At 39.8% G+C, this 142,290-nt stretch overlaps 5 protein-coding genes and 1 long non-coding RNA gene across 8 annotated transcripts; 2 read left to right on the top strand and 4 right to left on the bottom strand.

Moving 5' to 3' along the window:
- Positions 1-1,741: 1,741 nt before the first annotated feature.
- slc2a8 (solute carrier family 2 member 8) lies at positions 1,742-16,381 on the bottom strand. Its single transcript, XM_044333387.1, has 10 exons — positions 15,943-16,381; positions 14,352-14,514; positions 12,051-12,257; positions 10,931-11,030; positions 8,660-8,871; positions 8,192-8,341; positions 7,316-7,424; positions 7,030-7,206; positions 6,065-6,210; positions 1,742-4,454 (listed from the first exon to the last, which is right to left on the bottom strand). The coding sequence occupies exons 1-10, from the start codon at positions 16,035-16,037 to the stop codon at positions 4,308-4,310; spliced, it is 1,506 nt and encodes a 501-aa protein (XP_044189322.1). The 5' UTR covers positions 16,038-16,381; the 3' UTR covers positions 1,742-4,307.
- A 459-nt stretch (positions 16,382-16,840) lies between these two features.
- LOC122968251 (tetratricopeptide repeat protein 16) lies at positions 16,841-25,516 on the top strand. Of its 3 annotated transcripts, none has more exons than XM_044333328.1 (13): positions 16,841-16,973; positions 18,168-18,346; positions 18,620-18,710; positions 18,836-18,973; positions 19,379-19,479; positions 19,705-19,834; positions 20,544-20,758; positions 21,170-21,459; positions 22,418-22,562; positions 22,724-22,889; positions 23,700-23,839; positions 24,052-24,196; positions 24,675-25,516. In XM_044333328.1, exons 1-13 carry the CDS (start codon positions 16,941-16,943, stop codon positions 24,843-24,845), a joined length of 1,944 nt encoding a protein of 647 aa, XP_044189263.1. In that variant the 5' UTR covers positions 16,841-16,940; the 3' UTR covers positions 24,846-25,516. The 3 variants fall into 3 exon arrangements, with proteins under 3 accessions (XP_044189263.1, XP_044189255.1, XP_044189246.1); XM_044333320.1 differs by having other exon boundaries at positions 18,165-18,346; XM_044333311.1 differs by having other exon boundaries at positions 18,159-18,346.
- A 1,637-nt stretch (positions 25,517-27,153) lies between these two features.
- On the bottom strand, positions 27,154-33,916 carry mymk (myomaker, myoblast fusion factor). Its single transcript, XM_044333461.1, has 6 exons — positions 32,824-33,916; positions 31,852-31,966; positions 30,340-30,488; positions 29,798-29,914; positions 29,424-29,564; positions 27,154-28,760 (listed from the first exon to the last, which is right to left on the bottom strand). The coding sequence occupies exons 1-6, from the start codon at positions 32,956-32,958 to the stop codon at positions 28,557-28,559; spliced, it is 861 nt and encodes a 286-aa protein (XP_044189396.1). The 5' UTR covers positions 32,959-33,916; the 3' UTR covers positions 27,154-28,556.
- A 15,709-nt stretch (positions 33,917-49,625) lies between these two features.
- On the top strand, positions 49,626-96,877 carry adamtsl2 (ADAMTS-like 2). Its single transcript, XM_044333109.1, has 19 exons — positions 49,626-50,044; positions 65,860-65,965; positions 70,915-71,057; positions 71,321-71,396; positions 71,716-71,818; positions 72,587-72,732; positions 74,130-74,253; positions 74,427-74,507; positions 74,665-74,840; positions 78,843-79,146; positions 82,583-82,937; positions 86,414-86,517; positions 86,639-86,765; positions 87,175-87,388; positions 88,363-88,518; positions 89,560-89,730; positions 91,056-91,232; positions 92,332-92,476; positions 94,349-96,877. Exons 2-19 carry the CDS (start codon positions 65,861-65,863, stop codon positions 94,474-94,476), a joined length of 2,835 nt encoding a protein of 944 aa, XP_044189044.1. The 5' UTR covers positions 49,626-50,044; position 65,860; the 3' UTR covers positions 94,477-96,877.
- LOC122968133 lies at positions 94,954-111,773 on the bottom strand. Its single transcript, XR_006398759.1, has 3 exons — positions 111,762-111,773; positions 103,904-103,910; positions 94,954-95,022 (listed from the first exon to the last, which is right to left on the bottom strand). It is a non-coding gene; the product is annotated as an uncharacterized LOC122968133 (long non-coding RNA).
- LOC122968127 (protein FAM163B) lies at positions 103,579-115,319 on the bottom strand. Its single transcript, XM_044333122.1, has 3 exons — positions 114,340-115,319; positions 106,451-106,566; positions 103,579-104,974 (listed from the first exon to the last, which is right to left on the bottom strand). The coding sequence occupies exons 2-3, from the start codon at positions 106,541-106,543 to the stop codon at positions 104,531-104,533; spliced, it is 537 nt and encodes a 178-aa protein (XP_044189057.1). The 5' UTR covers positions 106,544-106,566; positions 114,340-115,319; the 3' UTR covers positions 103,579-104,530.
- Between the last annotated feature and the right edge of the window lie 26,971 nt (positions 115,320-142,290).

Below are 142,290 nucleotides of genomic sequence, written 5' to 3'. Positions count from 1 at the left end.
ATGTAAATGATGTGCAATAACTTTATTATGGATTAAGAATTTATTTACAGATGCAGATTTCCGACTCTGACCCCTTATTTATTTATTCCTTATTTCTATTGCTTTTTGTTATATTACAATAAGTCGTAACAGTTCAGTCTAGGATTTGTACAGTTTGCATGTTTTTGCCAACTTGTTATTGTAATGGCCAGATTGTATTAATAAAATAAAGATGTAAACAAAAACAAAAAAAACCTGTGAAGATAAACAAATGCTAGGTTTTTTAAAAATCTGGAACAATGGATGTATTTTGTATATAAATAAATCATTTTTCCCCAGTGGTTTAGTGATAATATTTTATTGTTAAGACAGTTATTCAACTGACATGATCAACTCTATAATTATGTTGAATTTATTAACCTAAATACCATATCTCTGTAGGACTGAAACAGACCACATAAATAAACTCACTCTGGTGTAGTACATCAAATGGTCCCAATAAATACAATACAAACACATTTAACAGGTGTACTTCACTTTCTGCTGTTATAAATCATGTCAAACATGATATGAAAGTATTTCTCTAGTTGCACTAAAAGGCTATTAAAGCTGTCAGAACTTTTTTGTTTATGCTTGATTATTCTGTGATGATTGATTTATTTAATTACCATTTTGTAATTAATTTACATATACACATATGCCATGTTACTGGATGTGCAAAGGTCACTTTTGTGTTTAAACTGAGTAACATTAGGCTCTTCTGTAATATGCAGGAACACAACATTTACAGCAAGATCCTCTGTAAGCATCAGAGTATAATAATTCAAATTTGATTATATTGATATATATTGATTACTTTTGAAGACTTTACAGTAGGATATATAGATAAAAGCATTTTGAAAACACATCTTGAAACTGGGTTGAAAAGAATAACTTACATTTAAAAAATAAATAAGTTAAATTAAATTTAAAATGAAAACATAAATGACTAATATCATAAACATAATGTCGAGTTAATTATTCAAACACAATAAAACAATAATGTTTCCTGCCAGTAGCTTACAAACCTCATTAACAGACAGTAATCTTGCATCTTGTTTTTCTGTCAGGACTCAGCTGTGATACAAGTTTGCATGAATTTGTGAAGCTTTCTGTGTCCAGACTTTATTTAGTTAGTATGAATAAAATAAAGTATTTCTTTTTTTATCTGCAACAAGATGTGTCTGAAACACTTTTCCTTCACAGACAATCATTTTTTAACAGGTTAGAGCTAAATATTGTCTTTCAAATTGTGACATTTTTCTAAGAACATGTATTTTAGATAAATATATCACCCCATAAAAATATTTAGTATTTGTTTTATGCTCCCTGAGTGTTAATTTAATGATTTTATTTGAATGTTTTACACTTTTGACAACTGCAGGTTGTACTTTTGAACATATTTTGAATACATAATAAAACAACCTTAAACCAAAACTTAAACCAGGTGGATAAGTACAATTCCTAAAAAAATTAATAAAAGTAAGCAAATAATAACAATGAAGCCCGTCTGCAGGCTGTAATTTGAAGTAAACGTAGGAAAAAAACGTCACCTTGGTGCAATAAATTCTACGTGGACATCGGAGCCCTGCAGTGTGCGAAGCTGTTTTACTGATTTTTTTTACATTTGCTCACTTTCAGCCCAGCACCTTCCCTCCTCAGTTTGGATGTGCGTGTAAACTCCTATTGAAGTAATAATAAAGCTGAAGATCACAAAACAACATGTTCAAAACCACGCAGTGATTTTATTCACAGAGATAGTTCATGTTTAGGAACACAAGTGGAAGTTCATGACAAAGAAACTGGCGAGGAGTTTCATTCGATCCTGTTCAGACTTATTGTGCATTTACAGAGTGAATTTGAAAATTATATATATATATATATATTACAAACATCCAGAAAAAGGGTTTGAGGATGATTTATCTCATTCATAGCTTAACTGAACTCGTAGCAAACAAACAACAAAAACAGGAAGACGAGTGAATACATTAAAAAAAACAGGAAAAAGGAGGTGGATGAGATGTTTTCATCAGACAAGTAACTTCTTTTTAAGTATGAACTATGGATGTCATTATTATCTCGAGCGTCCAATTCAGATGATGTTTAAAACATTTAATTTACAAGAATATCCCAGGAGGAAATTATTATATTACAAAATACATAACAAAAACACACCATATTCTTTTTTGATTCTGTTGATGGATGTAACAAAAAGATGATGTAAACTATGCAGAGTTACATTAACAGTCATTACAGTCAGTGTAAACAGTCGTGATGCATTCACTGTCCAACACAGCGGTATGTTTACTGTACGTTTCTGCAAAACTCCTTTGAGATGCACTTTGTTTTCAGTTTAAGGAGTAAAGACACAGACATTATTCTTACCCAGTAAAAGGAAGAAAATAATTCTGATGCATTTGGCACCGTATAAATCACAAATATAGTTTCTGAGGACTCCCTGCACTTGTCTACATGTTGCTTTAGCACCATGCAAGCTTTTTTCAAATGGGACTTCACATTGATAGAAGTGTAGACAATATTTCTTTTTTTTTTTCGACCAAATATATTCTCAGTGTTAAAAAAAAACAAAGATCTCTTTAGGACATTTAATTAAGCGACTGAGCTAACTCAGTGAGGTGATGATTAAGACAGAAGCTGTTGTTTTTGGTGACGGCGGAGAAGCAGATTATACTGCAGCAGTGGTTTGAGAAAAATTTTAACATCTTACAGTGAAACCGCATCTCCATTGGAATCTATTATAACTGGCATTAATTTAAACTTATCACAATGATATTAAGAACTTTTCAAAAGTTTTGGTACACAAAAGGAGAGATTTTAGAGTACACATTTAACATCCATTTCACTCTTCATCATTTCATTCTTAATAGTAAGAAACACAGACCCCAAAGTATAAAGATCCCAGCGTTAGATATAACCTTCACTATGCACCTGAACTCCAGTATAACAGCTTTCTGTAAAATTTTAGTGCATATATTAAAACGGGAAAACTGTCAAACTGCCCAACACCTGAGGAAACCTTATAACGAAGAACATCAGAGCTGATCTGAACATTTAGACGTCACATTCAAGTGTTTGTGACACTGAACCTGCTCACCAGGAGTCATGATCTGCATCAAAAACACTTCTCTGATGTCTCAATGGCAGTACAGAAGGTTATTTTGTTGCTGTTTTTTCTCAGCACTACAAATAATTTAAAGGATATGACCTGTTGAAAACTGTATATAATTACCTGACTAATCAAATTATTGGACATTGAAGGGTTTAGTTCATAATTCCTACAGAAACAGATGATGTACACTCAGATGCCAGTTATGGAGGACAAAATATTACAAACAAAAAAAAACAGTACCACAAACTACAGTGAAATGACTATAAAGTTGAATCAACACTCTGAAACAGTTTCAACAGAAACTGAACATTATTGGATTTATTGCAGAAAATGTTAGTGTAAGTTTAGCTGAGTGGATTTAATAAACTGGCAACTGAGTGAACAGGTTTGATCATCCTTTATAAACTAATTGAACTCATTATTTTGCATTCTAAAGATATTTTTTTGTACATTTGGTTTTGCATAGAACTTAATTAATTCTTCTCTTGGACTTGATTTTATCTTGACCTCCTTTAGGTCTGGCCTTTAATTTGATTGGACTCAACTGACATCTTGGCTACAGACAATGAAACAGTAACATTTAGAGTGTAGAGATTCAGTCTGAGCCTTGGAAACACAAATCTGTGATGAAACAAGTTAGACGGAGCATAACATGCTTTTTTGTGACTTTCTGTCATTTATATACTGTTAAAATCTTAGATGTTAAATATAGTCAAAGTTCCAAATTTGACTATTTTACGTTACCTGTTTGCTCCATTTTGAAAAAGTGAGTTTATTACTAGAAGGCTTTAGCTGACAGGGGCAGTGAAGAAGAAACACTCTCGTCATTCAAAACATCAGGTTTCCACTGAGCGCTTCAGTAAAACTCATCAGTAGCTAACAGTGACGCTGTACTGAGCAGCTGGCAGGAAGTGAAACTGTCTTTATACAGTTCACAACTCTACCTGACCTGTCGACTAACCCCCATGTTTCAGGGATAAAAATAAATCAGAAGAAAGTGTTTCGATCAGCTTCACAGGCTTAACAAAGATTTTAAAAAAATGCCCACACAGTGTCCCGAGGACCAGTCAGTTCAACTATCTGAGGTTTGAATTAATACGATTTTCAGTTTTTGATGTGAGTGATTTTTTTTTTTTTGGCAAGGTGGGTCGGGGGAGCTTTATGGACCTGATGTCCCTCTGAATATGGCTTCGATCTGCTCGAGTGTCTTGCCCTTGGTTTCTGGGATTAAGGCGATGGTGAAGATGACGTTGAGGGTGCACATGGAGGCGAACAGCCAGAAGGTTCCAGCGCTGGTTAGAAGAATCTGGAAGAGATCAGAGTCATTATAGACGGAGACGCTTCGGTCAAGGAAAGGAAACCGAGAGGAGGGTTCATATTCTCACAATAGATAATGTAGCTGCAAGTTCCACTTCTCTAATATAGATGTTAAGCATGTTCAACGTGTTCTGTTTGTGGTTTTAAGGAACCCTTATGTGTGATTGCAGGCGGCTCTTTTGCTTTGAAAATACAAAGCAAGAAAGGTTTTCTTCTCTTTGCCAGAGTCCAACAAACTTCTTTTTTGCTCTGCCTCAATCTAATTGCTTTGTGTTTTTCCCCCCATATTTAACTTTATTCAAAAATGCTTTCATGAAATGTCGTGCTGGCTGGTGTATTTGTTGTCATTTCATGTCTTATTGTCTTCTGATTGGTTGGTTTGTAGCTGTGGGTCATAGCAGCAGTAACATTGTGAGAATTTAGTGCCAAATTCCTGACACTGTCAGAGAATATGGGAAAAAAAAACACGAGACCAACGGAAGAGGAAAAATAAAAAGGGGACAAGGAGAAACAAAAACATGTTGGCATTAAGAGTTGTCAGGTAAACAAAATGGAAAACTGAGTTAGTGATAGGAAAAACTAAGATATGTGCGTTCATACTGTATGTCTGTGATAAAGTAGCTACTGTTTAATCCACCAGGGAGTGTTGCTCCCTTGAATATACATCAACAAAATATTTAAATGGCTCTAAAAATACAATAACGCACAAAGGCAACAAGACTGTACATAAAACTGGAAGACAGAGCAAGCCATGCAAAGAACTACAGACAATTATGAATAATGAATGAAGTGCCATTTTATTCTTGGGCTGAAACTACATTTTTTAAAAATAATTATTAAATAATTTGTTGATTATGTTTTCATTTAATTGATTAATTGTTTATAAAATGTCTGAAAAAACTTTAAAAAAAAAAAAAAATTTCTGAAATTTCCCAAAGTGACTTCAAATTCTTCAGATTGCTTATTTTGTCTGACCGATCCCAAATATATTCAGTTAATAATGATATAAAACAGAGAAAAGTAACAAATCCCCACATTAGAAAAACAGGAACCAGAGAATGTTTGGCATTTTTCTTGATAAATGACTTCATTGTCATTGTTTCAGCTCTAGTTTCAGTTAAAGTGGTGGAGTAGAGCTTCTGACTGAATGAACAATAACAGATCCAAAAATAATCCCACATAAACATCCAAATATATGGAAAGCCAGTGAGGACGTGTGTGTGTAATGTTTCTCGTGTTTCCTTTTCTCATAATCACATTCAAGCTCTTGACATTAGAAGCTGCTGTACGTTATTCTGTGAAGATGAAATATTGCTGTCATGATTGCAAGAAAACAGACTTTACATTGAGCTGATGAAACAAGTTAGTCCGTGATCATGAGGAAGTGGTTTTAACAGGATGTTATTGTGAATTCACTGAGTTAATTAATGCTGAGGAAGTGAAATTATAAGGGAAACAGTTTCGGAATATCAAGAAAACCTGAATTTATATAGAGATCACACAACCACCTTTCCATAATCAATAAAAATAGAAAAAAGCAAAGAAGATAAGAAAATTTTCAGCAAAGCCCTTGAAAACGGTGTCCTGTTAAGTACTCACCATCATATCCTGGAAGGTTTTGGTGACTATGAACGCCATGCTCCAGTTGGTGAGCACACAGACAGCGCTGGCAAACCCTCTCACTTTGAGTGGGAAAATCTCCGACATGATCAGCCACGGGATTGGACCCCAACCCAGAGCGAAACCTGAACACAGAAACAAAGTTTAATGAAGCAGCTTCTGTGGAGGAGACTGTCATGATGTACTGTTTCAGGAACAGCTGAATTTACACCCATTTAATCCTGACAATCATCATCACCAGTATGGTTGCTTAATTTGGGCCTTATGCAGGATTAGACGCTTTGCAGATGAAACCTGAATGTATCTTCATGAATTTAAGAAGCATTATCTAACATTATCCAGACAAGATCTGTTGATGACTGAAGCAAATTTTATATACAATGTATATTGTAGAGGTAAGTATTGATGTACAGATGGGATTTGTTGAATGTTTATGGAAAAGACTTTTGGAACGACAGGAGAGGAGGAAGACTGTGAGGGGTTCACCTGGGTCTGCAGCAAAAAGCTAGACGACCAATAAATCAAGCTTTACACAAAAGCAACTCGGGGGGGGGGGTGACAAAAAGACTTGTATCACATTAACTTGATGTCTAGTATAGTGCAACTACGAAAGCAATTTAATACCTGTTTTAGGATCATACTGGTCAACATATTAAAGTATGATCAAAAACCAATTGGAAATATGTATTACTTGATAATGATGTCACAGTCATACTTAATAAATTGACTTTTTGGAACATCTACTCAGTGTGCAGCCATTCTTTGTCTTGAGATTGCTTTTGTCTTATTTTCCTAAAGACACAAAATTATTTCACAGTGTCTTTGGAATCTTGATTCAACACCCTCATTCTTTCTGAGCATTCGAATATAAATGTTTGATGTTACTGATAAGTCAACAATAACATCCTTGACTGGATTAAGAGTTATGTGACCCAGGAGCTCACCTGTGATGAAGATGGCCATGCTGGCCAGGGCCAGCCAGGCCAGGTCAGCGTGGGGCTCTCCACCCACCTGGCTCTGGACGTCCAGCACCAGGTCGCTCGTCAAGGTGGTGCTAGGAACTTTGGATATCAGGTAGAAGTAAACCCCGAACGCTGTGGTGCTGATCGCCATGGCAACACCTTGATGATGAGTGAGAAATCAAACAAAATCTGTCAGGACATTGCAATCCTGCTTAAAGAGAGATGTAAAAATCATAAAAGATACAATACATTCGAATACTCTTGATACCTGACATGATGAGAAGAAGTTTTCTTCCGGCCTTGTCCATGATCAGCGCTGCCACTCCTGTGAAGACCACCTGAATCAGACCCACAATCACTGAGGCCAGGTCACTGTCCTGAAAGACAACAATTAAACATTCGTTTATTCTTTCAGATACAACTGTTTCTGAATCCTTCTTATAATAAGCTAACAGTTATTTGTTCAGTGTGGGTTTCCTAGTTTTGGCTACTATATGGCCAAAAGTACATGAGCACCATTTCAGACCAAACATTTCAGCCATATCTGCAACATGTCATTTCATTAATCTGCTGCTATAACAGCCTCCATTCTTCTGGTTTCAGGATTTCCACCACATGTTGGAACCTGGTTGCAGAGATTTGTTCCCATTCAACCACAAGACCATCAGTAAGGTCCACCACTAATGTTGGGTGATAGGACGTCACTCCAGATCACCGCAAAAGTGTTGGATGGGGTTGAGGTCAGGGCTCTGTGCAGGTCAGTCAAGTTCTTCCACACCAAACTGGGAAAATCATTTCTTTATGGATTGTTATGTTGAAACAGGAGAGGAACAAACACAAACTGTTGACCAAAAGTTGGAAGAACACTATTGCCCAAAATATTAATGTATGCTGCAGCATTAAGATTTCTCTTCATCTGAAGTCCAAACCAGGAAAAGTACACAAATGTATATAGAAGGGGGTGTCCATTGTAGTATATCGCCGGCCTAACACCCAGTAGAAACAGGTATCTATGGAAACACTGACAATACAAGTCTATGTAGTGGGCATGTGCCAAAATTAACATTTTTGTAATTAAACTGAGCATTTAGTTGAGTTTGCCTTGATCTCCCTCTAAACAAATACATGTTTAAAGCCACCTCACCTTGAAATGTGCCTGTTCAAATATGTTTTCAGCGTAGAACATGATGGCATTGATCCCAGTCAGCTGCTGAAAGATCATCAGCATGATGCCGATCACCAGAGGCTTGTAGACACCAGGGTCCTTCAGGTCGGACATCTGGAAACTAGACCCCTGAGAGGAAACAGGAAGATAACGGTCATCGGCTGAAAATGTTCTCATTGACAAAACTCTCAGTAGATAGATACGATCAGCAGACTGCGACTTCATTGTCTGGAGCTGCAGACTTGACCTTCTGACCCAAACAGTCTCTGTGTTTTCTTCAATGTTTCCAGTAGTGATTGCATTACCACAGAGGAGGAAGGAGCTGTTGTAGTAGCGTTGTAGCTCCTGGTTTTAAACAGCGTCTACTGTGGTGACTTCATGAACCATACTGTTATATGTAGACGCCGTCCAACGCTCTCTCTTTAAACCAGCTGACCGCCAACTCACCTGCTCGTCACAGGCGTCCTCAATGCGGGCACACTCCCATTCGACGGGGGCGTCCGGTCCTCGCAGGAAGCGCAGCGCCTCCTCGGCTTCCCGCCTCTTGCCCTGGGACAGCAGGAACCTGGGCGTCTCCGGCATGAAGCACATACACACCATCAGCAGCGTCGGTGGGATGGAGCTGCAGATCGCCAGCCAGCGCCAGTCCAGGTATAGACCTGCAGGAGCGGGCGAAGGATTGGGATTGACTATGGATCAGTCTCAGTCTGTCCATCACTCACTCGACACCAGGAAACAATTCATAGACTACTGACAAAAACTAAGATAAGAGATCATATTACCGTCCTCTTAATGTCTCTACATTCGTTACCAGTTTATTACAGAATCAATTTTAAGATTCTAATCATGACTTTTAAAGCACTTCATGGCTCCAGACTGTATTTCTGAATTATTCGCCTCTTATCAAGCTGAACGTAGTCTGAGTGTCGTCCAGGTTTAAGACTTTGACGGAGCTTTTGCTGTGAGGGCATCTCAACTCTGGAGCAACCTGCCTGATGAACTCAAGTTTGCAAATTCAGTGTTTTCTTTTAAATCGTTTCTGAAACACATTCATTTCAAAAGGCTTCTTAATAAGCTCTTTTATATATTTTATTTAAAATTTGTTTTTATTACTATTATTTTACTTCTGAAAATATATTTTACATCATTCCCTCAATTTTAGAAAATTTGTCTGCATGTCTTTTTTTCATTTTGTAATCTCTGGGTTTTGATACGTGTTATATAAATAAACTTTATTAGTATTATATTATTATTATTTCTGATGCCACTGACTGATGTTTATTGATGTTTGTGATGTCACTGCTCCATTCTGACACTTTCTAAATAACACTGACCTTCTGCATTTAATTTATATTTATGTAAATTTGCAAAGTTCCAACGGTTTCAACAGTATTTCCTGTTTTTGTTTTGCAACCACCTAACGGCACAATGGTGACGTTGTCTTCATTTATCTCTCATGTTCCACCCACCTTCCTACATACTGTGGTTAGCTAACAAAATGTTTTTTTTCTGTTCCTCTTCACTTTTAATTTCATTTTCTCTGATTGCACTTAACAACTGTCACATCGTGTGTTACGTTCTTGACCTTTTGTTATACAACCTATTTTCATTGTCGCCATAATACCAAGAGAAAGACTGTAAAGATCATACTTTTATAGATTTATAACAAGATGGTTGTACAACAGTTGCATCACATTTGGTTTTTCATAACACTAATTTAATAACACACAGTTATCTCCTGTGTTGCTTCTATTTTCTGATTTTACTACTTTAAAACACGGAATAACTGATGAACTAGAAAAACCACAGTCTAACTAAGATGCAAAATTTACTGAACAACAAAATTATTTTGTTCTATGAATCAGGAATCAGACTGAGGGGATGCTGAGGGGTCCTGAACCCCCTTTAAGGGACCTCCTGATTGAAAGATGAGTCCTATTCTGGATTAAACTTGACTTTGTCCTTTTGTCCCACTTCTTAAAACTCCAAGATCTGAGGTTTTCCCAGAAGTGTTCCAAACATGCCGAGTGACTTTACACTCGCGACTGTCTTCATCTGCTGCGTCTAAAAACACATTTCTCTGCTGAACCGATTGTTACGCTTTATTTTCTACACTATTAACCTTTCAGCCGAACAGCAATTGGTTTGTGATGCAGCTGAATGAATCCCGCTCCGGACACCAGAGGACCTTAAAGAAACTCGAGACATCCCACCACACGTGACACAGCAGATTCTTCTATTGGGTAAACGTGAATGGTATGCAGCTAACGAGATTAGCAGCAAGCAGCTAGGTTCAATAGGGCTGCTGTCGAAGTGGCCGCGGAGGAATGTGATCGTATCTGAGGATGATCACATCACATGACAGCCAGGTTTTGGTCATCTCTTCTACACAACCTTTGATCTAGAGCTTTAAAGCAGTGTAACATCCTCAGAATAATCGATTGACGTCGTCACTGGGTGTTGGATAGCGAGTGACGAAGGAATCAATACAGATGATGACAAGAAACAATTAAGATATCACACATTTGATAGATAAGACAGGCAGATTTGTGGGTTTCAATAGTAAGTTGTATGTTTCATCATGGAAAAACTCTCTCAATGATTTACAGCTTGTAAACTGCTGTGGCAGAATAACCTCACATGACATCAATGTGAAGTTTATTAAGTTCCTTCACATGCTGAGAAAAAAAGAAGTTTAAGGCCGCAGCACGTACGTACCTGCGAGATATACTCCCATGATGCCGAGCACCACCATGAGCTGCACGCAGGAGCCTAACGTCCCTCGAACACGTTCATGACACATCTCAGAGATATACAGCTGATCCAAGAGAGAAAAACAGGTCAAGTTAGGGAAGGATTTATTGTTATTATTATTTTTTTGGGGCATTTTGATAGTGACAGTAGAGAGATGACAGGAAACAAGGAGAAAGAGAGAAAGAGATGGGGGGATGACGTGCAACTTGCGTCAAACCATTTAATTTCAGGCATTTTAACAGACTTGAGAACAAACAATGATTTACTGCTTTGCTCAAAGACGCTTAAACAAGTTCTGAAAAGTCCAGGCGACTAAACAGATGATTGACAGAAAAACCAATAGTTTTGATAACGATAATAATATAATTGTGGGGATATTAGAAATAGAGATGATAATACTACAATAAGACATTTATCAAGAAAAAGTGCCACATTCTCAAATGTGAGGATTTGATACCCATCACCCCTTTAATGGGTTTTATTGGACTGTTAGTCAGACAAAACAAGTAAATGAACACCTTGGACTTTGCTGCCATTCGATAGATTAATTATTAATAAGAAAAATAATAGAGAAATGAACAGATAATGAAAAGAATCATTAGTTGCAGCTTAATTTCAAGTACCTGACAGTCTGTTAAACTGCTAAACTCTACTCACAACTACATTACAATGACTCCAACAGTAGAAGAAGTTTAACTGAGCAGCAGTCCAACATTTTGGGAAAGACGTTTGTAGATCATTAAACCTCAGCGTAAGAACATTAACTTTATTTCTCTGAGTTGCATAAAGAGATCAGCTGAGGACATCATCAGTCTGCAGACTTAAGCATATTCCAGTATTACTGTGAAAATACCACAAACAAATATGCAGGTGAAGAAATCTGACCTCAATGGAGGTTTAAGAATAATAAAATTCCTGCCTTTAACTGATTACTCATCTGTGTTTTAATATGCATATAATTGTAGCGAGGCTGGCGGCCACAGGGCGGGACGTTACAGCAACAACAAGAGGACAAGAGGAAGAACAGCCAGAACATGTCAGTGTCATGGCGGAGGAGATGAGACAAACAACAGGTGCTTCTTACCGGGACGACCAGCGAGGTGACTCCGCTGGCGACGCCGGTGAGCACCCTGCCGAGGTGAAGCATCCAAACGTTCTGTGCCGCGATGATGATGGTGAAACCGAAGACAAACGGCAGCGAACAGAACATCAGACTGAGCTTCCTGCCGATTTTCTCCACCATCCAGCCGCCCAGCAGGCCGCCCGCCGCCGCTCCCAACGTCACGATGGACTGAAGACACAGACGACACAAAGCTTAATGTTGACAGAATACTTTCTATGATTTAATCAACATTTTCCTCCAGCATACTGTATGTAGAGGTAAATGTCTAAATTCTCTGGTTCCAGCTTTAGTCCTCTGTGACAGTATCTTTGGTTTGTGGACTGTTGGTAGGTTTCATCTTGGACTTTGGGAAAATGGTGATAAACATTTTTCCCAAATTTTCACAAATTCACGTTTACATACACATAGAATTTATGATTATACACATTAAATCACTAAAAAGGATCAGGAAGATATAATAATGATCATGTAAAAGTATGTTTGCTGATCTCACAAAATCTCATTTAAAAAAAAATATTTTGCTAAAAGACAATAAATACAAGAATATAACAAAATAGTAAAACATCATGTAGACGTTTGTATTTCTATTTCATATTACTGTTACTGTAAAGTTCTTACTGTGAATATGAGACATACTGACACAGTGAACTCTGTAAACAGACTGTTTGTATGATGTCATTCAGTTTTGATAAATACTTCAGTTGGCTGTAGAGGAAAATCTGAATTTACTGCTGTATATGAGTCTTAATAAGGAATAAAATACAGAAACATAATTTCATTGTCTTCTGTCTTATTGGCAAAATCCCTTTGACTTATGACTTGTCCAAACTTTAGCAAATTTCCTTTTGCTGGCAGTGATGCACTTGTTCATTCATTTATTTGACTTTTGAAACAAGAGTTGCTGGTTTTCTCTTTGTGTATTAAATATCTTTGGACTGTCGGTTGGACAAAACAAGACATCTAATGACATCAGCAAGGACGCTAGGAAAATGTGATGGGCGTTTTTCACTATTTTCTCACATTTTATAGACGTTTTATTTGATCAATTAAAGGAGAAAATAGTCTTAATAATGAAAATAATTGCTAGCTGCAGCCATAATAAATAGATGTCATGATTGCATGTAAAATTAAAGTCTATAATGGAAGATATGCCTGAGTTGATATTGTGGTTTAATGGTGCAAATTCCCAAACAAATTCCACACAACTGATTGACAATGAACCTGGGGCCCCTGGGGCCCCTGGGGGTCTGTGGGGTCAGAGGGCAGTTGCCTACTTTGCCTGGTTGGTAATGCTTCCTTGCCATAATCAGATGGATTTTCATGTCGTTTATTAACTTTGTTCTGTCCAATTCTTCTTTACTTATTAAAAATGCAGCTTCGCTCTAGATGTAAATAACCTCTGTAATTCTTCCATATTTAGCTTCACACATAATTAAGCAAGATTTAATTTCAACTACATTTTTGATTTTGCATTTGACTTTGATTAGTGTGAGAGCTCTTTTCTGTGTTTCTTTTATACTATAAATAGGTTTTTCAACTCAAATGAATCAGTCAGACGTGTTTGGACGACATGTGATACATAAAACTGCTGAGAAAGTTAAAAAAAATGGCTTTGAAGCATGTGATATTAAAGAAGCGTTCACAATTTTACAAGTGTGTCTTAAAACAACAGTCAGGAGCCCAAATGAACATTAAACATGTTTTTCTTGCTGTAATCATTCCTCCTGTTCATACTGACCATTAGAAGATCCCTTCATAATGACCTTACAATGGAAGTGATGGGGGACAAAATCCACAGTCCTCCTTCTGTGCAAAAATGTATTTAAAAGTTTATCTGAAGCTAATATGAAGCTTCAGATAAACAAAAGCGTCCAAATAAGTCAAATCAAGTAGATATCTTTCAACGTTACAGTCTTTTTAGTGTCAAAATCCCTCTTTTTGTTACTATACTTCCACCTGCAGCTCAACAGGGAAACACAAAGAGGGAATTTGATGCTAAAAAGACTGTAAATGTGTCAGATATCCACTTGATATGACTAACTCAGACTGCTGAAGACTCATATAAGCTTCACATCAACTTTTAAATGACTGTGTGGACACACTGTGGATTTTGGCCTCCATCACTTTCATTGAAAGCACATTTGAAGGATCTTTTAATATCCAGTATGAACAGGAGGAATGATTACAGCGAGGACTGCTGTTAAGACACACTTGAAAACCTGTGAACCTGTCCTTTAAATCATTATGGCTTTTCCATCATACCCCAAACCAGGAGGCCTGGACATCGTCCAGCCGCAGCCGAGGGTCTGAGATCTGGGTGAGGTCAGGGATGGCAGGAGAGCTGTAGCCCAAAACAAACCCGAAGCTCATGGGGCCCAGGACGGACGCAAATGTTGCAAGGTACAACTTCCTGTTCTTCACTTTGCTGTGGACATAAAGAGGAACAGAGCAGAAGGTAGACAGTAAAGGTTAAAGGTTACAGTGTCACACACGATCAAAGGTCAGTTCAGCTGCTTGTGTAGGTATGTTTCCACAATAAAGTGCTTCAGATAAAGAGCAGAATTCTGCAGATTGATTTATAATCCATTCATGTTTCACATTGCATGATAAAATCACTGTTAAAAAATGTCTTGTTTCACTGCAATCACACAGTGAAGTATGATTTTATCACAGTAACATTGATTTTAGCACAGTAATGTTACATTTAATAAACATTTTAAACACTAAGGACGATTTATTTTTATGGTTTATGGTTTATGAGGTTAACTTGGGTGACTTTTCCTACTGCTCCAAGTGGGGCAGTGGCAATAATACTACATGACCTTAATGAGTTGGTTACATATTCAATATTATTGGATCATATGATGATGATATGATCTCACCATGTTATCATTCTACACATTGCTGTTGCCCTCCAAGCAAACTGTAACTCAAAACTAACAAAATGAGTTATTAAAGTTTATTGTTTTACACATATGAAGAGTTTAGCTTCATATAATGTACAACAGTTCATCACTTTGAATAACAATTTGATCATTTAATATCTGACTTTGCATACATTTTAAATATATTGACATCAAAAACAATCATTTTTAATTCTTTTTTTATATTGTGATAATGATTTTAACCATATTGCCTGGTCCTGGGTCCTGACTTGAAACTGCTTGAGTTGTGTAATCCTGCAAGTTTGCATTACTTTTTCTCAAAGACATTATTTCCTTGTTACAATTAACAGTACCTGTACCTACAGTACAGTTTGCTTTCTTGGTCTGTTATGTTTACACATGTATTGCATGTTTGTTCATCCTGGATGACGGATCCCTCCTCTGTTGTTCCTCCTGAGGTTTCTTCCATTTTTCACTGTTACAGGTTTTATTAGGGAGTTTTTTCTTATCCGCATGGAGGGTCTAAGGATAGAAGATGTTGTATTGCTGAACAGATTACAAAGCCCCCTAATGCAAATTTGTGATATTGGGCTATACAAATAAAAATGTACTTGAATGACTTGACCTGACAATAAGTGAAGATTGACTGCATTACCTCATGATGATAACAACATAAACTCTATGTAAACTTGAGGTTCAGTGTGAATAACACAACTTAAGCCACCTTCGAGTGTCTGCTAATTGATTTTCATATGGCACAGGAGTGAATGGAAATGAATGAACCCCTCAATAGTAGAAAAGTGCATTCAGACGTCTAAAACACAGCAGCACTGTTTGCAGGATGGTTATATATATGCAAAGTATACATGATAAGTAATGAATGGGCGGAAACATGCAAAACCAGTGGAATATGGTCCTTTATCAGTTGATTTTTGTGTCGATCATGCAGTGAACTGTGTGTTATTCACCTCAGATAAGCCTCATGCTCAGACATGAGTCCAGTCGGATCCTCATCACCTCCCTCCGCATCCAGGAGCCTTCTCCTCTCGTTCTGGATGTCCATACTGATCCTGATGTTTGCCCTCTCTTGTTGTTCTCCTTTTACATGGATCACAAGTCAGTCCACACCAAAACAACTCCTGAAGAAAACCAACAGCGGCTGCAGTACAAACAGGACACCGTGCAGCCACACGGGGACGGGATCAGAGAAAATGAACTAAACGGAATCACAGGGAGCCGAGAAGTAAACATCAGACATTTCAGCTGAGAGTATCTGACCAGCTAATAATCGCCTGTCAGCGATGATTCTTGCTTCCTCCACCAGTGCTAACTTGCTTTGTCAACGTTTCAGTCAGCTGATCATGTGCACGCCTGTTATCCCGGATATGGTTTCCGTTTTCAAAATACAAGTATTCACGTAGCGAGCTAGTTAAGCGCTTGTTATTTTAATCGTTTAACTACATATAGAGGAAATACACATGTGCGCTTTTATCACTATCAAACTGAAACACAGACTTTTTGGCATTCACCGTTTCCATTGAGAATTAACGTAGCTAAAGCCACTTCCATTAGCAAAGCTGTTAGCTAGATTATTAGCCATGGCTGTGAAGACAGAAGCACAGACGTGATGTTTTTAACATCTGTTTAAAGTTAACATCTTAGCTACAACACTATCAGCGCTACTGAAACCGGAATATTACGCGGTTTAACGCTGTATAGACGACAGTTAAACCGCGGCGGAAGTGACAGGAGATGAACTCTCACTCACTGTCGAGACTGTGTTTAGAAAATAAAAGCCTCTTCCTCCAGCCGCTTGGCTTGTTGGAGGTTGGTTTCCATGGTAACATCTATAGTTAGCCATTGGTTTCCATGGTGACATCCACAGTTAACGTTTACCTGCTAAGTGAAACAAAGAGAGGAACTAACTAAACTTCAGTGAGATAATTCATGTCAGCTATTTGATACAATGGACACTTCTGAGAAGAGAAATGAACAAACGGTAATCTCTAATATTTCGTTGAGAAGCAGTAACGTTTGGTAAAAAGTTACTAACGTTAAGTTACTAACGGTTACTGACTGGCGGTTAGCTCAGTTAACTAACACTAACAAGGTTACCATTGTATGGTTCAACTTGAAATGAGTTCACTGTTCACCTGTTAATTTGAAGCTAACTAGCAAGCTGTTTTTTAGTAGCTATATTAACACATCCCAAAAGTTATTAAAGTAAAGTTTGAACATTTCCTTTTAAAACATTTAGCTAGTTAGCTAAATGTGGCTAATATAACACAACCACTAAAAGAAGTTACAAAAATTACAGTGACGCAGCATTAAAGGACAGCTTTACAATTTTTCAAGTCTGTCTTAAATCAACAGTCAGGAGCCCAAATGAACATTGACAAATGTTTTTCTTGCTGTAATCATTCCTCCTGTTCATACTGACCATTAGAAGATCCCTTCATAATGCACTTACAATGGAAGTGATGGGGGACAGAAACAGTCCTCCTTCTGTGCAAAAATGTATTTAAAAATTTATCTGAAGCTAATATGAAGCTTCAGCGTCCAAATGAGTCAAATCAAGTAGATATCTTTCAACAGTCTTTTTAGTGCCAAAGTCCCTCTTTTTGTTACTATACTTCCACCGCAGCAGTCAGTTGTCTTTGGATTACATGGAAGGCACTTCAAATTGAATGTATTATTATTATTATTATTATTATTCAACATAAAAGCAGTTATCAAACTGTAACTGATGCTGAAAATTGCCCACAAACAAAACTGGATATCAAAATCAACAATATTTTCACATAACTACCCTCATACCTAATTAACTAAATAACAAACTAACTAAAACAGTGATCTGGTGTTGAGAAAATATATATTTACAATCTTCTTTTTAGAATTTGCAGTGGAGGGTAAACCCGCCTTAACGTTGTTCATCTGGTTGTATAAGTAGTGCTGCTAACCCACCTTTCTAAACTGATACACTGTAATTATTAATCAGATTCATCAGTTCATAGTAAGTAGTGCTTAATATAGTCTACATAAGATTGTGTTTTTTATTTTTCAAGAAAAATATATCCATTCAATCAACAAATTTTGAACTTGAAGCTCATTTGTTGTGTTTTCATTCCCTAGAAAAGCGGAAATGTGTTGGAATTTAATAATAAACCTTTGTCATTTGAATGTGTCCCAGCAGGTAGAAGAGCAGAGTTTATTTCCCACTGCTGTGTCAGAAGAGGAGCTGGATGAAGCCCGGAGGAAAAACACCCTCAAGCAGCTTTTTGGCTCCAGTAAAATCTTTCTGGCAGGAGAGAAACACCCTCAAAGAGCAGACCTGCAGGGGAGCCTCATCATACAGAACAAGGCTGCACAGCAGTGAGATTCATGAACACAAATTAAAGAAAAAAATATTTTCAAAAGTGAATGAAAGGGTTCTACTTTAGCCTTGCTTACAGTTACAGTATGTATGAAATGATAGTGTTTTATTTTGATGCTCAGGTACGTTCTCTGTAAGAGAAGCAACACTGGCCAAAGATCATATCTGTGTTACAAATATTTGAAGGCTACATATGAGGGACATGTGATGAAAATATGTGCAAAGTTGGAGCAGGTTATCCAGTATGCAGCTTATGATGTTTTTCTTTGCAGTTACACTGAGGGAAAAGAAGCAATGGGAAAGTCCCAGTATGAGAAGGCTGTGATCTGCTTCTCCAAAGCCATCGCACTGCAGCCAGAACAGGTGGACAAACAAGTTTTTTCTGTTAAAGAGGTCTATGTTTCTAAATTACCTGTAGTAATAATACTGTGTGTTTTCTACCTGCTGGTCTATCTCAGTGTGCTAACCTGTGCTGTTGTGTGTTTTAGACTCAGCTGTATGTGAACCAGGGGGAGGCGTACCTGCAGCTGTGTGACTTCCAGTCAGCAGCAGCCTGTTATAAACAGGCCTGGCTTCTGGAGCCTGAAGCCTTCAGTACCCGCTTGGCCTTTATCTACTACCTCCATGTAAGAGTCTCCTCTCCACACTCCTCTGTTCTGGCTGCTGCACTTTATTGTTACTGTTACATGTACACTGTAGTGTTGTGTGATTTAGAGTAAAAGCACAACAGTAGGAGAAGAATGAAACTTGACAAAATGATTCTGTGATACTTAAAAACAATAGATATGAGGAGAATTTGGTAGTTTTTGGGTTAAAAGTTTGAACCTGGTACTGACAATTTGTGCAAGAACAAGTACCTGTAATTTATTGGCTGTTTGGTTTATGTATGCAGTCATATATATTGTTTACTCAGGAATTCAGGCTTATTCTGCTGTCTGACTGATTATAAGGTACCCTTGATAAATGTTTCAGCCATAAGACAAATCATAAAATAATCTAATGACAATCTTTCTCCTTCCTTCTGTCCTCAGGGTCAGTGTTTGTTTGATGGAGGCTCTTTCTTGGAGGCTCTGGAGGCCTTCAGCAAAGCTGCTGAGGTGAAGCCTGGCTGCAGGGCCTACGAGTATAGAAGGTCAGGACCCTCCGTTACTGAGATCTGAATGAAAGCTGAGAGTGTGTGATCAGGTTTACTAAGATTGTCTCATAAAAAATGTAAAAACCTTGCTCTTTACAGTCTGTATAGTAATGCATGTTATAGATAAATTAATCCTATTATAGCAGCTTGAGGTTCCCTGTCTAGTTTGATTTCTAACTCACACACATTATTCATTCATGTTTTTTGTACTTTTTGTCCCAGTCTGGCCTGTCTGTCAGCAGCAGGTCAGTACAGTGACTGTCTGAAGCTGGTGAACAACTGGATGTTTGTAGACGGTCCCACGTCTGACCTTTACGTCCTCAGAGCCCGACTGCACAGACGTCTCAACCAGGTCACAACTGCAGGAAGCTTCAAATACCTAGAAACCAGCAGCATATACACTTTATTGTAAAGAAAGCTGCTGCTGTAAAGAATCAGGTAGTAAAATAGAAAAGTAAAATGACCTTAAATCTGTACGTCAACAGCACTGCAGCGCTGAAATAACAAAATGTTTTTAGTTTCTCCTTTTTGACAAAGTAAAGTTCAGATAAAGAGACTTTTCTATCACCTTAAACTTGAACACATTGACATAATCTTCATGGTTGAAGCAAAAATGGAACAACCTTATAAAAACATTTCAAATGTGAATAAATGGAAGAAAAATACGATAACAAGAGTTTCCAGAGAAGTTAGAACAATGATGACAAACATCTTGAAATATAAGCTTACTGACATCAGTTTATCTAACCCTCCTGTTGTCGTCGGGTCAATTCTGACCCGGGAGGATAACAGGTGTCATTATGTGCTGTCATCAAAAAAACTGAAATGGTTTTAAAACAGCATCTTGACTAAGAAATTATGAATTATTTTAAATATAGTTGAGATCAGAGGAAAATATGTTGAAGGATTATGTCAGACAAGTTTAGTCAGGATACTGTTTTGAGTATTTAGACACAGTAAATGAGTTGGTCAAACTGTATACAGTTACATAGACATGTATGTACTGCAGCTACTCTAAACACACAATCAAATAACCATCAGTGATCGTCTCTCCCATCCAGGCGTCACGATGTTACCAAGATGTGAAGTCGGCTCTGGCGTTGAACCCGACGTGTCTGGAGGCCGGAGCGCTGCTGCTGCAGCTGCAGGAGACCAGCGAATGGGCCAGACAGAAGGCCGTGGACAGATCTCTGAGCGGCCAGCTGCCTGACGCCCTCTGTATGATCAACATCGCTCTGGCCAACAGCCCGCAGGACGGACGCCTCTACCTGTTCAGGTGGACGACATGAAACACTCAAACAATCGTTTTCTCATTGTTGATGAACCAATTAGTTACTTCTTCAATCAATCAGTTTATCATCTAGTATAAAAACTGTGAAAAAGGTGACAAGGGTCAGTTACAAGTTACTAGAGTTCAAAGTGATGTTTCTAATTAGCTTGTTTAGTCTGAAGCCTTTGACAGTAAAATACTGTAAATGTTGGTATATTTAATAACTGACAAGATGTAAACAGTTTAAACTTAGAATTAGATTTAAAATGATTTTTTCCATCTATTGGCTAATTGTTTTATCAACTCCTCATTTCTACAGTAATTCAGTTGAATCTATTTCAGTTTAATCTTCATTTCAATTAAATCCTGTTGATATAAATTCAGTTTAGTTTAGTTTAATTCAATTCTCTCCATCAGAGGGATTCTGTACCGGCGTCTGAAAGACTTCACAGCAGCCATCGAGGATCTGGTCCAGGCTGTCGAGCTAGACGAGGAGGTTGGTGAGGAGTCCAGAGGTCAGATGGAGGCCACGGATGAGGAGGAGTGCGGCTCCGTGCAGAAGGAGGCGCAGTTTCAGCTGGTTCTCACCTACAATGATTTTGCTGTTCAGTGCTTCAGCAGGGGCCTCTACGCTGAGGCGGTGCTGCTACTCAACAAAGGCATTCAGGAGGAGAAGAGCCAGGCGGGCCTGTACCTGAACCGAGGAGGTGAGGCCGTACACGTGTGTGTGATGGGGGAGAAAACACAAGTTGTCCTTTTAAATCTGCAAGCTGAAAAGAAAGAACATCTAGTGAGACGTTTGTGAAGTTTAACTTGTTGTTGGCGTGTAGTGAAAATGACATGAACCTACAAAGTAAGATGAACATATTAAGTGAAACTGAAAAGGTGCAACTTGACAAACCTGATTTTCAGCAGTAGAGTTTGGAGAGTGTCTCCAACAATCTATGCACAGTTTTTACTGTTTCACCACAACTTACATATAGATACAATAAACTGATATTAACTAAAAAGGGTTTTAAGTTACTGAATATACTCTCAGAAGTGTTGATTATATTATACAGAAGCAATTCAAAGTGCTTTACAGAGTGATGAAACAGTAAAAATTTGGTTAGGACATAGATACAGACAGACATCATACACACACACAAACAAACACGTAAACAATTAGTCGATTTATCAATCAAGTCAAAAATAAACAACAATTTTGCTAATTGATTCTTATTTATTGGTTCCACCTGGATCTGCTGCTTTTCTCTCACTGATTTAGTTGGAAATTGAATATTTTTGGGTTTTGGACTTTTTTTTGCTATTTTCTAACTTTTCGACCAAACAATGAATTGACAAACTAATTGACAGGAATGGAAATTAAAATAGAAGTTTAATTAAAATCACAACTGGGGCCTATTTCACCAAAATTGCAACATGCACGCCGTGACTTGCAACATGAGATCATTTCTTCTGTTGTTAATTTTGACCCATGAGTGAGTGATAGGACTGTAGGACTTGCAAATGTATCTGTATAATCTGCATGGAAGCAGCGCCTGCAGATCTCTGTCATGAAACAGACCCCTGATCTATGAAATGAAGTGACTAAATGAACTAAATGAACTAAAATTGTGTGTGTGTGTGTGTGTGTGTGTGTGTGTGTGTGTGTGTGTGTGTCAGACTGTTTCTTTATGCAGGGGGAGTGGTGTTACGCTCTGGCTGACTACCGGCAGGCAGAGGAGATGATGAGACCTGACGACCCGGCTGTCAGACTCCGCCTCGCCGTCCTCTACAACACGCTGGGCTCCCTCTGCTTCCAGGAGGGGTCAGACACACACAAACACATTAACATGCATAGAAACACACAGGTGATATGCTAACATCCTCATAAACACGTCAATAAACAAGAGAAAGCAAGAGAGTAAAGTCATCTTGATTAGATAATGATGGTGTTGTTGATGTGAGTATGTTTGTGTACATCTGTAGGTGTTTCCAGGAGGCAGCTGACAGGTTTTCTCTGGCCATCCAGTACAACCCAACAGTAGGTCACTACTATGAGAGCAGAGCCAAGGCTTTCCGAAAGCTCCTGAACCTGGAGGGAGCCAGATCGGACTTCATCCGCACGCTGATCCTGGATCCCACCAACAAGGAGGTCAGAACTTCATCTCACCCTCTGGATCCTCAGACGTCACACAGCAACAGAAGACTTCCTCTGAATGCACTTAAACACAACGTGTCTCATTGTCATCTCAAACTTTTACATCATTATTATTATATTATCTTTTGTTGTCTGTCAATAGAACTTTCATTTGTAAATGTGTCACCATCTACTGAATTTTTCTTTGATCTTTTCATTCAGTGAGAGGAACATACTTTAGGTTACATCCACACTAATATGTTTTCATTTTTAAACACATAACTTTTGCTACATTTACACCCAGCATCCACACTACTGCTGTGTTTTCAAACCCCTAAAACAGAGACTTATGAAAAGCTGTTGACTCCGTTTTATTTTGAAACCCCGGGGGGTTGCATTTTATTCTGGACGGGCAATGACACAACAGACCCGCTTCTACGAGGGTGCAAAAGCATGCATTGCACCCTCAGTTGAAATTTGGGATAATAAACACCTTCAGATGCTGCAGGGATTTAATGACCTGAAGGTGAGGCTTTTCACACAGTATAAAGCAGCTCTGGGCAACAGATACTGTAAGAATCACCCACATTCATTACATGCGCGCCCAGTGTACGTGAACGGTCCTGTGATATGTATAGTTTTAAATTGAAAACGTGTTAGTGTGGACGTGGCCTTTTTTCCATATTATATTGAGTCCTTCAGTAATACAACACATCGATATTGAGATACTGCTGTGACAATAACAACAATATTACTGAATAAATAATTTTTTGCTTCATATAGTGGGTACATGTAAGTTTCTTTATGTAAATCTTGTGTGTTTAGCTGCCTCCTATGCTGATGAGCCTGTTCCCCGGACGCAGCATGTCAGATGTTCTGTCCAGTCGAACAGGACAAGCAGTCAGAGCCCAGCTGACGGACACCATCCAGGCCTGCAGCTCCTCGCCAGATCAGCAAAGCGACACGTACCCGCTTCACGCTGACTGTAGAACAGCTGACAGAACATCAGCAGCAGAAAACAGAAGCACATTAATGATTCTGTGTTAATGAATGAATAGAATGAATGTTTTTATGGACTGAAATGACACTCAGCTCACTGTTAATCTGTCAAAATACAACTGTTCCTTTTTTGCCAAATTAAGATGTGTGTGTCTTGTGTGCTATGACGTGTTCACAGACTGAGTGAGAAGCTCCAAATGATGACTCTGACCAGTGACAACACAGCGAGCCAATCAGAAGACTCATCTGAAGCAGGGAAGGAGTTGAAGTTGAATGTAAATCAACAGGAGCTGCAGATGATGATGATGAAGAGCACTCTGCAGGTACTAAAGGGAAGATGATAGCTGATCAGTAGAAGAGCCATAATTATAGATATAGTTCCTCATTAAATTCAGATTTGAACAAAACTCTACTAGTAAAAATAGTAAAAAAGTCAAATAAAATATCATATAATAATAATAAAAATCCATGTAAACCCACACAAAGCCATGCAGGAATAATACCTTGATTTTTATTAAATGATTAATAAAATAATAAAAGTCCTCCATGAAGGAGCCACTTACAAATGTTTCAGAACCCTTTTCAAGCATTTTACTTTAAATTAAGTAGATTCAGATTAGATCTACAGGACATGTCCAAATAAACTTTTAATGTTTGTAGGGAAGCTTAAAAAAATCTGTGAGTTGTGATGTGCAACATTGGCTCATTTCCTTTCTTGATTGATGTAGTTCATGTCGTTTTTTGAAACATTTATCGGTGTTATCGTGCTGAACTCCAGCTGTTCCTCTCTGTCGACTGCAGCAGACCAATGAAGCGGTTCAATCGCTTCTCCATCAGCATCCAGCTCTGCACCACACCGGCCCACCGCCTCCATCCACACAGAAGAACCACACCAAACCACCTGTAGACATGAGAGGAAGTCATTCTGCAACAAGAGATTTGGGATGTTTGGAGTCCACATCTAAGAAATGATGGTGGAATTACTCACTGTGCTTTTTGCTTGCATTTTTTACTTTAATTTCTCCTTGACTCAGACTTTAAAATAATCAAAGTAGACAGTTAGTGTTTATAGCCGACTACCGTTTGTAGTTAATGACTTAAAATACACAAAACCACCATTCTGCTCCTTCAACCTGAACTTATGATTTGAAGATAGAACAGTAGAGAGAAATCATTCAGCACAAGAAAAAACACAACAAGACAGAACAGCAGTGACAGTAATGACAGCACAACAGTGTGGTATGATCCTTTAATCAGGATGTTATTATGTAGTCCGATAGGTGGCAGCAGAGGCTCAAATTTAGCTCGATGACATTACTCTTGAGTCCTCAACTACTGTGCAACTAAATGTTTGGGTTCTGGCTCTGCAACAGCTCTTCCTCTACATTGTCCAGGTGATCTAATTTATCTGATTTGCTTAATTGAGAATAATTCTGTGACACCTCAAACATGAATGAGTGAGTTTTTTAAAACCACTGATTCAAATGTTTCTTTGGTCAAACTGTGTGTTGAACTGTGGATCTTTTTTTTATGTTTTTCTCCATGTCTTTATGTCACTTTATGTCATTTTTCAAGTAGTTATATAGTATGTAAATGTTCATAAACATTAATAATATTAAATTAAATTCCCATCCATCCCTGAAGCAGACCTGCGTTCAGTTTGGGTCAGGAGGAGGGTTGTGATGCACATCAATCCTGTCAGATTCACAGCAAACCGAAGTTGCGTCACTCCGTCGTTTTGAAAGGGGGATTACTTTCTCTGACAATTTATTATAAAACCCAAGACGGCATTTTTATTTAACGTTGAAGTGCAGCAGATGGTCTTAATTACTGTAAATTATGTAGCAATAAACAGCACAAGAGTTGTCTTAACTTAACAAGCTCAAGCCGTCACACTGTCTGAAGATCTGAAACAGCTCTGACGAGGATGTATGGTGTGTTGTTCGATCATGTCTAAAGGCAAAAATATTTATACTTGTTTTTCCAAATGGTGATGCTGAAAGTCTGTCTAGCTGAGACATGATGCACAGTCTCTCTGCAAAGGCCTTCATGATGTTACACTCACAATTACACGTGAAAAGTGACAGAAGTAGTGTGGAAAGAGAAAAAGAGCTTAAGAGAGAAGTGGTTATTGTTGGAAAAATGATATTAATTTAAGCTCCATTTATTAGCTTTTTTAAAAATAACATTATTATACCTTAATCATTTCTTTCCAGTGAGCTCAAACTAATGCTGGCAGTCTTGTTGTTCAGCAGAAGTAGTGAATCTGATTGAGTGTTGTAGTGTAACACTGGTAATCGGTGTCAGCAGAGTGAAGACGTGTTGTGGCTGCAGCTCTGCGGTGTTTCCTAGGAGGCAGCTGACCTCGCAGCATTAACAACAGCTGTGGCAACAGCTGACACACAGAGAAAGGACCTGTGGCACACTGGCTGCTGTCTCACAATATAAAGTACCCACACCACATAGCTAAAAGCACAAACATACCAAACATACCAGACTCTGTCGCAGTTACTTTCACGCGGTGCACTTTTTTGTGCTTAATTGACACTAATGAAAATTGATCCAGCAAACATTCTCTTCAGCGTCTCCGCTGCATGTGGAATATTAGAGAAAGTGCTCTTTTCACTGGTGAAGAAGTCATATTTTTTTATTTCTCCAGATGTATTTCTTTATTATATTTCGATACCCACTGAAATTCCACGCCGCCGAGGAATGTGGGCGCAGACGACCACGCTCATACTTGTGTCAATCAACAATTATTGTGTTGACGCTGTCGATGTCTGCTGAGCAGCGCGGCGGCCCAACACAACTTGTGGTGGACAGGCCTTCAGACGGTGTGTGTGTGTGTGTTTCTGTTCATGTGAGGACAAGCTGTCATTCAAAGGTCCGATCAATCTCGACAATTCTTCAAAATGAGGTTTTTTTTTTCTGGTTATCATTTTTTCTAACAGCTCATCTAAAATTAGGGCCAAGATTAGGATTAGATTAGTGTTAATTGAAGTGTTCTGGTTAAAATCAGGGATTATAGACAGTGGAAAGTCTAAGGTAATACAGTCCTGCATGTGTGTGGGCTGTAGCCCCTCAGCAGAGTGGTGCGGGATAGACAGTGGTCGTAAAGGAGCTGAAAAGTGTTTCACACTTGTGCAATAAAAGGCTCGAGTTACCGTCCTGTCAGGGCCGGGAGGCGCAGCCAGCCGGGAGGTGCCGGTGGCCCAGCCAGCCAGGTTTCTGAGCCCAGACAAAAACACCTTTCTCTGGGCACAGGAGCTGGTGGCTTGGCCCCGGCTCAAAACATTCCCTGGTGGAGGTGGAGGTTCATTCACGTTCTGGCCGGAGACTGTTTTGTCTAAGATACGCAGAACACGTTTGTAGTCTTTGGGTAGTGTTCGTGGGCAGGTGACGTGCATGGACGCATGTTCTCCTGAAGTGAAAGTGAAACGAGATATGTGGGTTTGGAATTGGATTAGTCTTGCTAGACTGAAGTGGGCCTTGAAGTTTGTGCCAGTCAGGGTTTTTGTCAATGGCCGGCTTCTGTAAAATCCATATCACTTCATTATGATAATGGCTGGGACGCTTGAGGCTGTAAAAATTCCATCCAGTCCCTGAAGACCAGTTAAAAACAGGTATTCAACATTTCATTTTATTTAGAAAATATTACAAAATTATAAAAAAAATCAAACACACAGTTATATACTGTATACAGAATATACAATCTTCCATACTGTAATAAATAGCAATATACTCATAAAAGTTTTCACCAGAAACATTACACTGTCTGAACAATGCACATTGGGGACAGAAATCATATCCAAAGCTGCTCGGTCAGTAAAGTAAAGTTAACAGACAGAAGAGTCCACCTGCTGATCCAGAAACACATCAAGATGCTTCAGGCGGGTTACAGCCCGACGTCTGGGCCGCTGCTATCCCTCGCTCCATCGTCTGATGCTCCACATGACACATTTGGCACCTCGAGGACGTATAAAAACGGTAAAATGTGCTTTACAGTCTTGTAATTTTCATAGCCGAGTTCGACCGCGTGTTTCCCTTCCCTGCGAGAGACGGGAAAGAGAAAGAGGAGGGAGAACGGACAGACAGAGGCGAGCAGACGAAGGGAGTCCCCTGAGGAACATTTCTAAAGACAATTTATATATTTTGGAGAGATAAACCATCTGCCTGTTTGTTCTTCTCATAAATTTTCCAGTCAGTTTTACTGGCTTGTCTCAGCCACCGTCTCCCTGTTCGTGCTGTGTGTGTTCTTCGTAGCATGCTGCCTGTCCTCAGATTTGGACAAGTGCTTCAGACAGCTGTGTTCTTATCGGGTCTTCGAGGGCACCAGAGTCCCGAGTCACCTTTTGTCCTTGCCTCTAAATTTTTATAACCATGACAGGACGATACTGTTTCTTTACCTGTTGGCTACAGTGGCTGGTGGATTCCAAAAGTCGCTGTTGACCTTAAATATTCTACCAGCCAAAAATGAGTTTTGGAGTAGAAAGGATGTCCACATGATGGTTGGTTTCCTGCTGAAGTAAATTAACTTACCAGCCACGTACAAGTTTATCAGCATTTAGCTGACAGTTATTTGGTTATCTTCCCATTTCCCGCTCATAACCCACCACTCGCTATGCCTGTTCTTCAGGATGAAGTCCGACGACATTAGACAGATTGTCAGTTGTGTTTTTGGGGTCACTTCCAACCGTTCATCTCTTTAAGCTTGCTGATGCTGGTCCCTTTGATAGGTGTGGAGGGTGGGGTGGTGTTGTAGAGAGGGAGGGTGGGGGTGCTGCAGTCTGGCGTCCATGACTTCTTGATGGGGACTGTCCACACGGTGCGGGACGACTTCTTCTTAGGTTTGTCTGTCTTCTCTTTAGAAGTACCAGGGGACATAGTCTGGTGAGGGGATACATGGGAAATGTGATTAGGACAACGTGAAGGATATTTGAACTTGCCTGACAGTGAGCTGTGTTGGTTTTAGAGCTGCAACTATTAGTAGATTGACAGAGAATTAATCAGCAGCTACTTTGATAGTTGATTGTTTTTTTTAAGCAAAAATTCTTCAGTTGCAGCTTCTCCAAAGTGAAGTTCTGTTTTTTTTTTCTCTTTGTAAACTGAATATCTTTGGGTTTTGGACTGTTAGACAAATTAACTACTAGTTGAACTACTTTCTACCAAAGAAATACTCCCAATAATAACTTGGCACATCATCAAAATTGTCTATAGGTAGTATAAATGAATGGCTGGACGTGGCTACCTGAATACATTTTCAACATATTATGAAGACCAACATCCATGAATTAAATACATTTACAGTGCAGGCATTTACTCTCTGTTGTATTGACACATGTTGAGGTGTCTTTGAAGACACTGAACCCCAAAATTGCTCCTCAAGTGTGTCCAAGTGAAATGAGGGTAAACTAAATCGTTTTGGACAAATGAATGAATGTACTTTCAACAGGTGATGAGTTAAATAACCCTGCCCCTCACATACGGTATGACCTGTTTAGCTGCCACTTCTGTTTTTGTTTCCTTTTAGATTAAATGAAAGTAACATACACAGCAGCAGAGGGTGAAGCAGCTTAGTTTGGCGGCGTTTTGTCCCGTCCCTGCATAGCGATTCTTCTTGGGCAGCAGCAGGACGAAGGACACAGCCAGAGACAGATGGTAGAAGCTGTGGACGTAGGCGTAGTCCCACTCCTGCAGTGACGAGAATACAGAAAGCGGTGCGTCGAATTGTTAAAAGCACATCGATATTAAACAAAAAATAAAGTCACACATCAGCAACTTCAGACAAATAGAAAAAGCACGTTTAATAATCCTCGTGAGGAATATAGAAATTATTATCCATTGAAATAATGGCAAAACTGGCTGCCAAGCAATGACCTGAGCATTTTGTAATGTTTATAAGAGCTGATCGTGATGACAGTCACCTCAAAGTAGAAACGCAGCATCAGAGCAAGAGCGCCGAAGCAGCAGCCTGGGCCGACCTGCTGCGTATATACAGTCTTCTCCGGATACACCGCCTTCAACTGCCTCATCTTCTGCAGCTGAAACACCATGAAACAATGAGAGAGTGAGTCATGTATTCATGGGGCAAAAGGAAGAAAAAAGAAAGAGAAGGGAAGAGGAGAGGAGAAGAAGAAACATAAAGAGAAGAAAGGAGAATAAGGAAAGTGGGAGAGGAGAAAGACAAATGTTAAGAAAGAGAAGAGAACACAGTGAAAGTTGGGAAAAATAAGGATGTGAAGATGACGGACAGGTAGAAGAAAGTGCAAGAGAGTAAACAAGAGGAGTAAAAGTTGTTGAAAGTGGAGATCACAAAGGTGGAAAAGATTGTATAAGAAAACTATGAAAGAGAGGAACTCAATAAATAGAATATACATTTTTCTACTTGACTCAACATATACCCTAGCCATAGACAATAAGCTGTTATTACTACTTTGGCTGCAATTCTAAGGCAGCATTCACTCACCCATTTGATCATGATGATGAAGACAGCTGATCCGATTGGTCCAGAGTAGATCCCGTAGCCCCAGCGATCCTGGTAGATCCTCACAGCGATGGTTAACACTCCAAACATGGTTATACTGGCGCGCTGTGGTTCATCAAAGTCGCCCAGAGCTGGAAGAGAGAGACACAGACTGTATGTGAGACAGGGGTTCCAAAAGTGTTTCTGCTAGATTTTTAAAAAGAAACTCAAGACTGCAAACTCTTCAAATCAGAATTGTTATTCCTATATATTCTCTCCTCAGACTAATGTTCAAAATTAATAAATAATATAATCCTAATTTGGCTGGAGGCTCCCTGAAGAACCTTAAGGAACCCTGGAAGTCCCATGAAGTAAGTATGAGAAGCACTGATGTCATACTGTATGTAGTAGTCATCCTTATGGCTCAGTTGAGTAAGGAGTCAAATTTATCTCATTTTTTTCTATTTCTCTTCATTGTCAACTTTCCAGTAAACTAGAGATGTTCAAACTGTAAAATAAGGGGTTTCAATGAGCACTATCTGGTAGTCCAACCATTGGTCCCAAATGGTCCAAAAGAGTCATCAAATGTCACCAAAGCCTTTTCTTAGTTTGCATTATCAGTCACCTCCATGAAGCTCCATTTTTGTAATATCTAACAGTCAAAGCATGAATGCAGAACAAAAATAGGAACAAGGAAGTGTAAAATCAATCAATCAATCAATCAGAAGCCCCAACATTCAGTGCAAGAACAATACACTTTGTCCAACAGGTGGTTTGTGTGTTGTCGATTTTAAAAATCATTTCAATCTGTAAAAATCTTCTCTTTTCTTGCTTGTTGAGGTTAAATTTGGAACATTTTAAAAGCTTATTTGAGCTTAGATTTGATATTTAACCATCTATTTGTTTTCATAAACACACCCTCCACTAAAGATGATGGTCCAATCTACGCTGTCAGCTGTTGTAGCTGTTGCTTCAAAATAAAACCCTCTGCAACATGTGATTTAAATCCCTTGCTGCAGAACCTCAGGGGCCCAGATGAGAGAGGACTGTGTGTGTGTGTGTGTGTGTGTGTGTGTGTGTGTGTGTGTGTGTGTGAGATCATATGTGAGGATAAGAGCGAGCATTTCTGACCACATGTGAGCAGAACACAACATATGTTATCAACAACTGCTCTGCTGTGTTGCCCGCAGAGCAGATCAGTTTTAATAGAACGCCTATGTGAAAGCCTCATGGGAATTGTTGTTGTTCAATGCTAACAAGATAATCACTATGTTGTTGTTAAAATGTTGTTCATATTAGATTTGTTTATTAGTCTTTTATCTTTAGAAAGATCAATTAAAGAAATTATTTGCCAGTGGAAGATCTGGTAGAGTCTTGCACAAGGTCAAGACGACTGATTATGGACACGGAGCCATCAAGCCTTTGATTTACAGACGAACCTCACAATCACTGCTTTCACCAAAACACTTGCTGTTATTATATGTAGAGTGTGGCAGATTGTATCCCAGGACTTACCGATAAGAGTGACCCACATGGAGAGGGCAGTTCCATAAACACTGAAATACTCCAGAATGTCGTATCTCATGAAACACAGGATGGAAAAGACTGGTCCATCGCATGCATGATACATCTACAAAAAGACACAGAGTCACGTCAAACAGACAGTCACAGCATCCAGGAAGACCACAGGTTCCAAAGTATTTTCACCTGATTGTATTGAAGTACTAAAGTTACTAAAGTTTGTTACTAAATTCAAGATCTTTACATACAGAACACGTCAGTTTTATCAGCATAGTAAGTCTTTGGAATATCAGGTCAGTTTATCATTAAAATAAATATATATACCCCATCTAACTTGTGAATTGTGTATGGCTTCCATAGCCAGTTCTATCCAGTTCCAAGTTTGTAAAATGCCTGGATTTGTTAAGCAGACCCTTTATTTCCTCTCTGTTTTTTATCTGCAAAGAGCTATACATAAATCACACAGGTAGTCAGAGAGATAGCAAATGAGTAATCTGGAAAACTTTGAGGTTTTGGTCCTTGAATGCCAATCTTTGAGTTTTTGCTTTTGGATATCAAACAATTTATGAGCCCAGTTATTAAAGTGTTGAAAGCCATACCTAAAACCTATTAAATAAGGGATCCAGTTGGATTAGGAATTGATGGTAGATTCAGATTTGGTCAAATTCTAGCGAACCCAACACAACATACTTGCTTTACAACTTTCTTGACACTAATATTCATCACATGCTGCTAAGTTTAAAAAGAAAACCTGAAAACAAAGCACTTTAGATTAACAGATCATATAAAATCTCCCAAAACGGTAACAGAAATATTTCTGCTGTCAACTAACCAATCAACACAACCACGTGTAACACATTTCACTAGTGGATGTTTCAGTCTGTCTCATGAATACAGAACCAGACAGTAAAATTCTTTACAGTAGCTATAAGCATTAGTGCAGTGTTGTGTGTGTGTGACTCTCACCGCAGTGAAGAACATGGTGAAGAAGTAGACCATGGACTCCATGTGGAAGCCCCTCTTGGCAGCCACACTGGCTGCAGGCAGGAACACCAGGCTGCTGACTGTAGGCAGCAGCATCTTGGCAATAAATGCACCCATGATGGATGGACAGCAAATCAAACACTTAGAAACCGAGACTTGTAGATGAAGATATCCTGTGGGCTTCAGAAGTTCCTCAGTCTTTGTCTGCTGCAATGATCTAATCAATGGTTGAAGATCCACATATGCTGTGTACACACATTCAGCTCAAACCAAAGTGTTAACTAAATTAAAAATGAGTTATCTGCTCAGATAAGGAGATGTCTTCAGGTCCCTTAGTCCTTGATATGTGTGACTAGTGAGTCTTGTAGTGGGTGGATGAGGTAGAGAACTCATGTACACACTCCCACGCAGCATAAACACACACCCAGCTGTCCAGTTTGGCCCTTTAAAGTTTAAACGTCCCCCAGGCTGGCAGGTCCACACAGGCCTGTATGTGCAGTGTCATCGATGGGCAGCTGTCTGCATACCAGTGCAACATGGGAGGGGTGTGGGGCAGGGCAAGGGCTAGGCAGGCCATGACTATGAAGCATGGATTGAACATATCTGCTAAATTATTTCGAGGGATTGTTTTGTGGCAATAAACAGGGAGTTCAAAGACTGTGACTTTGTGGATCGACACTTTCGGCTAGTAAAAAGCAGAGTTCAAGCTCATGTTGCTCTGTTGGCAAACATCTGTCCCAAAGTTTTCTTGAGACCAACTAGACCAACTGCTTCTCATACCACAACACCAAAATATGCTGCTTGCCAGTCAGTGCCGTCCAAGTTGACCTATAAGGCCGTTCCAAGACCAACATGTCTGTGGTTAAGGTTTGGTTAGCTATTTTTAATGCTTATTTTTAAGAAGCATTTTATGGGTTTTTATTGGATTGTGACAGTTGAGAGATGACAGGAAACAAAGGGAGAGAGACACAGGAAATGACATGCAGTGGACATTGTGATTATGTAGCATGCATCTCAACCATACATAAAGATGGACGTAGCGAGGTTTGGCGTCATCCATTGATTTACATTGGAGCCGGTTTGAAGCCCAGAGTTGCAGCTTTTCTGTTTGGATCCAGGACCTTCCAAATAAGGAGTGTGAGTTGTTGCCTTTCACACCCTGGAAACACGCCCCGCTACCTTGGAAACACTGAGCGGTACACACCAGGGCTAATGTTAGCTACTTTAGCTAAATCGTGCTAACAGGGCAGATATTGTTATTAAGTAACAAACTTCAGTCAGATGGCAGACATCAAAGCTACTACAAGTCTTCAAATCTTATTAACAGAGCAATAATTTCCAAAATGACCAACAGCACACTTATTAGAGGGCCTGGATTTAGAGATTGAGACCATAATGACTCAATATAAAAAATGATTGACTTAGTATTTCTAGAGAGAAGTTGAGGGTTTTTGAGTGCCATCGGTGGCACATTAAAGTATTTCCACATTGGCTTCAGCCTCAGATCGTGGTAGTTGCTGCTTGTTCTTAACCAGTAGGCTACCAGGGTGAGTCAAATTTGGTTAAGTTTAGTTTAGTGTATATTTAGGCTAAACCTACTTGGATGAAGTTGACTTTTGGTTGGACACAAGACACCAAATGTCAACGTTGCAGTCTTTATATGCCCAACGGTCCTTTATGTAGCATGACACAAAGTATTGCTGTAGAGGTTCAGACACCAAAGACTGTGGTCTGTTTCATCTTAGACCATTAATTAATGTTGCCTTTTTTCAACCATGATTACAATCTTTATTAACCTTAATCTACATGATACTATACAGAAGCTGCTGTGACATATTGTAGGAACTGTTCATTTAAATCATTGAGAATAAACATTCAAAAACATCATCATTGATTTTAGTGAATCGTCCAATATTAATGTTCTGTTTTTTGGGTTTGTGGATTGCTGCTTCCATCTCCGAGGATGCTGCAGTTGACCTCATCGGTGAGGTCTCTAGTCAGGTTTATACACTGACTATTCCAAATGGCAACAAGATGTAAAGTTTTAATTTCATTCTCCAGAAAAGCTATGAGGTGACTGTCAGTAAACTGCCACAGACCTGGCCAGACTGTGATGCTTTATATCAAATGGACGAGAAAGGGAAAAAATGTACAGTTGGTGAGTCCAGCTTTCTCCAGACGGTGTGTTTGCTCACCGCTGTTTGGAGACCGTTTGTAGTTTTTATTTGTCACTTCCTGTGGGGAGTAGATTTTATGGCAGGCTCTTCTCTGTGGCTGCTCTTCTTGTGATTTCAGACGAGGGTATTTCTTCATTTCTTCAGATATTGCATCTGTATCAGTTGGCACTCCTGTATCATCCAGTCTAACAAATACAACCATATGCTGCTCAATTAGGTTAAAACAAACACTAAGGATTTTTTGCAAATTATAATTTAACCAAGACGCTCCAAGTTAACAGATGGAATCTTGTAGAAGACATTAAAACAGCTGTCATGGGTTTCTGTTTGTTGTGGCTGTGTGACGTGGCGCAGAGCCCACCCTGTTGAGTTAAAGACATTCACCAAGCACTGGGTAGGGTGGTAAATACTTTTGGTGTGGAAAAACGCCCCTTTCTGCAGCTCTGGCTGTGAAAGAGCAGTAACAACATACCGGAGAAATATTGTTTTTCTGGATATTTCAGTTCCAGTATCTCATAATGAATCGGAAAACAAAATTAAGTTCAGTTTGTCCTCATTCACAGCTGACTGTGCTTTCCTGGCATTTGATCTTATTGGGTATTGGCCTAATTAAGGACATTCCCATTCATTCATAGTATCATAAATGTAATTCTGGCTCCAAGTACTGTGTCAGTCAAACATCTTGGCACTCACATTGGCAATATACTCAAAAGGGACATTAACACGAGGCACATCACCAAAAAAGCCAAGCAAAGATTCTTTTTTTCTTTCCTATACTAGCTCAAGAAATTTAGAGTTAGAATTGAAAGTATTCTCACATCATCCAGAACTGTCTAGTACAATAGCTCAGATAGCCAGAGAATAATATGACTCTACCAAAAAAATGAAACGTAAAAAGGTTGAGGAAAATTCTCCGAGCATCACTTCTTCCAGGAGAGACTTTTTTAATGTCATTCTTCAATGGTGTAAGCTGCATTTATTCTGTTCACCTCAGTGGTGTTGCAACTGAGGCGTCTCAAAACCTGGACAAATAAAACTCAAACTGTATTTATGGCTTGATAATAGAGGTCTTGATGACCCCAAAAGTTTCTGAGCTGTGAAGAGCTGAAGATCCGAAACAGACCCTTGGAAAACGTATCTGAGCCTGACATGCATGATTTCATTTTCAGTAAAAACATCTAAGAACCCCTTCAACAACGAAACAATGAACAGTCAGACATGGTGCGGATAGCAACTCGGGAGTATGATGATCCACCAATTAACAAACATCTGCTCTGGAAAACAGCAACAATACATACATTTCATTTTTGCTGCACTTAACAGTTCAAACTGTGCCTCAAAAAAGATGTTTTTCTCATGATGGTGATGCTGCACCAAGAGATCAAAGCTGATAGAAAGCCTGTTCTGTTGGGTATTACACATATTGACACACAGACCTGAGACCAGTTGCAGATCTGATTGGACTGGATATAATTTGGATCCATGTCTCCCATAAAGATCTCTTCTATACACCAACAGTAAGTATGTTTTTGTATATTTTGGGAGATCCAGCCCTGTAAATCTTAACTGAGTTAGAGCAGTATGTGAGTTGATGCCATATAAGGCTAATTTCTGCTTGTCTCCTCTTAGTGAAGCCATATTTGACTCTACACTGCACTGCTGTTCCCAGAGAGGCTTTCTGTATGGATTGGTCCCATGTTGGTAGTGAGGCAGGCAGCAGTTGCCCGCCCCTCAGCTGTTACACCTGCTCTTGCGCTTGAGGCAGCAACACAAAGGGTGCAGTAATGTTGAAGGATTTTTACCCCACGCCTCAGATTCTCGAAGTGTTTCAGAAACCCGAGCTGAAGCTGGAAAAAAAAAAAAAAAGAGGACCGGATGGTTGTGGAAACGCTGCTGTGGCCTAACCACGCCCTCTGCCGGGAACTTTCTCTGCAAATGTAACCCTCCTGTTGCGTTCCCAACGTGCCTTTGTGTTCCCAAATGATTCCCAGTCTGATGTAACTGTTATATAACATAATTTGATGTATTGCACCATCTCACACAAAAGCAGGTCAATGGGCTTTACATAAAAACAAAATAAAACAGTAACAAGTGTGCTCATGAACAAAAACATACATTTACATACAGTATACACACATACAAACATACATACTGTACTGTATAAAGAAACATAAGTATAATAACAAGTATAAAACCAAATATCTTACTGTGTCTCATTTAGGACAAAAATTGCAGCCAAAATAGGACAACAAGCCACAATATCTGCAACTCTGCTGAGGGACAGATGATCAGCCCTAACAGAAAAGAAAAGGCTTCTAAATCCATGTTTGAAAGGTGTCACTTAGCCAAAACTGTGAAAATTCAGACCTTCTTTAAACTATTCTAAGTACTGTATACTGACCAGTGAATCATATATCATGATGATCTGTTGTATCTGATGTTAATGTGTAAGAAGAATTTAAAATAAGTGGCTCTATCTGCAATGGTGTCCCTGTTTTTTCGCTGCAGTATCCAGCAGAGAGGAATGCGCATGTGTCCAACACACCTGTGGGTGAAAAGTACTTTGCTACGGTGAGGTAAACTGATGCAGAAGAGACATTCTTCATTACTACCACTGTCATTGGACTGAAATGAGTCAGCTGACCTTAAACGACCCCGCCCCAAGACATTCTTCACCCTTTAAGACCCGGTGGTCAGAAGGTCAAAAGGTCCAGGTCTGGATGTACTTGGGAATGTCAGTATGGTGCCATGTGAAAGTGGGAGAAAGCTGGTTGTCAGAAGAGAATTTTCCTTTTGAACTTTTACAATTTGGAACAGTTTTTTAAGGCAATGAGCCAGTTTAGATTAAAATAAAGAGAGCAGGCAGAGAAATATAAACTGTACCACAACATTTAGTGCTGTAAAATCTTAGATAAAAGAGAACTTTTCATCAGGTTTTAATGGTTTTCAAAGCAAAATCATAGAATAATGTTAACCCAGTGACAGTTTCTTGATGCTGGTGAAATTATTTGAATATAAATCTTGAAAGAAATTGTCTGATGGAAAACAAAATTCTAAATTGACACGTGTCAAACGATGCTTCAAACCAAAGAAGTCACATGGTACGAGACAGGAAATATATCTAACAGTACAAAAGAGTTCCTACTGACGACCATCCTGACATCAGTAGTCATCTGGGTAAAAGACTGAACCAGCAGCATCTTAGTCAGTCAGGATCATTGAGGCAACATGGATATTTTAATATAAAAAAAGCGTGTCTGGTGCAGCTTTTACATTCACTTCTGGACTAAATGTCTTCTGGATTTTTGACGCAGTGAAATGTGAGGACCCTCAGTTCCTCTTGTCCAGGAGAGTTTGTGGCCCGTGGTGACTTTCACCTCAGGACCCCTCAGTCTAAACACGGCGGGTTAGTGTGGGAATGTAGAGCAGACTTCCTGGACGCATCTGAAAAAACACCGGGCTTCCTTTTGATTCAGTAATAAATAGCCGTGACCTCTGACCCCGGGCCTTCTTTCACAAATAATTGGAGGGCAGAGCTTATGTTTCAGCCAGCCAGTCACTCAGGACAAATGGGAGCTAGTAGAGTTCTTCACCTCAGTACTGGTGTTATTCTACTTTGTGTACAAATGGTCACCGTGACCGTAATATTTTCATTGTTGCTTTTAGTTCATCAGATATTTGATTCTTTGTCATTCTTTGTTTTGATTTAAATTCCACTAAAAAACCCCTGTTTGCCCTTTTAATTATATAAAACAGCTTAATAAGCAGGAAATTATATTTTTCCTACAGTTTCCCTTCCCATTCTTCTTTTTCATCAAACTTTAATTAAGAGCTCAGCCTCGTTTTTCTCTGGATGCCGTCTTTTGGAGGACAGTCGGTTTCTTTCTCTCAGACCAAAAAACATTTGCATATGAGTCAGATAATGTTTAAAATATAGTTTTCTTCCACCATTCAAAAAATGACAGCTGCACTATCTTACAAAATGATTCACAGCACAAAATTAAGCCAAATCATGACACTTTGTATTAGATAGAGGGCCATTTAAGGTGTCATATGACAAAGTTATTGCACTTTCACTGACAGCTAAACTCCAGCTAATGAGTTTTTCCTAGAGGGTATAAACACTGTAGTATGTTGGAAGAGAACTTGATCTACTACCTTTGGATTTTTTGTCAGCGCAGGGCAAAGTAAAACTAACAAAAGTTTAAAGAGGAGAAAAATGTAATCAATTATTTTATGCTAAACTGTGTGAGATCATGTTTCACAGTGGCAGTAGTGGTGATTGCAACATTTTGATCACATCCAGAAATGATTAAATCTGGACACAGTACAGAGAATCCGCCACTGTAAACTGAGCAAATGAGGAGCTTCCCCCCGTTGGTTTTACCTGGAAAATTTTTCTGAGCTCCGCAGGAACTGATGCGTTTCATCTTTTCATCAGCCAGAGTGTACAGTGACTGTGGTTTTTAGTACACAATGTCAACTCAGTGCTGACACTATTATATATATATATATATATATATATATAAAGCACCAAAGCAGTGATCAGTTATTATGATAAACATCACCAAACTGAAGAAGAACACAAGATCTCTCTGCAGATTATCATAACTTCTATAGATCGTTCCAATAGTTAAATGATGCTTTTAATAAAAAAAATTGAAATATGGATGTTTTTCTGTTTTGTTTTCTTTGGTAAGTGGTGCAAGAGTGTTGATGCACTTGACGCACATGCCAGATGTCATACAGACAGAAGCAGTATGTTCACATACATTTAACCAGGTTACAGTCAGCTTTCTCCAGTATGCTGATTTCCTAAATGTCATGAAAATGAGAAATCCAGTTTCTAGTCGGGGGAGGGGAATCAGTGAAACTTGATTTCACCAGCTAGATTTCTCCTGGAGAACGTCGATTTCTTGCCCATGTATACATGTAACCAGGTGTGACAGACTCTCCCTGCAGGAGGCTGGTGGGTCGAGTCGGGTCATCAGGGAGATTCAGCTCAGCTGGACTGACGAGCTTCTATATAAGCTGGTGGCAGTCAGTCACTCGCCCTCTCTCCTCTGGCTTCCGCCATGTTTGGTTTTGGCTGTGTTTAGTTTCATTTATCTCTTAGTTATGTACAATACATCTATTTTTTGTCTGGCCTTGATCTGGGTTGTCACACAGGTTTCTAATCAGCATTTTACAAGCCCATGTGTGTATAACAAAGACTTTCAGACAGCAGAGCAGCAGGATGAAAGGAGACATAATTAACATGTGATGTGTTCTCACACTTAAGATAATTCCATCAAAAGTTGAATCACAACTAAAAGTAGCCTCAAGAGGTTCTTCTCTGTCTGCCCGTCCTTTCACTGCACTGTCAGTGCGCACACACACACAAAAAAGAAAAACAAAATAAAAATCAGTAAGTAAATCAGTCAGAGATACCTCTGAAATAAGATCAGGCGAGGAGACAAATCTGATTATTGACTTGCCTGCTGCATTTATACATGGATTTACAGTAAGTTACTAAAGTGCATGCAAACGTGTTCTCCGATTACCTGCGTAACCTGATTTCTCTGAGTAACCTGGTTTCTTGAGTGCATGTAGCAAATGCGATAAAATTGCTGCTTTTCACACTGAGAAAAATAGGACAACACGGTGCATCCTAACCAGCTGGTGTCAGAGAGCCACCAGTGTGTGTGTTCACGCAGGAAATAATAAGTGCAGATGTCATTCATCACTAGTGTTTGTTGCCTTTTTTTTTTAGAGAGAAACAGACAGAAAACTCTATTATATATAAATATCTATATTTCTGGAAGTCTTTTCAGGAAGAAGGGTGTTTTGTTTCACACATTCCGAGGTGAAGCCAGAACGGGCAACTTTTTTTCTTTTCTTTTCTCTTTTTTTTTCTCTATTTGCAGTTGTGTTTATAACTTTTTAATTGCCCTTTCGTGCGCCAACCCTAATGACTCCAGACTTTGTTTGGCATCTTGCAAATGGGCGCACACACACAAACACAAACACACCCATGGGAGTGTTGTAAGCCCTTGTGCAACACATTTTCTTGTACTTTTTTTTTTTTTTTTGGTTTGTTGGAGGGTTGGGGGCTTTTATTGGTGATGGGCGGAGCTTATTCTTCTGGGTCTGACAGCCACCCAGAATTTTGTGTATCAGCTTATAAATCTGGCGACGGAGCAAAGCGGCAGCTAATGTAGCCAGCAGACACACTGGCAGCAGAGAGGGATAGAAAGGGTGCAAGAGGTTGAGAGGTACAGAGAGAGGAGGGAGAGAGAGGTAAGAAAGAAAGAGGCAGATCAGGGGGAAGTAAGAGGAATACATGAAGTGATGGAGCGTGAGACAAAGAGGAAGAGAGAAGTAGAGGGACATGGACATGAAACTGGGAGAAAAAGAACATCAGGACAATGGTTCTCAAACTTTTTCACATCAAGAACAGAAATTAGACCACGGAACCCCATCTGATAAGATTTTTGCTTTAAGATGTTTTATTACAGAAAGTGTATGAAACCCATGACCAAAATAGTCATACATTCTGTCATTGTGTTTCTCATGGATGGAATTACAGTGAAAATGAATTATTAGGGGAAAACTTTTTTTGTCACAAACTTAATGGACCCATCCATCCACGTTGACCTCCTCTACAAGAGGTTTTGTGGCTCTGTAACATCGTCAGGCTACCATCACCTTTGTTTTGTTTGTCATTTTAGGCATTTAAACTATTGACCATTGCTGTCACTGTTCTTGTGATGAACAGTGTCATTGCAGAAGACATGCACTCATTTTACGTAATGCAAAAGACAGCATTTGATCATGAGTTCAGTATGATCATTGACATGCTGAGTTGTCTTATCTAACAGTTTGTTTGGCTGTGCTGTAAACATATATAACAGTTGCTCTTCTACTGTAGTATTTCTGACAGAGTAGCAGCTAAAAGCCATAGTCTGTATATATAGATGGACGTAACCAGGTGTGACGTCATTAAACTGTTACGGGATAAAAGCCAATAAGTACTCTATCAAACTACCTGTTCAACAAGCATAAACATGTAGAAAAGCGATATTTACGACTGCTTTGTCCCATCCACTACCGGTATGTTTTACATAACCACAGTGTGCTGGTTAAGCTAATAACATGAAAGCTGTCTGTATGTAGTCCAGCTGTTTATCTGAGTTTAAGTGTTTATCTGCCTTAAAGTCTGGCAAATTCTTGTAAACTTAGCCGCTGGCTGAGACAAAGCAGCCCGTCCTCTCTACCAGAGGTACCTGAATCACATCAGCTGCAGAGGGAGGAGGACAGAGAGCTGCTGTGCACAAGTGGTGGAAGATGAGTTCAAATTGTATGTCGCGTGGATTGTGTTTCATAGATGATCTGGCAACTTGAGTAACATCAGACAAACATACAAAACTTATGGATCCGTGTGTATGACGATTATTCATAATGAAGGCTGAGGACCATGCAAATTACAGGAGTTTCCTGGGAAAAACAACAAAACGGTAGCACAGCGAGAGAGGGTGTGAAAATACAGGTGAAACCCAAGAAAAACGGGAGTGTTGGCAGGTCTGATATTTCTAGTGAGAAGTTGAGGCTTTTTGAAAAGGAGTCAGTTGGAGCATCTAGCAGCCATTGTTGGCGCTATGGATGTGCAGAGAGCCCAGTATTTCTGTTTGTATCTGTATTTGTTGAGGCAGCAAAATTATTTGTATTTGTATTCGAATAAAAGTGGAAAGAGGCTTAAAAATCCTGTTTTTGTTTTTATTATGCTTTTAATTTTAGAAAATTAAAGTGTTACAATAAGTGTTCATGAATAAACTACCTTATGAAGGAGGTCCCCACACCAGGTCTCGAACTGAAATCTCCCAGATCATAGATGACTGCACTGACTACTGAGCTAAAACTTTACTCATCACCTCATTGCAGACAGACCTCTACCTATTTATACACCCATAACACAGAGACACAGCGTGTAATGTGTAGAGAAGAACTTCAAAGGTGATTCTTGCTTTGCACATTTATTGCCTATTTTTTACAACCTAACTTTGTGGAAAGGAGAAAGGGAACAACAGGTTATGGAGAGTCTCTTGGGAGCACTTCGCTTGTGTCAGTAGCTCAGCTTTATCTCTGGGGAACACCCCCAACTCTGGGACTGATGTCCAAATTAGGAAATGTGCGTCATGTAGCAGGTGGATGTGACTCCCCTCGTTGAGACCTGCTGATAGACGTCACAGCGGAGCAGAGGAGAGACACTGAGATAGTGATGTAACGACCTGTGTGCTGGTATTTGACTTTTTTTTTCTCCCCAAAAACAAATAATTTTAAAAATATTTGTATAAAACAAATATTTGTAAAAAAAAACAACAACAAAAAAACCCCACTATTTGTGCTTTGCCGAATAATGTATTTGTATTTGGGCACAACGCTATTCTGCATTGACTTTAGAGGCAAGTGGTAGTTGCTGCTTCCTCAGAATGTGCTTGCTGCCCCCAGTGGACGCTGCATGAACCCACAAGCTGTTACCACCAGTAACCACAAATATCCCGACTTAAGTGATAAGGCTGGTGATACTTTTCTTTTTCTTACTTGATCTACTAACAAGTATTGTGTGTTTATCCATCTTATTCCTCTGTGTTGTAGACCTCTGTTGTTGTCCACAAACTGTTAAAATCACGTCAATGAGCCACACCGCTGCACTAGGTGACATGTTCCTTCATCACCATGAACACACACACACACACTAATTTATTTCGACTCAATTCACACACACCAGCCTGCTGCCAGAAATACTCATGAGAGCACCAAATGTAGATTCATCCACCGCTGAAAACAGTCCTCAGCAAACGCAATATTTATTCCGATTCAAGTAATATTTGCTGAAAAACTACAATGACCAGCTGTTTTTGGAGAATTACTCAGCCATTTTTAATAGTGAAACTACATATTTGTGAGACAGTTCAGCAGAAACCAGCGGGCTTGGGGCCCCAGACACAGACAGGGTAGGGAGGTCAGAAAGTATTAAGAGACGGACAAACACATTGTTGGTTTTCATTTTCTTATGGGATCTGATGACAATAAAAAACATATAATAATGTCAGTTTTATCCTTTAAGAATTATAACTTAAACATCATACATTTAAAGTTGTGTGAACAATTCATTCAAGCTGCTGAATCCCTGTGACGTGAACAGAATTAAACGATCAAGATCAAGACAGAGGAGAGAGACAGACATGAAGGAGTAACGGAGAGAACAAGTGCAAAGATTGAGGGGATTAGAGAAAGAAAGGAAGAGCTGAGGCAATGGAGAGAAAAGGAGACAGCTGTAGAAACAGAGAAGCGAAGAAAAGAGCGTGAGCGAAAGAAGAGAGAAAGAAACATACAGAGAGCAAGAGAGGGAGGGGTGAGAAATAACAGCAGAAGAAGATAGGGAAAAACATGAGAGAGAGAGAAGAGGAGAAATAGTAATAAAGCAGGAGGGAATGAGACAGACAGATGAGGAAAAAGAGGGGAAGACGACATGGTGGGCAGACATGGTGGTCCTCAGACGTCTGCTCGTCCTCCTCTCATCATTCACTCTTCTCTCCTTGTCTCTCATTCCTCCGTCTGAATTGCCGTCCTCCCATCTGTTTTTGGCTTTCTCTTGGTTTCTCAGTGTGTTTCGGAAAAGGAGGAATCTCGGTTCACCATCACTTAAAGGAATAGTTTGCATGAAAAGGAAAAGTAGAAGCTGATTGATAAGATTATCTGCTGCAACTCATATTGGTCATAAAACTGCTGGAGTTTTTAGAGAAATTTGTTCTTCACAGTCCGTTGTGACAGATTGAGTTGAAACATTTGTATTTATCTGTTGTTTCATCATGATTATAGTTATATTGAAGTTCATTTTTATTTAATTATAGACAATTTAATTTCACTTGACTTCATCTACATTTTAGCTGCCTCAAATTTCTGCTTTGCCATTAGTCTGAATGGACCCTAAATCTATTCATCACTATTTTTTAAATTAACAATGAATCAAATGTTCTTTGAGTATGTTGGAGTCAGTTGTAGTGTTGAACCCAGAGAAAGTGACGTTTTCTGTTAAGAAACTCTCACACACTACCTACTCAGCACCAAATAGCAGACAAAGTTAGACACTAGCTGGTGAAGAAAGTTGAACTTCTAGCAGCTAAAGAACCAGATATTTTTCTCAGGAGTTAGTGGAGACTAAACCAGAGCTAAAAGGAAAGTGAATATTGGACTAACTAATAACACATTAGCCATAACAACTTTATTAGGGGATTATATTTCAGAGGTATGTGTCTTTCAGCATGTTATGGAGTTTATTATTTTTCTTTCAAAAAAAGTAAATGATGCTCTACACAGAATGGTGCAATGCAGAATGGGAAAATCGGCAATATGTTGTTTGTTCAATGCAGCTCAGCTGTGATGAACATTGAAGCCTCTAGGTGCCACTAATGCAGCTTTAGACTTTAAATGGGATATAGTTATAAAAGATGTAAACAATAAACTTGCTCTAAGCAGTCAAAATAATTGATAATTTAAGTGTTGGAGAAAGTACATTTACCATGTTCTATTCGGTCAAAAGTTACATATTTTGTGTTGAGTTATATCATTTTCCAAATGACTACCACTCCTACTCCTACTTTTTCTTGTGATTCCATTTGCCACCTGTTGCCATCATCTGTTGAAGGCAAAAAACACAATTATCCAACTCAAAATTCCTCCAGTATCCGTTCAGTTTCACAACTTGATGATAAACTGGGTAAAATACAGGGTAGCACCAGTTTACAGCTGATTAGGGCTGCAACTAAACAATTATTGTTATTATCAATTAATCTGTTGGTTATTTTCTCAAATAATCGTGTTGTCTATAAAATGTCAGAAAATAAAGATAGCTGCTTGAGCTGGTCTTTGAAGTGCTTTCTGGGGGCTCCTTGCACTTTCCTTCACGGAGTTCGCCAAAGAAGACGGCCTTTGGCAGTCACAAGCTCTCCGTCCTAGTGACATGCCCCGTCCATCACAGCTGGTGTTTCAGTACCATGGCTGCGATGCTCAGTAGATGTGCCTTCTCCAGCACTTCCTCAATGGAGATGTACTCCTGCCATTTGTGTTGAGGATGGTTTAAAGGTTTCGTTGGTGAAAGTGCTCTAGCAGATGCACCTGTTTCCTGTACACGACTCATGTTTCTGCTCAATATAGGAGAGTGGGGACTACAACCGCTCTGTATACCTTTTGCTTCATGGAGGGGCACAGATAGTGGTCTTTTGGTAGTTGTCTAGGTCTTTGCTGGTTGTGGCATCGTTGGACATGATACTGCCCAGGTATGTGAAGTGCTCCAGTGTGTTGAACTTGGTGCCGTCAATGGGGATGTGTAGTGGACTATAGGGTTCACCAGGTGGAGGTTGGTACATCACTTCTGTCTTCTTCGGGCTGATTGTGAGGCCAAAGGCCTTTGCCGCCTTTGCAAAGCCGTGGACTATGCTTTGTAATGCTTCCTTTGTATGAACGATCAAGGCACAGTCATCCATGAACAGGAGCACCAGGACCAGTTGCTCCAGGGTCTTCGTCTTGACAAACAGATGCTGTAGGTTGAAGATGCTGCTGTCGGTTCGGAAGTGGCTGTAGGTGCCATCTGCTGTGTTGTCCTTGGCTATGTTTTCCTTGGCTTCGTGGAGCATCATACTGAAGAAGATGGAGAACAGTGTTGGGGCAAGTACACATCTCTGCTTGACGCCATTGGAGATGGGAAAGCTGTCTGACAGGGAGCCGGCTAGCTTGACCTGCTCTAACTGATCCTCATGGAGCTAGCGGAGGATGGTGAGGCTGAGATTTGCTAGAATTTTCCACAGACCCTCACGGCTCACTGTTTTGACTTTGACTTTGGTCAGGTCTATGAGGGCGGTGTAGAGACCCATGTTTTGCTCTTTGCACCTCTCCTGTAACTGCCTCAGCACAAAGATCATATCTGTGGTGCCCCTTTTTACACGGCAGCTGCACTGATTTTCTGGTGTGTTCTATGCAAGCGTAGCGTGAGCCTGTTCAGGAGGACTCGGGCTAGGATCTTGCCAGCGATGGAGAGTAGTGTGATGTAGAGGACTGCATTGGGAATGGGACACTGTGGGTCCGGCAAGAATGGAAATCTCACAGGAGCAGGCAGTTTTAACTTTGCTGTGGGTGGGAATCAGCGGTCAAAAAATAAACTGCCAGTCCTGGGATTCAGCTTGCGCTGCAAGCCGACTCTCACAGAGCCAGGCAGAGTAATTATGCACTAGTACATAATATTGCTACGTTATTACCGACAGATATGCATCTCTTTATTAATACTATATAGAAAAATAACATGTTTTCCCTGCGGGACGGGAGAAGACACAAAATCAATGAACGCTATTAAGTGGGTGTGAATGGTGTTTGTGGGTGCAGGCGGGAGTGGACACACACATTGCGGGACTGGGCAGTAATGGTCAGAAATCCAGCAGGAATGGGTGGGAGTGGGATTAAGAAAACAGTCCGGTGCAGGGCTCTGGTGTGATGCCCCTGTAATTGGAACAGTCTGATTTCCCGCTCTTGTTCTTGTACAGGGGGCTGACGTTTGCATCTCTGAGGTCTTGCGGGATGATCCGACACTCCCAGCAAGAAGTGAACAGGCTCTCTAGTCTGTCTCCCACTGGGTCGCCACCTTGCTGGACGACTTCTGCTGGGATTCCACCACTGCCAGGTGACTTCCCGGGTCTCAGCTGGGTAATAGCCTTCTCAATCTCAAGGAAGTCTGGTGGGTGGTCAAGGTTCAGCTTTACTTCCACCTAGGGGATCAGGTCCAGCGAGGACTCTTGCATGGAATGCTTGTTGCCGAAGAGGCTCTCAAAGTGCTCCGACCAGCACTGCATGATTGCATCCTTGTCCATCAGAAGGGTTGACCCATCAACAGAGTGTAGTGGAGCTTGGGTTTGGTCCTGAGTGCCTCATAGAGGGAGCCGATGTCCCCTGCATCAGTAAGACGTTGAATATGTTCTGTGAGGGCAATCCAACAATCATTCTTAAGGGTGCGCAGTTTGGATTGGAAGGTACTGCAGGCTTCTTGATAGATGTTTCAGTTTACTAGTTTTTTTTGTCATACTGTACTCTATACTGTACTTCTCAGGAAGTTTGGCATTTTTCCGTGATCACTTAAAGAGGACAGATTATGCACATTTACAGGTTTATATTCTGAATCTGGGGCTCTGCATGACTTCAAAAAGCTCCTTATTCAACTCACATTGACCCATTATGCAGCTCCTCAGTTCAGCCTCTCTATGAAACAGGCTGTTATAGCTCCTGGCTCTTTAATGCCTTTATTCCACCAGGCATGGTTGTGTCCTGTTGCTCCGTCCTCTGCATGGCGTCATACCCCACCAGGAGCATTTCAGAAGCGGAGCGTTTTACTGTGGCAGCGCCAGAGAGAAGAGAGCCACCCCTTTACCTGAAGAGGAAACCGGGGACCGGGGCAGTCATGGCAGCAGTGATGTCATATAAAATCTTGTGATTTTCCACTTCCAAGATGAACCTCTTGTCGTCCATGGTGACAAATATCCTCTGACTGGTTGACTTCTGGCCTGGTGTCACCGGTTATAACGTAATGTTGATGTAGTGATATAATATACGATCGGGAGTCTGCAAAGGGTGTTCTATTTTGAAAATTGATTGGATGCTCTTTGCCGTTCCTGTGTCTGACTTCCTGTCCGGCTAATCTGCTCAGTGCAGCTCACTCGATGGGGTAAAGCCATAAGGCCTCCTCCTGATGAGCCCACTCTGTTCTGATTGGTTAGTTTCCGGAAGCTGTGTCTTGCCAGACTTTTAGCGGCAGGGAAGCTACGTAAACAGACAACAGTAGCAGGATTTCACTACTTTTTCTCGATCTTTACTTGAAACGTCAGCTTCTCAAATACATTCGTATATGTTGGAGCCGAAATCCGATGTGAAATATGAGAGTTGAGAGACAACGTGAACAACACAAGGAACAACCTTAGCAACCAAGGCTACAGAATGGACACCCGTTTATGGGCATGCACGAAGAGCCGATGTCAGCTCATCGGCATCGGCAAAGTGTAATATGTCCCCTTTAATCATTTAAATTTCTATCAATCGACTAATAGATGAACCGACTAAAGCTCTACAACAGTTATTGAACTGGTTATCGGACTTCAACTGTTTTTTCAAGGGATGTGTCACAGCTGTCATATTAGCAGTGTTATATTTTTTGCATCTACCACTGTCTTACTGGAAGACATATTGTTTTTATTGAGTTTGGAGTTTTCAGATGTTGGTATTGGCTTTCAAAACAACCCTATCAGTGCAACCCTAGAGAAATGAATGAGAACGTTTCTTCCGGAAACTGATGTTTCAGCTCCGTCTGGAGGACCCGAGGGAGGAGAGCACTGTGGGAAATAGTGAGTTCTCCTCTGTCTCCTGTCTGTCTGTCTCTCAGAGTGATAATCTTTACCCAAAAGAACAGATTAAAGAGGAAAGATGAGGGCAAACAGTGTGAAGGTGTAAAGTTTGTGAATTGTTTGTGTTGATTTTTAATATCCACAAGTGCTTTGGTAGACTTGAGATGTTAATAAACTCAGTCTGACTTAGAGAAAAAAAAAACAAAAAAAAAACAACAGACATTCAGAGAGCAGCCAGCCAGGATTGCTCCTGTTTTTTTCTCCTAACTCCTCTGATCCTCCCACCTTCTCCCTGCGCTGCCACTCTGCTTCTCCTGCTGACTAAGGAGGAGGAGGAGGGAGGAGGAAGAGGGATGCAGGGAGAGCACACCTTACCTCCCTCCCTTCCTCTCTTTCTTCCTCCCTCTCTCTGTCTCTCCCTCTTCACTCCACAGCGACAGCCGCACTCACCAACACACCACAACACACCACCGCTGTCGCTGGCACGCTAACACACACACACACACATTCACACACACACACACATACACACAAAAACACACACATACACACACTGAGCGGCATCCTCAACACAGACCGAGACGCCCTTGGACTGCTGCAGGCGAGGTGAGTGGGTAAATATTTGAAACCTCCTCTGTGTGTGTGTGTATGTGCATGTTTGTGCATGTGATTGTGACTATTGGAGTTTGTGTAAGTTGTGTTAAGTGTGTTTGGTGTGTGCTTCTTTGTGTGTTTTGTGATTCAGTGTGTGTGTGCACATGCCCTCTTGTGTGTTTGTGTGTGTGTGTGTGTATGGCTGTTTGTATGTCTGCATGTGCTGGTGTGGTTTCTCTTGCATCAACTCTGCCTATGTGTGTTTGTGTGTGTTTGTGTCTGTGTGTGTCTGTGTGTGTGTGTGTGTGTGTGTGAGTGTGTGTGTGTGTGTGTTAGCGTGTGTGTTTTACGAGGCACACCAGAGCCAATGAGACTTGTGTTTTGCACCAGACCAAAACAAATCCACAAAATAATGCTGACTCTCTTTCAGACGTGTGTGCGTGTGTGTTTGTGCATGCACGCATGTGTTTGTGAGTGTGTGTACCCAGAGAGGCCAGAGTCTGTCTGGAAACTTGTCAGCTGATGGGAGATGTGTGTGTGAGTTTGTGTGTGTGTGAGTTTGTGTGTGTGTGCATGTGTGTGTGTGTGTGTGTGTAAACTAGTGAGTTAGAGGCTAATATTCATGCCAATGCTACTTGTCAAACTGTGGATTCTGGTTTTTGTGGCTGTAAACTGTTGCAGAGAATTACAGGATAAAACCTCCCCACGTCCTGCCTGTCGAGTTTCACTCTCAAAACTTGCTAAACTTTCTCTTGATAGTGTAAATATGTGCACAGAGTGACTCTTGGTGCAAACATCAAGGTTTTTTTTTTAAATCCATATTAAATTTAAATGCATTTAAATACTGTTAAAACAGTCATCTGAAACCTACTTGTCTAAAAACATTCACTTTTCAATCCAGTCAGTTTCATGTGAGGACAACTTATAAGTATCTAGTTACCACATTTAAAACTATTTCAAACCTTATAATCATTAGTTAAAGTCTTTTGACTTATGAGTTGAGGGGCGTCCATGGATCATGGACCTCAATGTTGCTGGTTCGAGTCCGGCCTTTGTTGCATCTCTCGCCAACTCATCTCTCTGCTGGTGCTATCTAATAAAGGCTTAAAATGCCCCAATAAATTTTGAGTTGAAATATAGTTAAATAATGGAACAGTTAACTCATCAGTTAAGAGTTAAAGTTAGTGTACTTGCCAGAGTTGTTTTAGGGCTAAAAATGAGGAGATGCTCTAGTTTTTTGGATAAAAATTAAAACTTAATGTTATTTACGATAAAGATTAGTATCCTCCGATGTCTAATAGTGGTCTTCGAGTGGCATTACAGCAACGGTATTAATGTATCTTGTCCTATTTATCTAACTTATCCAGTTAACTTATGCATGAACTTGTTCTAAATCGACACAAGTCTCCAGTAAATGATGCCTCAAAAACACATCTCTCAACTTTTACAACTTAAAGGGATATTCCATCCAAAATGTTTTTTGTTTTTTTTTGACTCTCTGTAGACTTGAAAGGTGACCGTAAAGTTTCGTCGTGCAAAAAGTGGATTTCAATCATGACAAATTTTATGCAAGAAAAGTTGTTTTTCATAAAGTTTCATAAAGAGAACTAAAATATCTGTAGAAACTTCTCAAATCACTCCTACAGCATGATCCATTTCTCCGCTGTCCATTTTTATGCTCAGAATGTTCCGAACAGTTTTTGTTTTTCCCAAATATGACTAAATACATCGACTTCTCCTTCACTTCGGAGCATCGAGAAAGGCGGTTTTGCGATACAGAAGCTGTGGCTGTTGGTATCGCCATGTTGCTTATCAACTGCTTGAAACAACTGCCAGAATCTCCATTTATTTTTCTGAACGAAACCTTTTTCATACTGAATACACATGAAGACAACATCACTGTGCAGCTTGTTAATAGGTAAAAGTCTTTTTGTGGAGCGGCAGCATTGTGTGTTTTACCAGTGTGCTATTAAACTGCACAGACTTTCTCCAAGAAGTCTGGTGGTCAAAAAACCACTAATGGCCTCACTTGCCTTTGCAAAAACCTGCCTGAGAGTAATTTCATTTTTGTTTCATTGCGAGTAAATGTAATACAGATGAACTGGCTGGTTGTGTTCCTGGGAAAGCCGGCCCCAAAGAGCTAGTCAATAAATAGGTCAGAGTTCAAGTGTGAGCAATCCACTCCGGCCTCTGTTTGCCCTGGGGGCAACTAAACTCTGCTGACCTCCCCTCAACTTCTCAGACTGCCCCGCTTACTCATCCTCTGACTCTCTCTCTCTCCCTCTTTCTCTCGCTCACTTTGTCTCTTATCCATCATCTTATCCATCTGTCTGTCGGCCCTCTTTTGTTTTGTTTTTTTTGCGTATACATGAGGCTGAGGAGAGCCCAGATCCATTTTCCACTTTGCATGTGTACTTGAGAAGGGACTGCCGCTGAGAAAAAAGAAGAAAGTCTGGCTCGTGGAGCAGAAGGCAGAAAGGATGAGTCTGCCCGCTGACAAGCAGACACCCCCCCCCCCACTCCCCCCAACCCCACCTCTCACACACACACTCCTCCTTGAGTTGGACCGATACTGGCTTAGGAGGGCAGACAGCAATACACTGGGATGTGTCTAATTGTCCGTACCTTGTATCGCTTTTAATCATTTTTGACTGTTTTCATGTAGTTTTCTCATAAATCCATCAAACCCTTTACTAAAACGTTGCATCTTACTATCGCTGGTACTATCTAGACGACTTCTGTTACCACCATGAAACAACAATGTCCTCGGTTTAAATCTGACCTGCTACATTTCCCTTCATCCTGTCTGTTCTCAGCTGTCTAAACCTTTATTAGGACTTGAACTTGTAACTAGAAAATACTTGACCTTGGGATCAGAAAGCTCTTTGTGACAAAACTCCATTTGCTGATGAAGACAGTTAGATGTGGTTGAAAACTGTCAGTGGACCTTGGTTTGCAATGTATTTGTCACATACACCAAGGGTTACTACATGCTTTTTATCCTCAGTGTGTCTTACCGTAAGGCCCTTACAGCATATGACTCCTTGTTCACTTCTAACACTCCGGATTATCTCTTGGTCTCACAGACTGATGTTCTTTTGCCCAACTTGCATTGAACACAGTTCTGATATGTCTTCCCAAACGTGCTGATGCATCCTGGGTAAACTGTAGTGCTTCCCCCTAACTGGGAATCCATATCAAAAGCGAGACGTAAGCACAGCATAAGTACAACTGTAACGCTTTAATAAACGTGCCAGAGGGGAAAAAAAAGACTTGGAACGTAAAGTTCGTAACGTGGAGTTAGTGTGGATTGATACGTTTGATGACGCGTGACTGACGGACGTCTTTACACCTTCTGTGTGGATTAGCTGTAAGCATCCATGACTTGAATCATCAGTCGACAAGCCCGAGTCGATTGTACATGATTGTACACAGAGTAACGAAAGATAACAGCATGACAGGCTGTAAACACACAGAGTTTTGTATTGAAATTAACTAACTACACAACTGTGATGGGAACACAGAGCAGTGCGCGACTTGTTTCTGCTTGCTGCTTGTCGACTCAGGTGTTGAATGTTAACTACTTATGAATCAGATGCTGGTACATCCTCCTCTACTGTCGTCCAGTGAGATCGACTCTTCAGCTGTCGGCAGCCACACAGGAAAGACAAACAGTTACTAAACTACTGTATGACCAGGTCGCACACTTTTGATTTCCTTGATTTCCCCCGAGTCAATGCATCAGCCTGGAGTAAACTGTGGTAATAGTGGATTAACTTTAAAAATACAGACAAACTCATATTTACTTCAGCGCCAGATGATGTTGTAGAAAGGAATCTTCAGTAAACCTTTCTGGTTTGCTTGCTGTAGATGTTTGCACAAGATGACCTACACTATCAGAGTGCAGTGGCAAATCATGCAAGGACAAGAGGTGAGCAGCACAAACGTTTACGTCAACGGTTACGGAGTCTGCAGAGGAGATGATACTAATAGTCTTGCTAAGATCTTATTGGTGTGTTCAGACAGAACATGAAGCAAACTTTCACTGCTTTCACCACAAAGTTTTACTGACTGTACAGACAATAGCTCCTACAAGGAAATCCAGCTCTTTCAGTTATTTTTCCTCCAGTCTCTTTCTATTTTTCCTATCATCTGTCATTCATAAAACCTCAGAATAAGCACAAATCTTTCATTCATGTTAAAACATTTTCAACTCTGTCCAACACCTCGTCTTTGGCCTGACTTCAAGGTCCATTGTCTTCGTCTGTCTTGAAACAGCTGCACCAACGTCGCCCCTCGCTTTCTGTTGCCATTAAGATTCAATAATACATTATTGTAGGGCTGCAACTCATGATTATTTTCAGTATCACTGAATCTATTGAGTATTTTTCCAATTCATTGTTTCATCTAAAAATATCAAAATAGTGGAAAAAGCCCATCACAAGTTTCCAGAGCCCACGTCTTCAAATTGCTGGTTTTCTAAGATCAAACTTAAAGATATTCACATGCACTTATGCTGGATAAATGAGTTATAAATAAATCAGTTGTGAATAAATTCTCAGTCGACTAATCAGTTAATCAACTCATCATTTCAGCACTATATATATATATATATATATATAGTTTTTTAAACATAAAACAAAATAAAGTTTTAAATAAAGTTTTAAACAATAAAGCAAACTAGTAAAATATTGATCAGTTCTGAACTAAATAATATCATTCATATCACAGGTGACCAACAGTGACTGGCTGATGTTCAGTGTTAGATAATAAACGTCCAGTATCGGCCTGATATATCGGTCTGACCGCTCTTCTCCAGCCTCCCATGGGACAGACTACCGCTGTCCTGTCTGTCTGCTGAGGCTGCCAGCGCTACAAAAACAGGACGGCGAGGGGCCCCAGGGGGCCGTCAGGGTGGGGAAGGCACAGAGGTGAGGGAGGGGGGGGAGACAGCGAGGATAAGGGGACTGTGTTTACTTTTGTTCTCTGTGCCTGCCCTGCCCGGCTGGCTGGGAAACGACAGCGGAGGGGAGGAGGAAGGAGGAAGACCCTGTCTGGGCGAGCGAGAGGCAACAGGCCAATTCTGATTCTGTGTGTGTGTTTGTGTTTGTGAGCCAGGGAGACCCATGAGAGCATGCGATGGAAAGATGCAGAGGTTCTGGGTGTTTCTCTATGTGTGCATGGGCTTGGGTATGTGTGTGCTCTTGCACTTCTATTGCTGTAAGGACCAAATTGTGTTTTATGAGGACATTTTAGCAAAGTTAGGACATTACAAATATTAAGGACACTTTGACAAATTGAAAACATTCTGGAAAAGTGAGGACATGTTGGTATAGTGAGGACATTCTGGCAAATTGAGGACCTGTTGGTATAGTGAGGACATTCTGGCAGAGTGAGCACATGTTGGTATAGTGAGGACATTCTGGAAAAGTGAGGACATGTTGGTATAGTGAGGACAATTTGGCAAAGTGAGGACATGTTGGCATAGTGAGGATATTTTGGCAAAGTGAGGACATGTTGGTATAATGAGGACATGTTGGTATAATGAGGACATTCTGCCAAAGTGAGGACATGTTGGTATAGTGAGGACAATTTGGCAAAGTGAGTGACATGTTGGTATAGTGAGGACAATTTGGCAAAGTGAGGACATGTTGGCATAGTGAGGATATTTTGGCAAAGTGAGGACATGTTGGTATAATGAGGACATGTTGGTATAATGAGGACATTCTGGCAAAGTGAGCACATGTTGGTATAGTGAGGACAATTTGGCAAAGTGAGTGACATGTTGGTATAGTGAGGATATTTTGGCAAAGTGAGGACATGTTGGCATAGTGAGGATATTTTGGCAAAGTGAGGATATGTTGGTATAGTGAGGACATGTTAGTATAGTGAGGACATTCTGGCAAAGTGAGGACATGTTGGTATAGTGAGGACATTTTGGCAAAGTGAGTGACATGTTGGTATAGTGAGGACATTTTGGCAAAGTGAGGACATGTTGGTATAGTGAGGACATTTTGGCAAAGTGAGCGACATGTTGGTATAGTGAGGACATGTTGGCAAAGTGAGTGACATGTTGGTATAATGAGGATATTTTGGTATAGTGAGGACATTTTGGCAAAGTGAGGACATTTTGGCAAAGTGAGGACATGTTTATATAGTGAGGACAATTTGGCATAGTGAGTGACATGTTGGTATAGTGAGGACATTTTGGCAAAGTGAGGACATGTTGGTATAGTGAGGACATTTTGGTATAGTGAGGACATTTTGGCAAAGTGAGGACATGTTGGTATAGTGAGGACATTTTGGCAAAGTGCGGACATGTTGGTACAGTGAGGACATTCTGGTATAGTGAGGACATTTTGGCAAAGTGAGGACATGTTGGTATAGTGAGGACATGTTGGCAAAGTGATGCTATCATGACAGATGATGATGATTTTGTTGCTTGGAGTGATGCGGCCTTTTTACAGCGTAATGCAACCATGTTGGTATAGTGAGGATATTTTGGCAAAGTGAGGACATGTTGGTATAGTGAGGACATTTTGGTATAGTGAGGACATTTTGGCAAAGTGAGGACATGTTGGTATAGTGAGGACATTTTGGCAAAGTGAGGACATGTTGGTACAGTGAGGACATTCTGGCAAAGTGAGCAACATGTTGGTATAGTGAGGACATTTTGGCAAAGTGCGGACATGTTGGTACAGTGAGGACATTCTGGCAAAGTGAGGACATGTTGGCAAATTGAGCGACATGTTTATATAGTGAGGACATGTTGGTATAATGAGGACATGTTGGCAAAGTGAGCAACATATTGGTATAGTGAGGACATGTTGGCAAAGTGAGCGACATGTTGGTATAGTGAGGACATTTTGGCAAAGTGCGGACATGTTGGCAAAGTGAGCGACATGTTGGTATAGTGAGGACATTTTGGCAAAGTGCGGACATGTTGGTATAGTGAGGACATTTTGGTATAGTGAGGACATTTTGGCAAAGTGAGGACATGTTTATATTGTGAGGACCTGTTGGTATAATGAGGACCTGTTGGTATAGTGAAGACATTTTGGCAAAGTGAGTGACATGTTGGTATAGTGAGGATATTTTGGCAAAGTGAGGACATGTTGGTATAATGAGGACATTTTGGGAAAGTGAGGACATGTTGGTATAGTGAGGACATGTTGGTATAGTGAGGACCTGTTGGTATAGTGAAGACATTTTGGCAAAGTGAGTGACATGTTGGTATAGTGAGGATATTTTGGCAAAGTGAGGACATGTTGGTATAATGAGGACATGTTGGTATAGTGAGGACATGTTGGCAAAGTGAGTGACATATTGGTATAGTGAGGACATTTTGGCAAAGTGAGCGACATGTTGGTATAGTGAGGACATTTTGGCAAAGTGCGGACAATTTGGTATAGTGAGGACATTTTGGCAAAGTGAGGACATGTTTATATAGTGAGGACATGTTGGTATAATGAGGACATGTTGGTATAGTGAGGACATTTTGGCAAAGTGAGGACATGTTTATATTGTGAGGACCTGTTGGTATAATGAGGACCTGTTGGTATAGTGAAGACATTTTGGCAAAGTGAGTGACATGTTGGTATAGTGAGGACATTTTGGCAAAGTGAGGACATGTTGGTATAATGAGGACATTTTGGGAAAGTGAGGACCTGTTGGTATAGTGAGGACATGTTGGTATAGTGAGGACATTTTGGCAAAGTGAGGACATGTTTATATTGTGAGGACATGTTGGTATAATGAGGACCTGTTGGTATAGTGAAGACGTTTTGGCAAAATGAGGACATGTTGGTATAATGAGGACATTTTGGGAAAGTGAGGACCTGTTGGTATAGTGAGGACATGTTGGTATAGTGAGGACATTTTGGCAAAGTGAGGACATGTTTATATTGTGAGGACATGTTGGTATAATGAGGACCTGTTGGTATAGTGAAGACATTTTGGCAAAGTGAGTGACATGTTGGTATAGTGAGGATATTTTGGCAAAGTGATGACATGTTGGTATAATGAGGACATTTTGGGAAAGTGAGGACATGTTGGTATAGTGAGGACATTTTGGGAAAGTGAGGACATGTTGGTATAGTGAGGACAATTTGGCAAAGTGAGGACATGTTTATATTGTGAGGACATGTTGGTATAATGAGGACCTGTTGGTATAGTGAAGACATTTTGGCAAAGTGAGGACATGTTTATATTGTGAGGACATGTTGGTATAATGAGGACCTGTTGGTATAGTGAAGACATTTTGGCAAAGTGAGGACATGTTGGTATAGTGAGGACATTGTAGCATTTCAGTATGTGCGTGCGCTTGCACTTCTGTCTCTGTAAGGACTAAACTGTGTTTTATGAGGACATTTCTTAAAGTTAGGAGATTGCACATATTAAGGAGTTCAAATTTAACTTTATTATTATTATCCCAGAGGGCGACCGTCTCACAGGCCAAGAGTAACACTACAATAGACAGCACAAAGAACAATACAAAAGTTAAAAAAGACATAATCAAACACACATTGCTGTGGGATTCTTAGGGTAGTCAAGGGTAAAATAAAGTGCATTATAGCAAAACATTACTAAAACAAGGTGCGAGTGCATGTCTGTTTAACAGGTTAATAGCTGTTGGAAGAAATGAGTGCTTGTGTCTGTTTGTTTTAATCCTTGAAATGGGTACCTGAAGGGAGTGTGCAGAAATCTGAGTGTAATGGGTGGTCAATATCAAGATTGGATGGCATGGGCTTCCTGCAGGGCTTGTCTCTTGAATAATTTGGGCAGTCCAGCCTGTCCAACTCCTATAACCTTTCTACAGTGCTGCATGATCCTGCCAAGATCGTTTACTTTTTCACACTTAGATTTCCAGACCAACAAACCATAGAAAAACACAATACTGACTAATGATATTATTTGAAAAAAATTGTCATTAGTGTCTTGTCAACATTGAAAGACCTCAGTTTCCTCAAGCAAAACAAGTGTTGTTGACCCCTCCTACATAAGACATCAGTATTTGCGTCAAAGCATAGTTTGCTGTCAATGACAATTCCCAGATGCTTATATGTCTCGACACTCTTCTCCATCTAGCCCTTGATGGTGGTATGTATAGCAGCCAGGGGTTTTTGTCTAAAATCAATGGACATCTCCTTGGTTTTGTTTGCATTACGCTGTAAAAAGGCCACATCACTCCAAGCAACAAAATCATCAACAACTGGACTATAGCCTGTCTCTTCCACCTCCAGTAAGCTGACAATAACAGAATCATCAGCAAACTTCACAATGTGTCTGTTTTTGTACTGGCTACAGCAGTCATTTGTGTACAGGATATACAACAGAGGTGACAGGACACACCCCTGTGGAGATCCGGTTGAAGACACCAGCGGTTCAGAGAGGCAGCCATTGACTTTGACCCTCTGGGTTCTCTGGATTAAAAAGTCTAAAATCCATCCCACCACATTCATATCTAGATTTGCAATGAGTTTATTAGCTAAAATATTGGGCACTATCATATTAAAAGCAGATGAAAAATCAATAAAAAGCAGTTGCAGTGTGTGTCGTGTCTTCCACCCTTTGATTGACCCTGTAAGCAAACTGCAAAATCATAAAGGACTTTGGGGTGTTTGACTTTTGCTATGGGAACAACTGTGGCCTGCTTCCATAGTTCAGGCATTGTCTGTTGTTTAAGTGATATGTTACAGAAGACAGAAGACAGCTGCTTAGCACGACTTGAGCAGACGACCACCTATCGTATCTGTCCCTGGACCCTTCCTGACTGATCATACTTTGTTCATCCAAAAAAAGGGGGGAGGGTGGAAGGGGGGTAGTTTCTAACCTCAGAGCTCGAATTTCATTTGCAAAATCTAGAACATCAAACCTGAGATAGAATTCATTCAGCTCCTCTGCCAGCTGCTTATCAGATTTGGACCCATCAATATCAAACCTCCTATTGCTTTTTGCTTTAGCTCCAGTGATTGTGTGCATTCCATCCCAGCAGACCCCAAAGTATTTGTACTCAAGTCTCTCTCTAGCTTTTTCTTATAGTCTTGTTTTGCCCTCCTTATTTCACATTTGATTTCACGCTGCAGTCTGTGCTTCTCAACTAAATTCTCCCTCGTGAAATGTCTTGTTTCTCTCATTTATGAGGGCCTTTATTGGCTTTGTAACCCAGGGCTTATTATTTGGACACACTTCAACAGATTTCATTGGAATTACCATGTCTTCACAAAAGGTGACATAGCTTCTGATAACATCGGTGAGCTCATCTATATCAGAACAAGAGACAGTAAATACCTTCCAATCTATGCAGTCATAGCACCCAGCAGACGTTGGATGGAATCATCAGTCCAAGCTTTCACCTTCTTAGTCTGTGTTTTCTCCCATCTCAGAACGGTTTCGTAGACTGGGACAAGGAGCACCCAGTTGTGATCAGCTGACCCAATAGGTGACTTGACTATGGACACTTGGACAAAGTGAAGACATTTTGGCAAATCAAGGAGATTTTGTCAAATGAGGGCATTGCTATAAGGTGAGGACCCTGAACCAAAGTGATGAAATTTGAACAGATGAAGACATCCTGGCAAAATGAGAATGTTGGTGGTTGAGAGAGGACGTTTTGGCAAAAAGAGGCCATTGTGGCAAAACAAGGATGGTTGACCAAAGTGAGGACTTTGCGGTGAAGTGGGTAAATTGTGGCAAAGTGCAGACATTTTAGCAATGTAAGAGGATTGTGGCATAGTCAGGACACTGCTGCAAACTGAGGTAACGTGAGGACATTGTGTCAAAATGAGGAGGATTGACCAAAACAGACATTCTGGCCCAGTCCGCACTTCTCAAGGGGCCATTTTAGGGCAATAACTTTTAGATTTAAGTTTAGACTCAGGTTTAGGTCTATGTTAATGTTAAGGTAGCTGTGCTGATTAAGATTAGGGCCATGAGTAAAGCCATATAAATGTATATATGTGCGTAAGCAGCACACAGCAAGAGCAAGTTTGAGTGTGTACGTTCATACTAGATCGTTTGCATACCTGTAAGTGCACATGGCTCACGCTTCAGCATAAGTGTGCACGGCTGACTGTGTGTGTATGAGTGTGTGCACTCACTTACGCCACTGGCTGAGTGCATACGCATGTGTAGCTGTGTCTGACTCAGTGTTCGTCTGTGTGTGTGTGTGTGTGTGTGTGTTTGGCAGCTGGCCGGGCTCCAGCTGTGTCTGGTTGGATAATGAAGTCCAGGTGCTGCTGCGCCTGCTTTAAGACACCTGTCACCAATATTTAGTGCCAGAGAAAGCCAGACTGCAAACAGGGCGAGACGAGCTGTTTGCTTATTTTAACAAGGCTGCCTAACTGGACCTGAGGACACGGGATGTACTATAAGCCCTTTCCTAGAAGCTCAGTGTGTGTGTGTGTGTGTGTATATAGATGTATATGTGTGCATGTGTGCAGCACAGCCTCCAGAAATCATTCAGCTCTCCAACTTTTGCTGATTCAGAAGCTGCAACCAAAAGTGATTCCTAGGAGTTTTGGCTCAGAAAGTGAAATATTTTCATAGGTTTCAATTTTCAATAAATTTGTAACACATACTAATTAACACATTCGCCAATTTTCATTTTTGAGGAATAATCCTAATTTGATTCTAAGTTTAGGCAAAAACAACTCAAGACACTCAACACAGTCAAGTCGAGCGGGTTAAATATTTTCTGCAAGCACAGTGTGTGTTTGTCAGTACGTTAGAATGCATTTATATATGTATGATTAAACCAGTGTGAGCCTTTGTGTATACATACATGCATTTGCATTCCAGGCTCCTCACAAGGAGAGGGACTGAGATTAACCAAAACAACAACAGGTTTGACTGCTTACTTCTTATTACATCATCTTGTTGCTCCAGATATTCATAGTAGTTATTCATTCATAATAGTAGTGGATGGAAATGCACATTCATTTGCATTTTCTTCTGTCGATTTTCTTCGTTAAATTTGGATGAAGACCCAGTTAGTGTGTTAGTCCACTCAAGACTTCCCTACCCTGTCTGTGGCACTCTTTTTTCAGTCTTTAAAAACAACTTACAAATATATAGTTTCATTTTTAAAGAAGTGTCTAATTTCCTAAAACAGCAGGACGCTGTAGTTTTTAGAAAATAATACTCAAACAGGAGGAAGTAGTGCATTTGTTGGGGCCTATTTTCACCCACAGATATGATGTGCTAGTGAGTAGTTCTGGCAGCAGGACGGTGTGTGTGGGATTGAGTCAAAATAAACTACATTGTGTGTGTTCATGGTGTGGTAATGAAGGAGCATGTCACCCAACGCAGCGGTGAGGCTCGTTAACAACGTGTTTTTAATAGTTTTTGGACAATAACAGAGTTTTATGGCACAGAGGGATAATATATTAGGCTTTGGATACAAAAATGCTTGTTAGTAGATCAATACATTGTTGGTTTTATTCTTTTTGTGGATTTTGTTGGCAATGAGAAAAATATAGAATATCAACGGACTTTGCCTTTAAAGCCAAATGTTTGATTATCTAAACATTTTTGTCTGCACCCAAAGAACTCTTCAGATAATCTTCTTTTCTTGTGTGTCCCTGCCTGTTCGTGTCAGCCTTTACATACAGACATCTACAGTACATTTCCCTATAGCCTGAGGCAGTCTGCTGCCTTCCTACAGCGGAGCCAAACAAAGGCTTACTGTACCTGTGTTAAGGTCTAGGAAACTTACCTTCGTCCTTCCAGCACACTGGGTCTTGTTTAACTTTTACACGGGCCCCTCCGCCGTCCAACTCCCGTCTCCAACACCTGTGGCCTCTCAACAGTCTGTCTGTGTCACCCTCCACCCGCCAGCGCCAGCACACCGCGGACTGCCAACACATTCAAATACCTGCAGCCGGCACGCTGGTTTTGGCGTGAGTGTTCGTTGTCTGAGAAAATGCCCCTCACTTGCCATGCTGTTGTTACACTGGCGTTTCTCTGACGTGCTTGGAAACCTGACAGCGCATACTGGGTTACATTCGAAGCAGATTTACCTGATGCTGTAATCCAGAATATCTTTCAACTATCAGCCTTACATGCACTCATAAGATACAAGTCTAATGCAATCATGAAAATAATGAAAGTCAGGCAGGAGTTTTATAAACACTTTACTCTGTTTATGTGAGAGCTTTTATGAAACCTTTAGACAGAAGAAGAGTCCCTTCAGGGAGACACAGAATGGAGAGTTTGATGCAACAGCTAGAGGCATTAGAAACAATCTGACAAAAAATTAGAATTACTAAAACTAGTATTGGTGGCAAGAACTACCATCCTACTATATTTACCTTTTCCAAAACCAGTAATCATAAAAGTTATTTTCTTGTATGGTGTAACATGTTTCCATATTTTCATTAAAACTGGTCAGTTGGGCCTTTTTTTTATTGTTAATCTTTGAAATGTGAATTAGAATTATAGTTGCATTAATAGATTTTAATTGCATTAATCATTTAAAGGAATAGTTAATACACATTAGATCAGAGGACCACTTTCATGTCTGTGGATTAAGAACAGAGCTGGAGTCAGGAGGCGATTAGCTTAGCTTAGCATAAAGACTGGAAGCAGTAAAAACAAACAAACAAACAAACACCTCTAAAGGTGTATTCAGACAGAACGTGAAGCAAATTTTCACCTTGCATCATTCACGCATATTTGACCGCTGGACCATTTGTGTTTATTCACCCCAAACAACCAAAATACATCACTACGTTAGCTGTATGCTAGCTAGCGACAGACGCACTGACCGTGTCTGTGTCAGCCTCTGACTGAACTCAGAACTCACCAAACACTCTGGTTCTTTCTGTTATTCCCCCTATTTCTCTCTCTTTATCCCCTCTCTTCTCTGAATGTTACTAAAGTACATAAACCACTGTGATACATGAGAATTTCTGTCAAGTTGAAACATTTTAAATTTCGTATTCATGTCAATTCGTATCGTCCGGAGCAAATTTGCGTTTACTCACATCTTTGCATTGACTTTGTACAGAATTGCAACACATTTAAAATTCACTTTGTGTTCTATCTGAACACACAGTAAAGAAAATGGACACATATCAAACTTACTTGGGGGGGGGGGGGGGGGGGGGGGGGGGTAATGACTGAAATGTCTTCTAACAGCTGGGCTCAGTGACAACCCTAACCCTTTCCACGTTTTACCTGTACAGAGACCAAAAGTAAAAACCTAAGCTCACTGACTGAATTTGACAACCCACTAAAGTATAATTGGCTTCAGCCCGGTACTTTGTCAAAACTAAGAAATAGTTCCAGCACATAACTGCCCTTAAAACCCCAAATTGTCCTTTTTTATATTTCAGTTTTTGTACATATTAAATGTACAAGGTACAACAAATTAGTTTGTGTTAGAGGTTAGTCTGTGGTTTTTTTTCAACTTTGGACAGAGCCAGGCTAGCCGCTTACAGTAATGATGCTAAGCTAGGTTAGCAACCCCAGCTTTATTCTCTTTGTACACATGATCTTCTCATCTAAGTCTCGGAAATAAAGCGAGTAAGAATATGTCCCAAAACATATAACTCTTGTGGCATGAAGTCCTCACGTTGTTGATGATGAAGCTCAGTTTTTAATTTCTTTTTGAATTGTCAAAAACAAATAATTGAATCATCTAAACTCTTTATCTATTATTAACCTTTTTGATTAGGATAAATTAAAGTTATCGGGGTCCTAAAATGTAAATTTGTCTTAATTTAAATCACAGCAATAAGTTAAAGCAGCTTAGTTGTGCATTGACTTTCTGCTGTTTCAAATTGTCTATTTTATTACCGCTCTGTGCTCTTGAATCTTGGATCAACACTGATGTGGTTTACTGTCAGGCACCCGGCCTCCTCTCTCTGCAAAGGTAAAAAGCAGCAGCAGCACTTCAGGTATCCCCCCCTAAACAACCACAGATGTTCTTGGAGGCGAGGGATTTCACTGGAGAGTCAGAAAGGAAATATTACGACCACAATGTGTTCTCGCGGCGTAAAAAAAAAAAAAAAAAAAACCCAACTTCAGGCCCTTCTGCGGGTTTGGAAGTTGAGAAGCCTCAATTTGGAGAGGGAAAAAAAACATGAAAAAACACCCACACATCTCAGCAATATGCTTTCATCCACAATTCACATAAGTGCCTGGACCTGGGTTTTTAATGCCACGAGAACTCATTAGTGGTCATGATATTTCCCTTCATACCCCTAAGCCATTGTTAAAGACTCAGCACTGGGTGCTTCCATCTAGAAACACAGACAGGTTTCTGGCTCTGACCGCCTCCATTAATCATAATGTTGGCTGCTCTGTGTTTAGTGAAAACTGTCACGTGTATGATGTCAGTCTGAGTGTTGAGCGCTTGAAAGGTTGCTGATTTCTGGCAGTTGACTGTCTTTCATCACAAACAGGACACAAGGCAGATTTAGGCAGAATTATTGCAGCGTAGCTTCACATTTTCCCAACATTACTAACAGCAAGGGTTTTCCTTTCTCTTTGTTGACGTCAGTCTGTTGATTTTCAACTGTTTAATAGCGCCAAGTGCCAATGTGCAAGTGCATGTTGCATGTCAGAAATTATATTTGACTATAACCTTTACATTATATGTTTTATCCTATTGTTATGTGATGTTATTTAGCGCATTTAACATAATCAATTAATCTGCTATTTATTCATTTCTTATTCACTGATTAATGGTTTAGTCTATGAAATAAAGGAAATTTCTTCAATGTTTCAGGACACTTAAGGCTGCCGTAGCGAAGACATGAAATCCTCCAAATTTGTCTCCATATTAATGTTCTTTCTGTCTTTCTGTCTCTCTGATTGGCCAGGATGAGGGTGTGGTCATTGGAACAGTGTGGGGAGACAGGCGTGGTCCTCCTGGGCTTCCTTACACTGGCGGTGTCTGTGGGGAACCTGTCCACCAGGGGCCTGCAGGTAAACAACACATGCAACAAAACACTGATGACTAACTGTTTTTGTCTTCCACAGTGTTTTTCGGGGAGGGGGATAAAATCCAGTGACACGTTTGACTGGATTGTGCTGATTTATTTAAAAAGTACTGTTCTTATATTTTGGGACAACTGTTAATTTGCTGTCTTTTCAGCCCAGTAAGCATTGTCTTAGTGATCTGCAGTTTAAGTTAAACTTAATACTGAAAGGACAGGTTCACAAGTTTCCCAATCTGTCTTAAACCAGCAGTCAGGTGTCCATATGAACAGTGAAAGAGGTTTTCCTCGCTGTAATCATTCCTCCTGTTCATACTGGTTGTTAAAAGATCCTTCAAATGTGCTTTCAATGTAAGTGATGGAGGCCAAAATCCACAGTGTTTCCCTGTTGAGCTGCAGGTGGAAGTATAGTAACAAAAAGAGGGACTTTGACACTAAAAAGACTGTAACGTTGAAAGATATCTACTTGATTTGACTCATTTGGATGCTGAAGCTTCATATTAGCTTCAGATAAACTTTTAAATACATTTTTGCACAGAAGGAGGACTGTGGATTTTGTCTCCCATCACTTCCATTGTAAGTGCATTATTAAGGGATCTTCTAATGGTCAGTAGCAAGAAAAACACGTTTTTATGTTCATTTGGGCTCCTGACTGTTGTTTTAAGACACACTTGTAAAATTGTGAACCCGTCTTTTAAATTTATAACTTTATAACTTATATAAATTTGTCTAAATATTGAATCAAATTGTAATTACACCTTAGAATATATGCACTGAAATGGTCAAACAATGGTCATATATAGCCGAGACATCCAAGAATCTTTCAACCAAATTTATCCCAGTTTTACCTGAATGTCTAAACCTGTTGATCAAAGTCTCTCTCTGGACCAGTTTGTGCTCTACTATCGTTTGACTATCAGTATTTAGTATTTTCACTTGGGATGTTTTGTTCATCGCTCTTTCTGAAAAGCTGAAATATGAAACTGGGATTTTGTTCTAAGGTAAATGGGCAGCAACCTTCTGACTATTGTCCACTGACCACTTTTTCTGTGTCCTGTGTGTGCTACGAATAATCATATAACATGACATTATGACATCTGGCTGGTTTGTTTCACCATTTAGTAGGGATGTACTTGAAAACAAATACGTTATTCGGCAAAGCACAAATAGTGTTTGTTTGTTGTTGTTTTGTTTTTTTTACGAATATTTGTTTCATACAAATATTTTAAAAATTATTTGTTTTTGGGAAGAAAAAAAAAACATGTCAAATACCAGCACACAGGTCAGTTATAGTCGCTATGTCAGTGTCTCTCCTCTGCTCCGCTGTTATGTCTATCAGCAGGTCTCAACGAGGGGAGTCACATCCACCTGCTACATGACGCACATTTCCTTATTTGGACATCACTTTAATTTTCATCTTTAATTTTCTAAAATTAACAGCGTAATAAAAACAAAAACAGGATTTTTAAGCCTCTTTCCACTTGTATTCGAATACAAATACAAATACTTTTGCTGCCTCAACAAATACAGACACAAATACAAATACTGAGCCCTCTGCACATACCTACCATTTAGCCATAGACACATTATCATAACCTTATGTGGTTCTTAAATGTCAATATAATACTTTTTGTTTTACTTTTACTGTATAGTATATGCACATTTATCTATTTTTATCTATATCTATATTTATTTTATGAAAAGCCAATGAGAGAAACCTTCTATGAGATTGAGTAGTAGATAAAAGCATTGTCTGGATAGTACTAGTGGAACAAAGGCTACTGTAGCTCATAAGTGCGTCAGGACTGCAGCTCTCTGTAAACTTCTGCAGATCAAATCAGTCGCAGCATCCGCACCTGTTGACATTTTCCCTCAACGATGACATGACATGACAAATTAGGAAGAAAAAGTTCCCTCGCAAAACAACACCCACTTCCTCAGCAGTGACATTAAAGTCTTCCAGACTGTTTAGATCAGAGTCACAGCGTCTGGTCATCACCAGTAAGGCTGGAATCACTTTTTCTATTGTCAATCCCTGCTGATGATGATGTTGTCTGACATTTTAACTCTCAGCTGGATCTTTGACTTCACTGCAGTTAATCTTTTCTTTCACTGATTATTAGCATGCCAGTAAAATGAGCAGAAATCTGGCCGGATACTGTGTCTTGATCAGTCAGCCAGTAGGTAACTACATGTAAGTGGATGCAGCTTGTCAAAAAAGGACACCAAATTCATTGATTTTTGAGTCGGGATACAGTAGACTGGGATTTAACCAATACCATGTTGTCTGCATGATGTCCTGCAGGATTTCCACTCTTACCAGTAAACACACAGATGCTTCAGTATTAATAATCTAATGATGTCATATATAATAACATATGAGTCAGAGGGACCAAACCACTACTTTTACTTTAATACTTCAACTACATTTTGCTGCTTTACTTAAGTAGGATTTTTCATGCAGAACTTTTACTTGTAATGGAGTATTTTGACATTGCTGCATTGGTACTTTTACTTAAGTAAAGGATCTCAGCACTTCTTTCACTACTGGTTTTAATGCTTAGATGTACTTTCAGTTGGAAATGTTGCGTTTTAATGTGTTTTAATGCCTTTTATACTTGTTGTTTGGTCCTTTTTTAGGTTTTCCTCCTGTCCTTACTCTTCTTTCTTCAGTGAAAGTTGACTCTGCGTTGGTTTGTCTGCCTTGTTGTTGCCTTTTTGTTCTCTTAAACATGGTATTAACATCTTAAAGAGATCATACTGCTAAAAAAAATGGCTAAAAAGGTCAATTAAAAAATTAAAAGTGTAACTAAACTAAAACATAGTAAAGTAAACACTAACTCGACTAATTGGAGCGCTGTGATTGGCTGCTGTCAGTCCACCCGTCATTCCCTCTCTTCACTCTCATGGTCTCTCTGTACCCATCTCTCCTTGCATCTCTCTCACTTACGCTCTCCGTCTGGTATTTCCAGTGTCTCTCGCCCTCTCTCACAGCTGCTCTGTCTCACACCTTTACAAGGAGCTCAGTGCACACATTCCAGCGGTCGCTCTGAAGGATCTGTCTGAATGAAGGGACGCAGCCATCGGTCTGAAATAATGCTGCTCCTGCACATCAGGAATGTGTGAAACCTTGACCATCTTCACACTGTGGAGTCTCAGTAGAAAAACACTCCTGACGCTCATCTACTGTGGTTCTATTTGGCTCTGATGGACTCCTTACAGGCTGTGTTTTACACAGTGGAGTCAGAATACAACAAAAACTATTACAACCACTGCTACTGGTGTTTCTGTCGCTAACACTATCACAAGTACCACTGCAACGGCTTGTACTAATTCTATTCTGCTTCTACTCCAACTATTATCTCTACTACTAATAACAATATTAATAATAAAAACAATAATTATAATCATTTTTTCATTCAAAATGTGTCTTAAGGATTTTAACCCTCCTGTTGTCCTCGGGTCAAATTTGACCCGTTTTCAAATGTTTTTATATCAGAAATATGGATTTCTTTCATCTAATTGCCTGAAAATCGCATGGATGGTAAGTCACTAATGATCACTACTTTCATTGAATTTTGGGTGTTTTATTAAAATTTATAGCATCTGTGGACTTTTGTCCTCCTGAGTCAAAATTGACCCAGGAGGACAAAAGTTGCACGGTCGACTGGAAGACAACAGGAGGGTTAAAGCTGAGGCAGCATCAGCAGACCGAATACTAACTGGAAGACTATTCAAAAGCTGAAGATCCAGTACAGAAAACGCTTAATCACCCTTTGAACTTAACCTGGAACAGCTAACAGGTCTAACCCAGCAGATCTTTTTCGGACAGTAAGGAGTTAAAAGTTCACTGATGTACTCGGGCGCCATGTAAAGCCCATGAGTAGGATTTTAAAATGGAAAGAAACTGGTAACCAGTGCAAAGGGGCTAAAACTGTGGTGATGTGAGAAGAACGTTTGTTCTGCTCAGTCTGAAGCTCCACCAGCAGCAGCAACAGCAGCATTAAAGCAGGTAAACAAAGAGTTATAATAGTTCAGGCATGAAGATATTAAGCATGAAAATTGTTTTGGTATTTGCTAGAAGACAACATGGTTCAGATCTTGGAAAGATTCCTGAGTTGATAAAAAACATGATTGGAATAATTTTTTGGTGTGTTGTTTAAAGTTTAGCTTGCTGTCAAAGATAACACCACCAGTGAACCCACTGCCCTTTAAAGGACCAAGCAGCGGCTGGACTGGTTTATGGAGGTGCTCAGGACTGATGATAAGGACAAAAACATTTGTGACATTCAATCTCTCACACCAGCTAAACAGCCCTGTTTACTTTTTTTTTTTTGTACCGCTCCCATTAATGCTATGACAACCACTTCTACTGCTACTTTTGCTGGTGTTACTCAGCAACTACAACATGGCCAAAACATGGTTGAATTTAGGCTGTTATGGCAACAGCAGCAGTACTGTGGCCCGTTTGAAAAAGAGAGCATTGCTTTCACTAAAGTTTCCCTTGGATGAATAAAAGTTAAAAAAGTAACCAACCACATGAAAGATGTATTATTTGGAGTGAGGCAGAATTGGGATTCTGGCCCAAATGCAACAAATCAGATGTAATCTGCTTGTAGGGATACAGACAGGCGTGGTTGTTGGCTCGCTTGGAGGATGTAAAACCTGAACTCAGTGATTAAGCTCGAGTCTACCACATGGTTACTGTCTCGCTGCATTCTGATGGATTCATCGCTCAGTCCCAGTGCTGTATCATATCATAAATCAAACAAAATCACATGTTATTTGATTAAACTCTTCACGCAAAACTGCTAGGAGTGCACAGCTGTAGAAAAAGATGAATGAAATAGCGAAAGTCTTCTGATTTGATCGACTACAACTGTAGTCGCTGTTTGTGTGTGTGTGTGTGTGTGTGTGTGTGTGTGTGTGTGTGTGCAGGAGGAGGGCGTGGCCTCCAACAGTCTGGAGGAGGAGCTGGAGGTGACCACATACTGGTGGGGGGAGTGGGCCAAGTGGACGGCCTGCACCCGCACCTGTGGAGGAGGAGTGATGGCACAGGAGAGACACTGCCTCAAACAGAGGTCAGTCAGCCTACACACACACACACACACACACACACACACATTAATGCATGTGTTGTACATGCACCTTCTACTTCAGCAGGGGAAACAGTCAACTCCTCCTTTTTGCAAGCAAACTAGAATAAATCAAATTTAATAGATTTAAGCTGAACTGGAGATGACAGATCTCAACCTGATATAATACCTAATATTGTTTCATTATAGCCAATCTTTTGTTTTAAAATATGCTGTTATTTCTCCAAATGTTTGTTTTCTGTCCAAAGAAAGAAAGTTGCTGCTGGGAAGGACAACATGACTTGTACAGGAACCGCTAAGAAATATCACCTCTGCAACACTAAAGTGAGTCACACACTCTTCCAGCTAATTTCTCATCTCTTTGTTTCACGTCTTCATTAAAAAACAAACACAGTCCTTCTGACTGGCTGACAGTGGGAGGACTGTGGTTGTACCGGGCAGCTCTCAGGCCCGACTGTATGTAGCTGTTTGAAAGAGAAGCCGGGCGGGGGCTCGAAAAATGATCGTGCGTGGTCAGAAAAACCGTCCCTGCTCAAATAAACGCTTCAAAAGAATATATTTGTATAACATACTGTCAAACCGAGTCTTAACAAGTGTGAAACAGACCTGTTTTAATGATCTGTGTTGTCTCTCTGTTCTGCAGGAATGCCCTGCCACTGGGAGGAGCTTCAGAGAGGAGCAGTGCTGGTCCTTCAACTCCCAGCTTTACAATGGGAGGAACTATCAGTGGAAACCTCTGTATCCTGGTATAATAACACCCACAAAACGCCATGACAGCCTTTTTTTTTTACCCCAGTAAACGAACCAGAGGTGACTGAGGTCTTTGCTGCTCAACATGCATCGCCTCCAAATCAGTAGCATACATTTATATCGGCTATAATCGAATCGATTTTTATAATAACACAGCTGTCAGTGTGTAATATGTTAGTCGTGGCTCGTAGTGGTGAACCTAAAGAGAATTATCAACGACTCTGCAGCTCCTCTCGGCTTCACGGAGCTTTATAGCGAGTTTCATCTCATTGTTTATCTGTCCGGCAGCAACTTTAACTGCTCAACGCTTTCATAGCTGCGCTGTTTTCAGAAGAAAAGCTCTAAAAAGTCACTACCTGCTCAGCACCAAACAGCAAACAGACACAATCAGCTGTAGACTAGCTGGTGAACATAGTGGAGCATTTAGCAGCTAAAGAGCCAGATATATTTATATTCACCAGGTGGACAGAAACACGTTTGCAAACATATTAGCCGTAATAATTCATAAGGCCATAATAAGGCTGTGGGTTTACTGCAATTTTAAGCTACAACGACGTCCTTAATAATAGCAGAAGTAGCAGAAACAGAAATAGAAATAACAGTAGAAGTAATGCAGGAGTAATAACGTCAGTTGTAGTAAAAGAAATCGTCGTGTTAACTGAAGTGATCAGAAACGTACAATTAAAAGTAGTAATTGTCTCATTTTGAGCGTCGGCGGTAAGAAGACAGTGACCTCTGACCTGTACTGTGCCGTCCATCTCCAGACGACTACGTTCACATCTCCAGTAACCCCTGCGACCTCCACTGCACCACAACCGACGGCCAGAGGCAGCTGATGGTGACGGCGCGAGACGGCACTTCCTGCAAGTACAGCAGCTACCGCGGCGTCTGTGTGGACGGTAAGTGTGAGGTGAGTCCAGCTTCTTATTTACTTTGTACCTGTTTTTACTTCCTCTTAACACATGTACGTGATTTTACTAAACCACAGAATGAAAATGCCGTCGTTATCAACTCCAGTTTCTGTTTTTTAGCGTTGCTGAAGTTTGTGTGACAAACAGACGTGCAGCTGCAGACAAACAAACAAACAAGTATTTAAGTTAGAGGTAACTTTTGCAGTAAAATGGTGATGTGTTTGAACAAACCTTTACTACTAATAAAGGTTTGTTGAGAGCGTTTAAAGGGTATTGAGACATTGGTGTTGGTGTCTTATTTCCAACAAGACTCAAAATAAAACTATTTATTCATTTCTTGCACTACAATGTAATGTGCTGTCATTTTTATTCTCCTGTTTTATTCTTTTTTTAGTTTAATATGTTTTATTTTACTGTTCCTATGTAAATGTTTTAAATGTCTTTTTATTTTGTCTTTTTTTTTGTTTATCTTAATGTTAATGTCTATTATGTCTCATGTAAACTACTTCAGATTTCCTCGTTGTTGAAAGCTTCTATAAAAATAAACTGCATGACTTTTCATAAACATTCTACTGTTAAATGTTTTGAGTGTTTAAAAAATGAAAAATAAAATCAGATTTGGTTATTTGTTTTCTCCCTTGGCATCGCAACAGTTTCTCCTGTCCTCTTTAGATACAATAACTGTCAGTCAAACGCAATATTTAATAAGAAACAGCCGCGTCAAGCTCTATGAAAATTATTTTTTACACAAAAGATTACTCATATGCTTTAAAAACAACACATTTGTTTGTGACCAGTGTTTATTTCCATTTGATAACATGTGTTCATAATTTGAACTTTCTAAAGGCTGAAAGAAAACGCAGAAACATCTGATGTGACGGCATGAAATAAAGATGACAACACACACACACAAAAAAAAAAACCTTTATATAAAAAACTGAACACAGTATGTTGACAGTAAACATGAAGAGTTGAAGTGTCAGTAACACAGATCAGTGATTTCTTTTAAGTCTCTTCTTAAAACATACTTTTATCAGAGAGCCTTTTGAACTGTCTTTTAGTTTTGTTTTTATTTCTTTTAAATATTTCTCTCGTTTTATCTTACACTAAATTGGTTTTCTCTGTTTTTTTTAAAAACCTAATGATTTTATGATTTGTCTGTTTTGTATTTTACTGCCTTTGTGAAGCATTTTGTTCACTTTATTCTTAAGATGAATCATTTAATGTCACACGTAATGTTTTTCAATCACTTTCCCAAAAGACGGAACAACTGAATCAATATTATCATTAGAAATACTTCTGCGTTGTTACAAGTAATTCAATATGTTTATAATTCATTCGTGATATTTTTTATTCCATCCTCTCTACTTCCACTTCCTTCTTCTTCGCTGCTCAGCCGATCGGATGTGACGGCGTGCTCTTCTCCTCCAACATCCTGGATAAGTGCGGCGTCTGCCAGGGCGACGGCAGCAGCTGCAGCAGAGTCACCGGAAACTTCCGCCGCGGCGCCACGACTCTGGGTGAACGTCGCTTCCTGTCTGACCACAAAAGTTTTAAAGAAATATTTATTCTGAGATTTACGTTTTAATATCTGGATGTTAACACCTAAACATTTAGAGAGAAACTGAGTTGATTGCAGTCATTATGAGATAAATAAGTTGACGCTCACCTTTTGCTGTTTCCTGTCGTCAAGGTTACTCCTTTATCACTCAAATCCCTGAAGGATCATGGGACATCCAGATCATTGAGAGGAAAAAGTCTGCTGATGTTCTAGGTTGGCATTTGCTAGTATCTACAGTATATCTGTGTCTTGATTTCATATATTATGCTCTCAGAAAGACAAGCGTTTAATGGAAATGGTTCGTTTTTACTAGAATTTTTACTTTTTACTCAAACTAGAATCTGAGTTTTGCGTTTCTCTCGTTTCCCAGCTGTGACCGATCAGGCCGGCAACTTCTTCTTCAACGGGGCCTACAAGGTGGACAGTCCCCAGAACTTCCACGCTGCAGGCACCGTCTTCAAGTACCGCCGACCCATGGACGTGTATGAGACCGGGATCGAGTACATTGTCGCCAAAGGGCCCATTGACCAGGCCATCAATATCCTGGTACAACTCTCCTTCCTCCCTCTGTCCACCAGTCTCACTTTAACTCCTCCTCTTCCTCCTCATCTTTTGCCTCTTCATCTTCAAACTTCATGTGTAATAGGAGATAACAGTAACAGTCAGCAACTACACTGTAAATTAAACTGGGAAGTTACCATGTAAACACCGCTACAGTGGTAAAGAGTTGTTGTGCAACTGATTGCTCAAACGGATTCAGAGAGAATTTAGGAAACGTTTTACTGGCTGTTGAAGTCCAAACAAATGAAAATCAATATAAAAGCAATAGACAAGGTTTTTTTCCGGTTTTTGGCTGGACTGCAACAGCGGGGCCACGAATGTCTGTCACTGACTGAGTGATGAAATTACACTAATGGTCGGCCAAAGGCAGCCAAAGCTAAGTATCCCAGAATGCATTTTGCACCAACCGACAGCAGTGGTGGAGATTAAACTGTTGTAATTTTCACTGTCGGACTGTTCATATGTCAGTTTATTGAATTCTAATATTTTTTCAGGCTAGAAAGTAAACATTTAAATTCCCAATATGTGGTCAGTTTATCCAAATAACGCCTATTTGCTCCGGCACGAGACGTGAGGAGCTGCTGGCCGGGTGTCAGCTACTAGCACTCTATGGTGAGCTCATAGTGCCACGATTACCCACTGAAGGAGACTCTGTCATGTGACATTTACGTGAGAAGAGGATCTGTGCGTCGCCAGTTCTGTCAATTTCCACATGTTACATGCGTCTAGTGTCTTTTCAAAATAAAGCATTTCCAGGTTCATAGTAAATAAAATAAAAAAGGAAACACACTGTGTTGGGGTCTGAAGGATAAATTATCGATAGGCTGAGGTTGGTTGAAGTCAAGCTTCTCTTTAATTCAAACAGAACATATGTAACAGACACAGTTAGCATTAATGATTAACCTGATAGTTACTGCATTAAAACTATTTTCGGGCTGTGGGTAAATGAAATAATTTATAAAACTCACTGAAAAAAAAGCTTCAATCTTAACTCAACCCTTCTTTCAACAGCACCATATAGACTACACTCAAAATCTGGCACAATGTATTTTATGTATTTTTAATGTTTTTTCTTATGTGTGCAGCAACTTGAGTCACAACTACTTTATCAAAAGTGCTTTACTAATAAATAAACAAAACAAACATCTTAAAAATGCTGCCGTCTGATGGTAACCAGACGACATACAAATTAAAAGCCCTCTAGCGTGAATGTAACGTAATAAAATCAAATTATTTACACAAACTTCCAGAGGCAAGAATATCCTTTGATATCTCAAAGCGTCTGCATCAGCGTGTGGCTGACTCTGAGGGCTCGTAGGGTTTTTTTCTTTCTTAATTTGCAGTACTTTTTACATGTTTAATTTGTTTTATTACCTAAATCCTTCTCTAAAGGCCAGTGGAACTCATCTACACCACTTTGTTCGGTGTAGTAACCTCCTCTGTGTCTGTAAAGGAACTCTGACCCCCCTGCCCTCCTACCTCTAACCCCCCCCCTGTGAATGTGCACATTAATGAAAGGCAAAAAGTTACTCCTAATTACACTGTAATATTCAACTGAATCTCCCTAAATCCCTTTAAATTACAGAAACAAAGACATATTTGTTGTTATGGCCTTGGCAGTCCTCGCTGGCTAATTGTATAATAAGAAGCCCAGGATTTTAAGCTTAAGGCTGCTGTTCTTAACTCTTGAACTTCATAAAGGTCACTCTGATTAAGACTGCTGACTCATGAAGCAGCTTTTTGGCAGAGCAGCAGAGACTGCCAACACTTACAGCAACAACAGACAAAAGTGAAAACAGAGTCTGGTCAGATATTTCCTGGCAGCGAGATGCTCTTGTGTGATTAAAGATGTGATGTTGTAGGAGTGAAGCCCCTGCAGCCCATTAGAGATGCCCAAAATAGGTGTGTCATTGCCTTTTTTTTTTTTTTTTAAGAGTGCCTGTCTAATGGCTAAGATGTAAATATAATGCAGACATGATTGTGAGTCTGTGTCTCGCTCTGATTGAGTGCAGGCCTTGTGTTCTGACAGTGGCCATATATCCCGAACAGCATCCACATCACGAGCCAGGTTTGATAGATCTCTCTGCAGGATGCTGGAACACAGAGCTGCTCGCAGACGCTCGCTGTGACTCTGCTGGTTCATCTCTGCTCTCACGGAGCTTTTATCATCAGATGGACCCGCAGGAGTCTGGATGATATCTGATATTTATCTCTCGTCATATGGATCAGACTGTCCTGGATGCTTAGTGAGCCAAGATGCATGCAAACTGCAAAATATCTTCTTGTCAAGTCAATGTTTTGACTTTACTTGAGTGTATTGTTTCAATTACTACCTTAAATCAAGTTTTATTGTCCTTGATTCGGGTGCATTAACCAGCCTTAGTGTTCCTTTTAGAAGATACAGACACTAATCTATAGAAAAGTAATGAAACTAGTAGATATCTGTCCGAAACTTGCTGCATAAGATGATTTTTATACTTATTTTAAGAAAATAAGGTATCTTATTATTTAGATGTGTTCATTCATACTGTAAATAAAAAGTCCACCTTTGACCTTTGAGTGTTTTGTCAGATGAAAAAAGGGCAGTGGTATTATTTTAAACACACTGTCCACCTTAAAGTTTACATTTTATACTGTATTCTGTTATATTTAGATTTAAATTTTTGTGTTTTTAATCAAGAGTGCACCTGGTTCAAGTATTTCATTGTATAAATCCCTGTGGTTTATATACAGACGACAATAAATCAGACCTCAAATTGAATTTTAATTTAAATATGAGGATGCATCGCTCTGTATAATTATATCTCCTTTCAGGACAGGTTCACAGTTTTCTCAAGTGTGTCTTTAAGCAACAGTCAGGTGTCCATATGAACACTGAAACAGGTTTTCCTCACTGTAATCATTCCTCCTGTTCGTACTGGCTATTAGAAGTAGAAGTCAAATGTGCTTTCAGTGTAATTGATGGAGGAAAAAATCCACAGTCCTTGTTTTGATCAAAAATCCACAAATAAACTGGATGTCTTCCACAGTTACAGTCTTTTTAGTAAAAAATGTCCCTCTTTGTGTCTCGAAGGACAGTGTTTTCCTCTTCAGCTGCAGTGGAAGGATCATAACAAAAAGAGGGAATTTGGCACTAAAAAGACTTTAACTTTGAAAGATTTTGACTTGATTTGACTCATTTGGACAGTGAAGCTTCATATTAGCTTCAGATGAACTTTTAAATACATTTTTGCACAGAAGGAGGACTGTGATTTGGGCTCCTGACTGTTGTTTTAGGACAGAACTTAAAAACTGTGAACTTGTCCTTTGAGTACATGTAAACGCGCTGACTGAAGGTTATTGGTGTAGAGGTGATCGATGACAGGGTTTCATAAAGTTGAAGGGGGAGGAGGGAAGTCTGAGGCTGAAAAGGGAAAAAAAAGAGCCAGTGTCAACATGACAATGAGAGACAAAAGTTTCAGAGTTGTTGTGTGAACAGAATGAACTAAACATGAAGTTGAACATGAGGTTGGACAGAAATAACAGACTCTCTGTACAAAGAATTTAATTGTAAATTTGCTTCAGTTTGTATTGATCCTGGTTTTGTTTCTGACTTTCCTTGTTACTTACTTACTTTAAGCCTGTGACCCCACTTTGGGCATAGGCCGCCAACAAAGGCTCTCCAGGCATCCCGGTCCTGGGCCAATTTCTCCAGCTGTCCCCATGTATGGCCAGTTCTCTTCACGTCTGCCTCCAGGTCACGGCGCCAGGTGTTTCTTGGTCTGGCTCTTTTCCTTTTCCCTTGTGGATTCCAAAAGAGAGTATGTCTTGTGGTGCTGGATGTGGACTTGTGAAGAGTGTGACCAATCCGTCTCCGTCAGCGTCTTTGGAGGATTTCTTCCTCTGCATGCTGCTGTCTTGTTAGCTACTCTGCTTGTTACTGGTCTTTATGCAATATGAAATAACCTGATCTTTAGTTTCATTTCTCACTCTCCTCTCATCACTCAGGTGTGGAACCAGAACGGTCGCACGCCGTACATCACCTACGAATACACCGTCCTCCGAGACTCCCTGCCCCCTGTCCCACCTCCTCCTGTCTACACTGGAACGGACACCTCAGCCGGGGAAGTCTCTGTGGAGGTGGGAGGTATGCTGGCCCCCAACAGCAGCCTTTACGACCAGACAGCCCCCGACGGCCAGTTAGAGCCGGGAGGTGGCGACGGACAGAAGGGCCAAGAGACCAACGAGGTGTATGAGGAGACGGCGGACATCGACTGCGACCAGGATGGAGTACCTGCACCAAAATTTACAGGTAGGGACTGCTGCATGTAACACCTTTGATATGTCTGGTTGTGTGACTCTGAAACATTTCAGACACCATATCTCACAAGACAGTAACACTGCCAGGGTCAGAAGCGTAAGGGTTTGATTTCTACCAAAATCCTAAAAATGTATGCATTGAAGGTAGAAAGGCTACAACTATTTTAATGCCCATCACAGTTTTCCTGGAGCCCTTCAAATTCCTTGTTTTGTCTGACCAGCAGACCAAAACCCAAATATATTCAGTGTACAATAATATAAAAACAGAGAGAAACAGCAAATCACAGTTTTTGATTTATAACTGACTTAAATTACTTGATTATCGAAACCGATTAATTTTCTGTCATTCAGCTACTTGGTTAATTGGCTAATCGTTTCAGTACTAGATGGAAGTACTTTCAATTACTTTCTGGAGATGTTTTTACCCTCATACTGAAGATGAATAATGTGCTGTATGCTCGGTTCAAGGCATCAAGGGTAAATGGACTGCACTATGTATCGCTTTTTTACCTTAACTGACAAAGTGATTTATGATTTGTGCAGTTTGTGCAGCTACCTTAACCCTAACCCTAACCCCAACCCTAACCCTAATCCCTAACCCCTAACCCTAACCCTAACCCCTAACCCTAACCCCAACCCTAACCTAACCAATTCATGCCTAACCCTAACATTAACCTAATCTCAATTGACACCTTACCCCTAACCTTAACCAGGACCTCGGAAATGACATTTTGCCGCATTAGGACCAGGTTTTGGTCCCCATGAGGACTGTTGGTCCCAATAAGGTCAGTGTTTATACCAGAAACGGTCTCCACAAGGTAACAAAAACACGTACCAACACGTACGCACCAATGGCAGTAGAGCTGCCATGCAAGGCACCGGTCTGTCCATAGGTTCAGTGTCTGGCTCAAGGACAACCTATCTATCTATCTATTGGTCTATCTATCTATCTATCTATCTATTGGTCTATCTATCTATCTATCTATCTATTGGTCTATCTATCTATCTATCTATCTATCTATTGGTCTATCTATCTAAACCCTTGGTGGTCAAGGTTAAATTGAAGATATTTGTCTTTATCTAATCAAGTCAAGTCAAGTTATTTGTACAGCCCGTTGTCACAAATTACATATTTGCCTCATGGGGCTTTACAATCTGTACACCAATACAACATTCTCTATTCTTAGACCCTCGATTCGGAAAAGGAAAAACTTCCCCCCAAAACTTCCCCCATGGACAGACCATGTGACCTCTGATGACCTAGATTTATACTCTTAAATATTAGAGGTCATAGACAGGCTGAACTAATCATCTGTGAGATTTTCAAATGAATCTGCCAACAACTTCGGTAATAAGAGGTCATTGCTTTGATGTTCAATAAAGCCTTGACACAAACACCAATGTAACAGTAAGGAACACAGTGTAGATTACAGCAAATAAACAGTGTTGCAGATCCTCTGAGAAATAGGTCTGATACTTTTTCCTCTATGTCTGCTTGTGCCAAATAGTGACATATTCTGTATGAGCACTACTCTCCTCACTGTGACATATACAGTATCCAAAACAGCCCTTTCATCATGCCAGTGCACTTAAGCCATCAGCGCTCTGCTCGCTCTTTTATCGCGTGCCATCTGCCACACCGCTCACCTGAGAGCTATAAGGGGAAGTTATTAATGTAACTCCTCACTCCCCGCTGTGCTGAGCTTCCTCGTGGGGAACAATGAGGTCAAAACCTAAATGTCAAATATCACACTGTATCTATTTCAGTCCAGTTATTACAGTTGGTTGACTGAGATATGCTCCTGGTAACGATGAAACGGTGGAAGTGTTTACCTTTTTTAACATTAATCAACAAACATTTTTGATTAGGATTCATTAAATTAGATTATTAAAGAGTTGTGAGCAACACGTGTACTGATCAGGACTGTTTCTAAATTAAACTTAAACTTATATTTGACATTTCTGAACCGTAATTTCTCGTAACTTATCAACAGCCATACTAAAACACTGGTGACAAGCTAATATGCTGTGCTGATATATTGATCGGATGCCGAGAGAGAGAAAAAGAGTGTGTGAGAAAGGGAAAGAAACCTAAAAACTCAGAGGGTGGTTCTGTGGTCCGTTGGTAGATGAGACGAAACAGGTCAGATTTTTAATCCTCTCTCTCTCTGAGACTCTTTTCCTCTGTGTGTGTGTGTGTGTGTGTGTGTGTGTGTGTGTGTGTGTGTGTGTGTGTGTGTGTGTGTGTGTGTGTGTGTGTGTGTGTTTGTGTGTGTGTGATGGCCTTTTAGAGCTCTGAATTATTCATGCTACAGACACATAAAGAGGATCAGGAGCAGATGAAAAATTCAGTTTTGCGGTGTGTTCTCCTTTTAAAAATGGCTGCATCACAAACATGAGCGGTAATGGCCTTCCTGCGGGCTCTTAGCTCGCTCAGCTGACTGCCGAGGCCATTACACCACCGCTTTGGGTGGTGAGATGAGATGGAGAGGTGCTTGAAAGGCTCATCATGCACTTTCTACACAGACTGATGTCATACTACACACCACATGCTGAGTTTCTCTTCTCATTTTCTTTCTTCTTATCTCTCTCTGATATTTTTTATTTCATTCAGTCTTTTAGAAATTTCCTGCAAAAAATGTTGTTTTAAATTATGAGCTCTGGAGTTAAATGTATAGTACAGACCAGCACATACCTACTTATCAGCCTGTGAATAAATCCTTCCTTTGTGATGCTTATATTGCTCAGTTTTTGATGCCTGTGTCAGATCGAAGTTGTCTCAACTCTGTGGTTATCTATAAGACCAGTGGTGGTGGTGATGGTGATCTATTGGACTGCATTACATTGAGGCCTTCTAGCCCCCATTAGAAACCCAGTTAAAAAAACCCTTAACGTACATGTACATTTTCATGTATGTCTTGAAACAACAGTCAGATCCTCTTCAAACATGCTTTTAATGTAAGTGATTGTTGTTTTTAAATATATGGACTTTTCTTTATAGTTTAATTAGTCCAACACTATGTTTTTTTTTAATTATTTGGCTTAATTCTTCTTGGGTTTTGTCTAAAAACAAATAAAATTGTATTAAATGGACAGGATTTGTAATGACATAACATTTAGTGATATTGACCTGGAGTGGACTCAGTTTTGTTATATACTGTAAATTCAAAGACTGAACTTTATAAGATTCACAGAGACAGAATGTTTTGCAGGGCTGTTGAATTGGCATTAGGTTGTACAGCTGTACTTAATAAAGTGGTGCCTTAGTGTACAAGAAATGAATTCCCACTGAAAACAAATATGGGCCAGACAACAGCTGCAAGTCACTCAAGCCAAGCTGAATATGTAAATTAGTACAAACATGCTTAAAAACTACTTCACAGTTTGTGCTTTGAATAAAGATGTATTTTTGCACTTTTGTCCATCAGAAGGAAATAGCAGCCATACAGGAAGCACTGCTCACCCTGCCCCTGCCGGGGGGCCCCTGGACGCAGGACCAGACTCCCCAAACCTCATCTGGAGGGTCCTCCTGGATGGCCGAATAGGCCCAGATGAGCTGCTTATTAACATCTCAACCAATCAGCTGCTGACAGAAGGAGACAGTTTGTTCTCATCGGAAGTGGGACCAGTGGAGGTTGAACTGAGCAGCCTGGAGCGAGACAGTCTGAATGACACGTTGGAGTTCACTCTGGGTCGCAAACGCAACGACAGCGGAGATGCTCCCTATCAGAACAAAACAGTGCAGAGTGGTGGGAGGACCTCCAGCCGCTCCAACAGAACCAGGTAATCCAACTTAAAAAACAAAGTACATCAAATCTGAACTGAGTTTGTCTAAAGCTTACACACAGCAGAGTTCTACTGTTCACAGTTTCAATCAGGTTTGGGCTCCCAAAAAGCCTTTTCCATTCAGAGAACTGGACACTCGTTTCCTCTAAAGACTTCCTCGGAGACACAGTAGCCAAATGAACACAGGCGGTGAAGGAGGCAGCAAGACAAGACAACAACACAGGGAAGCGAGCAGCAGCGAGAACATTGAAAGGCAGCAGGAGAAGCAGACGGAACAATGAAAAACACAGGCAGGTGCAGTAAGCCAGACAGGCAGAATATCAGGTAGAAAACAAAACATGCAGTGAGGCAGGAAGGGCAGAAAAAAGCGAGTGAGACGGTGAGAAAAAGACAAGAAACAAAGCAAGACGACAGGAGTGCAGGCAGCAAGGCGAGCAAGTAGAGGAAAGTATTGTACCAGGCAGACAAGTAGACAAACAACCAGTTACAAAGAAAAGCAGCAAGACAGATTTATTACGAGGCAATTAAGACAGATAGACAGGTAGGAAAAACAGCCAGCTAGGATTGCAGACAAACAGACAGGTAGACAGACAACAGTAGAACAGACTGATATGTGGTTTGTCAAGCAACAGAGTAGTTAGATTGATATGCAGGCAGTGAGGCTGGTAAATAGGTAGATATACACACTGTAAAGCTATTAGGCAGGTTGACAGACAGGCAGTAAGGCAGCGAGACAGAAAACACAGTTAGACAGGTAGAAGGGCAGTAAAATGGTGAAGACAAGTAGACTGCCTGGTTGTGAGGCAGTAGGCACTGTAGATAAGCAGACAGTAAGGTAAACAAGTAGATAAACAGGCAGAGACAGAGAGGTACATATACACTACAGGCAGTAAGACAGGTAGATATACAGGCTGAAAGTGAGGCAGACAGGTAGATATACAGGCTGAAAGTGAGGCAGACAGGTAGATGTACAGGCTGTAAAGAGACAGACAGGTAGATAAATAGGCTGTAAAGAGACAGACAGGTAGATATACAGGCTGTAAAGAGGCAGACAGGTAGGTAAACAGGCTGTAAAGAGACAGACAGGTAGATATACAGGCTGTAAAGAGACAGACAGGTAGGTAAACAGGCTGTAAAGAGACAGACAGGTACGTAAACAGGCTGTAAAGAGACAGACAGGTACATAAAAAGGCTGTAAAGAGACAGACAGGTAGATATACAGGCTGTAAAGAGACAGACAGGTAGATAAACAGACTGTAAAGAGACAGACAGGTACGTAAACAGGCTGTAAAGAGACAGACAGGTAGATATACAGGCTGTAAAGAGACAGACAGGTAGATATACAGGCTGTAAAGAGACAGACAGGTAGATATACAGACTGTAAAGAGACAGACAGGTAGATAAACAGGCTGTAAAGAGACAGACAGGTACGTAAACAGGCTGTAAAGAGACAGACAGGTACGTAAACAGGCTGTAAAGAGACAGACAGGTAGATATACAGGCTGTAAAGAGACAGACAGGTAGATATACAGACTGTAAAGAGACAGACAGGTAGATAAACAGGCTGTAAAGAGACAGACAGGTACGTAAACAGGCTGTAAAGAGACAGACAGGTAGATAAACAGACTGTAAAGAGACAGACAGGTAGATATACAGGCTGTAAAGAGACAGACAGGTAGACCTGGCAGGTTTTTGCATTCATCATATTTATAATTCATGTTGACTTTGCTGCTCTGTGTCCAAACACGGCTTCACCAGTTCTGCAGCCAGCAGCTATAAAACACACGATGACACGCCCTTTCCTCTGAGAGACAGAGAGAGAGAGAGGAGAGGAAACGAGCCGAGCAGAGGAGCTCAGAGGGGGGGAGCGGGGAAATGCAGCCACACTTAGAAACAAATAATTCAAGGTATTCGCAAGAAAAGTGAAAAATATGATGCAAAGGGGAAGAGTGTTTCTGTCAGACTGGAGTCACCTCTGGGGAGAAAATAATGTGCAGGAATCAGTCTGGCTTACATGGAGAGATGCCGGCGAGGTATAACTCAAAGTGCCTGTGATTTTTAAATAAACGTCTGGAGGCTGGCGGAGGCAACGACCGGTGTTATGACAAGAATGTGCACATGACTTTTATGTGATGTGATGAAAAAACAAACTGCATCTGCTGGGACGCAGGCTGTGAATCAGCTGTCACACTGTGGTCGTCTGAGGCCTGGGAGACTCTCTCACTGTGTGAGTGTGTGCTTCACGCTCTGCACTTCTAGTATATCCTTAAATATCCTTAAAGGAATATTTCACTGAAAATCTATCATTTAACTCTTACAATGTGGCTCTGAAAAAGTCGTACTGTAGTCAGTTTGGATTCACAGCAGTTACAACGGTTCATTTTATAGACACTTAAAACCACTCCTGCGCTGGGCCCCGTTCTTTAGATAAACGAGTTACCCAGATTAGACTGTTGACGATTTGACACAAATCTGGATCTTTTGGTTCTTTGAAGCTGGCTTGAAATTCATCTGGAACTGTCGCAACAATTCCTTAAGCCCAAACCTGCAAAAGTACAGCTTATGGACAGTTCAATAAGGAGAGATCAATTGGAAGTGCATAACAATATTTATTGATGTGACAAAAAAGAGTTTTGATAGGATAGGATCCCCCCCCACCCCCTCTCAAAGTCTATACACTGGTGGTGGTGGATGAAAACCTTTGGATGAGTCTCTCTGGATACCATGGAGGTCATGGTGGTGATGGGCAGGAGGTGGGTTGTGCAATAGTGCGTCTAAAAGACAGAATGACATATATGCAGCAATATTTAAAGAGCAGCATCTGGAGGCTGATTGGCTTGAGGAAGGAAGGACGGAGAAAGATCACTGGTCAGGTGTGGTGACGTCAGAATTGTGAATGAAGGGATTTTGACAGCGTGGGAAAGCAGAAGTGACAGAGAGGAACAGAAAAAGGAGGGAAATACACATTCACTCATAGTGGAATATACGCAGAATGGTATATTTAAACACTAAATTAATTTCAGAATTCAGTTGCTGTAAATTGTTTATGTAATTGAAGCTGCTTTTTGGTAGTTTTAGTATGGTTTAATTTTCATGGCGGGTTGATATTTATCACTTAAACGTCTCTTGCATGTCCAATGAGGAGAACCTGACCAGTCATGCATCCAACAACACTCCCAGTCTGACCACATTCACCAGTATCGTCTGATAGTTTAACAGGGTGTATGTAGAACCAATGTAGAACTTTTCAGGTTTCAACTCTACTCATTTTGTTCCTATTAGCTAAGATAACTTCATCCAGGATTAACAAATCAATCCTCAAACTGCAATCAAAGAACCAAACTAGCTGTATGAGAATTAACAGGATTATTTTAGTCTGATAACAGCATGTTAACAGCGCCCTGCACTATCATCCGCTTCTCCACTGACTAAATACACAGTTTCTGTTAATTATCGTTTGTGTTTGTGTTCAGAGGGAATCAGAGATTCTACCAGAAGAACCTGAAGCTGAGTCCTGCTGACATGTACCGCTGGAAACTTTCCTCTCAGGAGCCGTGCAGCATGACCTGCTCTATAGGTACAAAAAGTTCATAAACACCCTCATCATCACTGAACATCAAACCAAACAGACTGCAGGAGTGATGCACTGTAGCTGTAACATTTCTGCTACGAGATGCTATGTCGTTTGTCTCTTCCAGGAGTGTCCAAGTCCTTCGTCTCATGCGTTCGTTACGACGGCATCGAGGTGCACGACATGTACTGCGACGCTCTGACCAGACCGGAGCCGGTTCACGACTTCTGCATCGGGAGAGAATGTCAGCCCAGGTACCATCCAGGAGCAAAACATCTGGATAAATCTGAACGAAATAAATAATTCAGATACCTCGACTCAGGCTCATCTGCCGTTACCGATGCAGCGTATCGGATCGTACATCCTTAGATCCACACAGTGTGCAGTAGCTCACTCATGAGCTAAAAAAGTTATTTTAACATTTGCATGTTAATTATTTTCTTGCTGCTGTAACTGCCCTCATGGCGCTGTAGCCAGTTCATATTTTTCTTTCATTCTTACCTTTTAATTCTTTGACACTCTTAGCTGCAGCTGCTGGGAGTTTCATGTAATCTAATACAAACACGAGACTCCCTGATTAGTGTCTAATATGACTCTAAATATAATAGATCGTATTTTGATCTGAACCGAGCTGATCAGATTGGATCACATCTGGTCTTTCAGGTGGGAGGCGAGCAGCTGGAGCGAGTGTTCCAGGACCTGCGGGGAAGGTTTCCAGTTTCGTCAGGTGCGCTGCTGGAAGATGCTCTCGCCCGGCCTGGACAGCTCGGTCTACAGCGACCTCTGCACCATGACCGACCTGGAGAGACCCATGGAGAGACGAGCCTGCAAGAGCCCCGCCTGCGGCCCGCAGTGGGAGGTGGCCGAGTGGACCGAGGTACATCTGTTGGGTGGAAACTAGATCATTTAAAGATAGTCGAGCAGAGTTTTTTCTTATTTTGTTGCTCAAGAAAATGATTTTTAGTATTTTTTTCAACCAGTTTCCCTCCTTTGGATTTTTTTTCCTGGTTTTTAATCATTTTGATTTTTTGTTATGTTTGATTTTTTGAAGAAAGGCACCTGAAATGATCTCCCCCATAACTCAGAGGGACTTATTTTTCTTGAAGTGCAGACATCTCTCTCTTGCACTTGTCAGGCTCTGGTTTAGCAGCTGCAGTCTTATGATTGTCTGATTGTGGTCACTGATGGATTCTCCAGAGAGACTTACGAGACACCAAAAACCTTAGATGTGATTTGGGCCAATAAGGTTTGAAAAACAACATAGAAACATTATTTATATGCAAAACTCACTGATCATTCTTAACCATAACCAGCCATTAATTCACACTAAATCAGTCGTTTCCACTGCATTTTAAATGCAATTCCTGAAAACATTTATTATGATTGTTATTTTATTATCTTGTGTTATTTCACATGAAGTCTCGCAGCAGTCACTCGCCCTGTTTTCAAAAGTAAGTTGTAAATATTTCACCTTTTTTAAAATTTATATGCTGTATCAAACAAGAACTAATTCAGAGGTTCAGCAACACAAACCGCAGTAAAAACAACTACAACAGCTTATATTAGAGTGCAGAGTTAGTTATCTGGATTATGATTTAAAGGATTAATTGTAATCTCTGGATTCTTCAGATCAGATGGTGTCTTGTACATTTAAAGTGGAGATTACATGAAAGGTGTCTTGAGTCTTTTCAAAAGCTAAATGTTTCCCTAAAGTGCTTCAGAACAGTGATTCCCTGATTACAGACCTGCCTGTTGCATTAATACTACATGAATATATATATATATATATATATATATTTTACTACATATGCAGTTTGAATGTGTGTCTCTGTGTGTCTCTTCTCGCTCCAGTGTCCTGCTAAATGTGGCCGCAGAGCCCAGGTGACCCGTGATGTCCGCTGCTCTGATGAAACCAGACCATGTGACCCGATGACCAGACCACTAAATATCAAAAACTGCACCGGTCCGCCCTGCGAACGCCACTGGACCGTGTCTGAGTGGGGGCCTGTGAGTGTGTCTTTACTCTCTAAATACAATAAACATAGTATGTAATGACAGTATCTGGATTGTTCCCTCAGATTAATGGTTCCCAAACTAGGGTTCCCCCCACAAGGGGTCACTGGATTCATCTAAGGGGTCACGAGATGACAGGACACGTCAGCTTTCCTCCACTTTTTGCTTTATGTACAGCAAATTACTTTACTTTATCTCTTCAAGCATCTAAAAATATTCAAATAAAACAAAAGAAAGTCCTCTAGTATTTAATTGGTAGATGCTGGAACATGTGACATGGGGTCACAGATAGACTTTGCTTCATTTTAAAGGGTCAAAGCCAAAAAGATTGGGAACCACTGCTTTAGATTTTTTCCTCCATCTGATAATTTTGAGATTAATAGGATTTATCAAAAAAAACCCAAAACACAGTGAAACACTTTATAACCATTTTTATAAGTGCTACAGTGTGAATTTATTGTGTTGTTGAGAGCAGATTTATTGGGAACAACGTTTCGGTACACAGACCTTCATCAGGTTATTCTGAAGGTCTTTGCACCATAAACGTTCCCAATAAATCTTCTCTAATTGTAAGCGAAGAAGACGGCGTTTTATCTTTGTTCTGCCGTCGTCTGCACCTGACTTGTCTTCTCTCTGACGCACCTGTCGATCTACAGGTGTGTAAAAGTTCTGCTCCGCATCGTGTTGTTGAGATAAACGTAGATACTCATGTTCAAGTCAGAGTTTGGAAACTATGAGGTCGAATTTATAACCCGTGGAGCAGAATTAAAATGTAATTCCCCATGCAATAACTCATATTATAAAAAATATAAGTTACAGTGTTGATGTTACAAAGTGACGTTATGTGCTGTGAATTCATCTGAATGTTTGATTTTATTTAATACGATGTGAGGTGAGCTGATCTGACCTTTTGTTTCTGTTTTAGCTCCGTGATAAAACTTGGCTGGCAGAAGGCAGTAATGAGGGGATTCCTGCTTTTTTTATCTTCTTCTTCTTATGAATCATAAAATTCTGACCTTTGACCCTTGTTTGCAGTGCTCGGGGTCGTGCGGCCAGGGGAAGATGGTGCGTCATGTGTACTGTAAGGCTCCTGAGGGTCGCGTGGTTCCTGAGAACCAGTGCTCCGCGGAGGACAAGCCGCTGGCCATCCACCCCTGTGGGGAGAGAGACTGCACTCCGCACTGGCTGAGTCAGGACTGGGAGAGGGTGAGTTCATGATTTCCATCAAGTCCATTAATCGATCAGTTAATCGACACACAGTTATTTTTATTCAACTATTGTGAAAATCAATCGATTCTTTGGTTCCAGCTTCTCCAACGTGAGGATTTAGTGTTGTAAAAATCTTTTGCTGCCACAAACAAATCCAACAAAATAAAACGTTTCAAGGCGTCACCGTCAAGACCTGGGAGACTCTGATGGGCAGATTTCACTTTTGTTTGACGGTTTATAGACAAAAAATGAAAATATCGACGGATTAATCAATGACCGAAACAACTGTTCAGTACAGCCCTATTATTAATTATTAAGTAGTGTTTTTGAAATACATGAGAAATTACATTCCCCCCTTTTTGATCACAGTTCTCCTTAAAGTTGCAGCATTAATGATATCGAAAAATGCACTTTTTTGAGAAAACTTGTTGCAGAATGCTATTTGTTAAGGATACCCGATATATAACACACTGTGTTTGGACTATATTACTATATTATGTGGTGTTGTTTACAGTATCTTTGTATGGTTATTACGGTATTGCTAACACATAATATAGTAATATAGTCCAAACACAGTGTGTTATATATTGGGTATCCTTAACAAATAGCATTCTGCAAGAATTTAGTTTTCTCAACAAAGTGCATTTTTCAGATAGGAGGTTTTGCTCTTCAGCCATCGATATATATCTGAAAAAAGTATATTACGGTAAATAAATGAGACCAACTTAAATTTAATGATGATTTAAAACACAAAGTCAGTGAGTCTTGTTTTCAAATTCAGTTCAGGTGAATCATCAGATGCTTTTGTTTCATTGTCCACAGAACAACTGGGGATAATATTAGTGTTTGGCTCCAGATTTACAGTCAAATGTCTTAAAAAACATCTGAAGTTTAAACGGAGCATCTATTCTCCAGGCAGCCTTTTTTTTGTTTCATTTCACTACGCTATAAAAAATCTAAATTTTTACAGGCTTGAAACTTTCTCGAGAAAGATAATCCATCCATTTAACACCTCATCTTCTTTCAATTGTGTAACATTTTCATTACTGCTATGGAAAGTTTTCCATATTGGTTCAAGTGCTTGTTGGAATCTGAAAACCCACAATAAGCTAGATGCAGCAACTGGTGCTAAGCACAAAATGCTCCATGTATCTCTCTCAGTTTTTGTTTGATTTAGTTTTTTACTCTTAAAGAGTGAGTGAACCATGATTGAAATACTGTCTTCGTTTTGTGTAATAATTGCTTTGTGTCCACTGAGTTGTTCTGGAAAAAACTGATCAAATGTAGACATGAACCCAGTAACTTTAAGTTCCCGTCTGTAGTGTAACACCACCTGCGGTCGCGGTGTGAAGCGGAGGATCGTCCTGTGTGTCGGCATCAGCAGCGGAAAGTTCCAGATCTTAGATGACGAGGCATGCGGCGGCGCCGAGAAGCCCGAGGACGAAAATACCTGCTTTGAGAGGCCATGTTTCAAATGGTACACGACACCCTGGTCTGAGGTAATAACACGCTTTTACATTTCACCTTTACACGCCCCTGATATCAAGAGTGGATCATAATAATGTAGGAGTCTCTGGAGCTGCTGGAGCACAGTTAGTTGTTTTTGTTCATTTGAAAGACATTTGCCTTTTTTCCATGACTGGAATGCATAAAGTTTGAGTAGATTTGGTTTTAACTGCCTCGTGTCACAGCAGCGGCAGACACAGTTTTATCCAAGTAATGCGGCGGCTCGTAAATTCAAACTGTGAAATTCACAGTTTGGTGCTGCTAAAGCTGGACCTCTGGACCTCTGACTCAGACACACTATTCCAACAACACACAAGAGATAGTCTATATACTAAATATATATTTCATTTTTCAGATTTGCTGTTCATACAGTAGCTGCTGCTCTTACATACAGCAGAGAGGAGAGATCAGAGCAAAAGCAAAGCAAAACTATAAGTTGTTTAAATCCTTTCATTCAAGATATGATTCAGAAAAATGTACAAAAAAGTGCAAATGTGTCAGGAAAAGGTAAATTCCACACAGGTTTGAGCTACGAGGAGGTTTGTCCAATGATAACACAACAAAACTCAAATAAACCTCAAACCTTAAAATCACTTTCAGTCCAGCATCATACTGATGGACAATATTCACAGATGCCTGCACAGAAGAGTAGTGTCAAAAATCATCTTTTATTTGCAGATGATTAAGGCAACTAATCATTATTTTCATTATTGATCAACCTGATGATTGTTTTCTTATATGTTTTGTTATAATTTCCTCAAAGTCAAAGGTGGTTCTGACATTTTTGCTTGACAAGAAACTATTTGCTTATCAAAATATAGCTGCTGATTAAATTTCTGTCAATCAACTAATCGATTAATCGATTAATCGTTGCAGCTCTGCAGATGATAATTTAGCTTTTTACTGCTGTCAATATGTAGTAAAAACCTGACTGGCTTCTACCTCCATCTTGTTTTATTCCCTCTCTCTGCTAAGTTTGCATTCATACTTCTTTGTTATTTTATTCTGTAGGACAAATGAATAAAATATCTTTGCCTCCGGTTGATCATCGATGTGTAACGATGTGTGTTTCTGCCCCTTGTGTGTCCTCAGTGCACTAAGACGTGCGGTGTGGGCGTGAGGATGAGGGACGTGAAGTGTTACCAGGGCAGGGAGCTGGTCCGAGGCTGCGACCCCCTCACCAAACCGGTGGCCAAACAGACCTGCACTCTGCAGCCCTGCCCCACTGAGCCTCCAGGTAACACGGCAGCAAGAGAGAGTCTCATTCAGTGACGTCCTGCAACTATTTCATAGAGCAAAAGCGGCCTGTCGAGCTCATATTGATCATTATAGCCACAAAAATATAACTCTCAATAGTCACAGTAGTTATAGTAGCACATAGCCAGACATCTTACAAGCTGTTGTTTTCACTGCAATATTTATAGGACAAGGCTGGTTTTACTCTATATTTTTCTTATTGAAGTAATCAAAACCAGCAATCTGTCTCTCAATACTTTCAGACTTCCCTACTCTCAGCTTCAAGCCCATTGGTTCCTGCTGAAAACGTAAATCTTTAAAGGACCAGTGTGCAGGGTTTAGTGGCATCTAGTGGTGAGGTTGCAGATTGCAACAAACTGAACACCCCTCCCCCCCTTCTGAGTGTGCAGGAGAACCTACGGTGGTCGTGAAACTCGTGAAAAATGTGAAAGTTCCTCTCTAGAGCCAGAGTTTGATTTGTCCATTCTGGGCTACCGTAGAAACATGGCGGTGCAACATAGTGGGCTGGGAGAGGAGCCGCTCCCTCTGTAGATATAAAGGGCTCATTGTAAGCTAACGAAAACACAAGTCTTATGTTCAGGTGATTATATACTAATTAAAACATATTTATGAATATTATATTCTACTTCTCACAAATATATAGTTTCACTTTTTTAAAAGGCTCAGTAATTTCCTAAAACAGCTGGACACTGGAGATTTTAGCAAATGTTACTCAGAAGGTTAAAAAGAAGGAAACTGTGTGTTTGTTGGGGACTATTTTCAGCAGCGGATGAATCCACATTTGTTGCTCTTCTTTATTGAGTATTTCTGGCAACAAGATGTTTGGTGATTTGAATAATAATTCTGCTGATTTGAGACGGCATTTTATTTAGGTTAAAGTTCAAGTTCTTATACAGCTATTTGTTCTTAGGCAACATTTAACTTTTGAGATCCCTGAGTTCTGTTGTTGAATGAAGTTTTGCAGTTTTGTAGAAAACATGTTTATATTTTCTCAAAGTAAGGTCTCAAAATAAGCATTGTTTACCAGAACCTGTGTTGTATAAGTATCATATACACAGGAGCATTAAACATTTTGCATCCAGCCCTATATACCAAATAATGACCAAGTTATTTTAGTTATTAGTTGAGTGCCTGAGAACATCTCTGAATTGTTGTGTCCTTACAGTACACATAGAGGAACAGTGAAATATTGTTAAAATGACAGATAAATGTAAACTAGAAGTCTGCTGTCTAGAACTAGCTGGGCTTTAATCTAGACGTCCAGGTATCTCTTAAACTTGCATGTCCCTCCCTCATTACCACTACGGAGGTGCCCTTAAATCTCCTGTTGTCTTCCCGTTGACCAGGCAACTTCCACAGATCCACAGATCCTATAAATTTTAATAAAACACCCAAAATTCAATGATAGTAGTGATCATTTTACTTGCAAAGTTTGTAGTATGGAACCATCCATGTGATTTTCAGGCAATTAGATGAAAGAAATCCATATTTCTGATATAAAAACATTTGAAAACGGGTCAAATTTGACCCGAGGACAACAGGAGGGTTAATCCCAACTGCTCCAGTGGAGCTGCCCAGTAGCCGGCAGATCAGACTGTGGTTGTACTGGGCAGCTTCCGGGTATGAATGTGTAACTGTGTCTCTGAGAAACTCCCCTGAATAAAATAAAGGTTAAAAAAAAGACCAAATCAATGTTACTGGGAATGTTATCCCAGTATGTGTGACGCCTGGTTAACATCGGCTGGGTTTATATTATCCCAGGACGATATATAAAAATGGGAAAAGTTTTTTCTTTGAGTTATTGTGTTATGAAATCCCACCATGACTGACTTCGACTGTGACTTTGTCCCAGATGAGAGCTGTCAGGATCGTCCCTCCACCAACTGCTTGCTGGCGCTGAAGGTCAACCTGTGCAGCCACTGGTACTACAGCAAGGCCTGCTGCCACTCCTGCCGCGCCGTACGACCTCCCAGCTCCTAGTCCAGGACAACGCAGCCTCTCTCCACCCCCCCCTCCACCCCCGCCCTCCGCCCCCCCCGACTCTCGCTCCAGCATGAGGAAACTAATGGGTATGTGGTACTGCAGTTACTGTGAATCACGAGAGGAAGCTGAAAGTCAAGAGTTGGAACAGTTACACAAAGTCCTCCAATAACCTGGATTTATGAGGGTTCATTTGAAGTTGGATTAGTAGAAATGATGTTTAATTCAATCTGGTTTTCCTGATATCAGACAGAAGCAACTCACAACACTCACTTATAAAATTAATAACATGTTTGTTACTGTTTTTCATTTGAAATTTCTTTTATTTTCCAGTAATGTTTCTGGTTTATTTGGAATAAATAGAGAAAGAGTTGAGCGAAAAGCAAATTCTCTGAGGTAAAAATCTCCCACTCAAAGTTTTGATTAGTCACTTTCTGTCCGTTGTCCTTAAATGACACTAAAATGACACACAGTCCAACTGTGTAGATTAACATACTCTCCATTAACGACTCAGTTTAGTCGCAGCCACACTTTGTTATTTTCAGCCTGATGAAGCCTTAAAGCCACACGGATGTTTTCAGTTATTCTGGTTAATTAGACGTCTGCTCAGGTTGAAGTTGGCGTTGTCCCTGTGAAAACTCTTTATTTACAGTAACAGGGACACTGTTTCTGCAAAGAAATGTTGAATTTTTTAAAATTTTTCATCGCAGCGAGCAGCAAAATCTAAATTTCATTCACCTCCTTTGTGTTGTGTGTTGGAGGCAGAAAGACAGATCTCTCAAAACTGGACAAATAAAAAACGATCTGCATGGAGAGATGCCACTAGAGAGAACTCGTAACAGGTGCAACTCAATCAAACACGCCGACGCGTCCTGGGAAGAGCAGTTATCGGCCAGAATAAATGAAAACACCTGTGTAGATGGATCGTGTGTGTGTCTTTAGGGATTGTTGTGTGGAAAAACAAGGCAAAGCTGTGTGATGCAGCTGATTGCATCCGTGTTTTTTAGGCCCCTGTACACTGTGTGATCCTGACATGAAAGTTCAACAGTGAAGAGAGAAAACATGCTGAAACCTTTGGTCGTCTCTCCAGAACAGTGCTTGTAGATCTCACAAGTCAGAAACAAGTCAGAGATTTCAGACTAAATTCTCAAAATTTGACCGACGCTACAAACCAACCACTAAACTTGCTGCCGCTATATTTTAAGCACCCATAGATATATTACACGTAGATACTGTACTGCTGTGTACAGTGTATATGTCACTACGACCAAAGCTACAGCAAAATGCAGCTGACGTGTCTGTACTTGCACGTTTTGTCATAATTTTCTCCAAGAATTTTTTGGAGCCATTTCACCTGTGAACCTGCACGTCATCACTGTTATTGCACATTGTAAAGGGGCCTTCAGAAAAACTTAAAAAACACCTGCAGCAACCTTCCACCTCGAGACCTCTGAGACTGACATGATGCCACCTCATCAGTTCAGTCACATTCAGAGGAATATTTTTAAAAAAACCCATATATATCACCAAAAAGTCCAGCAGAAAACATTTAAAAAAAGGAAAATGTTTGTTTTTTTGTCCCAAGAAACCTTTTCATCTCCAAAAATGATCTCACAGCTGCCCCTCCCCCCCCTCACTCCTTCCATCAAACCATCATACAAAATAACATCTTTAACTTCTGATTAACATTATATCTCAACCATAAACCCTGTTGTTATCATCTATTATTGATTATTTATCAGTTGGGAGTTTCAGTTCCTCTAACAACATGTGGAGTTGTAAAGTGGAGTCAACAGTTTAAATGGTTTTTTTTTTACAGACTTCCATCACCAGTTAGCAGCTTGCTCTTGTAGTGTTCATCGCTGCAATGAAAAGATCTATTAAATTATTTCTCAACTGAATATACTGCATGACTAGAATATTTAATACAGATACTGTTTATGAAATATTATTTAATTGTGTTTCAGTTTGGTGTCTGGCATGGCCCAAAATGTTTATATTTCCATTCCATCCCCCCCTGCCGTTTGGCGCCGTGCCGGCACGCCTGCAGGATATGGAAGCATATTTATTAGTCATAGCACATTTTCATTTATCGTGATGCTCCTGATGCCAGCCGATGGTTATTCATCGGGTCAACTGATGCCAGTTTTGGTCTGTGTGTGACAGAGGAGGACAGGAGTTATTCCAAACACAGACAGAAAGATTCCTGACACTTGAAGTATGGCTGAAATGTATTCAGACGTGTACCTGTATGTCTCATTTTTAACTATTGTGTACTGTGTTTTATATAACTGATACCTCTTTGTACAAAAAGTAAGTATGGAGATTGTGTACTGTTGATAATAAACTGAAATCCTAATGGTACTGACTTGTATTTCAATTAAATAACAGTTCAGATGAACAGATTGGCCTCTGTTGTTTTTTTTATGAATCCACAATTTATGGTCATATAGTAAGTTACCACTGCAGAGCTGCAACAATTAGTCGATTAATCAATAAGAAAATCTGTGTTTTGATAATTGATCATTTGTTTCAAGCAAAAATGCCAACCATGCTCTGCTTCCAGCTGCTCAAATGTGATGATTTTCTGTTTTTTATACATACATACACAATTGAATATCTTCAGGTTCTAGACTGTTAGTTGAACATCACTTTAGGCTCAACAACTAATCGATTAATCAAGAAAATAATTGGCAGATTACAATTATGAGTTCAACACGTCCTCATATCAGAGCGACAGAATGGGTTTATTTCCAAAGACTCTCAAAACGACCTATATGAGTGTTTTCAGCGCCTTCTAGAGGACGGATGGGGACCGTTTTACAATATAATGATGATCTATGATGTGACAACGCTGTGGTTTGTCTGGTCAGGTTTAGGCACAAAAACCACTTGGTTAGGGTGAGAGAAAGATCCTGGTTTGGACACCCGAACCATGTGAACACTAGTGGAAAGGCCACTTTTTGCCTCCTGATGTCCCCTGAACTTCACTTCTCCAGGTCATAATTACATTGGCCGCTAGATGGTATAAACCTGAATTTTAGACCTATACCCTTGTTTTTCTTGTGAGGACGAGCTGGTTAGTTGCAGCTCTACTTTAGTACTCTTCATCAATAAAAAGACAATTACATCTGATTGACAAGAGCCGTGACACTGTTTACATAAAAGTTGGTAAACTCTTCAAGTAAAGGCGTGGACTGCTCGTCCACCTCAAGGTGTAATTATCAGTCTTTACAGCTTGAGCACCTGGTGTGGAAGTTAGTATGCACACAGACTATCTCAGTGGGCTTTTCAGTGCAGTACAGTGCATGTGTCAACCTGTCCCTTTATTTCATGACGAAATATACCAAAATAATAAAGGAAAAGGAGGGAACGACACCACACAAATACTTTGAATATAAAGGGGGGAAGAGGACTAAGTGCTGAGTGTAAGGGTTTGATGGATCGTCCGAATGGAGTCGGCCTCGGATCTGGACATGGCCTTGTGACTCTTCATCACAGTTGACATGAGTTGTGAGGAACCAAAAAACCTGCTCAGATTGTTTTATTTGAAAGATTTTGCCTGAAGAAGTTAAAGTATCCAGCAGTGTTTCAGGTGTCTCTGTACACCTGAATGTATGACAGGTGTGTCACACTTGAATCATCTTTTGATCCCTCTAATATATCCCCCCACATGTCTTCCCCCCTTCATCTCCTGTCATCTTTTGACCAAACACTGTCTAACAAAAGACAAGAAATCCCCAAAAGAATGTTTTTGACTGTAGCTGCTGAAGAAAAAGAAGAGAGAGTGTAAAGCTTTCCAAACTGGTTTATGGATCGACCTTTTTGAAATAGCAACATTTTAAAGGATAATGCCACATTTTTACATAATTATAATGACATGAATGAATGAATGATACATGAATGATTCTGATGTGTAAATGGTGTTCACGCCAAACTCCAAGTCCTAATGATGACTGGAAAACTGGGTCCATCTTTCTACAAAATCAAACCTGAATGTGATGGATATAATGCAATATAACACAGTGTTTAAAGGCTCATACAACCTTCCTGAGTGGTCGGATGATGGGAAACTTTCCATCCATCTGACGTGGTGTGAACGTGGCATAAGTCTGGTGATAGTTCAAACTTATCTCTCTCCTTATCAACAAATCTCATGATAAGACCAAAACCAACAATGAACTGATCTACTAACAAGATCTTATTCCTCTGTGTCATAGACCTCCGTTGTTGTCTTAAAACTATTAAAAAACACGTCAGCGAGTCACACCGCTGCCCTGGGTGACATAATCCTTCATTACTATGAACACACACACTGTAGTTTACTTTGACTCGATCCCAAACACACCAGCCTGCTGCCAGAAATACTCACCAGAACATCGAGTATGGATTCATCCGCCACTGAAAATAATCCTCAATAAATGGACTTTTTCGTCCCGTTTGAGTAACGTTTGCTAAAAACTACAGTTCTCAGCTGTTTTAGGAAACGACTGAGCCTTTTAAAAAATGAATCTATATATTTGTGAGCTGTTTTTAAAGATCTTCTGAAGGACCCAGTGAGCTTAGAGCTGAAAACCACTGACTAATACATTGTTGGTCTTTTTATTAAAATTGTGCACTATGAAAAATATGAAACCACCAGTTCTATCCTTCTTCTTTCTGTCTAATTTCTGCTGAGGTGAAATTGTAGTTTAGTCTCAAGTCCGTCAGTTTTGTTTGCTGTGATGTTGCAGGTTTTGTTGCTGCGTGTGTTGAGATCATTGCAGCAGAGCATCACAGCTATGAATGCAGAGAAAACGTGTTCACTTCTTCTTCTTCTCCCTGCTGCTGCTTTTGATATAAACAGATCAACTTGTCTGATTTAATGAGAGTGAAACCAGTTCAGAATCAACTCTCTGTTCTGCTGGTTTTTTTTCTCCCTGAAGGCAAAACACACAAAACACACCAAACAAGTTTTTGCATCATTTTTATTAACACTGTAAATGAAGTCACTTTTTTCAAACACCGAGCAACTACAGTAGATGTTGGTTTGAGCAGCAGCAGCAGCAGCAGCTGACGCCCCCTGCTGGTCAGTGTGAGAGAGTCAAAACCTCAGATCTGCTGAACTGCAAAGATAACAGAAACACATCAACTACTGAAGCAGAGAAGAAACAGATGAGACTGAAGACTTCATGTCAGTAAACACTCATTAAAATAATGGTTCATTCTTCCTCAGGAATGAAATAAAGTGTAAAAACCTGCAGCTCAAAGCTCCAAAACACCCCGTAATGATTCACGTCTGATTGCTTTATTGATCGACTTCTTTGCACTGAGCTGACATTCACAGGACGTCCTTCCTCTGCAAACTTTATCCCCAAACCTCCATCTATACGTCTATAACCTAAAACATTTGATTAGTGAATCGTGTGCGGGGCAGGAATCACTGCCTGGGAGGCGAGGTTCAGGGTAAAAATCTAATCATCTTGACTAATGCCGGTGATCAGCAGTTGGTTGAACATATTGCCCTACAAAAATACAATATGTGTGTCGACTTTGTGTAGTTTTTTTGTGTGTAGAGGCTTTAGGAGACTGAAGAAGTAAACAAAACCAGAAAAACGTGATGTTGCAGCATAAGCACAGTAGATATAAAAAGCGTAAACATTCCCATGTGAATCACAAACACTGGAGATACTGTACGGTGACCACTTAAGTGACATTTTAAGTGGATGAAAATTAAGTACCAACAACAACAATAAACATAAACATAACATTTGCCGTCTTCAGTGTATTTAAAGTTGGGAAGAAGAAGAAGAGTAATTCACTTGCAAAATAATATTTAAATTCCTCTTGTGTGGGAAAACTCTGGACAATCATCTGTGTTGTACAGTGTTTATACTACAGAGAAACTGTTTAAGGACAACTAAACCTGGAAATATTGGGAGCAGAGGATTGTGGGTAACCAGGTCTGGCACAATAACATGTATGTTACTTTCTGATCTTAAAGCGGCCATAATAGATATTATTCATAATAGTGTTGTGTGTGACTCGTATTGAGAATTACGCACTGCAGAGAATTATCAGAGACTCTGCAGCTCCTCTCGGCTTTACGGAGCTTTATAGTGAGTTTCAGCTCATTGTTCATCTGTTCGGCTGCAATTTTACTGTTCTGGTTCACTCTCAGAGCTCTCAGAGTTTCAGAGAAAAAGCTGTAAAAAGCCACTGTACACTACCTGCTCAGCACCAAACAGCAAACAGACACAGTTAGCTGTAGACTAGCTGGTGAACATAGTGGAGCATTTAGCAGCTAAAGAGCCAGATATTTCCCTCAGGAGTTGGTAGAGAGCAAAAACAGAGCTAAAAGAGAGTGAATATTGGACTTATGTTGACCAGTCGGACAGAAACACGACTCCACATGAATGATAATGTTGCTCCGTAACTGCTGGATGTGGAAATAAGCAACTGTTTGCTAACAAGTTCTACAAATCAACTTAAAAAGTGATGATGTGTCAGTGTTGTTGTCGCTACTTGTTCCAAAAACTACAGCTCCCATGAAAAAATTTCCAAGATGGCGGATCACATTATACACGTAACTATTTCTCTCTTATCCAATAATGTTCTCTTGTAATTTCTCCAACTTTTCATCTGTAATCTCTGCTGTATAATAGAGCAGAGCTCATAACTTGACTGGCCTCAGTCTCAATTATGTTAAAAGCAGCTAAAAAACTGAAATATTAAGTATTTACCATCCTCATCTGGAGAAATGGATTAACCTGCATCACATACTGTTGAGCACAGTAATGTTGTACATCTGCATTTTCAGTCATTTGCATGATTGTCAATTTGAAAATGTTTCTTTATTGAACTCAAAACTAACAAACATGCATTCATCCTTATAAAAAGGTGTTTTAGAGCTTTGCAGGTTCTGCACTGTTTCATCCGTCTGATCCACTCGTGATCAGTGTTAGATCATCACAATGTGTTGCTGCCTGAGGTTTAACACACTTTCATGAAAAACACACAGAGACGAGAAAACAAACACTTACGACAATTAACAGAGCTTATGTCCTTTTTGCTTAGCGCGGAACTATTTTATCATACATATTATCATCGAGTAGAGGAGCAGAGTTTTATTTAACAGTTTATGTTCATCTCAGGACGAAGGAGAAACAGGGCGGACGTGCTGCAACTCCTGAAGTTGAGCAGTTTTTCAGATGTGAAGTAAAATATATCAAACACTCATCTACTGAACTATCATTAAGATTAACAAAATGTGCATGTCAGTTTTTTTTTTCTCACGTTGGAGCCAAACTCTCTTTAAATGTCACAGTCATTGGATCGTTGAATGCTTCAGAAGAGGCCTTTAAAACTATGGTTCTCAAAGTGGGGTCCGGGGACCCTCAGGGGTCCTTGCCGGGGCTCCAGGGGCCCCCAGCAAAAAGTAGAATCATTTATTTTCACTATAACTCCATCTGTAAGTAACACAATGACAGAATATGTGACTATTTTGGTCATGGGTTTCACTTTCTGTAATAAAACATCTAAAAGCAAAAATCAGATGGTGACACTGGGACTAAATCTTATCAGATGGGGGGTCGGTGGTTTAATTTGTGTCAGTTTAAGGGTCCTCGATGTGAAAGAGTTTGAGAACCGCTGCTATAAAATGTTTCCCGCACTGCGTCACTCCATAAACAAACATGAATTCACACACTGAAACGCTCACATACCGACAGTGTCTCCATCTGACTCCACTGTCTGAATCATCATTAAATACACAAACGAACCAGTGCTGACAAACCTTCACCAGTGAACACAAACACGGGTCAGAAACACGGGTCCATTATTACCTCGATTTGAGATTTTATGCATTTTTAATGTCAAGGAACAAAATTAGTTTAATTCTTGATATCAATCATCTGTATAAGATACTTTTATAGTTTACTGGTCATTAATTAAAGTTGGATTCTTGAGCTGAAGAACTGAATTTCTGAATGATAATTCATTAATCATATGAAGAATCGTTATCGGGTGATTGGATGTGATTTATTGAGTAATTTTGGTGTCAACAAATTTTCATTTTTGAAGCAGTTTCAATACCATAAATTATCACCAAATATTCAATTTTCAACTCAATTTCAACAATTTAATAATTAAAAGTCTTGATATGTGTTTGAGGGAAAACAAACTAATATGTAAGCACACAATATCAATTCATACACTTGACATTTATGTGAATGTTTTGGTAATTTTATTCTTTTAAATGTAATCAGCTCGTCCGAATTTTAGCTCTCAAAGTTTGTTTTTTTTAACCACGACACCTGCGTACAACTGAATTATTGATATCAAAGAAAAACTATTAAAAGCTAAAAGGATCTGCACTGATTTCTATCACTAAAAGCCTTTCGGTTAGTCTGGTTGAGGAAGAGTTATATAATCAGACAGAACAAGTGGAAACACCTGTGCAGGTTCACCAGGAGTCAGCAGGAGCTTCAACCTAAATAAACTATAAAAAAAAGGATATTTAAAGATCATATCTGGCTTTTGTGTTAAGTGAAGGAATAACACTGTGAGTTGGACACTCTGTACAGTTGTTGCTACATTAACAAACATAAAAAAACATTTTGTCTGTGTGAATGTCCACATGTTTGGTTTTTTTTTTTAAAGTAAGCATAGTGTAAGAATACACACACACATATATATATACTGTATATTCAGTACTGCAACAGAATATTAGTCTGTTGGAGATTCGGTTGTGCACAAATAATGAATTTCTGAAACTGGGATATAAACAAACTCTTTTGATTTACTGTTGATTCCATTGATTTGGAGCTTAAAGGATAACGCTGCTGATACTCTATATTTTTCTTAAAGCCATCAAATCCAAGAAAATATCAAAACCAACAATGTGTAATCCGTCTCTCGATACTTTCTGACTTCTCTGCTCTTTAAAAAGGCTCAAACCAGCCGGTCACTGTAGACGTGTTGTGTTTGTTGGGGACTGTTTTCAGCAGCGGATGAATCCACATTCAGTGCTCTAGTGAGTAGTTCTGGCAGCAGGACGGTGTGTGTGGCGTTGAGTCAAGATAAACTACAGTGTGTGTGTGTGTGTGTTCGTGGTGACGAAGGAACATGTTACTGATGTGTTTTTAATAGTTTTTGGACGACAGCAGAGGTCAGAGGGATCAGATATGTCAGACTCTGAATACGCACTAAACTTGTTAGTAGATCAGTTCTTTGTTGGTTTTGGTGTTTTCAGGGGATTTGTTGACAGTAAAAATATAGAATATCAGCAGACTAACTAGCCTCATTTGGCAAACATCCTGTTTGCACTGGACTGGAGTCACCTAAACGTCAGGTGATTTAGGATTTTAACCCCCACATCTGCATCTTGTGTGGCGCATTCAACTGCCAAAAACAAACCCTGAATTTGGCTTGTTCACACTTTTCATACAGATATTCTAACACGTAATTCGCACACAAAGATGAATCCTTCATGTTGTTCCATGCGCGGCCTCACTACGTGACAAGCCAACATCCGACTTCATATTTGTAGCTGTGAGGCAGTTACATTTTTAAAAAGACGCAAATTACCTTTAGCCGCATGGTTGTTGAATCCAAATTGATTACATTGATTGCTTCTCAGATAGTTTCGGGTCAAACTAGCAAACTAACGGACTGTTTTGAATAAAAAGGGACAGCCCTATTGCTACCTAATTAGCTTATTAGCTAACAAGATAATTATCTATACATAAAATCAGTTGGACGTAATGTGACAACATGATCAGTTTTCAGTCCGTTTTAAATCCGACAAAATTTAGTCCGTTCAAGTCTTCAGAAATGCATTCGGGTGTTTGCAGTCGCTCCTGGGCTGCAGACCTCCAACATGGCTGCCCGGCGGTGCGTTACATTAATTAAAAGCCCTCAGTGTTATTGTGTATCTCTACAGCATATTAACGCTGCACACACAGCACAATACTCAGATTAATTTAGCGTGTTTGCAGACGAGTCAGAGCAGTTCATATAAATCAATCTCTCCTCCAGGCCAGCAGGGCGGCGCTACCTCCACCCCGCCTGCCTCCTACACGTCGGTGCTGACGCTGTGGGTGACCACCTCCCTCATGGTGACGGAGCGGATGAGGTTGAGCTTCTGGTAGAAGCTGGCCAGGTCCATGGGCAGTTCCAGGTCCTGCTGCTGCACAGTCCTGTAGCTGATCCTGCGGCCGCCGTTGCACAGCCTCTCCGGGTGCTGCAGGTAGAAGGGCAGCGAGCAGCGGGCGCACGTCGGGCAGAAGGTGTGAGAGCGCTGGCACCTGCGAGGCGGGGGGTCGGGTGAGAAGCTGGCGGGCCCGTTGGCTTCGGTGAGGAAGGTGGGCGGGTAGGCCTCGGGCTCGTCGCTGTAGAGCTCCGGCGTCGGGGGCGTCGGAGGAGCTGACAGAGCCAGGGGGCGGGACGGCGACATGGTGGCGAGCTCTGGTTCCTCCTCTTCCCCCTTCTCAGACTCCTCCCTCTTACAGCAGTAATACTAGAAAACCAAACACAGGATGAAAGGACTCAAGGTTCAAAATTTAGGATGTATCTTTTTGAGTAAAAGCATCCTGTGGAGTTTTTTGTAAACTAAAGATGATTTCGTGTTTTTGTGTATCTGAGGTGGGAACGAGAACGTAAACATAGGAAGAAGCTTCTATCTTGAGGCGGCTTCAACTGTCCAGTTCATTTCTCTCACATCCCAGCATGCAAAGCGCACTTGGCTACGGAAGCCATTTAGCTCAAACTCGCAGCCTTATAGTTGGTCAGATCGAGTTTGGATCACGTTCCCGCCACAAACGAACCGCTCTAGAATTAATCTGCGAGTACCTGTGATTGTTGTGTTCAGACCAACAACTTCTCCAAATTAAATGGCCAAATGTGTGTTTTCTAATCTGGCGCCTACATCTGTCTGAGTTTTCCAAAACCGTCACACATCACTGTTAAATAATGATGTTTCATGATGTGACAACGCTGTGTTTAAGGTCTGGTCAGGTTTAGGTAAAGGTTTAAATGGTTTAAATGATCACTTTGTTCAGGTTAGAGAAACACATGTTGTGGGTTAAAGTTACTACTTCCTCACGGTTAGGCCACCTTCACAGTCATAACTGTGAAGGAGTTTCCATATATCATATTCTTCTCTTCATATAGGACTTGTTAGACCCAGCAGACGGAGAGAGAGAGAGCCAGCTGGCCTCTCTTTGGTCAGGCTGAGCTCTCCTCATGGTCGTTCTCATGAGAACCGGCGCTGAAGTAAACAATCTTATAGCGAGGTCTCTGATTATGTTATGACTCAAGCCAAATCTGTCTGGTAAACAAATCCTTATCTGGACTTTAACTAGCCATTGCTCACATCTTTGCCCTCAGACTTTGGGTAACATTTCACAGTATCAACTCCGTGCTGTATCCCAAATGTCTACTTAATTGTTTAAGTGTCATTCATTAAATTCTTTTTTTTTTTTTTTTGCTCAAGACATCTGAGGTCTCCTGGTATTTCTGAATTACCCGGCTCTAAAGATTTCCATCACAGTGGCTACAATAATAACCACGGGGTTAAGGTTAGGGGACGATCGTAGTTACGCTTTTTAAAATACTGTCCCGACTTACGGTGGGAAACAGGAAACGGACAGCGGTCTCCTGTGGTCCACTGTTGGGTTAATGCCCCCGTCAACCCCTACTCCTCCTCTGAATGAGGAAATGTTTCCACATATATATACAGTACGTCATCTGAACTGCAGCACTGCTCAGGGTCATAAATACTACGGCTGCTAGATGGCATCTGTCACTTTAACATAACTAAAGGTCGTTTTTGGGCGACTGACATTTCAACCTATCCTGTTGTTTTTCAGTCCAGATCCAACTTGTTCAGATCCAGTAAATATTAGAAGTCACTGTTCTCATTTATGAATGAAAATCAGTTATACTTATCTTGTTTTTTTCACTAAATGTGTAAAATAGTGAAAAAAAATCATACCTGCAACCTACATAAACACAGTACAGCGACGATGGTCAGTAAGATGACTGTAGCCAGAATTCCACCTGCGATGACCACTGTCCCGGCTGACATTCGAAATCCTCTCCATCAACAGCCTGCGGAGGAAGAGGAGGAGGAGGAGGAGGAAGAGGAGGAGGAAAATGACAGCAAAAGAGGAGAAAAATGGAGGATAAAAGAAAGGAAAGGGAGAAAAGAAACAAAGGAGGGGAGGGGGGAAGACATGAAAGATAAGAGGCAATAGAGAGAAGAGGTGAAAAGATAACATAGAGGAAGAGTAGTGAGAGAAGGAAGAGAGAGAAGAGAAAGAGATGAAGACAACAAAGAGATAAAGGAGAATTGGCTCAAGATTTAAAAAGAAAGTGAAAGGGTGAGAGAGGGAATGAAGAAGCAGAGGAGGTTAGAAGAGAAATAATGATGTTGCTGTAAAATTTTACGACTTGAGTGTGCAGCTCCAAAATGTTAACGGGTTTTCTTTTGCCAGCAGCCATTACTGAAAATATTGCTGATCGATTTTTATCTTTCATCTTTTAAAGACTCAGCCAGCTCACATATTTGGCAGTAAACTAAAGGCCTGAGACAAAAAAATAAATTAAGACAAGCACACACACACACACACACACACACTTCCTGTCACTCTGATTGTGATGATGATAAATCTGACTGATGCCGCTCTCAGTAATGACCACATGGATGTCAGCAGCAGGAAACACATCGTTACTGTTCTCTAGATTTTACCCTGAACTGAGGCTTCCAGGCTGCTCTTTAAGGCTGCGTACCCCAACAATGTCTATCAATCTAATTATTTTCTTACTCTTTTCCTTTCTGATTTTTGTAGCTTTGGCTGTATTTAAATATTTCTGTCAATATTAACAAACATCATGAGTTAATAGCCGAGATCTGAGAACACGTGACGTGACTAATAAGCAAAGTCAGACGAGCAGACAGACTTTAAACAAACCAAAAGTTTATCCAGAAGATAAAGCACTTTGTTTGGAGGTGAAACAGAGTGAGCACACCTGAAATGTCTTTAATAATGCCTCACAGTTTGGGTGGTAATTTTCCAGTTTGACTTATACTTTTCTCTTCCAAATGAGTTCATCTAACATGGAAATTTGTTTCCAATCTGTCCGATTGTGTCTCTTGACCTGTTGGACTTTTCGGCCATGAACTTGGTGAGTCAACAAGTCATCCAAACTAAACCTCGTCTACTTGAGTGCCTTCCAAAACCAAACATGATTCATATATTACTTTTCTGATCTGCCGTCTCTTTTAAAGAGGAACTCCACCGATCTTCCACCTCAGTGCATGTTTCCAGGTGTTCTATGTGTAAAAAGTTGTATAAAGTGTCTTCAGAAAGAGCTGTGTGACATATAATTAATTGATGAAGTGATGTCACTTGAGTCAGTGTCGGGGACTAGTATTTGTATCTGTATTTGTTGAGGCAGCAAAATTATTTGTATTTGTATTCGAATAAAAGTGGAAAGAAGCTTAAAAATCCTGTTTTTGTTTTTAATCACACTTTTAATTTTAGAAAATTAAAGTGTTAAAATAAGTGTTCATGAATAAACTACCTTACGAAGGAAGTCCCCACACTGGGTCTTGAACTAGAGTCTCCCAGATCATAGACAACTGCACTGACTACTGAGCTAAAACTACTCATCGCCTCATTGTTGACAGACCTCTACCTATTTATACACCCATAACAACCTAACTTTGTAAAAAGGAGAAGGGGAGTATGTTGCGTATGTCAGTAGTTCAGCTTTATCTCTGGCGAACACCCCCAACTCCAGGAGTGACGTCCAAATTAGGAAATGTGCGTCATGTAGCAGGTGGATGTGACTCCCCTCGTTGAGACCTGCTGATAGACGTAACAGCGGAGAGACACTGAGATAGCGATGTAACCGACTTGCATGCTGGTATTTGACAGGGGTTTTTTTTCTTCCCAAAAACAAATGAATTTTTAAAACATTTGTATGAAATAAATATTTGTAAAAAAACAAACAAACACTGTTTGTGCTTTGCCGAATAATGTATTTGTATTCGGGACACACCTCTAGTTGGGACTGAAGACTACAAGTTTGAAACTGAAAAAAGTCTGGGGGTGAGGAGTTAGCTGTAGATCCTCATCTCTGCTGGAGGCTAACAGCTCCAGGCTACATTAGCCGCTACTAGCGTAACACACCTGAATTTGTACAGTCGCGCTGCATTGTGGGTAATGCTGGTGCCAAATTTTGACAATAAAGAAAAATGCCTGCAATCAAAAAGATGATATCTCTGGTTCATTGATCTTGATGTTTTTTTCCTTAAATTGTCCAGCGTGAGTCTGACAACGTTATAGGATTGCAATGCTAAATTGGCGGATTACTCCTTTAAGGTTAAGGTTTGGTTAGATATAGACAGACTGATTGAGGTCATGATTGAAAGAAAGCAACATTGAGCGCTGGAAGAAAACAGCAAACAAACAGCGGTCTTCCTGTGTCCCCCCCCCCCCACACAGCTCAATGAAAACAACTCTAGAAAAATCACACTAATCCTTCCTTTGAGTCAGGTCAACAGGTCATTTCAGGCATTTGAACAAATTACAAATGCTGCTGTTCTTCATGTGAGGACAGTAACTACAACATTCAGAACCATTACTACAATAATAAGACACATGTTGTGTTCCTTTAAGGTTATTGCGATTGTTGGGGTTACAGTCTAAAGGTTGCCGATCGATCCCGGTAAGATTAACGAAATTTAGAAGGTCTACCTGAGAGGGTCAACTGGGGGTAAAAACAGTTTTCTCGATTTGTTCAAGCAACAAAAGCAGGAAAACTGAAACTGTAAATGGTTTCCAAGTTTGACTGCTTACAAGGATCGTAACCCTCCTGTTGTCCTCGGGTCATTTTTGACCCGGGAGGACAACAGGTGTCATTATGTGCTGTCATCAAAAAAAAATTGAAGAGGTTTCAAAACAGTATCCTGACTAAGAAATTATGAATTATTTTAACTATAGTTGAGATCAGAGGAAAATATGTTGATGAATTATGGCAGACTGGGTCAAAATTGACCCGAGGACAACAGGAGGGTTAACCCTGATCTTCTTATTGACAAAGTTACTACATGTCTTTTCCATGTACGTCATATGTTGTAATATCCACAATAGTTTAACAACTGTGGAAACACAAAAAGTGATACTGCAGATGTCCAAACATTATGGTTATGAGTCAAGATCTGAAGTTATAAGCAGATTTATGGTTTATCAGTGATGGACATAGAAGATATTGATTTCCCCAGAAAATGCAAGTCATATTGATTGAACAGAATCAGTATCTGGTCTGTGTGTTCAGATTTAGCTGATTTATTGAGGCTCACAGATGTTTTTTAAGCTTCTAAGTTTGTGGTTAGAATTTCACAGGCTAACTGCATTCCATTAAACATTTTGCATTTTTTACTTTAAGACATTCAGCTGAGTGCTCCCAAAGCAACCAGACAATTAAACAATAAGACAGTCAGCAGAGCGCAAAGCTTCAGAGCTGCAGCCTCCAGCACCGTTTCTGATGGTTTATTGTTTGTCTTCCTGCGCATTATGGTTAAAAAAACAATCATTATCTAGTAGTTAAAAGCTATTTTCTACATCTCTTCCAGTATTGAATCAGCTCAGGCCAAAGGGGACATGACCACTAAATTAAAAAAATCTGCTGTTGACTTTTTGAGATCTACGACGACAACAAAAAGACGTAGAAATAGAAAAAGCCATGGAGGTATTTTCTGAAAGTATCAGCATTAAAAACAATCACTTAAGTACCCAGATAATAGTTAAGTTTTTAAACAGAGAGGAAAATAGGAGACAATGAAAGAGATACATTTGGGATGGGGATGATTTTTATACAGCAGATGGAGAAATAATTTAGAGGAAAGGTGACACGAGGTACTTCTTCTCGAGTTTCCCTTTTTTTGTTGCCACTGTGTCAGTGAGGACGAGTCAAGTAGCGAGTCAGTTTATAATTGAAAGCGAGAGAGATATTATGCATTTTATTATTCACTTTTCCTTCATGTTTTATGCAGTAAATCTGGTCCCAAATCAGAATTAAGTGTGCATTAGCAAACGGAAAGAAAAGTTAAAACACTTCAGGGACACCAACAAATGTTCCTCAACATTTAATGTGACGACAGATGGAAATTTAACAGCTTAACCCCCTGCAGGCTCCTGCACTATTGTGCTCTATTAGAAGCAGTAGAAAGATCCTCCTGAAGAGTGAAATCACTCATCCATGATGTTACATTATGAATTGCTAATATCCAGCTTGCCTTCATGTTTTATACAATAAATCAGGAACCAAAGCAGCATTTAAAAACTGCGCACTGATGAATAGTCAAATACCGAGCAGGCAGATATGCAGAGAGTCACGTGACTGAAGGGTTGTGACTGAAGCGAAGCCGTCGTCATCTTGTTTCCTTTCCTTTCTCGCGTGGGTGTGACGAGACTCGGCAGGAGTGTGTCGTATCGTCACACCGGACACATCGTCCAACCCCCACAAAAATAGCCCAGAGCTTCGACATGGAAAAGCTCTCTGGGCAGGTAACAGATCTGCTGAGGAGACGTTACAGGTCGATCGCTTCTATAGATTCTCTGGAAATCTTCCACCGTTGGACAAAAACATCTCTTCAAGGAACCATTAAAGGCTGCATTTTGTTCCCAAAATCACCTGACGTTCCTCCAATACTTATCCTAATATTTATATCTTAAAATATACATTTTAGCCTCCAAACCATCTGCTTGGTTTGATACCACTTGGAGTCCGCAGGATAATGTATCTTTTGTGATCTTGGTGAACTCGTCCTTTAAAGCTTTAGACAGTATTTGTATCATAGATGTGCACATGATGATTATTCCTTGTATTCTGCTGAGATGCTGGTTTGTACTGAAGTTCTTTGAGAAATTAACAATGTAGTACAAAGTCAAGACATTGTGATATGTTGTACAACAAGCTAGTAGAGTTAGAGTAGATGCTCAGTGGCGTCTGCCTTACACAGAACTACTCTGGAGACTATTAGTCTTTGGAGCCATTTCTAAACAAACCAACAGCAATCTTTGGGGTGAACGAACATGTCACCCAGTGCAGCTGTGGGGCTCATTAACAGATTTTTAATAGTTTTTGGACAACAACGGAGGTCTACTGCACAGAGGAACAAGATATATCAGGCTTTGGATACACATACAACACTTGTAAGTTGGTCAATTCATTGTTAGTTTGGCTCCAAACATGAGATTTGTTGACCATACGAAATATATAGAAAATCACCAGACTTGCCCTTCAAATTAAAGACCTGAATGAATGAAGTGACTATGTATAATATTAAATGAGAAGCTTGCAGTGGCCAACCCACAGAGAATTATCAGCAACTCTGCAGCACTTTTCAGCCTGTTTTAGCTGCTAGTTTTGGTTTTACGGCACATTTATTATTAAGTTTAATGTGTTGCTGTTTTCATCAAATAACTAAGAAACCCAATCCTTTCCTGTCTCATCATGATAAAGTCAGCTCCATAAAGAAATTATTGTCCCAGTCCTGACCTCAGCCCCATCCAACACCTTTGGGAGGAACTGGAACGAGACCTTATCACCAACATCAGTCTCGTGGCTAAATGGGAGCAAATTCCTGCAGCCAGGTTCCAACATCTGATGGAAAGGCCTGAAAATAGAAGACCGGAGGCTGTTACAGCAACAGATGAATCAGATATGGCTGAAAGAGTCGAGTGTCCACATACTTATGGCCGTGTAGCGACTCATTATTTTAGCATGTGGCCACTCCTCCTGTCAGGAACTTTCCTTTCTATCAACTTCAATTCCGTGTTTGTGAGTTGAAGCATCGCTCTGAGCTGCTCTCCTCATCAGCACCCGGAGGATCAACTCATCAAGCAAGCTAATGCATGGAGTTTCCATAGCGACGGTGCCCTGGACAACAGCATCCCTGGGGCCAAAGAGTCATTTACACCCACACAGTCAGCCAGCATCACACACAAATCAACAGACGGATACACACTCAAAAGGTCAGCGACCTAATTCATTCATCCATCCGTCCATCCAGAGTCAGTAAAGCTGCTCATCCACCTTTTGTTTCCAACATAAATCTCAGAAACGTAAAAAAATATCACGTAGATTTTATATATAGTGTTTATAAAAGCTATTTCACTGCAAAAAATTGTATTTGGTGTTGTAAAAGTCTTGTTTTCTTAACATAAAGGAAAGAATCAGCTGGTAAAATAAGATTAATTCAACCTGTTTCCAATAAAGATCAACTAGTTATAAGAAATTCCTAGAAAGGAGTCACAGAAACAAGACAGAACAAGGGAGGTTGCTGCTTTTGAATAAAAACGATTATTTATTGGCAGATTTTCCCACATGTTGTAAGAAAATAAGACTTATGATGCAATAATTGACAAAAATATTACTTGGTAAGATAGAGAATTTGTTATAAATGTTATAAATACTGTGGAAAGTCGTATACAAGAACAAAAATAAATCATAAACTACTTATATTTCTAAGATTATAGCTGAGTTTTGTTTGTATTGGTGGTCGTTTGCATGCTGTTGTGCTTTTGTGGTTCACCAACGGTTTTTATTTATCGGTCACGCAGGTTATATAATGCAGCACGACAGCAGCTGATTTAGGCTCTGGCTGCTTTGTGTGAGTTAAAACCTTCCAGCTCAGACACCTCTGATCCAAAATGCATCACACTATGTCACTCCAAATGTCCTCACAGGATAAATAATAAGATATATGACTCTACATTGAGTCAGGGCCATAGCTACCATTAAGAAAACTGATGTCATGTCCTCAATATTTCTAGGAGGGAGTTTGGGACTTTTTTTTTGTACCCGGGAGAGTTTACATCCTGTGATATAAAAATGTACACATGGTGTGTATTTGAGATAGAAAATATATTTTATTTTGACTAGTTTTATGCCAATAAATAAATGCAGGATTTACTGTTTCTTCACTAGAGTTGCAGTGTGGAGAACGCTTTTGAAACAGCATGTAAAACTTCATGATGGGAAATATAATTTATAATTTTAGAGACTTTATGTCTGGTCAAAATTTTCTGTGTGTGTGTGTGTGTGTGTGTGTGTGTGTGTGTGTGTGTGTGTGTGTGTGTGTGTTTGGCACATTACTATAAATTCCTAGGAAAGAACATCACACTTTTATGTTCCCTAAACCTCGACATTGGTGCGTGCACGGTGTTTTGCTTATATTTGATTAAAAAGGGTTGATTGTTTTCTTATTTTCAGTGAGTAAAAGTTGTTTATGGTGCAATTTTTTTAACGCAAATTTACACAGACACGCGTAAATCTCCACTCTGTCTGTTCAATAAGTTCCAGCAGCTTCCTTCACTCAGGTTTTAGGGTGTGGATTCATACACACACACGCACACACACACACACACACTCAAGACTGTTATTGATACATTAAGTCTCTCTATCAGCAAATAAGCCCTGAAATTATCTTTGCATGCTGGCAAACATGTATTTCTTTACCCTGTTTAAACGGAACATTTAAATCAACTTCTTGAATTGCGTGCGTAAAAGAAAATAAATAGAGAAACATTGCAAGTATCGCAAGAGTTTTATTTTAATTAGCTATCACTCCATTAAGAACCAAGCTAGAACCAAAAATAAAACTTTTTAAACCTCCATAATGACAACTGAGCATCCCTTTAATGCGGAGTCGGTGATGTTTTGGTGCATTTAACGCCTTTCACCAGCTCCTCATTCCACTGCACAACCCAAAGAACCGTTTTCTGGCACTTCGTACAGTTACACCCACTTTGCTCCCCAGTGCGCCGCAGGAACCACAGACACTTCCATATAAACAGCTGATAATCTTACCCATCACATTAGTATTTGGATCGTCCCATCGCTTCCCTCCCGCGGCACCTCCAGCTCCGGGCGCCCCGGTTTGCGGGCAGAGGTGACGGGTAAGAGGGTCGAGTTTCCTCTAGGAGAGGTGTAACCAAAGCTAACGGCAGATTTTTGTTTTCTTACATCCACATACACATCAGACCTGCAAGAATCAGGAGCAGATATCTGTCTCAGTGCGCCAAAGAGACCAAAAAAAAAAAGGGCAAATTTTTGTCTTCACATTTCTTTTGTAATTTCACAAACTGCGCTTCCTCCACAGCTGGAGAGGTGTGAGATGCAGCAGGACTGCTGGGGAGAAAATTTGACAAGACTTTTACTTAATGATGAAGTGTTTGCTAATAGTTTCTTATATCAATGTTCCATTAATTAAAGCGCAAATGTCTGCTCCAGAACAGGTTGGAGATTTTTGTTCTATAAAATCCACAGTTATTCCTGGGAAATATTTCCTCTCCGGCGTCCAACTTCTCTCTTCTCTTAAGCCCAAACGAAATCTTGAACAAACAGAAAGCAGATAAGCAGCCGAGTCCAAACACACAGGAGGACGACTTTTTTTTGTTTTGTTTTTTTTTTAGGAGAAAAGCTCTGCTCTGGTTATAATTATTTAGAGGATGTGTGTTCTGCACACCGGATCCGGTCTCATCCTGTCTGTGTTGCAGCGCGTTAATGTCATGCTGACCTGCCGGGATGTGGCCGTGCGTCACAGCAGCGCGCGCTGCAAAGAAGTACCTGAAGGATGCATCCAGGTCGCTTCAGATCCCGGTTTATAAAACAATCTTAATCTGAACCCTTTTGGGGGAATAATCTGCGCAATTAAGTCTTGTTATAAAGGGTAAAAACTAATAGAGGAAAGAGTCTCAACTTGTTAACAGTTTGACTTATAAGAGAACATTTTATCACTTGATTGCATTTGGTCACCTTGACGCGCTGCTCAAGGTGACTTCCAGGACTGTGAGAGTTTGCAGCTTCAGTCAGCACACCTGAACATGGTGAACAGACCTGCAGCATGAACACCAAGCAGCTCTTGTTTGGAAATTATTCACTGGTGTTATTCATCAGGATTTGTTTGTTGTTAGTTGATATTTTGTACTAATTGAAATTTTCATATTGGTTGGTAGTAGCTCATAGTTAATAAAGTAATGGCATATGTTATGAACATTTGCTAGTAACACTTTATTTAAAGGACGGGTCTGCTATTTTTTCAAGTCTGTCTTAAAACAACAGTCAGGAGCCCAAATGAACACTGAAACATGTTTTTCATGTTGTAATCATTCCTCCTGTTCATACTGACCATTAGAAGATCCCTTCATAATGCACTTACAATGGAAGTGATGGGGGACAAAATCCACAGTTTTTGCACAGTCCTGTGCAAAAATGTATCTAAAAGTTTATCTGAAGCTAATATGAAGCTTCAGCGTCCAAATGAGTCAAATCAAGTAGATATCTTTCAACGTTTCAGTCTTTTTAGTGCCAAAGTTCCTCTTTTTGTTACTATACTTCCACCTGCAGCTCAACAGGGAAACACTGTCCGAGGAAACACAAAGAGGGAATTTGATGCTAAAAAGACTGTAAATGTGTCAGATATTCACTTGATATGACTAACTCAGACTGCTGAAGCCTGAAAAGTGCTATAATCGCTCCGGATGAGCAGGTTGGCACCTTGCATGGAAGCCGCTGCCATCAGTGTATGAATGTAGACTAGAAAGGTAGACTGGAGAAGCGCTATATAAATGTAGTCTATTTATCATTACCATTTATACGCACAACCATTCATACACACTTTTTACTCAGATCCTCTTGCATTAACCCAGTGTCCTGTACATAATGCCTGAAACTTTGCATTTTTTTGCCCTAATTGGCACTTCTGCTTAGATGCCTGAATGCATTTCGTTGGCTCAGTACTTGCAAATTGTGTATCGATTATAAAGTTGAATCTAATCTAATCTAATTATAAACAGTTTATTTAATGTTTGTATGCAGCTTAAACTGGTCTATAACTGACCTGGTGGATTATCTCAATGTTTCTTACTCAGTAACTCATGGTGGATCTATGGGGAACTGTAAGGTGCCTTTTCAGAAATCCTCATTTGCCACAGACTGCTTTTTATTTTTTATGATTAACAATTTTATTGGCATTTTGAATTAACAGACAAGCATGCATGTGACAGCCATCTGGTGATAGGACGACAAGCAGTATTAATGTCAGTGCTTGTAGATGAAAAGTAAAAAAAAAAAACTGACAGTGTTTGGAACAGACAAACTAACAAAAGAAATAAAAATTAGATAAACAACACAAATAAATGAAGACACATAGGACAATACCAGACAATAATATATTTCCACACAGCGATGTCAATTGCAGTAATAATAATAATAATAATAATGAGATGTAGTGCAGGCCAATCCCCTGCCACAGAAATGAAAGTGAGGGGGAGCATTGGAAATGTATCTAAGACTTGAATCCTTCAACTCCTCCCAGTCCTACACCCTGGTCTGGCCCTCTAATGTTGGAGAGGTAACTCTCCCATTTCAAATGGAAACTTTCCACTCTGTTTATGAGTCTGTATGACAGACCTTTCAGTGTGGCTAGTCTAGATGTCGTACGTCGTACCTAGATGATTGCCAAAGATTTACAGCGTCCTGGTTCTAGTTATAAAAACTAAAGGATCGTCTGCATAGAGCATCATCTTGTGACTACCACTGCCTGTTTGAATACCTGGGAAATCAGGTTCTCTGTCAATAGCTGCTGCTAGATGCTCCAGCGCCAGTGCAAAAAGCAGAGGACTCATTGGGCAGCCCTGTCTGGTACCTCTGTGAAGCTCAAAAGACTGCGAGATAACGCCGTTTGTTGCCACTGAGGCTCTAGGGTTGGTGTATAAGAATTTGACCCAACAAATACGTTTCCCGCTAAAACCAAAGGCCTCCAGGGCAGAGAACAAGTATTAATACTCTACCCTATCGAACGCCTTCTCTGTTGCCACAGAGAGGGTTGCAGCAAGCGAGGCATCAACATGGGAGTTGCTCATTTTGGGAGGCCCACATGATGTCAATCAGACTGATTGGTCGGGGTGGATCAGGCTAGTAATCACCTTGTCAAGTCTAACAGCTAAGACTTTTGAGAGAGAGAATTTAACTGTCACAGACCAATCAAGCTGATTGGTCTGTAGCTTTTGCAGTCTAACGGATACTTATGTTTCTTTAAAACAAGAGAAATACAGATGGTGTGGACTCAGTGCCTCACTCTGTCTAATATACCAGGTCAGCATTCTTCCTGCTTTATCACCTTCTTCACAGTGTTTTTGCCTGAACAGGGAGAATTCAGCCTTTTGAGTCAAAATGGAATTAAGTTCACATTTGAGTCTGGTCACGTTTGTCAAGTTTTAGGGAGACACATGTTCACCCTCAGCGACAGTCACATAGTCATGAGTGATCTGATGCTTGTCAATGAGTTTTATGGTAATTCTATTGTATAATTGTGTTTTCTGTGGATTGTCTTGTGTACTTTAAAAGGAGCATCTAGGAATGGAGTATGCTGTGGTAAATGGCTCGGCTCATGCTATATCCTTTCCCTATTAATGCAACCATTAACACGCATCTGTATCTAGATAAGCAAAACACATGTTAACTCAGGTGTAAATGCAGTCAGAACACATTGGGATCATAATGTGATAGGACCGACCAGAACACATCTGGAGTTGGTCGGGTTTACAAAAGTAACCAAACTCTGCCTCTCCCTGCCTAGCTAGCACCCATCCACCGCATCGCTCCCCTCGACATTTTCTGGATTACAATATGTGTTCTTGTTTTTCTTAATTGTTCCCACATTGTGATCAGATCTAAATATGCAAATTAGCTTGGCAGAGCATCCAGATACAGATCACATTTTAAAAATGGGATATGAAATTATTTCCTGTTAGTATCAAACCTGGCCAAAGGTTAAAAACAAGTACAGTGCAACCTGAAAGTGAAGAGACAAAACACATCATTTACAAGTAATGAAATAAACAAAAATGTGGAGATTGTTTTATATGGGGCTTCCCAGACTTTTGCCTGTCGCTGTTGTTAAGAAGAAACCTCTAACTGGACAAAGGCTGACACTCAATAAATCAGTGTTGGCTTACGGTTGTGTTGTCCTCTCTGTGCACAGTCTACCTTTCTCTGTCTCCTCTCTTCCATCGCTCCATTTTGAGCAACATCCAAAAAAAAAAAAAAAAAAAAGAAGAGTTTCCAGGCGGCCAAGAAAGAAAATATTTTATTGTGTGAATTATTTAGAGGTTAAAGCAGGCTGAGATTCCACTGTATTGTACAGACAAGAGCGTGTAATATTAATGAGTGGAGACGTTAGAGGTTATTTCTCCTCTTTCTTCCTGCTCCTGCTGTGTTTCAACACTTCAGCATCCTGCCGGTCCCAGAGGAAGCTGCCGCACTGAGCAGCGAAAACTGAAAGATTTTTGGGTCAAACTTCGACTCAAACTGTAGAACTTTACTAAAACGATATAAAACTCTGTGACTTTTAATTTGCTTTTTTTTTCATTTAAAGCAAGAAAGTCTGAATTAACATTGCCGGTCAAGAAAGTCTGACGGAGTCACATTAGACACAGAACAACAAAAATTCTAAAACTAAAGAGTTTGACAGACGCTAAAGCATCTTTCTAATATAGAAACTGTAGATTTCAATGCATATGTTAAAAGGCACACTCCTATATCAATTATGATCTGGCTTTTGGAGTATCTCAGTAACGCACCCCTTTAGCAACATTTTTCAATATGCAGGGTAGTCCGATAGACTTCTGAAGAACTCCCACAACGTCTGAAATAGACACCTTGAGATCATTGACGTCTATATAAAGGTGACAGTTTTCCATATTTGGAGGTGGTGGGGTGGTAGGATGAGGCAAAACTGGACTTTGCTGCAGGAGTTTATAACTGCGATCCTGATCTTTCCCCTGACCCTAACCAAGTGGTTTTCTGTGCCTAAACCTTACCGGACCTTAACCACAGCGTTGTCACACCATAACACATAATTTTAAAAAATTCTCATGATACTGCACATCGGAAAATGATGTTACACACTGTGCGTTAAAAAGTGACGCCGAGGAGTCCTGAACAAGCTTTGGTATGTATGTAATGAGTTGAGAGTGAGAACATGTTGGTTATTGCATGTGTGGATGTCATATCCTGGCTTCAGAAACCTGGAAAAACACCATATCCAGGTTTCAGATCGTGGTCTTCAACTCAAGTTATATAGTAGTTTGACAGTAAAACAAAATATGAATAAACAGGTTTCTCATGTTCTTTTTTTTTTACATGTCTTATTCTGAGTATGATGAAAACCAGGATAAGACTTAAAAAGCAAGATAATAGAGCGCATGTAGACAATACTAACTTCCAGCTGTTAACATTTGCTGCTACTTCAAAAAAAAAAAAAAAATGGTGTAAATATTGATGGTCACATATGAGGTGAGATGAGGACAAATTTTGTGTTGTGTTAAAGTCTATGACAGATGGTGTCGTGTGTTATTGTGTTGGAAAAAAAAAAATTTGGGATGAAGAGCTGCTGTGTTTCTTCTCCTGTTAGTGCTGGAAATGTGGAATTAGTTATGTACTCTGCTGCGAGGGCAGCAGCTCCTCATCATCAAATCCTTTCTAATTTAACTGGAAATATGTATTTTTTTCATTAGGTATTGAACCGCAGTACATTTTTAGTAACCACTGAAACATGTCCCTAGCACTGAGTATGAAAAACTGTCAAGTACAAAACCTGCATCAAATAGTCTTGTTTACTTTTCTCTTCGATCAAAATGTTCCTGATTTATATCACAATTTTTCCAGCTGTAGACTGTTTTTTATTTAGTTAAAGTTCCTGCAGGGTGCTTGTGTTGAAACACCATTTAACATTTAAAAAACTTCACAAAAACATGTTTTTATTCCTCAAATTGAGGTATTGTTGGTATCAGTACAAAAAATTAAGAAATTGTACCTTTATCCAGTGGTGGAAGAAGTATTCTAATATTTTAAGTATAAGTTGCAATACCTCACTTTAAAAATACTCAATTACAAGTAAAAGTCAGGTAATTTAAAATTTTACTTTTAAGTTAAAGTATTGACGTAAAAGCAATAAAACATACTTGAATTATCAGAGGTAAAGTTACTCATTATGCAGACTAGCCCCTGTTAGTGTTATATTATTGGATCTTTATTATTAATGTATTAATATGTAAGAAATACTTAACTGTACTTGATCGAGGTGGAGCAAATTTGAACTACGTCATAATTGCTGAGCAGTTTAATTTACAATTATGCGTCAAATTTTATAAACTGTTTGTTTGTTGTTATAAAAATTATGATTACACTGTGTATGAGTGTTACTGTTTTACATAGATCATGATGAATTGTTCCTGTCTTGTCCTGCAACATCAGCAGACTCATCAGCGAAGGTTAAAGGAAGTTCAGCATTATATTTGTAAAGAGGAAGATGTAGAAATTCAAATTCGTTGGACACAGGGTGAGACATTGGCTCCTGGACAGGAGAACTGAAAACAGACATGACGTTATCTATAAGTCTGTATTTGATAGATTAAGAAAAGAACTGTAACGCCCACTTAAGGTGTATAAAACCCTGTTATAAGGGCTTTTTCTTTGTAACCTCATCCTGTGTGTTGCATTGTGAAACGCTCCTTCCTGTACAAGAAAATAAATTCTGTTAAATTTTGATACTTCGGCTCCGGTCTCTATTGTTTAATGGTCATTAAGAAGAAAACATTTGTAAAATCTTAATCTGTAAACTATGGCTGCAAAAGTGCAATATTTCACTCTGAAAAGTAGAAATACTGAGGTAGAACTAATGGAAAAGCTCAAGTATGTAAGTATGTACCTCACAATTATACTTATGTATAATACTTGAGTAAATGTACTTTCCATTATTGCCTATTCCTATAAAAAAAAATACCAAACATTTAACCAAACAGGTGTCACATGTTTTTGTAAGTATAACATGAATATAGAAATTTACAGTAATGTTGTAAAAAATACTAATTCTTCCATTTGTGAATGTGAATTTCTTGTGGTATAAATAAAAAAATGTGCTCTTTGCAGGCTAGCATACATTGAAAATAAATTGTCAGTTTACAGAAATTTTGTGACACATTTTGACTGTAAGAAATTAAGAAATATTACACATTAAAACATGAGCTTTTAAACATGAATTTAAACTTTTAATGAATTCATATACAGACAACATTGTGGTAAAAACAAAAAGACTAACAGCTCTTTGCTCTCTTTGTCACCCTCCTCCTCCTCCTCCTCCTCTTCCTCTCGCCGCCCGTCCAGTGACATCGCTCAATAAGACAAACGGGGTCTCGGTGTGTAAGTCATCCACTTAGCATTGATTCCCACATAAGGCCAATGGATTAGCTTACTGTCTACACCTGGCAAGGTCAGGTAACAGGTCAGCACTGATGAGGCAAAGTCCAATATAGATGATGCATTCACTGTGTTGAAGCTTTTACAGGAGAACTGTGAGCTGACTGAGCTGAACACTGTCGACTTTTCCTACATGAAAACGGTTTTGCTCAGTAAATTTCTACTGTCAGGCAGCGTGGTGACTCCTCCTCAGTTGTTGCTGCTGATTGGACGGCTGCGACCCAACGTAGAATGGAGATTGATTTAACAGCAGGATGTGGATTCCCAGTCAGAGGCAGCATGTGTGCAGTAGGGGTGTGCCCGAATACAAATACATTATTCGGCAAAGCACAAATTGTGGGGTTTTATACGAATATTTGTTTCAGACAAATATTTTTAAAAAATATTTGTTTTGGAGAAGAAAAAAAAAAACCACGTCAAATACCAGTTTGCAAGTCGGTTACATCGTTATCTCAGTGTCTCTCCTCTGCTCCGCTGTTACATCTATAGGGTTAGGGTTAGGGTTAGGAGTCCCTTAACCCTTAAAAGGTTAAGAGATGCTCCATAACCTGTTGTCCCCCTTCTCCTTTCCACAAAGGTGGTGGGTGGAAAGGTTGTAAAAAATAGGCAATAAATGAAACGTGCAAAGCAAGAATCACCTTTGAAGTTCTTCTACATGTCACATGGTGTGCTGTCTCTGTGTTATGGGTGTATAAATAGGTAGAGGTCTGTCTGCGATGAGTCGATGAGTAAAGTTTTATCTCAGTAATCAGCACAGTCGTCTATGATCTGGGAGACTCCAGTTTGAGACCCGGTGTGGGGACCTCCTTCGTAAGGTAGTTTATTCATGAACACTTATTGTAACACTTTAATTTTCTAAAATTAAAAGTGTGATTAAAAACAAAAACAGGATTTTTAAGCCTCTTTCCACTTTTTTCGAATACAAATACAAATAATTTTGCTGCCTCAACAAATACAGATACAAATACAAATACTGGGCTCTCTGCACATCCCTAATGCGCAGTATATTTGAAGGAGGCTGTTTCCTCCTGCATACTCTAATTCAAATCTAAGCTTTACAAAGCTGTAAAGTTTGTGCACTGGAGGCTTTAAGTTTCCACATCACACTTGTTAAGTTACACATCCGACCACGATTGGCTCCAAACTAGTTGTGATGTCACAAATCCTTCTTGTAGGCCCACACTGCTTAAAATCTGATTTTCAATGAGCACAGAGAAAACGTCAACTTTCAGAGGATGGATGTGAAAACAAACTGCACAAACATCATTCTGCACAGAGAACAACATCCAACTGAAGGAGCAAGAAGAAAAACGTTCTGAGTGGAAGGAGACTTCAAGCAGTTTGACAGCAGAACATCACTTTATGAAAACAGAACTTTCTTTGATGGTTTTCTGTATTTTGTATTGTGTGCTGTAATATTTTGTGTAATAGAATCTGCTGTGGGAGGACACTTTCATCCTTCTCTTTATCTCCAATGTGGACTAAATACTGAAATTCAGGTGCAGTTTTTGCACCAACAGCAACACCTGAGAGTCCTGCAAGATTTCACTGAAAGACACAAATGACTGAAAAATTACAACAAAGATGCAATGATTTTATTTTTCCAGTCTGGCTGGAAGTGTGTATAGGGAATGAAGGGGGGGGGGGCTTTACATGTTTGCATGACTGTGTTCAGGGGCTTGTTGTCTCATAATCCATCCATGACTAAACTCCACTGTTCTGTTGAAATGTCAGCCTGGTCGCCAGAGTAAAACGTTGGCACTGTACATTTCTGCAAACCACAGAAATGTTGAATATCTATGTTTCAACACGTGAAATAGGTAGCATATTAACATTTCAACAAAACGTATCATCTCAACATTTCTAAAGTGACGTAATTCACATGTGATCTATATGAGTTGATCCTTCCTATATAGGAGGAGGAGGGGCAGGTGGATGGTTAGTAAGTTTCTTGGCAGAAAGTTGGAAATCAGCAGAGAAGACAGTTAGAGACCACCTCGAAACCGAAACCAATGTCTGCTCCCCGTTTCAACCGACAAAAGCAGGTGTTTTTAGGGAGACGTCAGGACGTTTGCAACCGTTTTTCTGGCGAGAAAACTGGTTGTTTTTTTTAGTGAGACATCGGCCATTTTTATTTTATTTTTTATTTTTATTTTAACCCAAACCATGATCTTTCTCTAACCCTAACCAAGTGGTCTTTGTGCCTAAACCTAACCAGACCTTAACCACAGCATTGTCACACCATAAAACATCATTATTCAACAGGTAGAAATGTTAATATGCTACATTTCTAGAAATGTTGATATGATACGTATTTCACGTGTTGAAACGTAGATATTCAACGTTTCTGTGGTTTGCAGAAACGTTCAATGCCGTTTTCTTCTGGCGACTGGGTTGGGAATGACACTGAAAATGTGTTAGAATAAGAAAGTTAGCGTCAGCAGGGCTGCTATTTGCCATGATTAAAGTCCAGGCTTGAATTAAGTTTGGGTTTAAATTCTGCAGTGGTTTATATTTAAATTAAAACTGAAATTATAGCAGTTAGACCAGAACTAATCCATTGGCCCAACCCGAGGGTCAATTTCAGCAGAACCAGGGTTTCTACTCTTCTAGTCACTGAGTGTGAATGTTCACTATGTACTTCGTGTATTTAGTGAAGTGGATTCATGTCTCTCTTTGTTCTGCACTTTTTCCTGGTTTGCTTCATCGTACTCCTCAAGCAGACGAGGATCCGTGTCCTCCAGGATTTGTTCCACTCCAGTTCATAAACTTGACTTGAGCTGCAGAATCCTTAATGTGACACAACATCATGATACCCACCATACATATGCCATCGTTCTCCTTTTTGTATCTCTCACATCCTGCCTGACAAGCTCCGTGTTCAAACACGCTGCCTCGCTCTGACTGCACAGCTTGTTCTTTCAATCAGAACATCATCCAGAACATGGCTGCCGACGAGCGAGCCGGCGGGCCGACAGGATGTTTCCTCCTCCCTCAGGATTTCCATCATCACAGTAAGCTGCGAGACCGGAGACCGACTGAAACATAGAACCGACTGAGCATTGACTTTACTACATGTAAACCAGCTGAAAATGTAAAATTATGTTTTAATTAATCCTTACATATTGTTCATATTCTGACCCTTCACACCCTCATAATTAGTCTCTATACCAAATTGTTGAACCACAAATCTATTTTTCATTCATAAATACGTCATCAGTCATTAATAAATGGATGATTAATCCTTAATAAAGCTTTCAGAGAGCAGAGAGAGTGTATTCTTTAGGTTTTACACTATTTATTAATGGCAAAAAATGGCTATCATGACGTCAATGAATGTTACTGAATGTGAAGAATGCAACATTTTTAAATACTGATTTTTGAATAAATATACATTTTTGTATGTTCACTTAAGGAAGTGTCACACCATTTAAAGCTAAAATAAAGGTGTTTAGGGTGTTTTTTGCTGCTCTCAAATATAAATATAGGTAAAATTTGACCTTTAAAAAAGGCATGTAAGCAATAAACCAAACCCCGTTTTTAAAAACAATAATTTATTCAGTTTAAAGAACAGAAAACCCAAACAGATGTTCAATGTAAGACAGATTTTAAAAAAGAAAATAATCACTGTATTTGCATTCTGTATTTTTTTTCTCTATATAGAGTACCAGTTGAAAGCTTGGACACATGATCTCATTCAAAAAAAAAAAAAGGGAAGGTTTGTCCAAACTTTTGACTGGTACTGTAGCAGTTTATATTGTTACTGGCGTTGCTGTGCTGGATTCAAATTGCTTACCTACACACAAGTTTTCAAGGACTGACAGGAAATGATGCATGTATATATGTCTGGCAATCCTGTTTCCTAGAAATGACTAATGTTTATATACTATTAAATTGTCTTTAAATTTTATAAGGTTAAGAGTTATTATGGACTTTATTTTGTATTAAACCAAAGACCATGATTTTTTCCCTAAACTTAACCAAGTGCTACCAAGTGCTGCCAGCGCCTGAACATATCAATTTCCTGAGCAGAAATGAATTTTAATTATAGTTTGCCTTCAAAAACTACACTCGCCTTTACTACAGCTAACCACAGGTATTTCCAAATTAACCAGGACCAAAATAAATAATAAAATCAGATTTATTTTCAATATGTTTTTTTTGGACTCAAGCAACATCATTTAAAAAAACGGAAGTGTCTTTTTTTTCCAGTACACACAAAAATACCTGTTAATTTATCTCTTGAAGTGTAAAAATCATCTCTATACTAGTGTTTACACCACTTTAACACATTTGAAAGTGCTGCCTAAGAGCCAAAAATAGGCTGTATGAAGGTAAACTAAAGTCCAATCGACACAAATAGTTGGCACTGAAAATCAACCACGTGTACAACGGAAAATAAGCTCTGCAGTTATTTGGTTTTCACACATTTCTTCTAACATACAAGGCTGCATTTTAAACAAAGCCACTTCGTCTGGGTTGATATTTTCTGTCAAACGTGTGTCTTTTTCTGCAGGGTGTCACTGGTGCAGCGACCGGCGCGTGAGCCTGTGCTGGGTTGTGCTTCAGGGGTTCTCTCCCATAATTACAGCAATAACCATTTATGTGCGATCCATCAGGAGAGATGGCCAGAGAGAAAAAAAAAACAGCAGCTCGATACGCCTTGATAGACCACTAAACTCTCTGGCCGGAGTGGCTATTGATTTGTGGGGCTGCAGGGCTGAAGTCCTGGACGCCGGGGAGCCATAAAACTTTTTTTTCCTCTGGGTTCAGGTCACTGAGAGGAGGCTTCACTTCAATCAGAAAGATGAGCTGCTGCCACTAATACAGAAGCTGACAGCCTCATTTAAAGACACAAAGACCAGGACTGCTGTCATCTAAGCTTTCTTACTTAGCTTCTATGTTTGTGTATCTTACTGTGTAAATAATTTATACGTAAAAATAATTATTAAACATTATTTTCAGACTCAACTGTTACCAGTAATTTAATCTTAAGAGCAAGATCATCTATAGTTTCTTATGTTATTAAGTTCTATTTCACAAGATAATTATTATTGCTCCATAACAAGATATCAACCCTTTTTGTTCCTTTTTAACTTTACAGTCTTGGAGATCATTTCTTTGCACTTACACTCCTGTAATATGTAGTATAAGAAATAAATAAAAAAACATGACTTATCAATACATCATATTTTAATCAAATTTTAACAGTGGCAGAAATTGCTTTATGCCTTCAGTTCAATCCACATTTACACTGCTGTAAATGCATTTCTAGGTATTGAACAAATTAACCCTTTCATGCATGAATTATGTCAGTCAGGATTTTTTTCCTAAGTGTTTTTATTCCTCTTTAGGCACGAAAAAAAAAAGTTGAACTTCATTTTTTTTTTTAAACATGCATTTTTCAAGGAGTTTGTCCAACTTGTCATTTTTTCCCAACATAAAATCAATACTTAGAAATTTTAACAATTGTATTACTCCTTAGTTGTTACTTGATGTTACAAATTTTTATTTACCTGCAAGGGTCTATTACTATAGAAGGATTGGCAAGATGTTCCTGAGCTGCTGAGCATTTCTGGCCGGCCTGAGCATTGCCCAACCTCCGGTTCCGGCAAGGCCCCGAGTCTCCAGGAGCCGATACCACGCCACCTCGATCCACGCCTCTCCATCATCGCCACCAGTGTTTAGACTCCATCGGGGGGGAGGGGGTTATCCTATTCATGCTTTTATCGCCACATCACGATGGAGTCTAATCGCCAAAGACTTTTAAATTTATCATCATACTGTTCAATAAACACCATTCACTACGTGAACTGAGACTCTCCTGATTGAAATACAGACACATCTGTCTTGGAGGCGTTTGTGCAGAAACATCAGCAAGCAGAAGTGAATTCACACTGAACAACAGTCGACAAGCGAACAACAGTCGGTCTGTGTGTCGGTCATCTACTCTGACCTGATCTTCAGCTGTCGTTAAAACTTTCCTCCTGCTTCTGGTGTTCAGTCCTGACACGCTGACCTGCAGGTTTGAAGCTTGTAAGCTTCTATCCGTTTGAATTAACGTAGAAAAATGAATGAACAGATTAATTTCGTTTCCACTATATTATATTATTACACTATATAGAGAGTTTTTTCGAGTTGTTGGACCATATTTCAATTAAAAACTTGGTCTTCTCTTCTCCCCATGTGTTACCGCAGCTTATTTTTTCCTTTTTCCGGTTCTGACGATAGCCTGCCAGAACTTTCCTGTAATTTCCCTGAATCCGAAGGTCCGAAACATCCAATAAATGTTTTCACACCAGAAATGAACTGAACCACGGTTCAGTTCGATCCAGACCGAGACCACCTCTTTTTGTTGGACCAAGGTTCGGATGTTTGGTCCGGATCGTGGTCCAGTGGAGGTTTCACAACTGAAAACCAAATGAGGTAGGTGTGAAAGACCTTTAATCTGAATGAATGTGGAGTTTAAATACAGTCAACTATAATGAAATATATATAACTAAAACAAACTTAAAGCTGCTCTCCTTATGATTATCATGGCTCAGCAGTGGACTGGCAAGTTTTATGATTTTTGTGTCAGTTGTTGTTGTAAACAGCTGCCTCAGGCTCTTGAAAGGTGTGAAATTCTTTTTACTCTTTGGGAACATTTTTGTGAATGAAACTCGTCCACAAACAGCAGAACAGGTCACCTTATATGGAAATATTAATACTGTAATTATGCCAATGATCAAGAATAGATGACTTTCATCAGGCTGAAACAAACGATTTACGACGAATTCGGCCAGTTAAGAGAGTTTGTTAAAATGAGTTTTAGGATAAAAATATGAAAATGTTCTTGCATGAGGCCCACTGAGAAATGTAGTATTTATGTTAGATGGAGTCTGATGAGTATTACTCCACAAATTTGTCATTTTAAAAATTTAAAATTCTTTTACTTGTTTTTAAAGCCATCAAAATGGTCTCTAGCACCTTCATACCTTTCAGATTACTTGTCAGAATATGTTCCAAACTGTTCGCTTAGGTCGCTTAATGCTGGCTTGTTAAATGAGCCACAAACTAAATGCAAAAAGTTATGTTGAAGCAGCTTTTTGCAGCCAAAGATCTGGAACAAACTCCCACCACATATAAGACAAACATCCTCTGTTTGATATTTTCAAGAAGCAGCTCAAAACTTTTCATTTTTATGGTTTTGCTTTAAATTAACTCAACCTTTTACTGTTATCAGCTTATTTACTACCTGTTTTATCTTTTTTATCTCATGATTTTTCCTCCTTTTATCCTCTTACCTCTTTTTATCACTGTAGTTTTTTTTATTGTTTATTGTATTTATCTTTCTCCTTTCTTTTAATATTATAAAATATCTTTTTTTTTTTTGCCTGCTTGCTTGTTTTTACCTCTTTCTGTAAAGCACTTTGAGCTGCATTTATTATTATTATTTTCTACACTTCCTGATGTTTTTTTAAATTAAAAGCATCTTGTCATGACTCTTGTTGTAATGATGGAATTATTGGACATTATACTGAAGTTGACGGGTCAACATGGAGGAAGTGTTGAGTTTGCATTAACTTAACTGGGGAAATGAGAAATAAATGAGAACCGTTCACTATTTGAGAATTTACAACATTAGATAATTGGAAGCAGGTGACAACATCACTTTGTGAGAAGAATACACACACACAGCAAATGTTTAATGATAATGTTTAAAATAAAAGTTTTTTGGGGGCTTGTATGGTGTAGAACTCTTATATTGATATCAGCAAGTTATTAAAAGTCCAAATTTCACAGACTGATGCAGGCAGCAAGCTCTTGATACCTGCAGAAGTCTCAACGTCTCAAAGCTTGCCGGGTGTCTCCTCCAGCTGCGTGAACATCAGAGCAGACTTCCTCCATTGATCTGGCCCATGAGCTTACAGGTGTCTACTGTTTCGCCTATTATTTAGTCTAGGGATTCCAGTGTGAGAGGTGCCTCCGATCTATCTGAGGGAAAGCAGGGAGGGAGCCTCTGGCACCCGGCAGCTTTATTATCATTTCATCAGCCTGCAGGTTGTCTGTGAAAGGTCAGACTCCTGGATAGCTACCCGCTGTGGTGTGAAGGCCCTCAGTGTTTGTGGTGAACTACAAGGCTTAGCTGGATCTCCTTAAAATGCAGCGGGTGAGGGAAATGTGATGTTAGCGTGATCCACCGCATTAGCCCTCCCCGGCTTTCCCACCAAATCCCAATGTTTATAAAATATATAGAGTTATCCTCATGTTACGGCCCGTGATGTCAGACCGCCGCTCCGCGCCCTCTCCCTGCGTCATCGGCCGGCCCGGGCGGCGGAGGTCGGAGTCTGGATCCATTCAAACACCCCTCTGATCCTGAACACTGCACAAACAGGCCCTCACCTTCAGACAAAACAGAGGAAAGAGCCCGTCTTCCTCTTGTCTTCAGCCGGCAGAGACGTGAGCCTCTGTTCTTACTTTGTTGGATTTGTTTCCAGTGGTTAACGGTGTGTAATATAATTTTTAAAAGATACATAAATCTCCTCCAGGCTGTTAGCTTTGTAGGCGTTTAGCTGACGTACAGAGAGCGAGCTGGTCGGGCTGAAGAGAAGTTTCATGATTTTGTTTCTGTTGTCTTTTGCTCATTTTTGTCATCCAGTCCAATGTTAAATCGGCCTTTTTCACAGCAGACGTTTTGACTCGTCTTAGTAGGATAAACACAAGTGCATAATGTTAATGACGATGATGGTAATGAAGATACGGTACTGTAGATTTTCTTTACTAGTAACTTCTACAGTATTTTCTCCTTGTAGACACAACCAGAGAAACATGTTAAGTGTTGGAAAAATCAGTTTTAATCAGTTTTCTAACAGCAAGACATGATTTAGGAAGGCACTGAATCAAGAGTCAACTTTATAACCATTTATTTAACTGAAATACACATTATAAGATATTTACATTTTTGAATCCTCTTAAAGACTTATAATCCTCAAATCCTTTTATAAGAATTGTGTCAACATACTGTATCTTGGCAGCTTCACCCATAAATGGCGTGACAGAAGCCAAAAGTGCAAATATTTAAAGCTTCTCTGTCATCTTAGATGGAACAATGTACAGCTGAAGTTTCTGATTTGATGTCATGTTTGTTTCTTTAAGTCTAAAAGTTCCTCTGTCGGTGAAATTAGTTAAGTTTAAAACTAATTATGAAGAGAAATAGCAGATCTGTCCTTCACAGCTAATACTTTAAACAATTAAGACAAACATACTTTTAGAGAGAAGCTATAAAATAATCTTTCGTGATGTAAAGCAGGAAAAAAAACACACAATCAATGCTGAACTCCTCACAGTTCACTCAGGACAGAAAAAAAAAGGTCAAATGTGAATCCACCAGTTTGTGCACAAACAAAATGCTAACGTAATGGGAACAGATAAGTGCTCCTGCATGTATTTTTCAACGAGTAAACAGTTTAATTACAAAATAAGATCTTCACAGATGTTAGGAGAACAGATGACAGTGATTCATCTCAGCAGATATCCAAAACTAATGGCTGAGCTGAAAGTAAAACTCACTAAAAGTTACTCAAAGCTGGAACAAATTCATATCATATGATGCTGTGGTTCTGCATGTAACTGTGTTCAGAAATTTATACTGAAACAATAAGTTGATAAAGTGACTCAACAGTTTGCAGACATGTTCAATACGAATGTTTTCTGATTTGTCAGATACGTTAATTGTGTGCGTGTGTGTTTGTTTGTATCAGTCTAATCTCACACATTACTGGACCCATCAGCCTCATATCTTTTGTGCACATTTATGACTTTATGCTCAAGAGCGTCTCATGGTTGCAGTGATTCAACTGCTGACTCCATAACATTTGTAATCAGCCGTTAAGCGACACAAATGATCAACAACGGCTTCAGTTTGGAATCTTGCATTTCCAGCAATCGGCTAAGCTAAAAGCACAGTTTACCTCGTCTGTTGCAGTGATCACATTTTGGCTTTTGTCGTGGCTCCATCGAAAAGTTTGGTCTCATTTGAACCGGAGCACCTGCAGATTAATTCCATACCAAATATGTTTTGATCCACTAAAGTGAGACACGATACGAGATCAATAAATCTGCATGTTTTGTTATCTTTGCTGCCATCTTGACTATAAGGGAGACACACCTGCCCTCTACTGAGTTCACTCCTCTAGTTGATAAATAAAAACTATTTATGGCATTTTTTTTTTTAAAGCATCCTCACTTTATTTCACAGAGTAGTGTAGATGTAAAGTTAATAAATAAAAATAAAACCTCTATACATCTATACAGTACAGAACAGACAATATATTACATATACAAGACACATTTTCCTCAGGGGGTTTTACAATATGTGCAGTAATACAACAGCCTTCATCCTTAGACCCTCAACTCTGAAAAGGAAAAACTCCCAAAAAACATTTAACAGGGGAAAAAAAAATGGAAGAAACCTCAGGAAGAGCAACGGAGGAGGGAATCTTCTTCCAGGACAGACAGACAGGAAATAGTCATAATGTATGTATCAATAACATATGAAGAATATATAATAATATATATGAAGAAGGATCATATACACTGAAACAGTGCTGTTGTATGACAGTGCTGCTAATCCTGGCTTTGATTTTGCAGGATATGATGGATGCCAAAATTTAGCTCCTGAAACTCGTCTCCAAAGTGGGAAGAAGTCGATGGAAACAAAAAACAGACAACAGCTACGAGTTCGGTTACGAAAATGGAAAAAAAAAAAAAAAAAAAACACAATTTGTGGACTATAGAAACCTTCGAAAGGTATTTTTCTTAATATTTGTCATCTTATAAACTAACTGATTAACCAGTTAATGCTGAAAATAATTAGTAGATTTATCATTAGTGACATAGAAACATTTCTAAGTGTCTCTGTCCAAGACAGGACAACATATCTCAGCTGGTTACGACCTCCTCCCCCCTCCTGCAGCGCACAGAAGAGAACCAACAGTATTATTAATAATGAAACACAAAGATTTCTATTTGATGGTTTGGCCCTGTCTCTGACGCTCTGACCCCACTTTTAGAAAAAGGCTTTTTCAAAGAATATTCCAGCTCGTCTCCACTGAAGCGCACAGAGAGCATCTCTGTTTGAGGAGGCTTTTATTGGAGCCTAAGAGCACCTGAAGGCCTTCGTCTCGCTGCGCCATCTCAGCCTTTTCTGCCCCACTAACATCACAAGAGACGGTTCAAACATTCAAATATCAGAGGCTGAGAGGAACGCTTGTTTTACTCAGAAATAAAAAAAAAAAAAATCACTAAATGCATCAACTGTACAGGAATTTGTCTCGGTTCTAACTGGTGCAGGTGAAAACTCACCTGGTGGATGAGTTGGCAGGTTGCAAAACAATCAAAGCAGGAAAAACTGAAGGTGAAGCAGATCAATAAGTCTTATTGCTCTGATACATGTAAAGTATTAATTTATTGGGAGGCTGTCCTACTCAGGGTTTACAGATGGCAGACAGTGGCCACACACACACACTTTGCTTCAACATAGAAATACTCATCTAGAAGCTCATCATAGAGAAGTTATTAGATATCAGATCAAAGAGGGAGATCTGGATGCTACTGAGATCCTTAGATGAGAGACACATCCTCACGCTTTTGGAACGTTGAAAAAAAATAATTTAGGAAAGCAAAACCTTACTGACATTAAAATTCTCTTGTTCTTATCAAGGTAAGAAGCCATGACAAGTTAAACCTGCAATATCATCAGCTTTTAAGTTGATTTGTTGAACTTGTTAGCAAACAGTTGCTTATTTCCACATCCAGCAGTTACGGAGCAACATTATCATTCATTTGGAGTCGTGTTTCTGTCCACCTGGTGAATGTAAGTCCAATATTCACTCTCTTTTATCTCTGTTTTTGCTCTCTACCAACTCCTGAGGGAAATATCTGGCTCTTTAGCTTCTAAATGCTCCACTATGTTCACCAGCTACAGCTAACTGTGTCTGTTTGGTGCTGAGCAGGTAGTGTACAGTGGCTTTTTAGAGCTTTTTCTCTGAAAACAGCTGCCTGCTGCGGACTGAAAACAACGCTATGAGAGCTCTGAGAGTGAAATAAAACAGTAAAGTTGCAGCCGGACAGATAAACAATGAGCTGAAACTCACTATAAAGCTCCGTAAAGCCGAGAGGAGCCGCAGAGTCACATGTAAAATTACAGATAAAATTGCCAGTAAGAATAATATAAAACAGTAGTTACTGTGACTATTTAAAACGATACAGTCAACCCATGACCCCCATCAAAGACTGCATGTAGTGATTTTAACCTTCTTGTGTCTAATAAGCCTGAAATAGTAAAACTGCCAAGTATTTTATTAGAAAAAAAAGAAAATATTAATGTTCTAAATCAAAAAGGTCCTGCACATGCTCAGTGGAGTCTTCCTTACAAAGAACTACTCTCCAGAGACTGAAAACATGATCGCTGTTATTAGTCTTTGGAGCCGTTTCTAAACAAACTAACATGATCGTAATCTTCTTAATGACGATAACTGAAAGAAGATTTGTTGACAATAACAAAAATGTAGAAAATCACCAGCTGTATCCTTTAACAATGACACTGTGGGGGAGGTCATGTCTAACAATGCACAGCAGTATTAAGGAGTGTAACATTTGAACCACACAAATATCAATAATATCTCTAATATCTCAATAATACTCTACTGCAGTGTTAAAATACCTCTAAAAGAGTTAGATTAATTAATCTGTGGTTTGGACCCATACAGACACTCTGAAACTGTTGAAATTAACTGATAAATTGTGTTTATTGAGGATTTGTTTTCTATATATTTGATGTCACTAAATGATATATTCCTATGTTGAATTTAAAAACTGAAGTGGTCTCACCTGCAGGTATATATACACACACAGTATAAAACGTGGCTGACAAAGTGATTTAATTTCTACCTCTAAAAGAGGAAACTTGGCACTGAGACAATATGAAGTATGACACTGCTGGAAAAAGCTCTCCGTGAATAAATGAAGGTTAAAAACTTTATCACAGCCAAGGTCAGTCTTTTAAGATATGTAGATGAGGTCCAGCTGAAAAAAAAAAGGTATGAGTGTGATCACTTTAACAAACCATGCGTAAAACTGAAGGCTGCATAAAAATAAAAAAAGGTCAAAGAAACAACTGCCCACACTTTGAGTACAGATGCTGTTTATCAGTGACGCTGCAGCCTGAAAAAGGATATGATGTCATGGTTCTGAGGCAGGTAATAAATAAATATTGAACAGTGCAATCATTAACTGTTAAGAGTACTCCACTGATTTAGCACTGCACTCCCATAAAATAAAAAAAAGGTCAAAATGGAGCCACAGATATCATCCTTTTTAAGTCCATGTTAATCCAACCTGGCGCCTGCATTACCCACAATGCAACTTGAGCGCCGTCAGTTTGACTTTAAACTTTTGCTAGTAGCGGTTAACGTAGCCTGGAGCTGCTAGCCTCCGGCAGAGATGAGGAGCTACGGAGGTCTGGTAACTCCACACACACACACACACACACAATTGCCTCAAGTGACATCACTTGAGGCAATTTATCAGATTTCACACACAGCTCCTTCTGGAGACACAAAAGGCTTAATATGACTTTTTTACACATATGTGTCACAGTGGGTGGCAGGAATGAACCCAGATGCAGAGACAGACATGCAGGGTTGACAAAAAACCAGGACTTAAAAAGTAACTGAACTAACGAGGAGATGAGGTGCAGGCGGGGAAACGGGTGGAGAACTCAGGAGAGGGAAGTGGACAGACAGGAAGCTGATTAGCTGGGGAAACACAGGGAGCAGGGCAGGGCTGATGAAGCTAACGCAGGACAGGTGTGTAGAGAAAAACAGTTCAGGGAGGAGTGCAGGAACACAGAGCAAACCAAAAAACCGAAAACCAAAACCCAGAAAACACAAACCCTCAATACAACTTACACCAACCTGTCCAAGAATAACCATGAACACAAACCCAAGCACACAACACCCTACCATGTGACCAGAGGGGTGAACTATGAAGTAAGTTTAACATATCCAGGCTTTCTTTGTGTGAGCTGGCTCGACAAACCCTAAACTCACAATCAGAGATAATTGGTATCACTTCTTCAGGCTCTGTGCGCGTCTCCATAGAAGGGAGCGTTTGGCGCATCATTTGACTCTTTTTCCGCACAAAATGGACCGATCGCATGCCGCTTATTTCAGTCAGGAGGAACAGATCATTATAACAGAGAGCTATGAAGAATATAAATACATTATCACAGCAATAAGCAACACTGTTGGCAGAAAATTGCTTATCGTGTAAATTTGTTAATAAAAAAATTAATTCATTAATTTATTAATTACATAATTAGTTAACATACCTATTTTACCACTCAATGCACTCTCCGTTCCTCCCACATCCAGAACTCCTAAACTTTAAACGTGATGCAGCAGATTTAAACATTATACTCAAGAAGTGCATTCAGGTCTGACTCTGTCCCATAATGAAGGATAAGTGGAAATCACTTTAGGTTTTGGCCAAATCAAAGTTAAATTAATATTATAGATTGAATATTATCTCTGATAAATACCAATGATTAATCTCAAGTAACCCTAACCTATTGCACCATTACAAATGTACAATATGACTTATCAAATCAATGGTATGTATGATAAAATACTAATCAATATTCTAATCGGTGCTTTAATAGCTGCAGTGTTAAACGGACTTTGCAACAAATCAGGTAGTCAGTGAAAGGGCGGCGCTTTTTATTGCTGATTTAAGCCGAAACTCTGAACATAACCTGCTCCGGACCAGGTTAAGTTTGCAGTATAAGTTACCATGGTGATCTAGTCAGGTTAAAAGAGAGACACCTTCGTGACACTGAACACCCCGGCTTTATACTCAACACACCTCGCTAACCCACTAATCTCGCTTCGTAGTACACACCTCTGAAGGACTTAACGGAAGTGTAACACAGGAAACCACAAAGAACACAAAAACACAAAGAGTCCGAAAAACACACAAAATTAGTGAACTTCCCCTTTAACCATTGGTGTTATGCACAAATATTCAATTTAAAAATGTAAAAAAATATTTTATGTCACATTGGATGTGACTAAAAAACCTCTGGTCCGAGATAAGATTTACAAACAAATACATGAATAAAACAGACGTAGCGCTGCAGCTAACAATTACTTACATTATCCATTAATCTGCCAATTATTTTCCAGATTAATCGATTCATTGTTTTATCTATAAAATGTCAGAAATTTGTGAAAAATAGTTTTCCAGAGTCGAGGGTGACGTCTTCAAACATCTTGTTTCATCTGACCGACAGTTCAAAACCCAAAGATATTCAGTTTACTGTCATATATGACAAAGAAAAGCAATAAATCATCATATTTTAGAAGCTGAAACCAGCAAATTTATGGTATTTTTGCCTAAAAAAAGTGACTAAGACTATTATTCTATTATCAAAATAGTTGCAGATTAAGTTTCTGTTGATCGGCGAATTGATTAATCGACTAAGCAGATATCAGCTCCCATAGGGCTAAAAATGATTCCATTAAACCGAAGAAAGTAAAAATCACTCTTTGCTTGAAGAATCTTTGATGAATAGTCACGAGTTGACGTCGAACCACTCCCTCCCGCTGACTCACTTTCTCTGGAAATCAAACCAGCAACCTCATTTCCTGCCTCGGGTCACCTGGTGAGTCATCCTGACAGGAAGTTTAGACAGAGCAGTCACAAAGTTTAGTTGTACCTTTCCAAACTGTCATCCTGAATATAGTCCAATAAGTTAATGAATATTCATTGGCTCGTATTAGCATATCGTCGGGGTTATTAGCATAGCCGGTGACATAAACATCAGCGTGAGGGGAGCAGATGAATCAGAGGGCACACAGAGGAAGAGTGGGCAGATCGGCCCAGAGGGGACAGCAGGTCAGCATTCATTACTTTCCTGAAGTGGAGGGGTCATGGAAGACGTGTGTGTGTGTGTGTGTGTGTGTGTGTGGCGGGAAAGGAGACAATTCACAACGCTGTGACATTAAAGTAAAGTCCAGGTAATTTCATTGGTCGAGTTGGTGGAGCCAAGAAACTACATCTTTCCTGACTTTTGTGAGCCTGATGTGACATCTGTTTTTATGAAGGATTGTGCTTAAAGTGACAATAATTGATATTTTTATACTAACAGTGTATCAAATGACAACACATGAGTGTGTAATGTGTTGGTCGTGGCTCGTAGTGATGAACCTACAGAGAATTATCAGCAACTCTGCAACTCCTCTCGGCTTTACGGAGCTTTATAGTTTTATGAGTTTCAGCTCATTGTTTATCTGTCCGGCTGCAACTTTACTGTTTTGGTTCACTCTCAGCCAAGCAGCAACCTCCGGAGCTATAAAATGAAGCCAATGCGGAAATGCCAAAAACTGCAGTTCCTTGAATGACCACTTGAGGCTTCAAAAGTGAGTCAATCCCCATAGACCCCCATGTTAAAATGACCAACTTTACAGCAGAAATAAACATGTTTACAGCCTGGTACAAACAACGGTTTTGGTCTCTGTAGCTAATTTCCTCTTTCATGACAACTGTACGGGGGGTGAATTTTTTTATAACTCACCCGTTAAAATTTTATTAAGCTGTAAAGTTCTGCATAATGAAGGACATGGCTGCTTTGAGTGACAGGTCCGCCAGCCGCTAGGTGGCTTGTTTCAGCCTCTTTGCCCATTTTTGATTGGCTGGGAGTTAGGCAGCGTCACGCACTGCCAAGATGGCGACGGCCGGAGCGGCTCACTTTGAGTTTCAAAACCGCTCTTCAAACCAACGGGTGACGTCACGGTAACTACGTCCATATTTTTATACAGTCTATGCTCTCAGTGCACTTAATAGTTTCAGAGTAAAAGCTCTAAAAAGCCGCTGTTCACTACCTGCTCAGCACCAAACGGCAAACAGACACAGTTAGCTGTAGACTAGCTGGTGAACATAGTGGAGCATTTAGCAGCTAAAGAGCCAGATATTTCCCTCAGGAGTTAGTAGAGTGCAAAAACAGAGCTAAAAGAGAGTGAATATTGGACTTATGTTGACCAAGTGGATAGAAACACGACTCCAAATGAATGATAATGGTGCTCCGTAACTGCTGGATGTGGAAATTAGCAACTGTTTGCTAACTGGTAGGCCTACCTCTGCTTCTCCATCACATCAGTTTATTTACCTAAAGCATAATGACTCTCTGTTCTTCTCTAATTGACTGTAATCAGATTATCTTCAACCAATCCAAAGAAGCTTTGCAGTGTTTGTACAAAAACAGAAACAAGAAGATAGACAAGTGCATTCTTATATCACTTTGACAGAACTAAAGGCACTTAATAGACATATTAGTTGCTGTGGGGGAAGCACTTGTGACCTTCCAGTTACACACACACACACACACACACACACAAAGAGGCAAATGCCGTAATGCTGCCGTGAGATGCCAGGTAAGATGAGTCTCTGAAATGCAAATGTGCTCAAAGATAAAGCCCATGCATTTTTCATGGTGTACACGGCAGCTTCGCTCCTCTGATATGACAATGAGCTCTTATCGTCCTGTCTGCTCAGCGAGGCGTGTGACCACGGCCACAAATACAATCCCGACTTCACTCGCTGGAACGAATGCAGATCTGCACTGCAGGAGTTGTACTGTATCTGTGATAAAGAGGATGATTCATTTTTATTATATCTCTTAAAAAATAAAGATATAGATATGAACGTTCTTTGCATTTCAGCATCAAAGGCATGTAAGTGTGATGTTCCTTGTTTCATTCCTGCTGGAGACATCTGATAATACTGGAAGGCCACTGGATGTATGTTACAGGGTCAGAACCTAGCGGCAGCTACCACGGCTTGAGACTGGAGCTGACGCATAAGTACCTTAAAATGCACATGATGGACACTAGATGCTCCAGTTGACTCCCTTCAAAAAGCATCAACTTCTCTCTAGAAATGCTAAGTCAGTCATTTTTTTCAATGAGTCATTATGGCCTCAATCTCTAAATTCAGACCCTCTAATAACTATGCTGGTAGTCAATTTGGAAATTTTTGCTCTGTTAATAAGATTTGAAGACTTATATTAGCTTTAATGTCTACTGTGTGGGCGTTGATTGACAGTTGTGATTGACAGTTGGCTCACCTGCTGCTTTCCTCAGCTCCGGGTGCCTGCCCTGTTAGCGCAGTTTAGCTAAAGTAGCTAACGTTAGCTTGAGCATGAAAGGTAACACTCTGCATTCCTGATTTGGAAGGTCCTGGCTCCAAATGGAATAAATGCAGCCGACGATAAGCGTCAGCTCTGGGCTTCAAACCAACGGGTGATGTCACACCTCGCTACGTCCATCTTTATATCCCGTTCATGCATCGTGGTCACTACAGTGGACAGCTATTCAAAAGCCGTTTTCTTATATATGCATGGGTTTTAATGGTATAGTTGCACATCAGCCAACACAGTGGACTCTAGTGTGTCATCCCATACACTGCCATCCATTGGCCAGCCTTTGTAAATGCATAGATTGTAAAAGCTCAAAACCAAGATGGCCGCCTGCCCGCCAGAAATGCTCAGCAGCTCAGGAACATCTTGCCAATCCTTCTATAGTAATAGACCCTTGCAGGTAAATAAAACTTTGTAACATCAAGTAACAACTAAGGAGTAATACAATTGTTAAAATTTCCAAGTATTGATTTTATGTTGGGAGAAAATGACAAGTTGGACAAACTCCTTGAAAAATGCGTGTTTAAAAAAAATTAAGTTTAAATATTTTTTTTCATACCTAAAGAGGAATAAAAACAGGACAGAACTCCTCATGCACAGCCAGTATTTTCAGACAGGTGCTGGTCGGTCGCAGGAACATATAAGGTGAAAATCAAAATTAACCATTGCACACTGTAACGACTTTACTGTGACTTTATTAAGAGCGAACAACGCATTTCGCCTGTAGCTTCTTCAGGTTCGCTCAGTACGACTGCTGAGTACTCACAGGTGTGATAAATACATCTGAGTCACATGACTAATGAAGTGAACATATACATATTACAAAAAACATGATGTGATTAATGTTGCACAAAGTTACGAGAATTACACCATTTTATATAATTAAACTTCATTACATCCCGTAAACAACTGACTGAATAGGATGAGTTAAATTCCCCAATGGACTTCAGGTCCTACAGCCGTCCCTCTACATCACTAAATGGGAAGGGTGAGTGCCAGGGGACCTAGTGGTTCATCTCTCCCTAAGAGTCCAAATAGCCTGTGGAGAGAAATACAAGTTAATATTTTCACAGAAAAGAGCTCAAATACTGTGTTTCATTAAGTCCATAAGGTTCAATAGTATTCAATTCATAAATCCAAAATGCCTCCCTTCTTAAGAGCTGGTTAATCAAGTTACCACCTCTTGGATTAGGTCGCACTCTTTCAATGCCAATAAATTTGAGGGACGTAGCCGACCCATGTTTTTTTTCCTTGTAGTGTCTGGCAATGGTGTAATCCATATCACCATTTCTAATGGCAGCCTTATGTTCAGCAACTCTTAAAAACACTTAGGAGGTTATCATAATTCATGCATGAAAGGGATGTACAATCCATGGTCAGAACCCAAATTAGTTGAACTTTGACTGCACAACTTGGCAGAAAATCAGGCTGCTGTGAGTTGGTCTACAACACCTCTCTCCATTGGAAGATGATGGCCTTGCTCTGTGTAGTGTCTTAAATATTTTGTGTGAAAGTTCGGGTTGTTGACCTACAGTGGTCGCAAAGGCTCTGCTACAGCCACCATCACTGGAATGTCTATTTATAGGTTCATATGTCTATTCATATGTTTTGGGTCACATAGGATCATTTTTCTATATCCTGGTACACATAAGCCTTTACAAATAAAACTAAGTAGAGAGAAAACTCAGCTACACTCCAACAGTGACCTCAGTCAGTCTTCATTTACTGAAATATGATTATCTGCAGTTAGAGTGTGTGTACACATGAAGCCATCTACTATTTGAAATGAAGCTTTCCTGTGAAAACAACCACACACACACACATTGTAAAGTTCCAGCGAATCACTTGAAAGAAAGAAAAACAACTAAATCTCTCCGTCTTTGGCGCCTTTTTTCAGTTGGCAAATGACAAACCTACATAAAAGTCATAATTTGATAAGGAACTGCACAAAATCAACAAAAGTACAAGTTAATGACAACAGCTGTGTAATCCAACAAGCCATCAGACCAGCCAAGAAGACATCCTGAGATCTAAAGTAAGAAACCGAGACCCTGTCGACACTAAGCCGGTTATATCTGCTTTGAACTTCAGTTCACAGTAAGTCGCCATTTTTCACACAAGAAAATAAAGTTTTTGATCATTTATAGTCCCAACCAGCTGCAGGCGTGCTGCTCTGAACCTGACCTCTGAGGTAAACTAGAAATCTACTCTAAGGTGATTAATAATGTATAATATATTAGTTTTGTTGTGTGGCTGACTGC

Source organism: Thunnus albacares, chromosome 2 (assembly GCF_914725855.1).
Source record: "Thunnus albacares chromosome 2, fThuAlb1.1, whole genome shotgun sequence".
NCBI classification, from domain to species: Eukaryota; Metazoa; Chordata; class Actinopteri; order Scombriformes; family Scombridae; genus Thunnus; species Thunnus albacares.
This window is presented reverse-complemented; position numbering and strand designations above follow the sequence as displayed.

What these genes read in the sequence shown, in the direction of transcription:
- mymk (XM_044333461.1), bottom strand. Translation starts at nt 32,958, where the DNA reads ATGGGTGCATTTATTGCCAAGATGCTGCTGCCTACAGTCAGCAGCCTG. An exon ending in TCATCATCATGATCAAATGG is followed by an intron (nt 29,915 to 30,339) that starts GTGAGTGAATGC and finishes ATGGTGTTTCAG; the next exon opens with CTGCAGAAGATGAGGCAGTT. An exon ending in TGCTGCGTTTCTACTTTGAG is followed by an intron (nt 29,565 to 29,797) that starts GTGACTGTCATC and finishes TCGTCACTGCAG; the next exon opens with GAGTGGGACTACGCCTACGT.
- LOC122968251 (XM_044333311.1), top strand. Translation starts at nt 16,941, where the DNA reads ATGGACACTTCTGAGAAGAGAAATGAACAAACG. An exon ending in TCCCTCTGCTTCCAGGAGGG is followed by an intron (nt 22,563 to 22,723) that starts GTCAGACACACA and finishes GTACATCTGTAG; the next exon opens with GTGTTTCCAGGAGGCAGCTG. An exon ending in TGGATCCCACCAACAAGGAG is followed by an intron (nt 22,890 to 23,699) that starts GTCAGAACTTCA and finishes TTGTGTGTTTAG; the next exon opens with CTGCCTCCTATGCTGATGAG.
- slc2a8 (XM_044333387.1), bottom strand. Translation starts at nt 16,037, where the DNA reads ATGGACATCCAGAACGAGAGGAGAAGGCTCCTGGATGCGGAGGGAGGT. An exon ending in TCACCTCGCTGGTCGTCCCG is followed by an intron (nt 11,031 to 12,050) that starts GTAAGAAGCACC and finishes CTCTTGGATCAG; the next exon opens with CTGTATATCTCTGAGATGTG. An exon ending in AAACCTTCCAGGATATGATG is followed by an intron (nt 4,455 to 6,064) that starts GTGAGTACTTAA and finishes GATCTCTTCCAG; the next exon opens with ATTCTTCTAACCAGCGCTGG.
- LOC122968127 (XM_044333122.1), bottom strand. Translation starts at nt 106,543, where the DNA reads ATGTCAGCCGGGACAGTGGTCATCGCAGGTGGAATTCTGGCTACAGTC. An exon ending in TGTGTTTATGTAGGTTGCAG is followed by an intron (nt 104,975 to 106,450) that starts GTATGATTTTTT and finishes TTGGTTTTCTAG; the next exon opens with TATTACTGCTGTAAGAGGGA.
- adamtsl2 (XM_044333109.1), top strand. Translation starts at nt 65,861, where the DNA reads ATGAGGGTGTGGTCATTGGAACAGTGTGGGGAGACAGGCGTGGTCCTC. An exon ending in CCGCGGCGCCACGACTCTGG is followed by an intron (nt 74,254 to 74,426) that starts GTGAACGTCGCT and finishes CCTGTCGTCAAG; the next exon opens with GTTACTCCTTTATCACTCAA. An exon ending in GGGAGAGAATGTCAGCCCAG is followed by an intron (nt 86,766 to 87,174) that starts GTACCATCCAGG and finishes CTGGTCTTTCAG; the next exon opens with GTGGGAGGCGAGCAGCTGGA.